Here is a 144,179-nt window from a genome sequence, read left to right as displayed (position 1 = left end):
TAGAGAAGGGAGTTGGAAAAATAAAAAAATTAATGAGGAAAAAATAAAATAAAAACGAAAAATGAGGACATTAGATTACATAGGCTACTTTATAAATCACTTGAGAAATATAAAAAGAGTATAGGCTACGCTCGAGAAAGATTAGAAAATTATTTTGAGCATAGTTAGCTTATTTATATTCGGTCAAAACTTCTAAAGAGACATGCAAACAATACTGCAAATTTATCATTTTAATGAACAGATCTTAAAATTTATCTAGAATTACTGTTGCTAATGTGATAACAATAGCGAAGCAATCCATAACACTCATTCTACCTCATGCCATTTTCACCATGATTCTCTTCCCTTTTAACCACTAGGTGTCACACAACGACATTTAACGCAGACTAGGGAAACGCTGGGAGCGCGCTGCGCGCTGCCGGGTGAAGAGTTCAAAGCGCGCCTCCGAGTGTGATGATGCGCGACCTCATATCAAACTATAATTCAAGTTGCCACGAGGTAGTAAATGCATCGCTCTCGACATGTAGTATTGCAGTCGTGTAAATAACGTCTCTAAACTGAGACATGCCAATAAACAAATGCCCCGGACTATTACGAACACTTAACCTTATGGACGGAATATGTCTGCCCCCATTAATTTCAGCGTTCACAGCGCGCCCAGACATTACAGCCACGAAATGTACAACAAGAATGGGCCGTTTATATCTATTGAGTATTATCATTATAAGATGATGCCATGACTGAATAAAAATCGGACAGTTTATGTTCCACTAACTCTATTGCCATGGAGAATGTAATAACTCTCACATGGAGTGTGAAAACATGATGTTTGATGTTTGCACATTTTTAGATATGATTTTGAATACACTCTTTACCAGAAGATCTATAAAATGTTACTTTATACATTTATACACAGCCCATGTTTTAGACTTTGAATTAAATCAGTTACATGCATTATTCCATAAAAACATCCCATAGTTTATATTTTGTAGGTGTTTTTTATGGCTAATTACACAAAATCCCTGAAAATGATTAAACTCATTTTCTTTAATGTGCTAATTTAGATATCAAAGAAAGTGTCTTTTTTTATTAGCCAGAAAGCTTTAGCTTAACTTGTGAGGAGAGCAACTGTCATTCTTGAGAGCATTTTATTGGACCAAAATCTGCACAGTGCTGAAGGAAGCACACATTTCAGCTCATTTTCCCAGAACAGAAAGAATATACATTTTAAATTAATATATCTGCTAAAGCATTATTTCATTCAGTTTTGAGAATGCTTCAGTGCTAAAATATCTAAACCAAAAAGTCTTGACCTGAATTTTTTATTTTATTAAATCTTTAATACAATCTCAAAGTTCAATCCAGAAGTAACCATGTGGGATAGCAAAGGGTGTGATCTTTTTCATTTTCAGAAATTCCTTTTCTTATGCACACCACATTAAACAAACACATCTGTGTTTTATGTATTTGGAATTGCCAATCTACACATTGTTTGATACTCAAACCGTATGAAAACAGACCTACAAGTACTCATAAGTCCTGTTAATTGCCATAATTATGAAGTGACGACATTGTGATTAAATTACGGCAGCACCAGCTGCTCTGAACCAGTCACGTGAGACATTCTGGGCATGTGTGTGTGTGCAATGCAATGACTGTAACCTTGACCTGTTATCATGAAGTTCATGCTGTCTTTTCCCCAAGACATAATTTATGTGTACACAGAAAACCAACAAGAAAATAGGATGCACACAGGCACATGCACATCAACAAATATGGCGGACTCTTCCTCTCATACAGATTACAGAAGTTGACTGAAAATAATGCACACATGACTTTCTTCAGACTGACAGAAAGGGTCAAACACCTTTGCCCTGCATGCATTACAAAGACGAATAGTTTATCAACCACCTTTGTAAAAAATACACAGACAAACATGCACTGGCAAAGACAATGGTTTGAGGACTGATAAAAGTAATGCAGTGGTCAGCATGCAGATGGCTTCTCCCATTGAACGCACAGGCTTCCTGTTGTAGTTCCACAAATTCTCCCCTTTCACACTCTAAATTAACATATGGAGAGCACTAATCAGGAGAATAAACCGTGTTAGCTTGAGCCAACTTGTGGTTGAAATACAGTCTGTCCCAATCAGAACGTCTCCATTAGTTTCTGACCATCTGGTCATTAATGTTTACACATGGAAATGGATCAATTAATCAGATTCATTTTCTTTTCCATGTTTAAAAGGAATAGTTCACCCCAAAATGAAAATTTGCTGAAAATCTACTCGCCCTTAGGCCATCCTAGATGTAGATGAGTATGTTTCAGATTTGGCGAAATAGCATTACATTACTTGCTCACCAGCAGATCCTCTGCAGTGAATGGGTGCCGTCAGAATGAGAGTCCAAACACCTGATGAAACATCACGGTAATCCACATGACTTCAGCCCTTTAATTAACATCTTGTAAAGTGAAAAGCTGTATGTTTGTAAGAACCAAATCATCAAGACGTTTTAACTTTAAACCATCTCATCTGCCAAAATTAAATCCATAATAATGCTTCCTCCAGTAAAATAAATCGTTCCTCTCTTGTCCTCTCACTTTCAAATACACCAACATATATATTTTTAGAGCTGTTCTGCACTGTTTTCACGTGCTTGATCTGTGCATAATTCTCTCTTGATTCAGACAAGTTGACAATTTCAATTGATCATTTAAAGTACATGGGGATTATTGTGATGTTTTTTTATCAGCTGTTTGGACTCTCATTCTGACGGCACCCATTCACTGCAGAGGATCTGCTGTTGAGCAAGTGATGTTACGCTACATTTCTCCAAATAGGTTATGATGTAAAAAAAAAACCTCATCTACATCTTGGATGAGCTGAGAGTAAGTAAATTGTCAGCAAATTTTAAATCGCAAGTGAACTGTACCTTTAATTCTTCTTTCTCCACTCCTTTTTTTCACGTTCTTTGTCGTATTCATAAAGTACACTTCATATTGTACAGCGTGACTCTGAATTTGACTCGCTTCTTAATGACATGCACCGTGAAGATATTTGAGCTGGGCCAACATTTGTGCTGTGTATCTAAGGATCGATGAGTGGTCTTAAGTTTATCTGATTTTCCACTGGCCGGACCGGGGACAGGTCGATGGGACTCTGCCGGTGTCAAGTTGACCTTTTCAGGGCATCGGCGACTGGCTGTCCCCTGGGCACCCCCACCGTTCCTGTGTCACACTCTGAGTGACACCAGTCCATTCGGCTCAAACGCAAAGTCCGGCCGGACGTCTATATTGCACAGTCGTGGCAGTGACAGAGATTGGCTGCAGTATTTGTGAGCTGTCCTTTGCTACTGACACATTGCCGATGAATGCAGGCTAATTTATGCAGCCAAATCTCCTCTGTGCAAAAATGAAAGCTAATTGAGTCATTACCTGCTAATTCAAGGCAGGACTGCTTGTGTAAATTGGCTTACTTTGTAAAGCCATGTCCAATAATCTCTCTATTTAGTCTCTATCTCTTTTTACCTAAAAGTAAATGTTTTTAGACTCACTTGTATACAACGTTTTTTGTTTTCAACATTTTGTTTTAATGTTTTTAATGACATTTTCTTACTGCATATCATGATTGTAACTCATCAGGGCATTGCATTTTTAGTGATGTCAATGTTTTTCAAAATGCGTGCATCTTTTTAAAAAGTAAAAGTCCTTTTCATTGTGTTTTCTACATTATATGTGACTGAATTATTGCGTCAGTTGCAATTATGATGTTAAATGTTCATTTTAGTCATATTGCTGGAGGCTTTTCCTATCCGTACGGAACAGAACTGATGTCTTATCATACTGATAAATCAGTATGCCCCGATACAGAAAGAGCAACAGTGATCAAAAAATTAAGATGAAACTCGCATCTAAAGTGAGATCTAAGAAAAGTAACTTTTATCAAACAAGTTCACACTCTTAGGACATAATCTCAGAAAATAGTTATTTAATTATTCACAAGCTAATGTCTGCAGCACTGCATCATTCATTATGAATCTCAGTGGTTTGTTTATGAATCAATGTGGACTTTTCCGGAAGGACAGTCACACTGTCATCATCAAGATTAATTAAGATGTTTCCTGCATAGCTAATGGATCCAAAAACATCACCATGACAACTGTTGAGCACCTCAAACTCGATGTGTGTGTGTGTGTGGACAGAGTTGTAGCAATAAACAACTCTAACTGCATTTTTTAGACTGTTGTGGTTTCCAGTGGAATTGAATGTAATGATCTTTCCTCCTCTGTGAGTCTGGTTCAAATAAAACCGTCCATTTCTCTTCCTCCGTGGTTTCTTATGGGAATAAACAGAGTAATTTGTCTTTCTTTTGTGGTTTTAGTGGGGTAAATGTGAGACTAAAATCTGACACTCACCCTGACCCTACTGTCGCAATAAGCACTGAAAGGCCCCTACACTAAAACACTTTCATTTGCTATTAACCAGTGATTGGATTTCACAGCTCTCGAAAGACAAATGTTTCTGCTTTCATACAATGTCCAAATATTTTTATAATATAGTGTACATACAAATATAGTGTATATTTGAATGTAGTGTGTGAGTAATGTGAGTACCCCTAAAAAGAAAAATGCTTAGGTTTGGTGTCTGGTGCATCTCTTTAATATTTCAAAATAAAATGTACTTTAATTTCAACAAATTATATGCATTTAGCAGACACTTTTATCCAAAGAGACTTACAGTGCATTCAGGCTGTAGTGTTATTTTCTTCAAATTAAAAGACCTGGGTTCCAGTGTTGAATTAAATGACATAAATTATTAAATATATCATGAAACATTATATGAATCCAAAATGATTAATCATAAGTATTAGACTAGGAATAACAAAAGAACATTTATAAAGACATTTATAACAAAATACATTAATAATGTTAAAAAAGATTCTTTTAAACTTTCTATTCACTAAGGAATCCTGAAAAAAATATTACTTTTTCCATCATTAAAATATTAAGCATCACAATTGTTTTCATCATCGATAATAATAAACTTGTTTTTGAGCACCAAATTTAAGAGCAGAAAGACTTCTGAAGACTTGTGACACTGAAGACTGGAATAATGACTTCTGAAAATTTCAGTTTTGGCATTACAAGAATAAAAAACATATACACACACACACACACACACACACACACACACATATATATATATATATATATATATATATATGAATCATTTTTCAGATATTTAATTATAATAATAATTTATAATTCTATTACATTTTAATTACAATAATCATTTAATTATACTATATATTTATTATTTATTATTATTTTAAAGTGTAATGATATTCCACAATATTACACTTTTACTGTATTTTTGATTAAATAAGTTAAGCATAAGACATTAACTTAATTTTTTTTTTTTGAAATCTCAACAAAAAAATCTTTTGAACAATATAGGTATTTGTATCTGCATTTTAACATTTACCTATATAAACCATGGAAAAACATTGTTTTAAAGAAAAAGGCTTTTTTTTAGCACTGTCATCTTAAATCACATTGTTACCTGAAAGCCCCTTCTCCTGCTGGTGATAAATGGGGACGGAAGTCCCCTGGTTTACCTGGTTGTCTCATAATGACTTATTTTAAGCCATGCTTAAAAATGGCACTGAGACATTGCTATGTTTTTAGATGGCTCCATAGGGACAAAAGGAGAAAGTTGAGAAAAAAATAAAAAAGGAATTCTCATCTGGCCTTGCCCGGCTAAATATATATGGTTTAATGTATAGTGATAATTTTTCAAACAGATCTAAAAAAGTTTTTTTTCAGCTTATAAGTATACATTTCAAGTCTCTGCTATTAAAGTACTGAGCTAGTAACTTACGATATAGTCGGTTGCATTTAATTTGCAGCTAGCCTCATAAGTTCTCCTTCCACTCTAGTGTAATGTTACATTAGTAAAGTACTTTCAAATCTGAAGCTTAGTATGATGTAATTATATCATATTATGTTGAAGAATTTAACATTCACAGTGATGGATTAATAAAATCTTTCAATCACTGTACGGCTAGCACGACTATTTTGACATGTGGGATATGATGATTGTAATTTGAGATGCCCTTTTGGCCTTGGTACCATCTAATGTCAAATAAATCCCTGGTTAAGTAGTTGGACTGTCCTTTTTCTGAGATTAATGGGCTTATTGCACTTACATTGTATGAAATATAAGAGACCAAATTTGAAGGGAGAGGAAGACAGTGGTGGACTGATAGTGATCAATATAATAGACCATTGAAGGTGGCAAAAGAGCGTTGATCTGCACCACGATCACACTATTATAAATTGACAGCATTTTTCTCTGTTTTAATTTTTTAGACAAAAATGATGAGGAAAATAATTTTAAATCACATTGAATCATAGCGGCCATGCAGGAAAACTTTCTGTTTTGAGTGTCAAGCTGTGAAACTGTCAGATTACCTTAGTGTGTGATTTCATCTCTGCTGCTGACAAGTCTGCCACAGAAGGGGTTTTAATCTCTTAATAACCCTACTAATGTTTTTCTTCAACACATCTGTTCATACTCACCAGTAAAACACTCTTTGGAAAGAGAGAGAGAGGAGAGATACCAAGTACCAAGAAAAGAGACTGATAAATAAGCAGAAATGATATAAAGCAGCATTTGATTTATATAAAATGGTCTATGCAAACAATCACAAAATACCTGATTATTGTCAGATCTTTGATTTGTTGTTCACAAAGACATGCTTGTGTCTTGAGTCATGATGAAGTCTTAGGGTTCACAAGCTCCAGCCTTTGATATGTTTAGTCACGACAACCAAAAGACATTTTGTGTGTGTTTTTTTCTGCATAATATTTCCTGTTGAACAAGATGGCTATTAGCTAATCAGCTAATTAGAACCCCTGGGTTTAATTAGGGCAATAGAACATATATACAAACACATTTAGACCATCTACATCTCGGTGCTCTGTCAGAGCGCTTGTTAATTACTTCAGTGTTCATTAGTGACAGAGCCCCAGGCCTTAATTAGAGAACTGGATAAAAGAGGCATAAACAAGAAGTATGGTCTTGATTACGCACGCACACACACACACACACACACACACACTTTTACTCCCTCTATCCATGACGTGTATGTATTAACCATGTGGAATCTCTGAACTTCCTCCATCGTGCCGGTTGAATTTCTTCTGTGCTTTGGTTCCACTCAGCTTCTTTAGTGTATTGAAAAACAGATCAGGTGAATGACTGACCAGATGACCAATTGATCCATTGATTTGCTTTAGACCGTTGTCCTTGAAAAAAAAAATGCATTTCCAGGTTTTTGGGGATAGAAGGTATACTTTTGTTAAATATAATAATAAATATAATAATAATATTATTAATAAAATGTGCATTTTCAATAACATTTTAAATGATGCCCTGCTTCAGCATAAATTTACATTTACATTTTGCAGATGCAAATCCAAGGCATAATATTTTGTGTTATTAGTAGCATTGAGATATTATTATAGTTTTTATTAATATTTTGAATATCAGTTTTAAGTTGTATAATCTCCATTTTCATATTAACTTCAAAGTGTTAGTAAATTTGTTGTGTGGTATTGTAATTTTTTGTATTTTATAATGTCTTATTATTTATTGTTACTTTCAGTTTTAGTTTCAACATTACATTACATTGCAATAAAAGTGTATATGTTAGCATTATATATTGTGTATTTTGCATTGCCTGCATTGGATCCATGAAATTGGTTTTGCTATTGTCATGCTCTATAATGTTTGACCTGTAAATTCTATAAATTAGGAACAAACACAATTCAGGTGATCATAAAAGACAGATGTGTTACATTTTAATGAGTACATTAAATATAGAAAGCTGTTTATGAGTAAATGGGTATGTGTGCATGCGTCTGTGCTCATATGCGATGAGGCCTTTATATGAAAGATGGTCCACAGAGAAGCTGGACAGGTGTGTTCTGTATGTGGGAGGTTGGCTGAGTTAGAATTTGGAGTTCTGGTCCATGTGCGAGTGTGTGTGTCTGGAGCGTAAAGAATTCAAAGCCCAGCGATAAATCATTTGGAACCTCCCTCTGTAATCACACACACTCAGAGTTGTGATGTATGAGCCATGTCAGAATCAGAGGCCCCATGACACACAGACTTCACAAAGGAACGCAGGCAAACACACACGCACACACATGGTGTAAGAACAGGCAAGAAGTAAGTAAGAATTTGCAGTGGTGTTTGGGTCTCCATAGGCTTCATGCTCATCCTCTGTCTCTCTCTCATCTGTCCCATTTTACTGTCTGCGTCTCTCATTCTTTCTCTCCTCCATAACTTTTCTCTCCAGGTTACTCTCAAACAAACATAAGAAACATCAAAACCCCTATATTTTGTGTATCTAAGACTGTTGCAAACCTGAGAAACTTCTTGAAGAATAACGGCCGATAAAATAATTTCAGTTACATTTGCAAGTTAAGCAAGTTTTGTCCCAGAAAGTTCCCTCTGAGGCTTAGTTTGCTTCCCCGAAACACACCTTTTTAAAATGGGTATGGTAAAGGTTGCTGAAAATAATCCTAAACCATCCTTAGCTGGTTTGCTCATTTTATCTAGTCTCTTGGCTGGTTTAAGAGGGGATTTGTACACTTTTACATGCTCAGACTAGGAATCAGGGTGGCCATCTAGCTAAACCAGCTGAACTTGACTATGCTGGGATACCAGTTTAGGACCAACAAACCAGTTTAGGCTGATTTATTCATTGTACTGTGCTAAAAAATAATTTATCTGATTTGGTGTTGCTGGTCAAAATCATCAATTGCTTGTGAATCTCTCATTATATTATCTATATTTATTTATTCTTGGAACTGATTTAATCATAGGTCTCATTGATCTGAGCTTAAACAGTTTTTAGTTTCTTTAAAGGGAAAATCATTATTTGTAAATAATTTTGACAATGTCCACTCAAAAATTTAGATTCAAACGCACAGATTAATTAGGCCTATGATCAATCAGTTCCAAAAAGAAATATAGAAGATTGAACCCAATATTTGTTAATAATATAGTATAACTATAAAATTCTAAACAGATTGTTGGCCAGTCATTTTTGACCAGGAACACCTGAGTGTAACAATGTGGAGAAAAAGTATTTTGGTTAAGCTGTTTTTTTTTCCAATGTTGTTTTAATGTTGAAAGGCATAAGGTTAGTGTGTCATAAGGAGCATAAGGCAGACATGTTGACTCATCAGATGAAGAGAGAGGGTATCCATGGGGAGAGGTGAAAGCTCTTGTTCAGCAGTTTTCATCCTGATGCCGGGGAGAGGAGAGTCTGACATGATGAATAGTTCAAGATTCATGCTGAACATTGGACATTGACACACACACACACACACACACACACACACACACACACACAAACATTTAAAGACAGGAGAGTATACTTGCTGACAACCAGAAGAACTATGAGTACACTGGGAATCTTTCACACTGTCTGCCTCCTGTTCACTGGCATTCCATGTGACTTATATCCTTTGAAATTGTTTTAATATAAGACTACCGAGGGACTACGAGAGAGTCTGAAACATAAAAATGCTGCTCCTATCAGAGCAAGCCTAAATCAAATCTTGACATAAAATCCTGTCTACTGAGACATCATCTGGTCGAGTTTTTTGTAAGTAGCATAGATGTGTCCTTGGCTATATATACTTACAATCTAGTGCTTTTGAATAAAAGACAAAAGATGCAATGTGGCAAAATAGTTAATTTATTATTATTATTATTATAAGCATCATTTCTTAATAAGTCATAACATAATTTAAAGCATTGTAATCATTAACTATTGCTTAATGTATTTTTTGAACAACCCGTATATAAAAGATAAAGCCAATTATTGTCAATACAAACAAAATATTTTGTGTTTCACAAACTGGGCAATAGTGCAGAAAAGAAATTGTCTTTTAGTACATTCTTTTCTATTTCATTTAATTTCATTCATGTAATTACAACAAATGTCTATATGTGTCAGCACTAACAGCACCTGCGTTAACGTCATATTGGTGGGATTATAACCATTCATTCTCTTCAACTCAGTTGAGTTGTGAAAATGCCAGTTTGCTTAAGTGTGAAGTCCTCCTCCTTGCTTTGGGCGAGCATTTTTTACATCTAGGCAATCTGTAGAGCTGTATCAGAAAGGTGAAACGGTTCAAATTTAAGCACCATCTGTTCTAATTCCACCACAAATAGAAAAATAGACCAAATTGGTTGTCAAGGTAACATGCCATCTGCTGGGACAGGTGTAATGGGGCATTTTGACAGAGTGTTTTGGGTTTGTGTGAGGGAGGCAGGTTGTTTTGTATCAACCATTGTAAGTTGCTTTGAAAGAATAGGCTATGCATTTACCGAAATATAGTGATTTGTTTGTTGTTTTGAGAAATGATCAATGTTTTTACAAGGCAGCTGTGAAACACTACTGCGTTCCATTTCTTTTGTCCATGCGTTCTTATGTCTTATGTTTGTCTATATGCGCAGAAGTGGCAGGTTGCCATAGCAATGCCCTGGCACCGTTCTATCACAGCTGGGATGAGAGCGAGAACTGGGGCCTGACCCCTGTTTGAACCTAGTGGGGTGCGATGCCTTCAAAACACAAGCTGGTCACTTCACAGTATGAGCCAACATATGCATTCCACAGACAAACCATTATAGACTACATGACTACCATTAGAGACTTTTTACAAGCTCTGTTTGTCTTTGGACTTAAGTCATAGTTTTGGTTTTGAGTGTTAGAAAAGGAAGAAAAAAAATAATGAATTGGTGTACATTTAAATGTATGCATTTAGCAGACGCTTTTATCCAAAGTGACTTACAGTGAATTCAGGCTATAAATTTTTTACCTATCATATATTAATTGTGTTCTTGATTGCTGTTTATTGTGCAGCTTTTTGACTTCAGTCTGAAGTGTTATACCTAAATATATGTGTCACATTCTTGTTGGATTATTATTAGTATTATTATTTTTTTCAATTTATTTATTGTTCTGTTTTTATAGATGACATGATCTTTTATCATATATTTCACAGTATCATCTCTTGCATTTTCTTATGCTTTTGTTCTCTCTTACACACACATACCCACCTTGAACTTACCAGTAGCACTTTATTTTACAGTCCTGTTCCCCATGTACATACTATGTACTTATTATAGTAATTACAATAACTATGTAATAACTAGGTACTAACCCTGAACTTACCCCTAAACCTAACCCTACCCCATGTAGTTACCTTGTATTACCAGAACTTTCTTACACTGTAAGTAAACTATAACTACATCTAAGTACACGTACTGTAGAATAAAGTGCAACCAACTTACCTCTATTTCCTTCTGTTCACATGCAAACACTCACACACATATACAAGACAACATCCCCTTGAGTAAGATCAAGGTGTCTACCTCTATGGAGCCAATATCAATAATGCTTTCAGAAACAACAGATAATATTATGGGTGAGAGGATGTGTTTGTTGATGAGACTGAATATGTCGACACATCCGACTTACATGTCTGTTACCACAAGCAGCACTTGGCCTGTTTATATGGAGCATAAAATACAGAGTCTTCATTTACAAAGCCCGATGAGCTTGAGTTCATCAAGCACAACATGGTCCTGGAGGTTTACCATCGGGATTAGGTGCTTCTACACCCTTGTTAATCAGCTAACATTTCACACTGATTTTAGGAATAAATTATGGGTAGGGTTTGGTTTTGGAGTAGGGATTGGGTCAAGTCTATATTTTTGGACAGCAATGTTGATCCAGGAACACTTCTTACTTGGCAAAATCACGGTGACCTACAAAGCACACATGCAAGCATTCAAAGGATCTTTGTTGCTATGATGTATTGTCAACAGAAGGGGCAGTAGTGCTCTCTACTGTGCGCTTCTCCAGTCTGTGGTGAGTCAGACAGAATATGTGAGAAAATATTAACGTTTTAACAAATGTCTGTTGTTCTGGTAGTGGTTCCATGGTATCATAAACATAACGTTTTAAATTCATAATCAGATTTTGTAACTTAAAGCATACAGTTTCCTGTTATTGTTAGTTATATCATATTGTATACAGCCAGTAAACTACACCCACTGAAAACATATTTTGTAAAGGTTTTTTTTTTTTTTTTTGTAGCAACTTGTTGGCATATCTGTTTCAGACTGGAATAAGACAGTATATTGAATAATATTTCTTTGTATAACAAACATGCGATTTAGCATTGTGTTATCTTATCAACTGGTATGGTTAGAGGAAAGAAAATACAGAAAAGAAAAAGATTTGTTCAGGTCACAACCCACTGGTCTAATGACCTCTTGTGGTCCGCTGGGCACGCTGGATATCATCCTTACAAAACAGTACCCACATGGACACATGCACACAAACAAAACATCCAAAAACTGGCAAAGCACAACAAAACATTTACATGTACTTTGAACAAAAAAGGAAGTGTAAGGGCAACTGTAGCTCCGGGCTGGTTGGCAATCTTCGACATGCAGTCTCTGCATTCCAGTTCATGAATAACAGTAGTCAAGAGCTGTGATATGTTGTGCGTGCCTGTTGAACAAGAGAAAGAGAGTAAGAGAGACAGAGAAAGATGATAGAATTCATTACTGTCACATTGTCTTAGTCTTAGCACTGAATACTGATATTACTAAATTAAAATTAGTAGTAACTGAAAAAACTACAAAATACTGGACAATCCAGCATATTCATGTCTTTCCATTTTTATAATTGTCCACACTCCTTAAAACCCAGTCAAGTGCTTTATATTAGCTGAAACAAGGGTCTCCAAAGTAAAATACGGGAAAGAGATATTTCCTGTGTGCTTGAAAACCACATCAACGAATAATCATTCAAAAGACAGTGAGGGGTTGAAATGAGACATGCCCTTAAGGCATCAGACACCACAGCTGCAAACTTGTGGGTCACCAAAATGTATGCAACATATTACCTCCATCTCTGCATTATATTTGGCTGGAGGGCTGCAGGGAAAAATTCTCATTTGAAACTCTTTCAGAGGTGTGGTGTTGGTTGTACAGTTCATAGTTTAGGAGCTTTCAATCATTAAGATGGTTCCTGGGAGAAAAACATGTAATTTAACTCTGTCTCGTGTTGGCCTGTCACACAATATCAGTTTTGAGAACATGAGCTATTTTGGCTTCCTCTAGTGCTATATTAACAATGAAAACTGTGGACCCAGCAGGGAAAACACCCACAGCTAATTAAAGCTAATTTAAACAGATACTTTGCTCCTTTTCTCTTTATAATCACCTGGGGAGCTCTTTTCCCGGCATACCTTCAGCCTCATCTAAGGTGGGAAATTTTCTGTTTACTATGTAAAGGAAGTAGAATATTTACTAAATATAAATGTTTGAATGTTTTTTGTATATTAATGTAGCGATATTTCTGAGCTAAGTAGCCTATGCACTTATTATTGGTAAGATGTTGTAACTGGGATGTGAACGAAGGGGAACATTTCTGCTTAAACCTCCTTGTTTTAAATTCAAATTTCCCAAATAGGCTCTTTCAATATGCCCTCTCAAACGTGATGTGAACCAGTGACCTAAGGATGATTAAAAATATCCTAACCTAATGGGATCTCGGTCATCTTGGTCAGCCCCCTGAGAGATTGGGAATAGATTAAACCGCTGTTTACGTCGCTAAGCTAACAGGCTAACACCATGCTAATCCCACTAAGCGGCTGTTTATGTAAACGCTCGAGCTGAGGAATCCCTGATGAGGGATTTATTGACCTAAGGCTCAGACATGTGCGTGCACACCTCCACGCATTTAGATCACTTCACAGTTCCATGGACGTGTCAATGGAGGGATGGGCAGATGGTCCCAAAAGCACTGAAATGGACACACACACCCTGTCCGTTTCTCCAACACTTATCCACATACAAAAACATAGAGAAAGAGTTAAAGAGTTAAGCTAAGTTGACCAGATTTCTGACATGAAAATGAAGGACATTTGTAATTTATGGGTCAAATTATTACTAAAACTTCCAATGTCATTGTATATGTATTTAGGAAAGGGAGACAGTTCTAGTTTTGTGATACAATACTCAAATATACAATCAGTCATTAACATACACTTACAAACATGTCAAGACTATTTAGAGTGATTAAAAAAACACTCTCATTCACCAGCTAATCATTTTATTTGATTTATTTATTTTGTTTTGTTTGTTTAGTTAACAAGGACATTGCACATTAATAAAACATTTGAGGAAAGTCTATTTTTCATCCGTAGTCCCTGCACGGAGGTCACCCTGAAAAGAAATATGATTAAAATACATGGAAAAAACACATAACACAATCCATAAAGAAATCTATTTATAAAACCAGAAAAAAACATACAATTCAAAACAATCTATCATAAAATCAATCAAAAGCAATAGAAAATAATACAAATAATAGTAAGACAGCCAGCAGATAGAATTATAATATTGACAAAGTTAAATACTGAAACTGAACTCTAAATAATTAATATATATCTAGATCTTTTGTAGTTGCTGGACTTGTTTGTTCCTAGAACATTTCAAGAATGTTAGGTTATGGTTATGATCAATTAGTGTCGCACACCTGTAGGTCATAGATAGGTGAGTAGGAAAAAAGACTGATATAGTCAAAATATGAGAAAACAAGAAAATCCCGCACACTATCAACTTGCAAAACAATAAAAAATCCTTTAATAGCATGATGCCTGATGAAGGTTATATGATCTAAACATTGCTATTAAAGGATTTTTTATTGTTTTGCAAGTTGATAGTGTGCAGGATTTTCTTGTTTGCTTATATTTTGACTATATCAGTCTTTTTCTCTTGTTTTCTCAGGATGTGGTTATGAAAAATATAACCTACAAATTGCAGAGAAAATGATAAAAACCTAAAGGATTTGTAAACAGTCCTTACAATGTTCGGGAAGTTATTCATGTTTTCCCTTTTTATAATAATTTATTATGTGCATATATTATTTTGTTGTTCAGATTTATTTATTAAAAATTCTAGCATAAAAGGATTTTTCATTAGGAACGTTAGGAATTAGCTGAATGTTTGGAATTAGTAGCCAGAGGTTAAATACTAAACTGTACACTGAACCTAAACTGTTCTGTTTGCTGGGTAACGATGACATCAGCGCAAAATTCAAAACAATTTGTGCATTCACAGTTTGCTATTTAATCCAATTGATATAAAATTGTGTATCCTCTAAATCATTATTGTATTTATATAATGCAGTAGAAGTAAAGGGAAAACAAATCATATTTTATTGTAACTGTGCGGCTATGTGAGTTGCAGACTGATTGACAGACAGCCATCATCCTCAAAGAACTTCTGACACAACACAATGTTCACTGATGTTCAGTTTTTTTTTTCCCATTTAATGAGATAATGTAAAGTGTGCGATGGTTAGATGTTTTTTTCAATAGCTGTAGGTTAATATATATTCAACATATACTGTATATACTTCACTTTGAATGCTGTTTTAAATGCATGTCAAAACAAAGGGACATTTCAGAAGACAACTTGCTCTTGCTTTACTACACTTAAAGCACACAATAAAAACAAATGATTACTGGGAGAAATGATTTAAAAACTCAAACATGTAGATCTGCACAAAAGTTTATTTTCAGTTCAAGACACAATTTTGAGTCGATCTTGATTGCATTCCCTCTGTGTTCTTCCACATGGAATTCTTGTTTTGTATTTAAGCAGAAATATAATAGACTGTATAATCTCCACTGATTCATATACTTATCAAACAAATTATCTGTTATGATAAATACATTCGTATGTGTAATATGGTTTTAACTGACTTACGAAGTTTAAGTTTTTGTTTTGACCTCGTACAAAGAATTTGACTCTGTGCAGCCAGCTGCCATTTGGCTATTGGCGCTTGTGTCTTCAGCCTCTCCCTGTCCTGTCTCAGTATTGCCGTGACTGCGTTAAGTTCCTGTCAGGATATTGGCTGACAGAGTGTTTAGCATGCACGCTGGGGACCTGGTGTCTGAGCGACCAAAATGCCAGTCTATAGATCATGAGGGGACTAAAGATCACATCAGCGGCCACACAGACACATGGGTGACACGGCACGCTCCGGTGGAATGATCCCTGCCAGCGTCCGGCGGTGATGGTCAGGGTAAAGACAGCTCTGTCATTAAATGCTGGCTTGTACTGGGAATCACTTAGCCTCTGCTGCACAAATTATAATGCAGGGAGATAATAGTGCACAGGTGTGAGCCTAAAAGCCCAAAGAGGTCAGGATCTATAACTAGGCTGCCTATGCAAATTATCTAAAAACAAGACGCCTACTGAGGTTTTCTGGTCCAGTACTAAACAAAATAGTAGAAATGCATTTCTGGTCTACTCATCCTCATGATTTATATGTCTGTAGGATTAAATGGCACAACACTATAGTTTAGCCTGTAACTAAATGGCAAGATGAATGAAGTGCCAGAAGGTTTCTGTTAATCTCAGTCTTTTCAGCAGTTGATAACTTCATATGGATCCTTTTGACAGACTATGATGATGGGTTTTCAAAGTTATAAACATCGTAAATCTTGAAAACACTATACTTTGTGGTTTCTTGCCTTGGAATTCAATAAAAGAAAACTAGTTAATAGTGCTGTGGGTGTTTTTGATACAAAAGCTGAGGCAGTGACTGCAAAAATGACTTCCATCTCTCTTTTGACCAACATAATTAATCTCTCAAAATGTTATCCTCTTTTGAAAATCCATAGACCGCTATTGTGCAGTCCCTTTTCTTTTGGCTGTTGGGGCAAATTAGAATGCAAGAACTCAACACTATAGAACAACTGTGATGACTTTCGCTTATGAATGCTGGAAAAGTTACTTTTTTAGTAGACATATTTTGAGGATCATGACATGACATTGGAATGACATAAGGGTGAATGAACTATAAGAAAATTTGCATTTTGGGGGGGTGAACTTTTCCTTTAAGGATACCTATCCTTATCCTATTTATCCTATCTACTTGTCTATAGCTAAACTGGCAAGACTTCACTAGTTTAATTTCTCTCGCATCCTGTCCTCAAGTCTACATCAGCACCTGGTGATGATTCAGCTCAGTAAAATGTCTACCAGATCCAGGCAATCTGGTCGACCATGAACACCTATTGCCTTGTGGGAGATGTAGTTTGCATTGTAGCCCATTCTTATGCAGGTGTGTGTCAGGTGTGACTTGCCTTTGCCTAGAGGGGACAGACAATAATTACTCTTGCAAAGCTTCACTGTAAGTGTCTGACAGCTTGTCTATCTTCGCCGTTCTCTTTTTTTTATTTTTATAAATGACATTTAGTGTGAGAGTGAGTAGGTGTGTGAAAAGACATGATGTTTCAGTTCATAAACATAGTTGAGTGTCATACCCACCCCAGGCTGCATTTCCAGTCTTTTGAGAACAAGAATATCATTATTATTCAGAGACTGACAGTGTGACTATTGTAGGGATTAACGGGAAGTGAAGAAGCAGTTTTTGAAAACCAAGGTGTACAAATGATAACACACTTATGCTTCTTGCCCTACGGTCATCTTTGACATTGAAGATTGTACCTTAATGTGTGCATATATATATATATATAAAACAGTGGTAAGAATATTGTCAAATCTCTTGAAAAAGTCTCTTAAATTGACTGATTACAATAACTCTTGTGATATGTCCTTTCTTACATATCCGACAACTCAAAAAAAAAAAAAAAAAAACACACATTAATTTGTCAGACAGGTGACAAATTGGACCAAATCCACATAGACAATGTTTAAATGGTAGGCCTGTCAAAGGGCATCTGAGCAACATTTTTCATTTCGATCTTGTGTATGTGTGCTTTGTGTATGTGCTTGAATGCTTAGCAAGGGAGGAAGACTATTTCCTCAGGGCTAACTGGTGCAGGTGAGCTGAACTTGAAACAGAATCGGTTTTATCTGATGAACCATGGTTTTGCTTGTAGGGAAAAACTGACTGTGGAAATATTCCCCACCAGGCACGTGCACACATAGAGATTTTTCTGGGCAGATTTTTTATAAAATGAATATATATGTATTATGTGTGTGTATGTGTGTGTGTTTCTGTTTGCGCACAGCTTTCCCTGCAAAACAAATAAAAAAGGAAAATATAATGTCAGGTTGGGAAATGTTGATACTCGATTGTTGAGACTGTCGAGTTCTGATGCCTTTCTCCACTCCACGAAGCAGCATGGCAGTGTAGCACACATTGAGAGGCAGAGAGCCGCAGAAGTGAAGCCCTCGCTCCCTCCTTTTCAGTTGTGTTTGTCTTGGTGTGAAGGTGAGTGGTGATGAAAAAAGACTAAGCTACCTGGGCCTCAAAATTTACAGCTAATTATCCAAAAGGCAAATATAATTAATTTGTCTTGCTAACATCCATGACTCATGAGCTACCATGTAATAAGTTAGCAAAAACCATGTAATAAGTTAGCTAAAGTTTAGCTAAGGCAATATATCATGTGCATACAGGCTACCTTACTGGAGAAACAACCGCTGAATACAGTAAAAATAATAATGTCATCAGAATCGCAACATGAATATGCAAATCAGGCATTAAATAATTAAAATGCGTACATTTGCATTCATAAGGCATTAGAGATGAATAGGATAAATAAATTAACTAAAGCATATCACCACAGAACTTCCCCGGTTCTAAGTTAATGACTTACATCAAGAGTTTTTTCTCTTGAAATTTTGTGTAAATATACAGAGAGCTTGTTTTGGTTAATGTAGAAGACATTTACAGACATTTACAAACAGACGAGGGTAGCAGGCTTAAAACAAACACCTTAATGTGAATTTTGGAAATTTCCTTTCCATTAGAGCAAAGGAAGACATGGAAGCAAAATAGACCAAAATCTCAAAAATGAACAGTACATGCCCTGCCTTAAAACATAACTTCATAATTTTGATCCCATGCTCCTCATCTACTAACTATCCAGTAGTATGTTGTATTCTGATAGATCTTAACAGCCATCCCTCAAATGTAAAACAAAGTTCTTGTCACCATCAGTTTGTGTATTTGTGTGCGTGGTACAGTGAGTGTAATTATAGTAACAGTGTGAACTGATTCTTTTGTAGACATCTGTTGAAAAATGAAACAACATGAAACAATTGGGTGAGTGTGAGGGAATTAAAATAAACAAGTAAGTCAAGAGTTGTGTTACTATATTTTACGTTTCGTTTCATTTTTTTTTTTTTATAAGAGAAGTGGCCTTTTTTCCACTTGTGCCCCTGCCCCTCAAAATGCCTGTGAACATCCCTGTTCCCCACTTCTCATAACCTATATTCACTCTCTACTTCTGTTTTTGCACTCAAGGGCATTTCACATTACCAGTTTTTGCACACTGTAAAAATACAATTAGATATAGAAAATTAAAAGGACATAAGCACACACAAATAAACAAGAACCTAAACCATTTTTGAATAGGAATAATAGTTAAAAATGTTGTTATATTATATTATATTATAAAAATGTATTAAAATGTTATAAAAGAAACTGCTTATGCAGGTGGTCTGACTAGAAAAATCCCATGATATTATGTAGATTTAGCACTATAATTTGCAGAAAGTTGTACATATGTATATATTATTAACAGTTATAAAGCACATAATTTGCATGATCATATTCTGAAATCCTACCCAATACCTAAACTTAACAACTACCTTATTAACTATTAATATGCAGCTAAGCAGCTAGGCAAAAGTCTTATAAATAGCAAGAACTGGACGTTAAAATAAAGATTATTTCAAAATTTTTATTTTTATTTTTTTCTGTATAATTCAAATTAGCCTTTCAGTTCACTACTACTCTCAGTAAAAGGTGAAGGCATACAGACTTTCCATATACAGCCGTTATGCCATGCATCTATATGGAGCATCAGAACAGTTTATTATTACATGTATGGTTAGATTGACCTTCAGATGAAAAATATTCTATGATTAATTTATATTAGTTTGTGTGTGGGTGTGTGTGTGTGTGTGTGTGTGTGCGTGCACATTTTTTTCCCCTCGTATGAAGGGTTGTGTTCTTATATTTATATAATCTGAGGTGCTTGGTTTATTTAAGTTATTGTGGATCCAGTCATTTCAATCAAGTAGTGGCATTCACATCAGTTAAGCTGTAGTGAGACGTTCTGGGAGGTGTTGACAGACCGCACAAAAAGAGCATGCTAAAACATTCAGTCCATCTCCACGGTTACCCGATCTCCTGCACAGACGGGAGGTGCCTCATTGGCTGCCAGGCTGGGGTCACTGTGAGGTTAAGACAGTGTGATGGATGGACCTCTCTCTTTCTGTCCTTTTTACTCTATCTGCCTCTCTCTACCCCCCATTTCTTCCTTTTTTTCTAACTGATGCTCCCTTGAACACCCCTCTGTAATGTTCTTCTTATATCAGCTTTGCTTTTATAAATTGAAAATAAAAATACAGGCTTTATGTATGACAATGAGAGTAAAATTCTGTGTATATTGTGTTTGTGTTATTACAGTACCATTCCTTTTACTGAAAGGACGGTTTACTACATAATCACAAGAACAGAAAAGCTGTGTCGAAGCTTCACACTAAAGTGAAAGTCCTTTTATAACATGAGACAACATGTCTCATCTTAAAAGTATAATTGCAGCTAATATGTAAAACATTCCTTTTCAGCTTTCTGCATGTATGGTCCAGTTCCATCTTTAGCTGTTTTAGGATGGACATTTGGAGATGTTTTCTTATGCTAGTGTTTTTGTCATCATTCAATCATGTAATAATAATAAATAAGAGAAGTTTTATATTTTAATTTAATTCATCCCTATCGTGCTTGGAAAATATTTTCATGAATTGCAGTCCAGAGCATTTTTAGTTACCTGTTAGATGAAGAAAAAAAATATATATATATATATATATATATATATTCTGTTGGAAAGAGTTTGATCTTTGAAGAAAGTATGTTTTTTGCTGTATGTGTGTTGCCAAGTTTGTATCCGAGTGTATAATCTGTTATGCTTAATTATTATTTCCAATTAAAGCATTAGGTTTTTTTGCTGACCTGTTTTTTTCTGAGGCTTTGTGTTAAGTTATTACGGTTACTCAAAGCAAGGCCACAAGAAAATGAAATTGTTTTGTGTTGATTCTTAATTCTTGCCTTCTTTAGTTACCAGTCAGACTGTGTTCTTCCATATTGTTTTGCAGAGTTGGTAAGGTTTTTAATTTATACTTTTCATTAAAACAGTACAGCATACCTGAGTAAATCTAACAACTAAATTATAAAAGATTAATTATAGACACAAAAATAAATAAATAAATAAAATAGGTTTAGAACAATATTTAAAAAAATAATGAACATTCATGTTAATATTCATATAGTAAATCATTTATAATTGTAGACAAAGATGGATAAAGTTGTTGCCAAATTTCAGATTCACGTTAAAATGACTACATGACTAAACACCTGATCATATGACATGAAAATTACTGATATACCAATCATGTCTGTCAAAATAAATAAATAAATGCATACACACACATTTACACATTAAAATAAAATTATGTATTTTTCTACCTTTTCGTAATGGCCTTTAGACATCATTTGTGTTGAAGCCTGCGTACCTGTATAGGTATGTTCAATTAAGCCATTGTACACCTAGGGATTTGCGTTTCTTATATATAAACCTGTAAATTAAATTATTTTTTGTTTTAAATTTTTAAAACTTAGCATTCAGTGTGAAAGTCTTATGCACAATATCTCAGGGCTCAGTGGCCATTCAGTGACCTCGGGGTTTTCTTTCTAGGGTCAGGTCAATGCAAAGTCGCATCTTTCCTCGATTTCGAAAACAATTAGCCTATAAATGAATATTTGCTTGAAAAAAAAAATACATTTTTACAACAATAATATAATTTGAAGCATCTTTATTATTGTTGTTGTTATGGAATAATCAAAAGAGGTAAGTTCTGCATTTGTAGTTCGTAGATTCTATTTTCACGAACGCTCTTTCCGTTAATTTTCTCTTTTAATGTCTTGCTTAAGACCTGAATGTTTAATTTAGTTTGGTTTTCAGGAGCTTTAATATTTCTTTAAATCCCGGGTCATTCTTTCAGTGATTAACTCAATGAATAAACAAATGTCTCATTTAAGTAATTATAATAATACTAGATCCTGTCTCCCTTTTATAGAAATGTAAGTAACATTTCAGTTTGTAATACTTAACAGTCTCTTTAAAAACACGGTCAAATTGGCGATTACATTTCGCAAAATATAAACATACTCAATGTATAAAGTATATGTAATTACATAACATTTATTTAACGTTTCTTACTTTATTGTTAGCCTATACCATTTTTTTGTTTGTTTTTGGCGCACCTACACTGCAAAGAATATAATCGCATTCATGTTTTCACAGTCACGAGTCCTCCTCTTTAAATCTGGTCATTAGAGACTGAACAGCCTGACATTCAAATCTCAGAATTGAAATTTTTGATTTTTTTTTGCGTTTATCTCTTCTAATTCTTTCTTCAGTCTATTTAAAGTTGAATTAATTAGATACATTTTTGTCTAATGCTTTTTTATTTTGTTACTCTTTTTTGTATTTTGATCAAAATGTACATAATTTTATTGAGTTATGAACTTTTTTGCAATGGAAACTCATTCTCACTAAATTCATACAAATGGCATAGAGGCATTTTCGTCACTTCAGCATGAGGACAAATCGATAGTGCACAAAATTTTCAGTGCGTTCACAGGTGTGCCCATACCCTAAAAATGTAGAGAAATATCTTTCCTTTTATATTATTAATCTGAATATCTAAACTGACATTTTGCATTGTTTTAGAATTGACATTAGCACGATTATCGTTTTGAACATCAACAAACAAACACACGTCGCGCCTTAGGAAGAAGAACATACGCACCCAGGAGACCAGGAGATATTTAGGCTCCATGCAGACTCACACGCAACCCTCATGTTCAGGTGGATTTAAGGTAAAGGTGAAGCTCAAACAAGACCAATGTGAGGGTAGAGAAAATGGCGCGCTCTCTGTACTCAAGGAAGTGTTTTTTATTAACCAAAATAAAAATACGTTTTTTTAAAGACAGCATGCCAGTGTGTCTTAGAAAATATTTTCTGTGCTATATGGGCAACAGTTTGGTCGTGCCTTTATAGCTGTATTTGAGAGCGTGTGAATGAGAGAGAGAGAGAGAGAGAGGGAGAGAGAGAGGGAGGGTGGGAGGAGGAATTGACAAGCTATCTTACTTGAATGTGATGTTTGGAAGCCTTTTGGAAGTTTGGAAGATCTGTTTTTAGACTTTCTGCTCTTTATTTTGCTCTGTTATCCGACTCACTCAACACTCTGTACGCACAACTGATATGATTGTGATATGAGGAATCAGACATGTCATCAACCCAATGGGGTCAGGCCGACTCATCCTTGTCGATAGTTGAGATGATTTAATCAATGTTCTCTCTCTTTTTTTTCTTCTTGTCCTCCGTTTTCCTTCGATAAACTAACAGGTCAATAGGGTTGTCATAACGAATGACGGTGACAGCATTGCGCATCCTCTTTCGTGAATAAACATGCTTGCCATGTGCCAATATAGCTTCCTCCCTGAGGAAGAAACAACGAGCGGATGCATATATCAGTTAAAGAGCCAGAGAGCAAGTTATCTGTGGAATGAGACTATGCAAATAACCAAATCGATAAATCAAGCATAAAAGTTCAGGCAAAAAATAAAAAAATAAATAAAAATAACAAAAACTTTGTAAAAACGTACCTAAACGTTATAGAAATTACTTGTAGATTATTTAAAGTTACCAGAAATATTTCGTCAGGCTTATACCAGGCATTTGGCACTATCACAAGTAAAACACCAGTGTTCAAATAAATTATATTTACATTTTGATTCACACATTTAATTCACCCGTATCTTGATAGTTTTCTAAAGCCTGTTTCTGAAGGAGACTTGAGTCTTTATCTTTGACTGATAAAACTCAGTATGACCGGATGACAACTTTGAAGAGTTGCGCATCATGTTGCAGAAATCACAACACACACACAGCATCAGAGTTAACACTATACACGGTCCAGAAAAGTTGTCAGTGTGTTGAAACAAGCCTTTGGCGAAACGTACAATTGATTTGTCTCTCTTAATAATACATCTCTTAAATATATTGCACTACTTCCTTTGGTTCTTGAGGTAGGTATTTTGACAAGTGGTGCAAGTCCGACCAAACACGTGTAATAGTGCAGCATTTGTTATTACTGTGCATTTCTAGGTGCATGACAAGGTGCCCTACGACAATTAACAGTCATTTCACAAAAACACAAAGTAGCACAGATAAATACTGAGTGTTCAAAGTCTGTAAATTGTGCACTGGTCTCTGTGTGTCACTGTCACATGATGATTTTGACAATAACCTTGACACGAGAGTCACTAACAGTAGCATACTGCAGTATCATTAACAGGTTGGCAGAACAAAAGTGAGAGTCTTTTAATTCGAGGTGTAGGCATCAACAGTCGGGGAAGAGGGAGAGGGGGTGGGTGGTGCGGAGAGCGACTTTTCAGATGCATCCTCCTGTTTTTCGTGCCCATCCTTCGTCTCGGACTGAGATTTGGGCAAAAGACCTTCCTTTTCTCGCTTCTTTTGCTTCATACGACGATTCTGGAACCAAATCTTCACCTGAGTCTCGTTTAATTGGAGCGCAGCCGCAATCTCCACCCGCCTTGCACGAGTCAAGTACTTATTAAAATGAAACTCCTTTTCAAGCTCTGTCAACTGTTTTGTAGTGAAATTGGTGCGTACAGTGTTTGGCTGCCCACCAAATCCATACTCTCCAGCCTTCCCTGAAGAGAGACGATGAATAGATGAATAAATGAGAGTGTGCATGCATAATCATGTCTTAATTACTATATCACACCAGTTTTCCAGAATTTTACACAACCAGGGTGCTCGCAAAGCAATATTTAATCAGTTCTTGTTTTCTTTTTTCATTCTTAACATGAATAGCCGACTTTATCTGGAAAAGAAAATCATCTGAAAGATCTCTAGCCACTCACCTGTTTTCGGCGGGTTCCGTTTAACCTTCATCCAGTCAAATGTCTGCCCTGTTGACACATCTGACAGAGGTGAACAGCATGCGTCGTGATGAGCCACATGTAGAGGGGATAGCGGATTTGAGCAGCCCGCCACAAACGTTAGGTTTGCCTGATCCGAACTACTACCATATGTGGCTGGCGCGTACTGGAACTGGCCATGGAGGTGAACGTTTCCACTACTGTAACCATGGCGATGGTGACGGTGCTGCACAACCGTGGAGGAAATATTTCCAGAGTAAACTAGCGGGCCGCACTGGGGAAAGCTCACAGACGAGTCCACATCCTGATTTAGGGCATAGTGACTGTATCCGGCGCAAAAACTTTGAGTCCCGTAACTTGGATGTGCACTGTAGGTAATTGACAGAGTCCCGGGGGACTGGTACGAGCCGGCTTGGTTTGGCTGAGGGTTAATTGCGTCTTGTGATGATCTACTGGACATGTACCTCTCGTCTCCACCGCAGCTATTTACCCTGACAGCACACGATGACTGAAATGTTGAAAGTCCGTGGTCGCCATGAAACGCTCTGACTGAGCACGAGCCCCCGCCACCTGCATCTCCACCACCACTTATGGCCGAGAAGTCTAGGAATGTGCTCATCGTGGCATCTTCTTGGGCGTCTTTGCGCGTGGCTGCCACTAACAGATCTTTTTGGGCCTGGGGACTGATTAACGTCGCACGACTCGCACCATTCACCCGGGGTTGAGCCGAGCCACCCTTCTGCCTCCTTCAATCAGTCGTGGATTGGGGGGTGTCCGCGCTAGTGATATGAATGACCAGTGACAGTCACGTGGGCTGGGTCAGCCAGTGATCAGTTGTTCTGTCTCATCTTGATCTTAAGTGGCCTTGCACTGACAGGTTGTCGTTAAAGACGCGGCTTATGTAAATGCCGACCTCTTGTCGATCAACGTGACGTCGGCCCACCTTATCCCCCATTGCAAGGATGGATTCGCTGGCAGAGGAGCAAGGAGGGGATGTAGTTTCACAGACAGCGTCCAGGCAGCAACATATCGGTGTAAGGAATTATGTTGGAGCAATGCGGCAGGTAAGATGAGCTCCAAACCACAGGCAAATAATGTGAAGTGAATGTCTTCTTTTTTTTATCTCTTTCTGGTGTGTTGTATATTTTAGTCAGTTGTGCTCCTATGTGAGGTTGCAGTCATCAGATTTAGTCAACTTGGCCTTGTGTATAAAAATGATAAACTAGTAATAAAACTGACTGTATTTTTTTCCATTATAGCTTATCTTTACATATATATATATATAAATAACCTGCAATCTTTTGTAAATATCCTGAAAAAAATGAACTTTGTCACATATTCTTTAATAAAAAATTGCTTGTTCTTCTGAATTTTGTTTTGTGATCAGTGGTCACAAAGGGATCAGTTATCACATGAAAGTGTACTCCTATCCTCTAGCGCAGGGGTTCTTAAACCTTTCCATTAAGGACCCTGCAATGCACATTCTGTATGTCTCCCTATATCTGACACACTTCTGGTCTTGCAGTATCCACTTATGAGCTGATGAGTTGAATCAGGTGTGATAACTGAGGGATTCAAAACTTGCAGTGCTGGGGGTACTTCAAAGTCTGATATCCCCTGCTCTAGCCCAGTGGTTCCCAACCCTGGTCCTGGTGGCACCCCAACACACATTTTGCATGTCTTCTTTCTCTGAAACACCAATTTTAAGTCTTGGAGTTTCTACTGATGAGCAGACGACCTGAATCATGGTGTTTGATTAAGGAGACATGCAAAACGTGCAGTGTTGGGGTGCCTCCAGCACAAGGGTTGGGAACCACTGCTCCAGCCTATTGTGAAGGGGGTACGTGCGCCCCCTCTGGACGAAAAGGAGATTTTTGAGAGATGTCCAGTGTTATTTTTTTTTTGTCCTCAAAATGGCGCTTTCCACAAGCTTCTGACGGCCTAGTATTTCTCATCCTCTCTTCTTAACACGTCGTTTTTAAACATGGTCCCTGACAAACAAGGCAAGAAAAATAACAGCTTCTAATGCACTTACAGGTTTTTTATTGCGACTGTTCTTCATCTTGTTTCGAGCCAAAGTGTTAACATAGTACAAATTAGAACATTAAAACAATGTATTTAAGCAAAATGCACTACGAATCCGTCATTTGAGGTTTAAAAAGTAGAACAAACTAAATATTGCAAAGCTTTTCAGTCACATTCACAGACAATATTCGGAGAAGATTTATAGGAAGTGAGAAATATATGAACAAAAATATGTTTGTCATTACAATTATACTATTTTGTTAATATTGGAAACATTTGAAAAAAGTTTTTAATGTTTATAAACAATTTCTATCACATTATTTCAGTTAGGCTAAAAGGACACACACACACAGAAAATACTTAAAAGAGACAAAGACAAATATGCCACGCGCAATGAAATATGTAGTTTATGAGTGTTTTGTGTAATCCTAATGCCGGGTGTTAAAACGCCAATAAAAATGAATTATTATCCGTCCACGTGGGTTGTGCTTCGGGATCCAAAATCTTCTTAATGATAAACAGTGAGTGAAAACACTTATTTGGGCAGACTGTTCGCAGGCAGTGATTGTCTTGGTGCTGTCAACTTGCCTGAAAGTCTTTGATTTATGAGTTCGTTATGGAAAGAAACATCCTCGGCATTTCCCCACGCAGAGCGGAGAAAAGAATCCGACACAACGAGCCTAGCTCTGGCCAAGAAGCCATATTTGAACACGGTTTGTCATTTAAATCGTGACTTTAAAGATTTAAAAAGTTTACGCATTAATATGTGAGTCTATCAAATGTAGTATAGGAGTAATTATACAGTTTGTTAATTTGCATCGTGCAAAATGGGCAACAACATAATATTTCATAAGTAACGATTTCTTAGTGCATATTTATAAGTTTAATTAAATATTTAAAATGTTTTAACTAGTACTGATTTTTCCATGACATCTAATAATATTTCAGCATGAAAATCACACATGCAAAGAGCATGTGAAATTATCAAATCAATGTCCATTTCACACACATTTGTGACTTCTACAAAGAACACTGTATTAGACGTGAGTCTAGTACATTTAATTTGGTTAATATTTAGTTTATTTATTTTGTGTTAGGACTGGTATGATGGATTTATATTTAGCAAATAGTAATTGCTGTTGATCTGAGAACAGAATATTGTCTTGACATTTGTATTTACAAAGTATGTTTATTTTTTTACAAAAATAAGCAGCGATCGATACAGAAATACAGAAAGTATTCTAAAATAGCTAATACTTCTGTTACGAATGCAGTAGGCCTTACTAAATACAGGGCACAGGGCTTATATAGCTTACCTTCGATATGTTATCATAATCGCGTCAGTTATATTGCAAAAAAATAAATAAAATCCTTTCATTTCCACCTCGATAATCAGTAGATTGCATTTTGTTAATCAGAGAATCCGTTAAGAAATTAAAGTCTGTTGAAACATAATCTGTGCTTTCCAGAGAATTGTACAGCAGTGACGAAGCTGCATCAGACAGAGAGGAGGCAGTCGAAAAAAAGTCCTGCACAAACATGTCCTTAAAACCCGGGGAATCGCAATTTTTCGGACTGGCACATAGGTTGCGTATTATTGTCCCCTTGCCCAGAGCAGTGGGTGACTGACTAGAGACATCTTTTAGATTTCCTTCCATAATCTGTTAGACTTTTTTTTTTTTTTTTTTTTTTTTACAAAGTTTGCATGTCGTTATCATTACAGGACTGTCCAGAGACGTTTGACAGGTCGTTTTGAAAAGAGTTCGACTCTCCGTCTTTAACGCACAATCTTCGATGACTGAGGCCACAAATGGAAGCGTCCTCGTCGCTTAACTCCCCGTGCATGTCTTTAGTCTGGGTCTGGCGTTTGTGTTTCATCCTTCGGTTCTGAAACCTGACGTTCCATAAGGTCGAGCAGCACGGCTATTTCCACGCGGCGTGGTCGACAAAGGTATTTGTTGTGGTGGAATATTTTCTCCAGCTCCAAAAGCTCGGTGTTTGTTGTTCTCAGGCAGCGCGAACCTCCTTCTCTTCTAGACAAACCGCCTTCGAGAAGCTCGGGTGAACCTGAAAAAAATCACTCCACAAAGTAACACAAGAACACATGACAACATGTAATCTTAACTGTAAACTGCCATAACTAAAACTGATGAACTAAAAAAGTAGTTAGAAAAAAGAAACTGTAGACTGCAAACAGGATCATCGTGTGCGCGAGGTACGGAGGTACTGACTAGCCTACCATCTTCTAATTAATGCACTCTCCACCACAACAGTAATCTATCATTCTCCCTTACACGTCAGACACCAGAAAGATCTTATTGATTTGAATTAAGCTACAGAGTCAAAAAATAAAATGAAATACAGAGGTGGTAAATGAGATTAATATTAAGTAAATACTGTGGAGAGGATTGTGCAGATGTATGGCGATGCTCATATTTCCTTCGGACCTTTAATGACCTTAATTCTTCCCATCTCTCTTCGCTTAGGTTTTCCTAAAACTCACCTTTTGGAGAGCAAATGACTCCTGCTGCAGGAATCAAGAAGCCGGTCGCTGTGAGAGGACGTGGAGAGGACAGTTTCTAATGTTAGGCTTACTTTCGCGCATCCACGGGTAGCCTATTCCTGGGTCAGAGATTTGGCGTGTAGTGGGCTTCCCCCATCTACGCTGTGCCGGGGCCCTGCATGGCGTGGCTGAGTCCCGAGACTCAAGCTTGGGATGGTCAAAAGGAGGTAGGATAAGAGTTCGTGAGCGCTGAGCTTTTGATTGATGACTTCTGAAATGAGTCGTCAACAGGGGGGTAAAGAAGTAAGGCTCTCCGCGAGCGAGGGCCGACTATTGATGAAACCCGCCTCACGCTCAAACTCTCTGTCTTACACTCCAGGAGCTCATAGGGAAAGTTTGGCTCCGTTGAAGTTTACGAATTTTCGCTCTCAATTAAAATAAGTAGGCTATATGGAGAAAAAAGTCATTCAAATTATTTTGTAGCTAATATGCCCGTGAGGACCGCTTACGATTGACTATATTCATTCAAAAGTAGACTTGTACATGATTACCTTTACCCAGTGGCAATATGGGGTTTATCCAATATCCAGCTTTTGAAAGATCGATCCGTAGAACTTCTAAGAGCAACTCCTTTCTTAACAGGGAGGTCACTGCTGTTATGTGCATCGGTGTTATTGTGTTCGCTAAAGGCAATGGCCCTAGAGCTTCATTGTCAATCTCAAACCCGACGGCTGCATGGTGCATATAAGAACTAGAACCTCCCTTTAGCCCCTGCTGCACAAGCACGTGCATTCTCTCTGTGTAATGGTTATACAAATAATGTGAGGGAATCAGTCTTACTCCAATACATTTGCCAAATAAGTTAGCCTGCTACTGACAAATAAGTTTTTTGATAATATACTTAATTTTACCTTGGAAAGATAGCTTTTTCAGCCTATATCCCCTCGTATATCGCATATCTCCTCCCCCACAAGCAAATCAGTTGACGTGGGCTAACTTTTCGCCTATCGATTCTTAAGATACCAGTTAGAAAAAAAATTAACTTACAGCTTCATAAAACAAATCCCCTTACATAACATTTTGTAAGGTCATCAACGATGGTAGATATTAGCACTGAAAGATATAATAAAATAAATTATTATTATATCAAGCTCTAGTATTATTATTATTCATTAGCCTAACCTATGTATATATTTATTTATTTTAAAAAAATAGCGCGCAAGATAAAATGCAAATTCGAAGTCGGTATATTTAACTATGAAGGATACACTCTCGCCCTCTCTCTCTCTTTGATAGGGATCTACGTCGTTCTCAGTAAATATTTGAAGTAAAAGGCTCCCTGATACCAGATGTTTTCAACTGGAAGCTTTGTTTCCGAGCATAATGTTTGAACAGTGAGAATTATAGTAATTACTAACAACCTTAATATCACATAAAACTACACCTCTGCTCATATCTTGTTAATATGACACAACACTTTACCTCTAGTTTAGCTTGTTTCATAATTTAACTTCTAAACCTGGCATTGTGAAGTCTACCATGAATGTTTTTGGCTCTGTGACAAATTGCTTTATGACGTTTCAGTTGGTAATTCGCTTTGGTTAAATCAATGAATGGAACATGTAAACATATGTTGTTATTTTATAAACGAAACAAATGACGTTCAATATGGATCTTTTGGATTACGATTAAATAAAGTAATTTTGTTACATTTTGATTTCATTCTACACAGGGAGGGGATTTTTTTTTTTTTACTTTGGTCGTTTGTAGCTTCAGTGCTTAGCCTATATACTAAACAAAGAGTTCTAGAAGCATGCACGGCGATCAATCTTACTTGCCAAAAGGTCTGACAGCCTCATGCCCCCACAACACATTTAAACCTTCTAACTCTACGAGAAACAAACCCTAGAACGAGAGGAGAGGCTGGAAAAAGCTCCTCTCGCTCATAAACACAGACTAAAAGTGACCTGGCATTTTCAGTTTTACATAAGGAGATCAGTAATTTGCTTTCGAAGAATAAGTTTATTTCATATTCCATAGCCAGCCTAATTTGATAAATGAAAGGAAGCGTTCATTTCATTGCGGCGTAGTGTTATACTGGTTATACAGCACGGGGAGATGACACTCATTCCAAGTTGGTGAAAACATGGCCTTGTTTTTTTCCCATGAAACCCATAACCACATCTTGGGTTAACATGTCCTAAATTGATTTGCCTCACGCAAGCTTCTGCTAACATTATGCTATATTAGGGCATTTTACAGAAAACTACAAAATCCAAGTTTTGCATTTATTTATAACATTAAGACGGCAGTAATTTAATTTTATGGGCTAAATAGACTAAAAAGACTTATAGTGATTTTTGTTTTTATTATATTTGCTTTTTTTTTTTTTTTTACTAGCAATTATCTTTTTAACCAGTGTACTACACAACAAGGTTGTTAGTAATTTAGTTTAGCGTAATTTCATGTAAAGTGAAATTATGGAACAACAATTTGAATTGATGTGTTTTCTTTTTTTTTTTTTTTTTTTTGTGTAATGTGTGTTTTCTTTCTCCCTATTGCTTAATGTTTCATCTGTCTTTTATACATTGCACTGTTGTTGGTCTAAAGGAGGACTGGGCTTGAGCATTTCAGAGTTTTAAAGCAAGTTTTAAAGACTTTTTTTTCTGCCACAGGCACTGGTGGAGGACTTTAGGAGACAGTCACGACAATGGATGGGATTTCTTGCACTTTTCACAAGCTGCAAGACTGCAGGAAATGACGGTGTACCACTCTTACTCAGTACATCCATGTCTTTCCTTAGTTTTAATAATATGCAAGTTTCTTTTCATTTTGCTTAATTTGAACCAAAGAGCTGAGCAAATGATCCACTTTTCATTATATTGATAATTCTCTGATGTTTTTTTTTTTTTTGTTGTGTAACACCTATACTATGAAGGCAAACACTTAAGTCAATTAGTGTCTTTTATTTCTTCAGAAATGGAGCAGCATTAATTGTTTGACGTGGGATTTCAAACTAATAAAAAGCTTTTGATCGTTGTCTCTTTCGAATGTTTAAGCAACATATGACTAACATTTGCACACATCGATTAATATTTGAACACATTGACCTTTGATGAACAATCTTGCTGTTAGCACTTGTTTCAGCACTGACATAACTGGAGGAATCTGCATGATGTGGGCTGAATAACAAAATCTACTGTCCATGGAAACAAATAAATACATTTGAAAGACCTAAAAGACACGAGCCCACACTGTATAAGACTGTTGAATAAAAAAAATCGTGTTCATATGCATCCTTCCTCAAGTGCAAAATGCAAAAAAGAAAATAAATCGTGAACCGAGGAGAATTTTGAAGACTTAAAATACAAATAAAAACTTTTTCTAATATGTGTTCTGATACCCTGTTTCCTATTTCATCAAAACAATACAGGCCTAGATATTCCCATGATGTCAAGACATTTGAGCTTTGAGGAACTTTGATTTCCTTTTCTATGTATTAAGCATAACCAACAACAAGGTCTTTTCACCTGAGGCTATGTCGGGAAACCAATATGAACCAAATATACGCAGCTATGGTTGAGAACGGGAGAACGCAGTTAGAGACGGAGAGCAAATGTGTCACGTGGACTGGGACAGACATACATTGTGTCGGCACTATAGATGCGTCAGTTTGGGCGCTTCCTGAATTCTTCCCTGAGAATAGTGCGGTGTAATGTCTGTGAATGTGCATGGGTTTGGTTCGCAAGTCCCTTGCTGATGGCTATTTCCCATGGTGATAGCGCCGTTGTAGTCTATATTGCCTTGAGGTGGATGCGGTAGATGTGTCAGGCCAAATACCGAGGCCCCCATCCCCACCAAAGAATCCGAGTAGCCTCCACCACCACTTAAATAAACCGGACTACCCTGCACTTGCGTCCCGTAATTGTTGTTGCCTTGAAGATGATGCGTGTCGTATTCCGGTGTGGCTGTGCCGGTCCCCGGATACCGCTTCTGAGGAGGCGGGCAGTTATTCAGAGGAGGTGGATATGACGTAGGAAGGCTGTATGCATTAGGCTGGGGTTTGTTGTACGATGCTGGAGAGGGTGAATCGTAGGGCACGCTATTAACCAGAGAATGCATTGAATTTAAATATGCACTCCCACCCCCTCCTCCGCCACCAGATGATAAGGCAACGGGACTGTGAGGAGACTGTGCTCCAGGAGAGGGCATCATTCCTAGCCCCTTCTGGTCCTTTTTGTACTTCATCCTGCGATTCTGAAACCATATCTTAATCTGTCTTTCCGTCAAATTGAGCAGATTTGCCATTTCCACTCGTCGGGGGCGGCAGAGGTAACGGTTGAAGTGGAATTCTTTCTCCAGCTCCACGAGTTGAGCAGACGTGTATGCAGTACGAGCGCGCTTGGAGGCGGCCGATCCGGGGGGACTCTTGTCTCCAGCGCAGCTCTCTACTGTATGAGGACAAAAAAAGAAAACGAAAAGCGTTATTGCGCATGTCCCAGTATGAACCTTACTGTTCAATAGCTATTAATCGTGCATTACTTTTACTGTTATTTAAAAGAATGAATCACTCAAAAAACACTGTGAGAAAAGATAGTTCTACATGCTACATGCTAGCTAAAAATATCATGATATCCCCGTTAAAGCAAGCATTATAACTATCAAAAACGTAATAGCTTACTTCTCATTAGGTTATACAAAAATGGGGATTGGCATGGTCTATTCCGGAAGTGGGTCAGAGGATGCAATCAGAAGCCAACTGTAGCCTACTGTTTTTCCACAACAGTTTCATAGTAGTCACCAAATAAAATAATGAAACTATGTAACTGTGAAGCAGATAGACAGCGGTATTTGTTGGAGGCTTCATCGGTGCACAGCCTTTGGTAAACTCGGAATTAAAAAATCAAACCTGTCCGATTACTTCCAAAAGCACTATCCTAGAAGTGTGGTTTACATGTAGTCCAATGTATCATAAATAAACAGTAAATAGCAATGGAAAGGCGATACATGCTAAATTACAAATTCCATACAGCATAGATGCCGGTTTATATATTTCATGACATTTAAGGTGGTTTTATTTTTTTTTGCCAACAACACACTTCTCAAATCATGTTATTTAATAAATAAATAAAAATAATTCCATGTGAATACTTACGTATTAATTCATATTTTATTTTATAAACGTGTATTTATGCTTTTTAATTTAAGGTGTTACTATGTGGTTGATGTAATCACCTGAAATGGTGCTACAGGATTTCTGCTTTGTGTTCTGACGGGATTCCTTCATCCACGGAAAAATGTGTTTTCTTGTGCCTGGCGGTGGAGATGCGTGCCCTGGGTTCTTGGCGGTGGTATCACTGCTAGGTATTTGGTTCAGGGAACTGGGGGAAGATGGTCCAGAAGGGGCAGTAGGAGGCTGGTTGTTGTCGGGAACGTCTGGTACTGGAGCTTGTGACCCGTTACTTCGTTGGCACCCCTCGGAGATTTCACTGGGTTTATGCAGAGCTGCAGAGCCACCTGGGGACTGCAGGGAGCAGGCCTGTTGATGGTACTCACTTTCCACATGAAGGGCCTGGAGATATTGCTGCTGATTGGCATCATAAACTAAACCGTTTGCGCTTTGATAGGGAAAGCCACTGTAAATTGCTGAGCCGTCGCAATAGGTCGCTTTTTGCATCTCGCCGTTTCCCAATGTTTATTTCACTTTCTGACAAGGTCCTGACACCTTCGTAGAAGAACATTGGCTCGGCGTAGTCACGTGACACCTCTTCGCCAATGGGCTTTACGGATGAACCTATGGTGAGAGAAGATACGGTGAGCGGGTGAAATAAGGCCTATCCATCTTACTTTTCAAAGCTCAGTTGACACTGTGGCGAGACTGGGAGAGCCGGTCACCACTTACCTTATGGTCACTTGCAACAATAGACAACATAACTGAGAACATGGTGGCCGCTTAAAGTATTTAACTTAAACACACAATCAAAATAAGCTACAACTATGCTAAATAAGCATTTTAAATAATAATTAATTATAAAATAATTAACAAAAAAAAAACAATTGACAAATAAGCACAATAGGCAGTGTTTACTGAATTTAAGCATTAGGACTATAAACAAGCAACAAACATTGTCGTGAATTGATGCGACTTTCATTTTCATTGTCAGAACATAACAACTTCTAATGTCGTCTTTTAATTTCAATGTTAAACATAGGCTACATTGTTTTCTATTCTGAACAAAGGTCATGATTCGCGTCTGATTTTAGTTCTTAAGGTGACAAGGTGTTCATGACATTTTCGTCTACCTACAAGCCCCTGCCTGTATTGTTTGGGTTCGAAAGTGGTAGTAGCAGGAAACCTGAAAAACCGGGCAGACGCGCGTCTCCAAACCACGCCATGATTTCTTCTTCTCCAACCCAAAATAATGGATAATGGTAACTGGCACCTGGGGATGCATGAGGGATCACCAAGCTACAAAAGGGATATTGCCACGGCCCAGGACTGTTGCAGAGCGCGGAAATAACAACTTAAACGTAGCCTATTACATTTACCTGGAACAATATTTTATATTTTTGATATAGCAACAATAAAAACCCTGTTAAATATATCCCACCAGTGAACATTATTTTTATATGCTTAAAAACAAAACGAAGATCTCAAAAAATAAAATCAAAAGAATAATGCTTTACTTGGAGCGCACAATAAGGAATTCAAGAATTCACAATTCGGGAATAACAGCGATAACAATAACAATAATAATAATAGGCCTAACAAACCAATTAAGTAATAATCTGCTCAATAATAAAAACAATTATTTAACAATTATTTATAACATATACAGATATAACTATGCTAAATACAGGCAAAAATAACATACTGAGACCACAAAATTACATAAAACTAAACCAAGAGGCCTCTTCAGTTTCTAGACGACCCATACATGCTTGACTTCCACTAACTCACTTTCTGGCACTATCATACACATGGAAAGCTAAAAGAAAAGACACTGAAGCCACAAAGCAGGAGACCCCAGCTGCTGCACGGGAGGAATCTGGCTTGACTGTGAGTGAGTGTGTGTATGTGCGAGTATGAACTCTCCCTGAACCGAGATTTCAGTCGCGCGGTCATAAATCAAAAACTCGCCATTTAACAGCCATGCAAGAACTCTGCCTCTGTCCCGCTTACCTTCCTCTCTGACGAGCAGCGCGCAGCACGGCGCGAGCTTCTCTCATTCAGCGGCAGAAATCGATCAAACAGCGGTCCAGGGTAAAGCTAAATCGGGAAGACAACAAAGCCAGAGCTGCACTTGCAGGAGTCATGGGACGTATCTGCAGTAAAGCTGCGACTCGGTCGCGCTCGTGGACTTAAATTCCTTCCCTCTGTCTTTTTGTTTTTTGACGTAGATCAGTAACAAATTGTCTTCTGTGCCTTGGTTGTAGAGATTAAACACCTTCACACATAGCCACATATTACATACTACAAATGAATGGCAGTGTTCTCGGACCTATACTAAATGCCACTATGGGCTGCGCTCTACTGAGTCTTTCGTGTAACACTAACGTGCACAAACTAGTACGTTAACACATACTTATGCACACCCCAGTGAACTCCCTCGAAACAGAGCGTCACCGTAGACAAGAAAAATTATGCAAATAAAGCGCCTTCTCAAGCACAGAAAGCAGTTCCACTCCCCTGTGAACACAGTCAGGACGATAGCCTACATACAACTTTATAAAATCTATAACTAGAAAATTACAATAAGAACTAGACTAGGCTATATATTATAAGTTTTGTGTTAAACAAACACAACCTAAGCTTGATTGTTACTAAACAGCCCAAATCTGAAATAAGAATATTATTGGCCTGAAATGACTGAATTACTTAGGCCTAGATTAATTACAGATCGTTTTAGGAGATTATTAATCGAAGCAGCAGCAATAAAAAAACACAACAAAACAGCAGGTCCATTCTAATAATAATAATAATAATAATAATAATAATATAGTGCAACATTTTAATAAACTCAATCCATTAAATAAATAATTGGCCATAAAGTCATAAAGTAGGTTAAAGGATGTTTTTTCGCTACACAGAAAAAGGTTATAAAAGTCCAGGACCTCCAGAGCAGCAGGAAGAAATAAGGGAGCCGCAAGCTGAGGACAGGAAGTTATGGATCAAACTCTTCTGCATACGAATGAATTACCAGCATCAGCTTGTGTATTTTCTCGGTCAAACTAAAGATTTATGTCCTTACGCAGCACGGCCGTAAACAGGGGCAGATTCCTGTTCTCGCGCTGCCCACTGGATTACAGATTACTAAAGCCAAAGAGAAAAGAGCGGGCGGCGTGGGTTGGTGAGTGGGATTTAAAAAATCCTTGCCTATGCGATTTTTTGACTATTTCAGCATTTTGGAAATTTGGAAGCAATTGTTTCCTTTTTTTCTTTCATTAAAAACGATGACTAAGAGAATTCATTGATTGCGGAGAAACTGCTAGATGAAAAGTAGGCTACTAGATGAAATGTTTGGAATTTTTTTCTAAAACATTCTAAATAGCATACATAGAACTGATGTTCTTATATTAGATGTGACTTGCGGTACAGTATGCATTAATTAATCTGCATTAAACCGCCTAAAACCGTTACAAGACATTTCTCACGTTAGCTCCTGAGCGTTGATCCAACAGACTCCTTCATAATGATAAATTGCACCCCAGAAACGTGGAAAGGAAGAAATTAAAGGTCTTCAGTTTTCATATAGCCTAAGTGTGTGTATGAGTGCATGTAGCATGTGTAAGCCTTTGCATAAATGAAATGATAGTAAATAATATATAGGCTATAGCAAGACATGACAGTTGTGCAATGTAATAGAAGGCTCACCTTAAGCAAAACACAGTCTCTCGTAGGCTTAGTGATGGAGCACATTCATTTATTTGGAGATCTACGGCAAGAAATACAAGTATTATCACTTTTTGTTTCAACAGCCAGGAGAAATTTAGACAGTATACAGTAACTAATGTCAATGTCTTTTAACTGAACATTTCACTCTAAACTCTAAATAAAAATAAATAAACACACTTCGGTATGTTTGTCACTCATTTATGTCCTTTTTATTTTAAATGTGCATTAAATGCTTTGTTACAATTTTAAATACTTTGAATTTTCATTTTTGTTTTTATTACAAATGGGTTACACTGTTTTCATTGTACATCTATTGCACTTATTACAAACGGTTTGAACTCTAACTTGTATCTAACACCAGCACAGTGATGAACTGACATCAATAAACAAATAAAAAAATTAAAAAAGATGATGAAAACGACCTTGAAATATTGTATCCTTAACCATTGCTCAAATGAACAGTAACATAAACAACAGACAAAAGCTCGACATCTTTAATTCTCAACCCAGCCTTTAGAGAAATATCAGTATTTAAATCCTTTACTTACGACTCTCTGCTTCGCTAATGCAATTTATTAAACTACTAATAGATCTAAATGCATATTATAATAAATAGGTGGTGGAACCCTAACAATAACAGCACAGATAAATCAAATTAATAGATTTATTTTTACAGTTAAAGTTACAAAATATTGGCGCATGTGTGAAAATAAGAATGTATCATCAGGAATGTTATAAGGAATAAAACACTCTGGCAAATGTATCGAGTTCTCCTCCATTTTGTTTCCTTTCTAGAGAATTTAGATCGAATAGTCATTAGCTCACAGGCAGCGGCTGCCCTAAGTCCCCCAGCCCATAAATCACGACTGGAGCGTCGTGACCTCGTGCGGCAGCGTGCTTCTGGATGATACTCCTTATATTATATCCTCGTTTCCCATGCGAGCCTCCGCAACAAACGGGCCGCCACTGCTCTGTTGAGCTTTATTCGCTGTCTTGTGATTTATTCTTTCTGGGAAAACCCAGTTTACACACCGTCTACAAGCTAGAGGGTTTACAGCCAGACACAAGTGTTACCGATTTGAGACTACGTGCAATACAAACACTTTATCATTAATCATTCACACAGTTCCAAAAATGAAAATGTTTGGATATACATAAATAGTTTGATTCTGCTCCGACAAAAAAATAAAATAAAATAATAATAATAATAAAAAAATAAATAAAAGATCTGAGTCATATTTTCCTGAGAGAAAATGTTTTTGGGCAATAGACAAATTTTGAAAATGTTAAAATGTTTTTAGAAAGCAGATTAAATTTACTGCATGAAGTGCATACATGTATCTTTATTATCCTGTAAAATTACTTTGTTTAAAGACATTTTCTTAATTTTATCTACAATTAGTTTATATTAAATGTTATTTAATACAAACTTTAAAAATACAGCATTAGTTCCTCGGGTTTTGCAGATCTATTCTAATTTATGACTTCTTATCACAGAAAACACCTATATAAAAATTCAGTCTAAATTTATGTAATTTTGTAAAACAATATTAGAAAAGTAAAGTGTAAAGTGTTGTTTAAAGCAATGCAGCATTTATGTAAATGTATTTACGTGTTTAGTGGTTGTTTCAGTGTTGTTAAGTGAAGAATAAAAGTTGATAGACGAATATGCTCCAAGTTAAGTTTATTTTAATGATCTTAAGTTCGACTCTCCCGTGTGTTCATCCGCCGTTCTACGGTAACTGACCTTCTCTTTGAGCCGAAAAACTCACTATAGAAGTGAACAATCAGCGGAAATACCTCAAAATAAAATCCATCCTCATGGTGTGCAGGGCTTTCTGTCTTTTTCTGTGTAGAAAACATATCCGTTCATGACAGCTGTATAACATCATCCGCAAAACGTACCATGGTCTTTCGTTCCTTTTAATTTTTTCCAATCCCTATCTCTCCGGCTTTTCAGCAAGTCTACAATGACCCAACCCCACTTTAGTGAAGTAGACTAGCGCTATCAGCACAGCAGCAGACCGGGGTTCCAAGCCATCCACCCCCTTCATCATAATATCGCAACCATATTATGCGCCCCACTCACGTGACCAAGTGTCTATTAAAAAGGAAACCTTTTTTGAACTGTAAATCATTAATAGAGACTACTGTTAGTCCCCTTTGAGGAGGATCACAAAGATGGAAGTAGTGTGTTCGAAATACTTCCTCGCAATTTATAATTTCTGTCTTACTTTTTAGCCTTTTTAACCAGAAAAAAAGGACATCACAGATTAGCATATGGGAAAATATTGTTTTGGGAGTAGGCTTAATGGGCTGTGCCACACATATACAAAAGCGTGCCACAAGTATTTGGACCTCTTAACACTAATAGTCTTCTTGAGTGCCAGTGTTACAGGAAACAAATGCATTTGCAATAGAACTATACCTGACGTTCTGATGATATTAATAAAAAAAAATAATGAGTTTCCTTGATTTATCTCCCATCTGGCATTATCTTTTAGAAATATACCATCAAACTGCTAGCTACCAACTCTCTCTATATAAAAAAATATTACTGTTACTGAATACCTTTAAAGAACTCGTGTGTGCAAGGTGGCCCTCTCTCGGTGATCACAGTGTATCAGTCAAACAAGACTCAATGGAAGTTCTTGTTATCTGCGGACCTACTACCAAGCATATGATCTTTTTGACCTTAGAATTTGCTCGTGTCAACACTGAAACACTGAAAATGATGAATGTGCATATGTAACAGTGTCTGTGCAGAAGGTACTATTTTAGACATCATAACCTTTAGTTACAAGTGTCACAGGAGCCGAAGCTACAGTTCTGACATCTTTATAGAGCAGTGATCTATCAAGTCTACCTCAACAAACAAAAGAAAGAAGACCCGTCCCGAAAGGGGCCTTCTCTTTACCACCATTTGGTGCTTGTTTTCCGGCAGCAGAGTGTTTAGGCTGAAAGCTCATCCAACAGACGTGGTGAAGCCCTGTAGATAATTAATCACCCCAGCCAGGGACCGCTTCTCCCCCTTACACCAATGCTTTGTTCTCTCCAAAACCACAAATTGAAGGAGCACACACATTTTTTTCCGACTTTAACATGAGCCGAACTGTGTTATTATTTTGTTTCCATACTCGTGGAAAGAGATCTTGGACAGAGGCCAACGTTGCCCGCTTTTTGAGTGAACAGTGCCAAGGCGACGCATTATACATCTTCATTCTGACGTGCAGTTGCTGTGATGTGTAATGTGCTTTATCAAGTGTGACTTATGAAAGTCAAATATTTAAAAGGGTAAACGTGTTTCAAGAACAGCTTTAGTCAGACTTGTGTTGTTTAGACCTTTTTGTTAGAGTATTCACCTGCCTGCTATAACTAGAAACAGCCCTGGGGTGTTGCGAGACGCAACGCGAATCTGCCTAGGGTCCCTAGGGTCTGTCTGTTCGCTTCTCATACATTTCAACATGCCTCCTAAACTTCCCACTGACCCGAGCACAAAGTTCATCAAGAACGCTTTTGCACATTATTCGGAACCAGGACAGAGCATAAACGGTGCAAATAATTCCTGTCTTTTTATGTTATTTTGATAACATCACTTGTTTTTATTTAAATCATTGTCATTACTTTAGTGACTGCAGACCAGCATAAACGTATTTCAAACATTTAGTTTTTATTTCTTAACAAAGTAGTCTGCTTCTTTCCAAGAAGCACAGACAGGGCTGTATTTTCACTCTAAATGGTTCGTGGAGTTTCGTCAGGGGACAGAACAAATCTGTACTCCATTCTGACATTTGGAGCACCTGAAGCAAGCTAAGATTACTACAAAACGAAGACGAAGATCATTATTTTCCTTAGAAATACCGTGATCATCGTCAAAGCTAATGATGTAGGCCTACAGCTCAGCTAAGTTAGACGATAATGCCAGTTGAACGGCAATGATTTTTGACTGTTTAACAGTTCTGCTCATGAGATCGGACAACGTTTGATGAATGTGAATGAAATAAAAATAAAAGTTACAAATCTTATCTTTTCTGTAGCCTGTGTTTTGATTATGATAGAAACAGGTGACTGACTGTCCTGCATATGAGATTTAGTAGCTTATGAACATCTAGAATATATTATTGTTATTATTATTATTGTTGTTTTTGTTTTTATCATTACTACTAGGCTACTACTTGTTGTTTACAATTGCCTTATAATAGATATTTTTTTAAGAATCGAAAAGTAGCCTACATAACCACATTACATCAATCTAAAAGTAGGCTACAGTAATTCACTTTATTTAAAGTCTGTATATAAACTGACATTTACTTAAAAAAAAGTACATAAATCTGAATTATTGAGAGAAAATTCCCTACTATTAAATTGTTTAATAACATAATGATAACGTAATGAGAAAACGGGTGGGTTAAAATCAATACAAACAACATCTGTATATAGCTAACTTGTACTTTGAACATGTGCTATATAGTTTTCTATATCTAACATACAAATTTTAGATTTTAAAAAGCTTAGATTACTTACTCCAAACCCTCTTTTTGAAGACCGACCGCAGCAGCTGGTCGGTTCCGAGTAGTCTCGCTAGGTCGACGGTCAACTGCAAAATGAAAAATCCGACCGATCCTCCTATTTCTAACCAAGAGGTATCTATTATTTAATATGGTCATGTGAGCCAGTCAATTAAAATTTAAGCATGGTAGATTGAGAGGTGAGGTGCTGGTGTCATGATGGAAGTTTAAATTTCCCGTCTGTCAAGATCTGAATCGATGACGACTGAGACTATCTCAGTGGCTGCAGTTTATGTTTTTTTTTCTCTCGAAATCTGAATATTTAAAAAACGGTGATTTCAAATTCCACAAAGTAGTAAACAGACCACATACTCTTTAAGATCCAATACTATTGTTCTCTCTGAACAATAACTGCTATTATTGGTGAAAAGCAAGCAAACAAAAATATTAATGCACTTTAGATTACTAAATTGGCATCCTATACATTATTATAGACCACTGATTTCTTATACCTGTTTAAATAGTTTCAATTTCAGCTAATAAATAATTTCGATGTGTCTTGAAGAGTCGTTGAAGTGTAAATAAATTAGCCGATTTGAACATTTAATTTATATTTTATGTCCTATTAGTCGTGTAAATGAAGTTATGCATAAACAGAGTACGGTTTTGGTCTCCCTCTAAATTTAAAAATACAGGCCTTATTCAAGTTCCACTACTGCCCCATGCGTTCGAGGAACAAATAGACCATGGTCTGGAGGGTGCTGATTATGGCGAGGTCAGAGGTTAAGGGGTCGTACACAGTGCTTCAGTTTGATGATTGGACAGCTCGTTTGTGTCCTCTGCTTGACCCCAACAGGAGTTTACACTACTAAGTAGCCTACTGTCCGTCTCTAATTTATTTCAGTAGACTTGTATTGGGGAGAGAGTTAATGGTTTTTGTTATTTAAATGGCCTATATTTAGAGTTTGGAAAGGTAGCCTACTGCACAAAAGAAATAGCTACAGTTTAGAGTACATTTACAATGGACATAAATTCAACTAAGTATTGATTATCCTGAGAAAACAAACAAAGAGACTGGTTGGCGCAAACGTTTTACTGAAATGATTATAATTTCAGGAATGGCTCAGAGTGTTTAATATCAATGTATGTGATTTTGTCTCAATAGCCTACAACAGTTTGGATATTTAAAAATTAATAATACTGTATTTAAGGTAAACATGCACTCAGCTCATCTCAGCGAACTATCAGGTATTTTGTAACGCTGTATTGTATTAAAGATCAGCTTAAAGAAAGACTAATACATAACCGCAACGTTTTAATTATTTTACCAAAAGGATAACCAAATAGAATAAATAAAAACTAAACGTCACTAGAATTAGGGCAATATAACTTGGTTTGTGAAGTTGACCGTTTTTTTAGGCTATGTTATAATACCTTGATAAACTAAATAAGCTAATATAAACCATTGGCCTACATAACAATGGCAACATATAGGCTAACACAAAATTCGGAGTCAAGCTTTTAGTCTAATAATGAATAGGCTATTTGTAGTTTTTGTTATTATTTATCAATATAGCCTACGTTGGAATAAAACAGTAACACGATTCAGTAAACAGCTAAATTACACAGCCTACATAAGTCCTGTGGATTAAACTAAATAGATAATACACAATATTTTATTATTTTCACGGGAAGCCTACAATTACTTGCATACAGGCTTACTAAAACAACCTGACATCATTCACCAATATACAAATAACCAAATACACGAATATTCACAGCTTTGATGACGTAAATACACTTAACAATACTCTAAAATATGAGACTAAGACAAATAAGATAACTACTCCAGGAAGATTGTTCCTATACTTGTGCCTTCAAGTTAAAATGTCAATTTTGTACACGCGTAACTAGCGCAGATCTTCACAAACAAGACTCGGTAATGTCTCGGTTAAAGACAGAAAACGTAACGATCCACTGTCCAAGTTAAAGTACATTCTACTATTGTTCCTTTAAGAGAGAGAGAAACTATTTTTACAGGAAGGATGTGTTTTCCAGCTCAAATTAGAGGGGAGGAAGAGGTTGGGAAAGCGAGGTTAAGTTGCCTCATCGGACACTGAATAAAAAGTAACCCTGTGAAGTTCCGATCCTAATACTGCTATATGTTCTTCTTTCTTGTTCAGTTCCGTTTGTGCCGATTTGCTTCTAGCACTATAGGTTCGAGGAACAAGGCGTAGGAAGCAGCGTTTGCTGCTGCTGAGTGGCGTCCGTTTTCACGTGAAGGTTGGAGGGCGCAGAGCTCGAGGAGCGGATCTTTGTATTTGGCAGCTTGTGGTCTTTCTTCCATTTCATGCGGCGGTTCTGAAACCAGATTTTCACCTGACGCTCAGAAAGACACATAGTGTGCGCTATCTCCACTCGTCGACGTCGAGTAAGATATCGGTTAAAGTGGAACTCTTTCTCAAGCTCAAGAGCCTGCTGGCGCGTGTAGGCGGTGCGAGACCTCTTGGGCACTCCTCCAGAGTAGCTGGCGGTCACTAAACACACAAACACATAACCAAGCAGGTGTTATTGACATTCTAAGGTATTGGTGAGATGTCCGATAATTAGTACACTTACTAAACATTTTGAAGAGAACTAAATGACTAGAGTATGGAACAATGGATATGCGTCGTTCTAAGACGACAGCATTCCATTCACACGCAGTATAGCCTATTGAGGTAAACAGTTTGATAGCACTGCAAAATGGAAAATAACTAAATTTTAAAGGCCTGTGTTGTGCTAACTTGGTAAACGATGAACTTTCCTTTGAGTCATAAGAAACAAATGCAAATGGGCAGGGTGGAACATGGAGCGAAATAAAATTTGCGAATCCTGTAATCACCGGGACTTCATCTCGATGGCAGTAAATCCTTTAAATGAGCAATTACAACAGGGTATGTTCCCCACATGCCTTACGACGAACGCCCTCCACAGGACTCCTAGAGCTTTTATTGCCCGTGCACATTACTTACCAGTATTCATATGGACTTTTTTCATCCAGGGATACACCACCGGCTCTTTACCCTTCTGTACGTCTGGGAGAGCCTCTGACACGAGGCTACAATCCTTGTTCGCGGTTGAGCCAGCACAGCTCTCTGTGGTGAGGCGGGGTCCATGATTCTGCGGAACGGATTGAGGTTGCGCGTGATGACGGTCGGTGAAATCGTTGAGGCCGTTGGTTGACACATTACCGTAATCATAGCTCGGCTCTTGGTAGTTTGATCGCGGGTATGATGCCTCCTCGTGATGGGGGAAGCCCGCGTCTTTCGGCCGCTCATAATAATCAGAGGACACGGGCATGTATCCATTCTGCTGATATTCCTCGCATGGTGGGAAAGAAGGTTCGATGTAATTTGAATTGATCAAGTAGGAACTCATGATCATTAATTTGGAAAGTGCAACAATTCTAATTTTTATCGTGCTGTCGTTTTTCTGATCTCTCCAAAACCCACCTACTCCTCTGTCAAATGTACAAAGTTGGTCGGTCACGTGAGAAATGCAACCAATCAGCGCCTCCTGTGGGCATCGTGTAAACAAGCACCAATAGCAAGCCAGGCATCAGCACAGCAAAATGTGTTCGAGCGGTGAATGCGTCTGTTTTTGTTATCGAATCAAAATATATTAGAAATTAATTCGATATACTTACCATATGCATTGCATAGAAAACGAAACAGCTGACTGAATGTACAAGATGTATGTTAAAATGTATGATATACTGTGAAAAAAAATGAGTGCAATACGTAATTTATCAAGAAAGCATCCCCTTCTAATGTTAATGCCCTTTTCCATGATAAATGTACAAAATATATCGTTTGTTTGAGTACCACGACCTGCAGTTTTGTACTGTTCAGGGACTTTAAAGTTTCTATAGGTTCCTCAAAAGAACATTCAAGAAGGCCCACTACCACTTTAACAAAAGCAACTATATCAGTAGACTCAGTGACTAAGAATGCACCTGTTAATGAATAGCACAAAGACTACTTTCAAGCCTGCGAACGCATTAACCAATAATTTCACACGTCTTTTGTAAAAAATGTAACAAACACAATGAACAGACTTGGTTTTGGGGGTTCCACCACTGGCATAGTCTAAAGGAAAATTACGAAAGACAATCAGTTAGACGATTTGACGAAGAGTGTGTGGTCAAGAACAACGAGAGGATGCTCCAATCCCGGGATGCTACATGAGCCTTTTAGTCGCACCCATTTGCATCTTTCGATTTTTATCTTTTGAATTATTATTATGAATGAATTAGTAATTAAAAATCTCACATATTACTTCCGCAGAGCTAAAATACATACATTGTAATGTCTAAGTGTCTACATAAACAGACGTGGCTTTCTTATTGTCTCATAAGCTCCATAATGAAATATGTTGGCTTTTACCACACACACACACACACACACATATATGTATGAATGTATGTATGTATATATATATATATATATATATATATATATATATATATATATATATATATATATTTTTTTTTTTTTTTTTTTACTGAACTGGACATCTTGTCATCTTTCATGTATTGCACAGTTGCTTAGATCTATTGTATTTTTTATCTTCTACTCTTACAAGTGAAAACCAAAACTAACTCAGAATTTGTATTAAGAAGGCACTGAACTATCATATGTAGTCTGCAGGCAACCACTAATTGTTTATTGCAGTTGGCTTTTTTTATAGTTCACTGCAATGGGTAGCACTGTTTATTCAATTATATCCATACTGATATTGCTTAAATTGTAATGAAAATTATCTAGATCCATTATAATAAAGACTGCAATGTCATGTTTATGTTCTTGAAATATCTCTGAAACATCCATCTAAAAAAAAAAAAAAAAAAAAAAAAAAAAAAAAAACACTGACAGACTCGATTCCATAACGTTACCATAGTCCTTTTAGACTGGTTAAATAGCAGTGTTTATATAAACACTAAAATATAAAAATATAAATCAGAAGGCCTACCTTGTGTACGTTTATGAGCAAAATATTATCCCTGTCCCTGATGCTTATATGCCAGGCCCAGATAAACCAAAATAATGACACATCCTTTGCGCGACAGGTAGTTCCCATGTAATGTTTCTTTATCCTTAACATTTCCATGTAGTGAATCAACAGCCACCCTGAACTGAAAACTCTTGTATCCACGCGATCTTCAAGTTAGAATTAAACTATCTGAGCCTCTTGCGGTTCCACAGCTTCAGAACCGCTCTGGCTACCTTTCTTTAATAGCTAGCTACACGGAGATAACTTCGGTTTGACCTCTCAGTGACTCAATGTCCATTTCGCCTATTATTAATCTTGTTCATTGACAGTCTTTGTTAAACAACAAGGCGTGCCCTCTGAAAAGGTGACATTTTCATATTTGTTAGACGCAGTGACCTTGCGTTTACCCCGGCCTTGGACTTCATTTATCCCATCAGGGAACAGGATCCTTCTGGAGGTCGGAACTCAGCATAGGCTATATATATATATATACACACACACATATATATATATATATATATATATATATATATATATATATATATATATATATATATATATATATATATATATATATAGGTATGACAAATTCATTATTTTATTTTCTACTTTATTATAACAACATATTTATTACTATACTACTAGTGCAACCACCACTACTACTACTAATAATAATAACTCTTATTAGAATGTTGTTTAATTACTGGATTTGACTTATCGATAAATTAAAATTGCTAACGAAAATTTTAACTGTCCTGGTTTCAAAAAAAGCCAAGGCTTTAGTTTATTGAGGCCCATTAAAAATATATAGGCTATACCATTTCGTCAGTTGTTCATTATCTCCTTTGTGTACAAAACTGGAGGGCTAAAATTAAACACGCTGCAATATTTACATATTTAAAACAAGTAAAACTAACAATTATTCATATAATCAGATGAAAGAAAACTCTGATTATATATATATATTTAAAACTATCATCTAAAAGTCTTCTTCATCTATATTACATTGATGCTAGCTGTCACATTCTTAATCCACGTATATTACTCAGGATATTTAAAGTCATTTGAATGAGAGAAAATGAGTATGAGACACTGACAATTAATTGGCTATAAAAAAAAAATCCTTAAAGATTAAACCAACTGTTATATGCAACACGAAAAAATGTAAAAGGTAGCCTAACATAGGCAGATGGTGTAAAACCAATCTGATAACACAACTTAAAACATACGGGGCAACCTGCACCACCGACCTGTTTTTGTATTTTTTTAATACCCTTGTTATGAAAACCTGCTTTTACTCCATAACTGGCTTAAGGTTAATTTAAGCTAATGTAGCCTTAGTGTTAAATTGACCCAACTGCTTTAACAAAATACAATGATATTTCACTCTAATTTGAGAATGCAATTTTAAGATAAATATTCCAGTTTAATTTGAACTGCTTTTGGCTGAAACCAACATATAAAATCAAAAACATTTCAAACCGCAAGCATTTCTGTAATTGGACTTTTGACTCAAAATCTTATAATTCCAGAGGGAGCCTACAGTTGTTGTGTTTCCCAGTGTAACATGTCTAGTCTCTTATGAAAAGCAATATCCATAAGTCATCGCGTTTTCTGTAAACCCGCGAATTAAACGAATATACAACAATGGACAAAATTTTTCGAAATGAGTAACATTGAACAAATTTTGTCGACACAAATGTGTCATATTCAGATCTATGTATAATGGCATTTGTGGTTTAATATTCTGTATTGGAAAATTATGTATTTTATTTGATTTTTTTCTCGGAAAAGGTCAGATAGCTTATTTTCACAAAGTGTAGGCCAATACATTCTTTAAAAATGTATTATTATATTTAATAATAATAATAATAATTATGATTAATACTTTAAAAATAAAATTAATATTAAACATAAATAAACAGTTAGGATATCCAACAAAAAGATGTCAATTTGAATATTTATTATTTAAACAATTTGAGGCCTGTATTCGCAAAAAAACAACAACAAATAAATACAATGGAGAGAATTTAATAATATATTAATATTACATATTCGATGATTCTTCGCTTGTCTAAAACGATATTTGTCCAAAAGTGACGAGTAGGCTATTAGATAAACTTATTTGTAGGATAATTTCAAATAATTTTCCTACAAACCGTCTCAATAACGTTTCGGACTCCTTTAGTCCTGATTTACCAGTAAATAATGCTAACAGCATATTTTCCTTTTATTGTTGTTTTCTTTTTTGTTGTCTTTTATTTTCTTTTGTTAAATTAACGAATGTTTAGTTTTCAAGATGCTACAACATGAAAAAACTGCTCTTCAGAACTATGCAAACAAAGGAAAGTTAATTGCGGAAATATTATCAATCCTAAATGCAAATGTCCTGTCGAACTTATGGTCATCAAATAGGATTTATTCAAAGGAAATTCACCAATCAAACTCCTTAATACAACCTGAATGCTCCATCTCTGGCACAGGAGGAGGAGGTAGTCTCTTGGGGATGCTAACCCAGGGTCACCCAGCTTGCAGAGTTCATCGCGAGGTTAGACCAGAACTCACGGGATTCACAGCTATTCCATCTTTTGTGCCATTATAAAAGTGGCACTGCGCTCTACAAGAACAGATGACAGCTACTTGTTCTGCTGTAAACTTTTGACCCCGGCCCTCCCCCTACCTTTACAATCTCACTCTCTCTCAGACAAACAAGCACAAACAAACAGATGGACACAAACAAGCCTTGGAGCTCATCAACTTTCTTTCTCCCTTTTCTCTCTCTCTCTCTCTCTCTCTTTCATTCTTTTCTTAGCTATTGTTTTTTTCCCATACATCTTTTATAACTGCCATTTTTCATGACAACTAATATTAGGCCAAAACTATTAATATGTTATCAGACAACCTTTATACCTCCAGACAGCTTGGCCTGCTGTAGCCATCAATTTCATTCTGCTGATATCCATGCTGCACCCAGATTTGCGCCCACATTTCTATTCTACCGAGAGACCATGCAATTAAAGGTGTATGCGGGAGTTATTACTCTTTTTCTTTGTCTTTTCTATCCTTTTAGGGAGAAGGGGCGCCAATGCGGGTGACACTGAACTTGGCCAAAAGCGAGCTCTGCTGGTGGTTTACGGCGTGTGCACATTCATCTTCCTGCCGACGCTGACCTCACGGTGAACCAGGAGCGAAGACATTTTTCTTCAGTCCCTCTCCCTCCTTCATTGTCTATCGAATTCTGTCTATCTCCCACTCGCTCTCACACATCACTTTAAGTATGCGGATGTTATATGCGCAGTTCCTCAAATAAGGCAAGCAAAAACATATAAAAAACAATATTTTACGTTTTGTGTGCCTCAAAGATAAAATAAAACAGCGTTGTTGGTAATGATAACTACAGTGCTGCTGAGCAGTGGTGATGCTTGAAAATGATCATGATTAATAATTACTCAGTTTTATAAGATTTCCAGTCACAAAATAGCCAGTTGGTCAAAATGTACAGAAATATGAACAAATTATCTATATTGAGCGTATAAAATAATATTTTTACAGAGGGAAGACAGACAGACAGATAGATAGATGTCAAACTTTTAAGTAATTCTGGCTTGGGGTCGGATTTGTGCATCAACGTCTACCAAAAAGTTCTGTGAATTGCGTAGTTGATACTAGAAAAACTGACAAAAATCAAAAATCAAAAACATCTTTAAAATCATTATTCAATGCATAAATACAAAGGGCAGAGAACGTTACAGTATAGGAAGTAAGCAATTAACAGTCAGAGAGCAATGCCCCCTATACCACCCATCTGCCGGACAAGCAGGTCTTCACAGTACAAGCCCCAATTAACGCAGTTGGAACTTGAATGTGTTTATGTTCTGCTTATTGTTTCACTGAGGGCCTAAAGAAAAATGTGTCTCTAAACAGCACATAAACTCGAAACAAACAAACTCAAACTTACCAAGAGCTGACCATCGTCCACCCGAGTGAATCCGGTCGACGTGTTTCCACTCCATAGTAATCTGGTTTGTTAGAAGCAGTAGTGGATGCAGTCAATGAACACCTCCACGGTCTGCGGAGAAAGAGACCGAAGCTCCACGTCAGTGCGATTAAACTTTATATGCGATATTGTGTCGACTCCCCAAAACCATAAAACTGACTTTAATTGCCACCACGTGACTGTTTTATGGCCAGTGAGCCTATCTGCCGTCTCACTCCGGGTGAATTTTACGATCTAACTCGTGGACCAAACCTCATTATTTATCTCACGCCAATGTCACAGATCCAGAGTGGTAAATGGTCTAGTAAAGTTTGCCGCTAAAAACCCTGTCCAGATTCCTAAAGAAGAGAAGAGTGCGAGACACTGGGCGTGGACGCATACTCATAGTTGAAAAGTTGGCAAGGGGGACCATAAGTGCCCTTTCCACATCGGTGGAGTAAAGTGGTGATTATAGTGCGTCTCATACCTGTTGAACTACTCAAACAAACTTTTACAGAAATGGAGGACGTTATTCTAAACTATCCAGATTCTTAATGCCTTGGATAACATTGTATACAAGTTTCCCAAAGTGGAATATCCTAAGGTATTTAGAAGTTTTATGTATATACTCAACCTCACAAAAATAATCAAATTACATTTGACTTCTACGTCTGTTACTTGCACACAAAAAAAAACACCTGACAAATCACCGAGATCTAATTTTTAAAGTAAAAACTTTATTCCAGTTGGCATTCAAATTTCACGAGAAGGAAAATAAAGAATTAGCTTTTACCCTAACATTTCAAAACGTACAACACTCAAACATACTCAAGTAGAAAAAATGACGACATGACAAATATGCGGACAAGTCTGAACGGAACGATTTTATCAATACACGAAGATGACAGTACAACACGAACAAAACAGGTCTTCTACTTCAGCTTCACAACAAATAAAATACAATCGATATTTGATATCGAATCGAAATAAATACAACAGTTCATATTTACAAAACAAAAGACAAAAACTAACAACAAAAACATTAAGTTATGCTTCATTTAGTAACAGTCCAATACTTATACAGGTTGGCTTATCTAATATACACCTTTCAGAAACTTAAAAAAAAAAACATTTTTCGTCATTACGTGTTATATTAATTTACACCTTCATGTAGCTTTTCTAAGACAATGCATAGATCTTTCCACATACGCAACATTACATGAAAACACAGAGAGGAAGTGTTTGTTTCATTTTTTTTCTGACCAAGGACGCAACGCAGGGCGTTCACTCTCTCAAGACCAGTGGAAAGTTCTTTTGTAAAATGGGTAAAGTCTTCATCCCCTTGTCGAACACACACTTACAATAAGGAATCAGACGCGCACACACACCTATTCAAATACTAACAGATTTGATTTATATATGCACATATACAATACACATTTTTACGGCCGGTATCCGCTTCCTGCAGCCGCCATATTCATACTCTTCAACTTGTTGTCCTTTTTCCATTTCATTCTCCGGTTTTGAAACCATATTTTGATTTGTCTCTCTGAGAGACAGAGCGTGTGTGCAATCTCAATTCGTCGGCGACGTGTCAGGTACCGGTTGAAGTGGAACTCCTTCTCAAGCTCAAGTGTCTGGTAGCGTGTGTAGGCTGTCCTGGGCCTTTTCCCCTCTGGTCCGGCCAAACTGTCTGTTATACACAAAAGTGTGACATTGACATTTTTAGAAATTTTAATGCACAATAATACATAATGCATGACACAAAACATGGCTGAAAGGATAAGCATCAACCTCAATGCATGCGTGACATTCTCAGGGACAGAAAGCATGAAATTAAATTCAGGTAATTTCCTTAAATTATCTCAAATTAAGTCAGTTTTATTACGTTAATTTAATAGCACGGACAATTCATTACTGGGTAATCGACAAGTCAATTAATATTATAATTCAATCATTTCATATTTATAAAAGAAAATTCATTTAATTTTTACTAGACATGGTGTCTATAAAACAGCATGCTGGCTGAGACATATTTCTATGTAACAGTCTAAAACCACAGTAAACTAACTGTATTTGCATTAAACGTTCCCAGCTGACTTTGAGTAACATTTGACGGGCCATTCAAACCCAAACCACAACACTCAGAACACAAACAGAAAACTCAATGTTTGAAGTTTACCATGACTTATATGAAGTTTTCGCATCCATGGATAAATCTGCGGTGCCTCGGATGTATTCTGTGAAGCTGTCTGCGAACTTCCCGGTGGTTTTTCTTCCTCCATATTGCCGGACGCTTTAGAGGCGTCCTCGCGACTGAGAACCGTACCTACGCTGTTGGTCGTAGAACCAGCGGTGCTCGGTAGTGAGGTTTTCAGAGCGCGGTGTGACTGCTCGCTGACAGGAGATTTGGCTAAGGATGAGCACGGGAGAGGGTCAGAGGACGGCTCAGCGCTGCTCGCGGTAACCGGTTGATTGTACCGGACAGGCGTCGCAGTTGGACTGTCTGTGTAGCTTTGAGTTCGCTCACCGGATGAGAGAAAGTGTCCGGTGGTAGAGCGCCCGGTGCTGAGATCCATTCCATTGTAGCCAAAAGCATACCTGCCCGAATGCATGCCGGTAGAATCTCGGCATTGGTCGCTAGAGCTGTGATCTCCATAGTTATGCAAGGGATAGTCCGCGCCATTTGGATAGCGACCGCAAAATGAGTTCACAAAATAAGAGCTCATTTGTTGACAATTACCTTATAATAATTTTTAGTTACTACAGGTACCTTTATGGAAATAACAATTCTGCCGTGTGTTTTTGATTTGTGTCTCTTGATGGTTTTGAGCTTCTATTGCACCCTTGCACAATTTATGATGAAATATGGAAATGAGTGAGACACAGACTTAATGCTCCCTTACGTAGACTCCCAAATATGGGGTACGGCTTAGAGTCACGTGTTTTTGTTGACCAGTCGTAAATCCTATTCTATGACCTCCAGCGGTAAACTCACGCGTAAGCAGGAAATCAGGGTGGAATTGTTTGGACACGGGAGCGCGCAACAAAAGTTTCACCGAACTAGCTGTTGTGTGCCATGCAAGATTGTAGTGGCGCGCCACCCTCTGGTTAGAGGCGTGACTGCCTAAACCATCAGACTTGAAGCGAGCACGCGATGGGGTCATTCAGAGGGTAACGACTCCACGGTAGAAAAATTGTATCTGCTGAAACAATGCGCCGTGACCTGCACACAAAACAAGCCCACTAGAATGTATAATGGATTTACTAGATTCACAAACACGCAAGGTTTGTGAGGTTTGAAATAATCGTCAACATGAACACGACAAAAAAATAAATAAAAAGGTCTGAGTATTGGATGTCTAATACGCCTCATAATTCCTCAATTTCAAAATCCATATTTGGTATAAAAACAGGACATTTGTTGTAGTTAATTATGATTTAGTTCGACCAATTCTAAATATTTATGTATTTAAAAAGAAACAATTCAGGAGACGATGTAGACAACATAAAAGACTTGGCCTATTTCGAACAAACTGGACTAGATCGTTTAGTTGTTAATTAGGCCACTGTTTTTAAGAGCAGTTTTTTTTAAGTAAAAAATGTCTCTGAATACTAATATATATATATATATATATTTTAAGTGTATATATTTCACACAGTTCACTGTGTTTTGCCCGTTTCCTTGACGAACTGACGAGCAGGAAAAAAACATCAAGCATCTTATGATTTTGAAAAGAGCTACGTGGTGAAAAAAAGTAGCTGGTCCTTAGTCAAACACATTTCAATGGAGACGCTTTTTATAACATTGTAACCTATACTATATGTAGAGACGTTCATTCATTAACGATTTAAATTAAGGAGTACACTGTATAAAGTGTACTGGTAAAAAATCAGCTTTACAACAATTAGTTTTTTCCGCATACTAAATTTAGGTCTACTTTGATAAACTAACAAACAGCTAATTGAAGTTGAAGTAGGCTAGATATTGATAAAATAGCCTACCAATATAACAATATTGCAAACAGGCTACATTAATGAACATATAGTATGAATAAAACAAATTGTACTAAAATTGAATTCACTGAGTCCAGGAGATAGGAGCTATTTTCGGCCTCAGTTCAGCACCTTAAGACAACAGCTCCGATGTCGAACAGTCTACTTGACTGACCGCGCTCATCGTAAAATGCACAAACGCACAAAGATAGTCGAGGAGCGTGACAGCGTGAAAGAAAAGCCAATTCATTACCTAAAAACCAGAAATTGTTGTTTTTAACTGAACTGCGGATTTAAGATACAGAGATCGTCCCATTTTGCTTTCTGCCTCTCTAGAGTTCCAGCTAGGCTTAGTGAAATATGGTGCAAAAACGTTAAATCAATATTATATATATATAAATTTACACACACACACGTTTTGTTTGTAAAAAAAAATCCCATGGGTTCATCCCATAGGCGTAATGGTTTTAATTATGCACAAACTGTATATTCTATGGCCCTACACCAACCCTACACCTAACCCTAACCCTAACAATAGGCTATATATATATATATATATATATATATATATATATATATATATATATATATATATATATATATATATATATAGAGTGAAATAATCTACACAAACAATGCATTCCATTAGATTAAACACAAATGATAATGGAAAATTAACCTTCACATTTTCAGAAATTCAGCATGCAATGACTGTTGCAAAAGCAAGAGCTCTCTCTACACTTTCTGGTATGCAGATGTTTCAAACAACCAAGTCCATTTTCTGTATAATGTCATTGTTATGAAAAGTAAAAAAGGACCTGGAATCTATAGGATCTGGAACGATTCCTTTCCATTTCACTTCACATTCCAGCATCTGTTACATTGATAGGATAGCTTGCCTTGAACAAACGAACATAAACCTGCTTTTGCAGTCAGCAAAGTGGTAGGTCACCACCTAGTGGTGGTTTTGATGTACCGCCATTTACCTCGTAGTTCACAGAAGATACAAAATTATGCCAAGCTGTTATATTGACCTCTTTTGTATTTTTAGATTTTATTTAGGCTATAAATTAAACTTCCTATAGGACTTCTTTCCCTGATAACGATAGACGTTAGATCTGAAGAGCGTTCCAGAAGAATTCTACACTTTGTTTGCTGAAACCAGAAGTAAAATTACATTCCATTTTCAAAACTTTGAATATAATAAATTTAAACTCACATTGTAAAAACTACCTCATGTTGTACATATATGGCCTATATAGGCTAGTTTTTAATACGTTTAGGTGTAATTTTGCAGTTGCCCTGCAGGTGACTGCATGTCTGTCTCTTTGTGCACTCGTAGGATTAGCTATTTTCAAGATCTAATATATGAAGCTTTAAGGAAAAATAATATTTGAAGCAGCGTTTCAATTAAGCTATCTACATAACCATATATACATATTATTATTAGGCAATAGACCTATTATTATTAGGCAATAGACCTATTATTATTAGGCAATAGACCTATTATTATTGCTCGAATCATCAAACTTTTGTGAACCACCACAGCTCTTGCCTTAACGCAAGTGTGATGCACTGAATACTTAGTATAATATCAAATTCAACAAACTGTTAGGATATATAGACATACTCAATTGAACAACCTTCTCACAGAGGTAGCCTACTTCTTCAAATACAAATAGCCTACTGTTTTGCTAATGCAAAAAAAAAAAAAACACAGTTTATAAGGGCACAATAGTAGACTTGGACAATAAAAAAGACAGCAGCAACAACAAACACGACGACGACCTCTCCATCCAGTACGACAAACAAACAAACCTCTTTTTAATTGAAAAAATGTCTGCAGTATTACATGACATCAAAGATGTTCGACAGTAGCCCATTCCAAACAAACAGATTGCTTACCATTCAGTGTGTCTGTCGGTCGACGAAAGCAAGAAACAGAGAGCAAAAAATACTTCACAGCTCTTCGGAAAGCTTCTTTATCATCTCATAGTGTGCCAAACAAGATGAGCAGTTCTCTCTTTACTGTCAGCCAATGCAATGCTAAATTTAATGGTAGCGAATGTAGAATATTACCTTTAAATTAAAAGACAATTAATGACCGAAATTTTGGAAAGGCGGAGGTAAAAGAAGCCTAGACAAAGCAAGGTCAGGAGAAGAATGCAGCTCTATTTTGGGTAGGGATGCATACAAAAAAGTAAACGTTCATGTGGCCTTAAAACACGTGACCAACTGGTAGCCAATAGGAGCGAGCGGCAGCTCATAAAGTTGTACGGCAAAGTAGTAAATTTTCATAAACAACAACAGATTTATAGCTTCTCTAGGGAAGAGGACAGAGGTGGGGGCTGGTAAAGCAATGTTTGCAGCCAGGCGCCATTTTACAAAGGAGGAGCTCATTGAAAAAGTAACTATAGATTTGTCCGAATTACATTTAAACAGGCCCAACTAAACATTATTAACATCAGTTGTTGAATTGTTATTATACTGCTAATAATGTAACCCCATAAACACCGACTTAAATAAATATAGTATTGCTTAAATATAGTTAATTATAATAGGTTAATAATAAAAGTCTCCATATATATATATATATATATATATATATACATTATTTTTAGTATATATATATATATATATATATATATATATATATATATATATATATATATATATATATATATATATATATATATATATATATCTATCTATCTATCTATCTATCTATATATATATATATATATATATATATATATATATATATATATATATACTAAAAATAATTAAACATTTTTATCAGAGAAACGGACCACAATATTGACAAACGGTTTTACTTTAAAACGTAGGCCTATGTTTAACACTTACAATCTAAGTCAACTAAAGATAAAATATTTTATATTATTTAGTTGTAAAGCTGTCATTATACGACCAATGTTCTTTGTGCCCACATTACCACTGTGGGTGTTTTTATATGTTCCCAGAATTTTGTGACTTCATACTAATTCTAATGAAGCAATAAATATAGGCTAATATTGCCATTTGAATTATGCTACATGTTCACATTATAACATCTAAATAGTGTAAATATACATAGCCTACTAGTTTTCACATTAGTTTGACATTAGTTTTCACATCCATGGCTTTGTGACAAATAATCTACAGGAAGTCAGCCCCATATGCAAAAAAAAAAAAAAAAAAACTTAGGCCCTATCGTTTTTTTTTTTTTTTAAGTAAATAAATGTTACGTGAATCGCGACTATTTACAAGCTGTTTTACTTGGAATAGGCTAATGCTTGGAAATGTTTAAAGTATTCAAGGGAATTTATTATATGTAGCACACAAGCCACCCAATAATATCAGTTTTGTGCTTTGTTACTACAAAGTCTCAGCCTTAATGTTATGATAAAATCAAATGTCTTTTACGCTCTTTAATTTGTAGTGAGATCATTCGCCTCAGTTCAAACTGCATATGAATCAATGATATTTTCCTCTTTAGGCTAATATTTGCAGCGCGATTATAGGTGGAACTTTCACATTAACTTCACCCAATAAAACATTATTTCATTATCGTACTTTTGATTTCATTCTTGAAATGTCATGACGGAAATCTTATTTATTTAATTATTTTTAAATGTGGCACAAAAATGCTGCTGCATTTTTTTGTCACAGCGCCTGAATAAATAAATGAATAACTAACTATAAATAAATAAATAAATAAATGGGAGGGGATATTTTTTTTATTTGTTAATAAACTAAAGTTCAATGTTGCAAAAATTAAATTGACAAACCTGACTCCAATCTCCTCATTGGAAGTGCCTTAGAAAGGCATCTTTACAGATTACATAATGAAAGAGTTTTTGTTTTCGATTTAAATATTTCGTTTTAAAATCGTAATTTAAAGCATTTTATAGATACATTTATCATGTCTGTGAAGCGCTTTTGCTCAAGACCAAGACAAAAGAAAGCACAACCGGTTTCTTTTCCTTATTTTACAAAAGCACAAGGTGTTGATAGTGCACACAAATAGAAGTGGACCCTTTCAGTTCCGTATGATGTTATACTCTTACCTTTATGGGAAAGAAAACATTTTTAAGTTTCCTGTTATTAAATTTTTTTTTAAAAAAAGCTCTCGTTCCCAGAACTTTTATTTTTATTTTTTTATGGTTTGTTTTTAGTTAGCCAGGAAGGTTTAACGGAAATAGAACAGTAGCTTTTGGTTTTTAGAACATTATTCTAACCTTTCCCTAACATTATTATAACATTTCTCTAACCTCTTTAGTATTATCACCCTGCCTGTATGTCAGTAATCATCCAGCACACCGACCTAGTAGGCTATAGTATAGTTTTTGGTTCCTGTTTGGTTACTAACAATAGGGAAAAGTTCTTTTTAGGTTTTTTTGCAACCATAAAATAACGTTCCCAGAACGTTGCCAGAGTTGTTATTTTTAAAACAACCTAAAAATAACTTCGTTACGTTCCCTAATGGTTAGTTTTAGGTTAGTTTTTGAAAAACTATATTTCCAGCGAAAACGTTGCAGATGTTTTTGTGTAACGATATACATAGCCCTGAAATAAAAATTGTTAATTTATAATTTGAAAGCAGGATTAAGCATAGAGTGAAAACAGAAATCATTAGGCCTACTTCATGGGTTTGTTTCATCTTCATTTAAGCTACTGCGCGCCTCTGATTTGCAGGCGCTGCTCCAGCTGTAGAAACTGTAGCTACACTTCGGTGGTAAGAAATGAATGTACTGATATCCTACTTTAAGACTTTTATTCTATTTTAATATTTGCAAAAAACCTAATATTTTATAAACCATAGCCTACATTGTGTGAAGTCATTTTTATTTGGTGATGACGAAAAAATCTGGCTATTGGCCTACCCCCTAATGGACGGATCTTATTTAATTTTATATGTGATAGTTGATGTGCTCTGATTATTTTTATTAATTAAATAATTTATTAAAAACAAGATGTTTTGTACAAATAAGGCGTTCATACGGATAATTCCATAACATTAGGTTAAGGTTGTGTGTTTGCTGGGAATGATGAAGGTGCCGTCAGCACCAAAACAAGCTTCAGAAACGCCCTCCATCACGCGCCGACACCGACGCCCCGTGTGAATGTACCGTAATGAACGTATCCTAAGTCTCAAGGTATTTATGCATTTCTTCATAAACTATACGATTGCTTCTAGAAGAGACGTGCTGTGACGTTTTATTAATTAGGGCGACGTCACTGCTCATATAGTTAAAATCAATCTTAGATTTGTATTAATTAATTTATTAAATTATGAAAGCTTATATGACTTTGAGCTCGTAGACCTTGTTCAGCAGTTACAAGAATACAATATACACCGAGTAATTAATTTATTACTATAGAGCCGAGACATTAAAACGTTTACGACTTCACACATGCATGAAGAGCTGCATCAGTAGTTTAAAAGGATGTAGGCCTAGTTGCAGGACACGTCTCTGTAGCCTCTGACACTAGATACACAACAAGCTGTTTCAAATAAACGTGAAAGTCATACCTTAATTCCCATTTGAAGATTCAAAGTCGGGAGGTTTTGTCCGTTCATGCTTGCTATATGAATTTGGGGCGGGAGATGTCCAAGTCCTTTCTAAAGCCCCGATGATCCGCATCTTGACCGCGTCACGTGTAAGCAATATTTTAGAAACAGTCATTTCCTCCTGTAGTATCCTACACACATTGTACGCAAAGCCACAATTTTTGGCCAGTGCTGAAGATCAGTGAGTGAGTGCTCGCTGCATATGACCAAGACATTCCAGTTTAATTCTATTTCATATTCTTTGTCATCCTGCTGAGTTGTCGTGCAGGAATCCTCGGTGTCGTTTTTACGAGCCAGGGTGATATACAATCCCATTATAGCCGGAGTTCATATTAAATCCCACTTCTCTGGCATTGGGCCCATGAAGTCACATGGTCACTCCGCAAGCACTAGACGTTACTATTGCTTTAGCTTTTTCATCAGCTTTTAAGAACAATAATTCTTTTTTTGTTAAAGAATAGAGGCTACTGGACGTTAAACAAAATCTTATGTAAGGAACATTATCAGACTAACTCTGTCACATCCAGTTTCCGAATAAAACACAGGGTAGTCCTAATTATTGAAAGTAGGCCTACATTTAGGCCATTTTAAATTAAGAGATTTAAAAAAATCAGCTATAGCCTATATATATATATATATATATATATATATATATATATATATATATATATATATATATATATAGGCTATATATATATATATATACTCAAAAATACATTTTTAGCTTAAAGATGTTTACATTGATAAATCAGATTTAGATATAGGCTACTCTAAAAGCGCTGGGTCGAGTCGGTTATTTCCACAGGACAGCACTGAAGGTAAGGCTTTATATTTTTTTCGACGTCACTTTACCAACATGAATATAAACATGGGTTTCCATATAGGCATATTAGCCTATTTTTTTTCCCCAGTCCGCCCAACTGATACCAGTAGTATTTTCACAGATGCCAGTGCATTTTTTTTTTTTTTAATTTCATTAAATGTTATTATTATTTTATGGACTTTAAATAAATGTGTCTGTCTTGTTACTAAGTTAAGATTTCCATTACCAGTTGGTAGCTAAGTGTAATTTTGGGTAGGCATAATTAAACCCACTATTAATTAATTTGCACATTTTGTATAATTCATTGCTGGGTTAGTATTGATCCAACACGTGTTCTTTATAGAATTTCCCCAGTTGCGGAATTAGAATTACAAATTTTTTTGCGGGTCAGTTTTTAAAACAGCGATTTACATCATAAAACGTCATAAGAATACATCGACTTCACTCACTCTACACACACACACACACACACACACACACACATATAGCTATATGTATTATGCATTTAGCAGACGCTTTTATCCAAAGCGACTTACATAGCATTCAGGCTAACAATTTTTCCTAACGTGTTCCCTGGGATACGAACCCCCCAACCTTGGCTTGCTAAACCAATGCTCTACCACTTGAGCTTAATGCTACTTTAATGCATACAACTAATTTAACTTAACTAATTTAAATTCGAGACCGTTAGCTATAAACCAGACATGACTTAAATTATTTTGCTTCAGGGTTAAAACGTACATTGTAGCTAATTATTGCTTTACATCTAACAATGGTTTGATAATGAAAGAAAAAGAAGGAACAGGAGGCATAAAGATTATTAATTATTTAATTATTATTATTATTTGTCATTTCAGACAAAAATTTAACTATTGAAGACTTAGAAAGCGGGAACAAATTAGCTATTGGAAATACGTGCAGAGACATTCAAACAGAGTCGCGATTTTTAGGTTTTACTGACATCAAGTGGTCAGACTGTATAACAACGCAGAGAACTACTTTTCCGACAGTGTGGTTTAGACGTCCACGATAAAACAATGTGTTATGGGCATTTGTGCAAATGAAACCAAGAATATGAATGATTTTTATTAATTTAATCGATATTGCTTTAAAGCTTCTGTAAATTTTGCACCGACGCCTTCATTTCGTCGTGTAAGTCAAATTGCAATCAGAAGCCAATAAAAATAGATTATTTCCGCTGTCTTTTTGTGCACGTAATCGAGTCTCTCTGAAAGCGAAGGGTGAGTGAAGAAGAAAAAAACACCTCTCCAAATGGGTGTCGAGCCTCTGAAAACGGTCTAATTGTGTCTGGACGGTCATAAAGCCATTGAAACAGGAATGCCAGTGTCTGTTGCCGTGTCTGCTATTCATTGCCTTGTCTCCGTGGTGAGGACTTTCAAGTCAAAGTCCCCCGCAATACCTGTGCCACTTATGCAAGTAGGTTATATACAATAATATAGCCGTATATAATATAAAACAATCATATTTACATTTCAATGTTTGTATGTTTTAACAGACATCACGTTGAGCAAAAGCATCTCATCATGGATGTAAATACTATATCTGCTTTTTTTATTTCCACAGATTCGCATGCATGCGTTGCTCATTGGCCCCAGCTGTCGAGTCCTATAATATCTCTGTTGTGTTGCTTTCTCTCGCCTCGCAGCGCTTTGCACACCATAAACGGTTATAGCAGTAATTGTCTTTTATGACAGCATGCAGCCAACAACCTCATCTGCCAGACGGTCTACGGGCCAGAGTACAAACTCGCCCAGCGTAACCTGGCCTCAGAACACATTCCTCAGGTCTGCCATCTCCTGGTATGGGTAAAATAAATTATTGTTTTTATAAGAGTGAAACAATTTTTTTTTATTTACATCTAAAGATGTTTTACGCTCTTTTTGTAAAATAGCGACTGCAATTCGATATGTTTATAGCCTTAAATTAAACCAATGTAGAAAAAATATATATAAAATAACAAAAACAACAATTTTACAGAAATGTAAATTAAATATTTATTTTTCCATGATGAAAATACAACTCTATGAAAAGCATGGAAATTACAAGATATTCACACACTCACAGAATTAGGCTAAATGTTTACATACACGTAATTTAATACATCGTTCTCAACTTAATTGTTATTTAAAAGGTCACGAGGACTAGGGAATCTAAGGGAGACTTGTTTGAAGACATTAAATACTTTTATTATTCAATAAATAAAATCACAAATTACATCTGAGAAATGTAAGCAAACAAAACAAAAACTAAGTAAACTAACAATATGAGATGGCCAACAGACCATGAGGTATTTGAAAAGTTGCCTACAGTGTTTACTACTTTTTTTTTTACTTGGCCTATTCCCTGAAGTTCACGTACTTCACCCAATATCACATCGGCTGATAATGGCGTGAACATTTTGGTCGATTCAAAACAAAAAGGTAGGCTAAAGTGACTAGGTGTTGTAGTCACAATTTTCAATACAAAACAATTTCTAAGGACAAATACAAAAACGAAATAATTTCTAAGAGTACATGATATCATATCTCCTCAAGTATATTAACTGAAACCTGGAAACACAGAACCGAACATAGAAAACTCTAAATGTGCGGCCCGAAACACACACTGATAATGCTGACAACTGAAGAGGAACAGTAAATATTTCAGACATGTTCATTATTTACTAATAAATTTGGTCCAAGTGAAATACATAATTTTAAATACTGCGTCAGCGAGTATTTAAACATAGGCGACGTCTGAAAAATAGAGTTGTGTCGTATTTATAAAAATCGGAACCACTTATGACAAACAAATAGCCTAATCCATTTTATCGAAGTACTGGATCCCAAAGTAGGCTACTGTTCCTTTAAGAAATGCTTGAATAACACAATACATTTTTTATTTCAGGGATGGATCTTCACACATCCTCACCTACACGACTTGCATCTTAGTCGTCCTCCTTATATCTTGGTTTAATTTTTTCATCTTCATCCTGCGGTTTTGGAACCAAATTTTGACCTGCCTCTCCGTGAGGTTCAGAACACGGGCGACCTCGTACCGCCGGTCGCGCGTGAGGTAACTGTTAAATAAAAACTCTTTTTCCAGCTCAAGGATCTGGTGCTTAGTATAAGGGCATCGTTTTTTACGCGTCGAGCTCGCGTGTAGCCAGTTGGACACAGGATTGTCTGGGGAAAGGTAGAGGGAAGGGATTAAGGGAATGAGGGTTTCGAAATCAAAAGCGAGTAGAGAATGATTTAACACAATATCCTATATATATAAAATCCAGACCATGGTATAAATTAAATTATTTAAGCATTTAACTAGAATGAGAATGATGTTAAAACGCAGGAATTTATCAATAGTGCTTAATATACATTTTATATAATTGTACTCCTAATTCCCACCATTTGGCCAGCCTTACCTGGATCAGCGCCCGGTTTCTCCACTACATCGCCTCCCTTGTCAGCAGTCCGGCCTGATACGGTCTCAGTCTCGGTAGAACATCCTCCGTTAGTGAAGACTCCAGAAGGGAGTACGGAATGTGAACTGGCCTCTGTGTCTTTATCATTCGTTTTATTTGTATCAGGTTTGGCATGACAGTGCTGATGGATCGTCGGTACCTCAGTTAGTGGCAGCCCACATGCAGAGTCCAAAAGCCAAGACTGCACGTAATCCCCAGCTACTGGTGGTTGCGTATGCGGCTGATACACTGACGGTACACCTCTGGAGTAATGCGTTGGGATGTGGCCCCAACCCGAGCCACCATAAACGGGTTGCTTTGCCGGGAATATGCAGGGACCGAGCTCTGCACGGTCTGTCGGTAGAACGGAGGGCCTGTGCTGACTGGGTCCTGAACCTGAGAAGAAACTATTCTCCTCGTTGTCCGGCATAACAAGAGAGTCAACATAATATCCTGTCAGAGCTCCGGATGTCGACATGGCCGGGACGCACTCTCGTAAATACACACACATAAAAACACTAACACACACACACACACACACACATACAGTAACACGCTCTCAAAATAACAATCTGTGAAAATGAGGAGGCAACTTTCCCCTCACAAAACACCATTCAGCTAATAAGTTGAGAGCAACTGCCATTTGATTGGTTAAAGTGCACACGTGACCATTGGAACAAAAAAAGAAAAAGAAATGTAAGGAATTTCTGTAGGCTTAAAAAAGTGTTTTGCTTTTAATCCTCTCCTGTAAATACAAACATCGAGCTACATTAAGAAATAAATATGGGCATGTTTACAAATTGTAACAAAACACACACACACACATACATATACATATACATATATATATATATATATATATACTCTGAATTTGTTTAGTTTCAAGATTTAAAGCACAATACCAAGGTTTGTTATTTACAAAATGTCATGCATTCAATCCTTTCTGCAGATAAACATCATGGACAGGAGTCAGAAATGCATGTATTCAAACTGTATCTATACGACAAATCGAGAAGAATTTGATATGGAACGGCTTGTTTCATATAGTGCACATAATATGTGTTCTACTTGTTAGCGGTGCGGTTTTGGTTTTGATATTCTAACCATTAAGATAAAATAGCAGTACAGTGTACATGACGACTTGGAATCACATGGGAAGCTATACCGTGGTCAGCTACATTTTCACTTCATGGTTAGCAGCAAGCGGCTACTGCTTGTATATTACCAATATCAGTAGCATCCCAGTAGAAAAGCATGTTCTTTAGGATATAAAGACTAGTTTATTTTCCAGAATATACTGTATTTTCGCATTTATTGCAGAAGGTCCAAAATATAGGTCCAAAATATATATAGCTACGTCGCAGCAAAACAGAAGATTCAAATGTCTCAAAGTATTAATTCCACAAAAAAATATATGATTTGTAATTTGTACAATTTGTAAATTGTATATTAATCTGCTCAGTCGAAAAGACTACATCAAAATAGCTATGACATTCAAAGTGACTTGGTACAGAATAAAAAGCGCCAATTAAATAGGCTATTGAAGTCGCCGTAACACGAATACTATTAGAAATAACAGAATATAGCAAATTAGCCTACTAATTTACCTAATTATTATTATTGATAATTATTATTATTATTATAAATGTTATGTTGTATGCTTTATTCGGCAATCATTGGCCATAAATGGATTCCATTTATGTATCGTTTTGATATAAATTATTTTTGCAAAAAAAGACTTTTCCTATAATATATGTAGCCTAGACTAACGGAAATGAAAGTCAAAATAAAATGAATTAAAATTAATCTCAAGTAAAAACAAGTAAATAGCATTAACAATTTTAGTCAGGTTTATTTTCATCTGACATTTACAGACAAGAAGATATAAAGCACAACGGCTCAGTAGTCTCGTTCAACAACGAAAAATGTGTTTTTAAATAATTAAATAATTGTTCACTCTGTTTAATAATCATCATTGTCATTATCAGAAGGATTTTACTATTTTACAGCAGGAACAGCTTAAAAAAAAAAAAAAAAAAAAAGAAGAGAGAGACGGAAACAGTATGGCCCTTTTGAGGCCGTAAACTGCACCAGGGTGTTTGTTAACACAACCAAGTTTTACTGTAGGCGTTATTCATGCTTTTTAGGCACAAACAAATTCGCTTTAGCTGTACTGGAGAGCCACCATAAAGCCAATCTTTTCTTTTGTGTTCAGCCACTTCTTACGGCGCCAGGCGGAAGCTGGGAACGCAATTTCTCGAGCTCAGTGGCACGCCACCGAGGTTGTTGTTGCTTGCAGCAGACAAGACTCGATTGCCGTGTATTGGACGTAACCGAGGCCTTGTCTGTCTACACGGAGTTTAACAAATCAGTGTCTACATTCAGTCCGAGAAATGAAAACATCAAACAACTTACGGCGATTGTGTTAAAAATACAATTTCTGAAATAGGCTAATAATGAATACTTTTTTAATATAGCTATATATGAGAACAAAACATATTTGGGATTGCTTCGATGTCCACTAGGTGAAAAATAAGTAGATCTTGGATTACGGACGAGTGGAACTGGGGCAATTAAGACAGTTTCATGTTGCAGAGTTTAAATATACAATCCCAACAACATGAAACTACCTAAACCACTCAGCAGTCTGCTTTCGACTCTTCAGACAAAACAACTGCTATCAAAACAAATCGTCCGTATTACCTTTCATCTAATCTTTAATATGCATTTTCTATCAAACAACATGCATTTTTGTAACAGCCAAGCCTTTCGGAAGTCATATCACTATCATTCATATCAGAATAGAATGTTACCTGTGTTAAGTTGATTTAAATGAAACTCGTTTCCATCGCCTGAAATCCGGACGTCTTCTTTCTTGCCTCCTTCCAGTCTGTACTGATGGTAGTCACTGAGAAAAGTGAACCTCATAAAGTAGCCAGCAATAAAATGCCACAAAAGCAGACAAAACTCGTCATAATACCACAGTGTCTGTACATGTTGTTGCCCCTTCGCTGAAGTATGCTTAGTGTATATTTCTGTACTGAAATTTCATTGCAAAACGAAGTTTGAATTAAAAAAAAATCTAGAACGTAATAGGCTACATATTTACAACAATACCTTTTCACAGCATAACTCAACAAAGGTCATGTAAGCACAAATGCAAAATATACACACTGGAAACCAACATTATGGGTTTAAGTTTGGACACATACACAAGCACATTCTTTATCCGGTGCTAGAACACTAAATCATTACTTTTTCTGTTTCGTCGCACAGAGGTTTCATACTTCGTAGTTCAAGGTAGTTTTAATTTAAAGATTAGATAGATAGATAGATAGATAGATAGATAGATAGATAGATAGATAGATAGATAGATAGATAGATAGATAGATAGATAGATAGATAGATCTACACGCATCGCCTTTGCAAGTAGCTTATGCTGTAGGGCTACATAGTCAGGAGATCTTTATAAAAAATACATTGTATGTGCGAGCACACAATTTTCATAATTCTTGAATATTGCGTATTAGGGTTAAAATAATAAAGAAAAATCAACAGCCTGCATACAATTGTTATTTAAAAAAAAGTTATAAATGGCAACATAATCAAGGTGGTCAACTGTTTCTATTGCACAATGTTAACATAATAAACACAGCCTACCAGACATGGAATGACAAAAATAAAGCGAAATCATTCTGAACGAAAATTAGGAAACAATGTGTATAAAATTATACTGTATATATAAACATATGGCATAGAATAAAGCCATCATTAAAAAATAAAAATAAAAATCCTAATCGTGACAGACTTCGAGGATTATTTCTGATTATTTTTGACTTGCCTGTCAGATGCACACTGTGGCTGATTTCTAGGCGGCGCTGCTGAGTCATGTACATCTTGTAGAATGTAAAGGTTATACTTCTGCAGCTCTAAGGCTTGTTGTTTGGTGTAAGGACAGCGCTTCTTCCGGAAAGTCTTCCGTTTGCCAGTTTGCTTAACAGTCTCAGGATAGCACATGTAGGCTATGAGTAAAGCGAGTGACAGCAAAATTGGGCTGCATAATAAAATAGTTTTATGGTCCATAATTAAAAGCGGTGTTGTTTCAGACATTTGGTTTCAAAAAACACAAAGTAACAATATTTAAGATCACTGTCTGAAAAAAAAGAAGAATATCGAAATCTTGCCGTATAGGCCCCTCCCTCCCTCCCTCTCTCTCTCTCTCTCTCTCTCTCTCTCTCTCTCTCTCTCTCTCTCTCTCTCTCTCTATATATATATATATATATATGTATATTGATAGCCTTTCGTTTTTTGTTTTTTTTTACTGAGCCATGCATATTTTATTATATGGTATTTTATGTTTATGTTGCCAAAGAGTACTTTTCTGTCACTAAATGTCTGAATATATAGGCCTAGTACTTACATTTAATTTCAAATTAAAATCTAACATGCTATTTAGCTATATTGTATATTCTCTACATCAGATGAATACATAAATTGCTTTAAATATGTAAGTAATAAATTAATAGTATTAAATATACATTAAAGACCAGACCTAAAACAGACCTTACCTTTGCCTCATTACACCAAGCAAGTAGGCCTATGACATATATCCCGAATGTGCTACCTGTCCTGTTTTTTTGTTTTTTTTTTAAGTCGTTGTCATCCGGCGTACAGACAACACTAATATCACCTCTACCTTTTCTGCTTGATAATAGAGATGTTAAAGTCTAAATAGGCAGCCTCGACGTCAGATGGCCTGTATCCCTGCAAGTTACTATCGGAGCCTAGCACAAGCCCGAGTGGCTAGATGCTACTTTAGTGCATATCCGCTGCTCGATCTTCTTTGATGTCTTGAGGACAGAGGCAAAATATATTAACACGAGCTGCTCCAAACCACATCGCCACGCTGATCACAGTTAAGGTTTGAGCAGCCACATTTGTCTGAAGTTTTGCTGGGTTGTGAGTAATGTCGCTTTTCAAAGTAAGATGCCAAACTCCATTAACTGATGCTTATCTAGCTGCCAGGTTTAGTCCGCTTATTATTTAGGCAATCCAAAAGGCACTCACTCCATTTTGCGCTAACACTTCCCACGCCTTTACCGGGAAGTGTTTTGAGGATAGTGTATGAAAAAGCTCATTGGTGGTGGTCATTTACTTCGTTTGACAAGCTGGGTGTACTGAGGTGTCCTCGTTCAATTCAGAGCACGTTTCAAACAGTTAGAACATGGCAACACAAAGAGCCACACCCCTCCAGGACTGCGTCACCTGTCTGTAGGCTATAGCAGCAACATTTGCTGTTTCATAAAAGACGCTAAGAAAAGATGGGATTAAAGTACAAAACCTGACTTGAGATAACCTAACAAACCAATCGGGACTAAAGCGGTTTCATAAAGGACAATTTAATTTCAAGCAATCTCATTAATTCGATTCAGGTTTAATTAGACAGGATAATTTGATGTGCACCCTTATTCTTAAACTGCCCTTATTGTCAAATGGATCCACTATGGCAAAAAGCGAATATTTGGTTTAATGCATTTGAGACATTGTGTTTTCCTCAGTGCAGAACTGACACATCACAGGTATATTTTTCATCTGTGAATGTGAGAAACTCCTGCAAATAGGCCTATATTCATTTTGCTGTCAGGAGTGGGCGATGCTTAAATGAATGAACGAGCGCTGCTGCGCACATGCGCGATAAACAAGGAATAGAATAATAGCGCAATAATTCTGAATAAAATATGAATTCAGCAAAAATATTTGTTGTTGGACATTAAATATGATACATGTAGAATTTTAATACTGCATATAAGTGTATTTTCATGATAGCAGTAATTGTAGCTACATTTTCTGTACTTTTATTTTTTTACTGATAACAAGAGTCAGCAGCGCCATATCAATGCGTTTCGATTGGTCAGTGTTAGAGGAATTCAGCTAAGCCTGACAGTTAGCCTGCCCTGGACCAGGGGTGCATTTCCCAAAAGCATCGTTAGCTAACTATGGTAGTTAGTTCCACTGAAATATATTGGTAATGGAACTTGCAACAATTAAGTTGCTTTTGGGAAACGCACCCCAGGTTAGTTTCCCAGCATAAGTTGCCAGAGTGACTGATGGGGGCTGTTTCATAAAACAAGTTTACCAAATAAGCCAGGCTTATTTCAGTTAGTCTGACTTATTTTCACCTGATTTGGTTTCTTAAAGCAAAATTAGCATACCTCAAGCTCAGTTACTGTGGCAACTTATACTGAGAAACTAATGGATGCGTTTCCCCTATGACTAACTAGTCAGTTACGACTGTGTCCCGAGTTCAACAATTTAGGGCCTTTGAAGTCACATGCATGTGGTGGAGTAAGTTCTGCTTATTTATTGATTGGAGATCTCTGAGATATAGCTGTATTGAGCATGGCACCTGATGACTAATTTACTATTTTTTGTTTCCTGTAATTTTGCTTTATTTTATGTTTGATTAATCGCAAGTTACTTCTTACTTCATACTCCGGGGCTATCTTCTATGCACATGCGCACTTAAAAAACGGCGCTTGATGTATCGACTTTGTATTGTATTGAGGACGCGCTAAAATGTATCGATTTAAAAATTATATATATATATATATATATATGTATATATATATATATATATATATATATATATATATATATATATATATATATATATATATATATATATATATAAAGATCTATTTTAGATTGACATGTTAAAAAAAAAAAAAAAAAAATATATATATATATATATGTATATATATATATATATATATATATATATATATATATATATATATATGTATATATATATATATATGTATATGTATATATATATATATATATATATATATATATATATATATATGTATATATATATATATGTATGTGTCAATCTAAATCTATTCTATTAAAACATGTCAATCTAAAATAGATCTTTAAAAGCTCTATTCTAAAAGCTCTCTCTCTCTCTCTCTCTCTCTCTCTCTCTCTCTCTCTCTCTCTCTCTCTCTCTATATATATATATATATATATATATATATTAAAACATGTCCATCTAAAATAGATCTTTAAAAGCATTAAAAACACTAAATTAAAAGTTAAAATCACTTAATCAAATTAAAATAAATAATATAAAACACACATTTAACTCATTCGAGGGCTGTATTATCAAGCTTACATTTGATTTACAGTAACTGCTATCATAAAAATACACTTATATGCAGTATTCAAATTCTACTTGTGTCACATTTAATGTCCAACAACAAATATTTTAGCAGAATGCATATTTTATTCAAAATTATTGCACTAATGTTCTATTTCGTTCCATCGGTTTAGCGCGCATGCGCGCAGCAGCACTCGTTCGCCTGTGCAAGCCTCATCCACTCCTGACAGCGCAATGGATATATTTGCATGACTTTCCAACTTTTACAAATGAAAAATATACCTGTGACGTGTCACTTATGTACTGAGAAAAAACACAATGAAAAAAACAAAATGACTCAAATTAAACAGCACAAATATGCGATGTTTGCCATGGTGGATCGATTTGATCCATGATAGAAAATAAGGGCTGCATAAGAATAAGCCTGCGCTTGAAATTATCCTGACTCACTGAACCTTGATCGAATTAGTGAGATAATTGGATGAACTTAAATCATCTTTTATGAAACAGCTTTACTTCCAATTGATTTTTAAGGTTTTTAAGTCAGGTTTTGGACTTTAATCCCCGCTTTTCTTAGCTTCTTTTATGAAACAGCCTCTGATGTGGAACCATGTCCGTATAGCCACCTATGAGATCACCAGATCCAGATCTAGGTAAATTTTTCATTGTCAAAAATATGTGTTCTCTAAATGACTGATCTGTTGTTTAAAGCTCCTCTGTGTCTGTAAGTATTATTATGTTTAGACAGTTTGCAAGAAGAATGTTTAGCGCCGGTTTAAAAATGATTGCTTTGAGATGCTGGTGGAGTGAATGATGCTCCAGAAAGCCAGTGAGGGCGCGGGCGCAGCAGTCTCATCCTCAGAAGTCACGCCCACGGACCGTTGTCTGGTGCATATGGGACACAAAAGTGGAAACTCTTCAGGAGTGTCTAAGTCGTCATCGGATTGGTTGAATTCTACAGGATTTCCTGGAGACGTGTGTGTTGCATTTTTTAGTTCTGTCCAGAAACAAAGATGCATATGTTTGTGATGACAAACCCCTTCACAAAAGAATAAAGCCATGGTGTTTACAACTGTGACCATGAGCGCTCATCAGGTTTAACTACTGGAGTTTCAAAAGTATGTGAAATATTTAAAGTTCTTGTCACAGAATCTTTAAAATACTCACAGATTTTTACACACTGGTCTGTAATTATTATTTTTCACACCTAGAAACATGACGATGAACAAAAAGAAAAGTGATTGGTTGTTAGACATGTCTGTCAAACAGGCAGGCCTTAGCATGAATTCTTAGCATGGAAACTAGCATCCGCCCGTTGCCAGATCCAAATATTGTATGCTGTTTTGAATTGTCTTTTTTACTTAATTTGACACTTTACAAAGTTAATAGAGCGTGAGGTTAGCGAAATTGTTAGCTTACCTTATTTACCAAAGATTTGAACTAATCTCGGTTTATTCATTTATTTTTCTGGTTTTATTTGTTGTCATAGGGACATCTGGCAACACTGCAATGATCGTCAGAACTGAAACTGACAATAGTCAAAAAAGCCAACATGTTTTTGCTGACAGGATATTATCTGTCAGAAACGTTATCTACGATGTACCATATAACAATAGTGCAGAGATCTGTAGAAGGTTACAGAATAAAAATAATAATTAAATAAAAAAAAATGCAAACGCCATGAAGATGCTATTTCATTGGTTATTGTAGTTAAATTTTAACAAAGTCATGCTAACAACATTCATAAGAGCATTAGTGAAGGTTATCGTCTAGCAATGGTTATTGATGAAAACTATAACAGTAATCGGCGTATGTATTGATGAATGAATAATGAATAAAAAGTGTAGGCAACCTGTAATGGTGCAATATGACATAATTTAACAATGCTCATTCCTCCAAAACAGAAAAAAAAAACATATTTCACAAGCATCTACATGTCTGTCTTTTTTTTTTAAGTGTTTAATGAGTATGGGGGTCTATTATTAGCACAATTCTTAACCCCACCCCCTCACTAATTTTCAAACCAAGGCTAAGGCCACGTGTGGAATGACTTGCGCTATGCGCCATTCTGCCGCAACCATGTGCATGTATGACATTGCGGGTTGCCACAATGGTTTTTTACCCTCAATGTTTGTAAAATACACAACGTTTTAAAAAATGCATTAAAATTCGAATAAACAAGGCCTATATTAACAAGCAAATACACTTTCGAATTTAAAACATACAGATCAATATTTAGTCAGTTTATCAGCAGCCTACGCGTTAACGTCAAAACATGTTAATTCTTGACTTAATTTTAAGTATTTGTAGAATTATGTCTGAAACAAACTAACACTACTGCCATTTCCCATATAGGCTACCCTTTATCTCTCTCGATATTTTAAGTTGTGTTTTTTAACAGCCTAATATAAATAAGATCGATCTAACCCATATTTACATTTTATGAAGTTAATGTAACAATTTAAGTGATTTAAGGAACTGTGGGCATTAAAATAAATACAGCTGGCTGGTTATATTTCATATGCAATTTAGTTATTATGTCTATACTTGCCAAAGGTGAAATGCTAAGCTAAATAAACTCAACCCTTTTATTTCCACGTTTCTTTGTTCCCAAGTTTGAGTTCGATGTAAGAGAAACTCAAGAACAGAAATCTCACATTTTATTATTATCAGCGGAAGCATTTATTTTGCACTAGAGACAAATAGTCCACACACACTGTAACACTACCCGTCCGTCTGCTCTCACCTCTTCTGGCTGTAAGTCCTAATGCGGAAAGGCACAATTATATATCACAATTACAAACATCATTTTAAATTATATAATTAAATTTTTCAGCGGGAGAGAAAAAAGAGCTGTTCAGACAGTATAGTCATGTTCTCCAGTTAATGTTAATCATCGCTGACAGCTCGAATGAACGATGTGCGTCATTATTAGACCAATTAATCCTTGATTACAGCTGGCTATACATTTTTGCAAAGAAAAATATATTATATATTTTATATATTATATATTTGCTCAAAGATATAAGCGAAAACGTCTTTGGTAAAGCCTTAATGGATTTCTTAGTCGACAGAGCATAGTTCGTTTGCCATAAACTTTAATTCAGTGGTAAACGTGAATTTTTAATACCCTCATATTTTACAATATAATTTTCAATATAATAAGAACAGTGGACATTTAATGCGTGTTCTGTTCCAGACGGTTTAAGCTGTGGAATGTTTTAGTGACTGTCTGAATTGAAGGCAGTACGGTTGGAACACCTGTAGGGAATTTGGTATGTTTCAACCTAAAATAGTTCCCAATAATAGACTCTTTATTGACCATATTATATATATATATATATATATGATCAAACATCAATATATATATATATATATATATATATATATATATATATATATATATATATATATATATATATATATATGTATAGCTTTTGATGTTTGATGTTGCCTCAAAACATCAAACAACAATATGACATTCAAACATTTGTGTCTGCAAATATCTCCTGTTCAATCAATGATCCACGGCCATGACATTGATCTCACGAGTGCCTCCCAATGGAGGCCATTTGAACCTATTCGTGGGACAGTTCTGGTTTTAGTCAATATGTAAATAGAGAAAGAATTAAATAAAATAAAAAATCAATAAGTAATAAACAAAACATAAAACTGAGAAAACAGCACTACGCACGGCAGAAAACCTTTAGTGTGAAATTAATCCAAGAGGCAGAAAGTACAGGAGCATTTCTGAAAGCAGCCCGTCAAAATCTCTTTGCCTCTGTCCCCTTGGAACTGTGTCTAATAACCTTGGTTCTCAGACGGTTTATGACACCACACTGCAATTGCCCAAATGCTCCAGACACAGACAGCTTTTATGGTCGTGTTGCTGAAGCAACAAGGAGGATGTCCCCGTAATTAGGCGGATATTCCTCACCGCCTCAAAGGATGCGCCAGCCAGGCCATGTCGCTCTGCAGCAAGCAACCATAAAGCTCAGTCTTTCTTTCCCCCTCTCTCCTACTTTCTTTCTCTCTGCCACTGTCTTAGTTTATTGCTCTTACGCTGTCATATATGAACAATACGAGTACAGCCATAAACATTCAGATGATAACTGCAAATAGTAGCCTACTGTAACCACTGTGACGGTAACACTGTAAGGTAACAATTGTTTCTTATTATGGTCCAAGGGAGATCTTAAGAAAAAGAAGAAAAATAAAACATTGCTTTTTTATATATATATAAATGCACATAATGTGCAAGTGTATAGCCTACTCATGCATAAAACATATGTACACAATTATATATTTGAAAAGAAAACGGTGCAGGCTACTACAAATATTGTGCCCCTTTAATTATTTAATTTACTACATGTAAAAGTAAATGTCATAAAGATGATTTTCTGGATTACAATCAGCCAAACCAGCGGTGCAGAATAGAACATGGGCGAATAAGGTTATTGTTAAAACGTTATTTCTTAAGCCTGAAAGAGTCCACTTCATAAAGATGACCAATTTCGAGTCCGAAAATGTTTATGAGATTCACCTAGATTGCATGTTCTCCTTTGGTTCAACCTCACTGTCCGTTTTATTTCTGTTGTTCACAGAGTTTGCAGCAAGTGAAAACTTTGGATGATCAAATTTTAGTCCGTACACAATTTGTGTGTAATGAGTCGTTTACATTCCCGAGAGACGGCCGTAGAAGAACTTATTATTGCTTAAAGACGTTCACTAACAACGACGGATGACAATTATATTTGGTGGCAAATCGTATAAATAATTTGGAAACTGGGATCAGTCACGCTAACATTATAGCAGTTTTTTTATATATATATATTTGGTCACACCAAAGTCATTAGGCCAACCTGTAGACTACAACATTCCTCCACAAAAATGAACATGCCATACGAATGGCTTGTCAAAAGCATTTTCTTGTTTAGACCCAAATATTTCATCCTCGCATATAGTCCATAACATCTGCAAGCGGAATAGTCCACATTCAGTGTGTATCACGAGCTCTTAATTAAATAATTTCTGTTCGACAAAAATTGTGTACATTAATCTATTACGAGCACAAACAACCCTTATTTAAAATGTGAATTTCAATGTCCTATATGCTCTCAATAAATGTATACACGTGAATGGTGCCTTGTCACGAACTTGAAGTTAACCGCTGAGAGTCTGTTTAAGCTCTCCTATGTGATCTCATTACTGCTGCTGTAGCATTGTATCTGTTGTTATTTCCTTGCCCTAAAGCAGTGGGTTGGTACTGTAGTACTGTAACCGGTCCCGATTTAGTTTCTTTTCCTTCATCCTCCGGTTCTGGAACCAAATTTTCACTTGGCGATCGGTGAGGTTAAGCATCCTTGAGAGCTGAAGTCGTTTCTCTTTGTTGATGTACACGCTGAAGAAAAATTCCCTCTCGAGCTCGCGGATTTGAAATTTTGTATAGGGACATCTCTTCTTGCGAACCCTGGGTCCACCTTACAGAAAATGACCAATAAACAAATGATCATCATTACTCCAAAGGGTTAGATGATTTAAAATAGGATTATTAGGCTATATAGCCTATATGAAAATAAGTTGAATAAGTTAGTAGCCTACAGTATACGCAATACTATCTATCTATACATCCATCTATCTATACATCTATATATGCAGCTGTCTAATTATCTATAGATTGCCATTGTTAAGGTCAATAAATACAAAGACAAATCTAAATCTAAAGTTTATTTAGGCTAGAAACAACATATCTTCTATCTAAAGGGTTGCAAAATTTAAAATATATGTTTTTATAGACTACCAGCATATGACAACGTATTTGTACTTAAAAAAATAACATGCATTAATTACCTTAGAATAACTAAGTCGCTTGTGACTTTGACTGTTGTAAACAATCCTGTGAAATCTCCGCGTCCACTTAAATAGATTTTAAAGTTCAAGTTAAAAATGCGCAAGCTTTGAGTCTTTTCATGGCCAATTTCAATTCCAAGCACGTGATTCTCACAGTTTACATGTAGCCTAGGTTTTGTTGGGGAAATCTCAGGCCCTCCATAAAGCTTATACGCTTATAAAACAGCATATAAAATTTTTAACAGGAGAACGCAAGATTGCAAACTTTCTCGCATGACAGTCTCGCTGAGCTCATACTTACTGCTTGCACCACTAGTCTTTTCCTCGTTGTTTCCGGAAGAAGACTCGGGGCTACTGGTCTCCTGTCGCTCCTTTCTTTCGGATTCGGAATCCGGAGCGGGCGCTGGCGCTGGCAGTTTGCTGGAGTGCATTTTATCCCTCGCTGCATAGTCGCTGTTCGCTACACTATCCGAACCTCCGTAGGCGGTGTCAAAAAACTGGTCAAATGCTTGAGGAAGCACCCCGTTTCTTCCAACATTGCCGTAGAAATTGGACGCGGAGGTCGAGTTCGATGCGTGAAAATACGCAGATGCATTATTCTTGGGGAACATTTCACCGACTGTCGTTGTTGCTGGTAAACACTCCCTGTGTACTATGTCCTCCGACGGATAACACTGAGCCAGAGGACCCCTGTGAGGCCATTTACTGGACGCGTCAATAGCATAGTCTCGGAATGTAACCTCCCTGACGTGCTGTACCTGAGGCAGGTTAGAGGAGTAAGAGTAGGTAACTGGACGAGAAGACGGACTTTGGGAAAGGAAAGAGGGCAACGTGGAGAAATCAGCCCCCGGAACGTAATACGTGCAGCTGGGCAGATACATGTTGGACCCAACGGAAACCCTCTCGTCAAAATCCATCATTGTACCCGCGCAGCTTCTAGCTTGGGCTAGCGAGACCTATACGCAACGCCCACAACATAGCTCTCATGTGCGCGTGCCTTTTACCCGAGTTGTAGGGGTATCCGCGAGGCAGAAATTTTGAGACGTAAGATGACGTGGAAATCCATCTCTATCCAGTCTAACCGAGGCCAGGATCACGTGGTCTAGAAAAGAAATGGAAAGATCCTCGCTCACTTGTTTTGTTATATTGACAGTGAAAGATAATTAATGGCATATCCAAACTGTTTAACGAAGTTCAGACTGAATTACGAATTAATTTCTAATTGGTTTGCGAATAGGCCTAGTTTGTGAAAATTAAAACAATTTTCTGCTGCTGAACATAAATAATTTGTAGCCTACTTTTTTCGACTATTATTTTTAAATGTCGTTTTAAATTTACAAATATATGTTATGAAACTAAATTCTAAATACAAAGTCTTGACAAATTAGGCTACTCTAGTCTATTCTTAGAAGTTTGTAAGTCAAAAACACAAGTGTTAGCGACTTAGGCTAAGGTAGCTACTGTCTATCATAACATCATCTGCATTAAAAAAAGAAAATGACTGTGGCTTTTACATGTAACCCAGTCTTCTTATAAAACACTACCGTACATTTAAAATATTTGCTGTAGGCCTATACCTTTCAGTCTTTCAGTCTTACACCTTACATTTTTATTGTCATTATTATGTTATTTCACACAAAATGCATATGATGATTAATCATTATGCTTTGATGATCAGAATACATGATGAACTCATTATAATAATTAGGTTATTGCTTCTTCGGTAAAATTTTGCAATACAAAATCATCCTAAATTGAATTCACACGACGAACGAGCTACATTCAAAAAAAGTAAGTATTTTTTTTTATTTATTTATTTTTTTTAACTTTCACTGGAATTAAGTAGCCTACTATAGAAAACAGTTTGGGTTTTGAACATCCTGAGAATACATGAGTTTGGTTTTTAAACCTGGATTAATAGGCCTCACTTTTCCACAATACATAACCCTTAAACCCCTTGCACCCTTAGTGCCTCCGAGGAACGCACAGGGAGGTCTAAGATATTGTGATGATATTATTCTTTTATGCTAATAAGTTCTCCGAGATAATTGGCACAATGATAAGGTGCAATACAAAATCGGTGGCCCCAAGACTAGACGCTCCGCCTCTTTGTCAACTCAAGACAAATTCTGCGCCATGTGCTGCAAAGCTTTCAGCAGTAATTTGGGGACACAACGGAAACATGTGATGGGTCACTGGAAAGCAGAGATTTTAATGCAATTTGTAACTTCCAAATCACAAAATTTACACAAAATTATAGTTAAAAATAAAGAGGAACATATAATATAATGTCGTATTAATATATACAACCATTTTTAAAAATTGGCCTTTGTTATGCAAAGTAAGAGATTGAATCATATAACCTGCTTTTATATAACGTTATATAATCTCATTCGGTTTCTTTCTTCTCTTTTTTTCGTTCCACAGTGTATCCATGTCTAGTCTGGCGTTGCGGCCCAGACCCAGGGAGCTCAGGTTTACCACAGACTTGGCTGTGCGGTCGACTTCAAGTTCGGGGAGGGGGGCGGGCTACCGCCCACCGAGCAAGTCTGAAAAAGAGAATGAACAACAAACGCCACGCAAGCCACTCCATGCCCCGGACGGAGTTTCACAAACTTCGCTTTCACATTAGGGAACTTTACAAAAGAAAGACAAAACGCAATATAATGTGACAAGTAGGAAAAACAGGCACTTGGAGAAAAAAAGAAAAAACCGAACGAAACCTCCACATCCACATAATGCCTGCATAGCCTCTCTCACACACGCCTGAGTAAATATATCACAAACAGCAACATGCAGTTTTTAAACAATTATAACAGTAAAAAAATTAGAAGAATATCTAGTATGAAGCTAAATTGGATGCAATATATATATATTGCATCCAATCTGTTTGTATGTGGAATGTCCGTTCACCAGCTACAGTGTGAATATAACTTTAGGTACGACTAAGCTGACTGTTGTATTCATACAACGCACAACAGGAGCTATTTGTTTGGAACCATGTGCTTTATAAAACATGTTCGAGCTCGTTTGGGAATTAATGGACTGCTAGTAGTCACAAATTAGATTACAAATGATACGAATGCGTGCAGCTATAACGATAAATTATATTACAATTACACTGCAATTTTTTAAAACCGATAATTAAATACAACATTGTAATGTACTAGCTACACAGTAAATAACAATAGTGATAAACAAAATAAATAATGTTAGTTGGCTGCATAAGCCTAATGTCATTTAGACTTTGTTAAGTCCAATGAGGATAAAACGAAAAAATAAATACATTTTAAAAAATTAGCAAGATGGAAAAAATACCAAACGTTTTTGACCAAATTCTTAATTAAATTATAAAAACCTCTCAAACTGGTATGAGAACGTGTGCTGTCAACCAAAAAACACCTAGGCCTACAAGGGACTTTATTTCACGTAGGCCTGTTAGTAACTTTCTTTGATGGACTGGTGTTAGTTTGAAGTTGAGGCGTAATTCAAAGTCTTACTGGAAGTTAAGTGATCGGGGAAAAAAACTGTATTTTGAGTCACTTATTGAAACACATTTTTGAAACACATTTTTGAGTTTATTGTCTAACATTTTTTTTATAGTACACGACGATTCAAGGATTGACTGAGAATGCAATAAAATCATGCCTTAAATAGTAGCCTATTTACATGCACGATTAACTATTTGTTTACAAATGTAAAAGCAAAAACAACTATTAGACTAACTCCGAGATTTCAAGAGTAGCACGCATTGTTGACTGGTGTTTTGCAAGTTTAAGACAACATCAACTAAATGAGCTATAACCATAAACAAATGTATGTAGGTTATTTAGCAATGTTATTTTTGATTTGAACAAAATCAGTTAGCCTAAATAACCTGCTATCACATCAATCACATTTAAGTAATTTTTCTGTTTGAATTTCACATTTAGACTGATCAAACATAAGACTTTGCATTTATCTCTATAGAGATACATCCTTCACCGTTAGAAGTGTGTTGGTGACTTAAAAGTATCGGACCAAGTCGTGCTTTCACAAATAGCGCGATTAATGAGATCACAAATGAGGCTATTTCTGTATCTGACAAAGACATTGCGTCATTGATTTTTCTTGAGGTTATTTTAACTTCATAAAACCAACAAGAGAAAAAAAAGCAAATATGCTAATTAAACAAAACCAGCAAAACTTGTCGAATACAGAAATTAAGGAATAAAAATTGAATTAAAAAAGTCATTTATTGTATTAACGATGCATAATCAAACGCATTATTAGAAAATGGCAAGAAACGGTTATCACATTTATTTATTTTTCCTAAAAAAATAATAATAATTAAAAAAACAGGCTAAAACAGATATACACTTGAGATATTGTCTGTGGCCTTGGCTTTCGTTGTCTAGAGGACCACCCCGAGGTTTAACCCCTTTTAACGGCGCACAGAATGAAACCTGAGAGAAAAGCTGCGCCATTTTACTAGTCATTCACAAAACCCCAAATCACATTCCGACATTCTCTCAAGAAACATTCAGTTGTTTGAGCCAAACTGAGTATCGCCCAAGTGTAAATAAGATTTTTTTTATATACAAACGGTTTTTGTCAATTGTCTATTTATATGATCTCCAAATGTTTACATTTGTGTATTATTTAGAATTAGCCTATTGAATAATTGTTATTTTGGTGTGTTTTAGATTTATTTTTAATGGCAGTTTTCTGTTGTCTATCAATTCAGACCATATGCCAAATCGTAAAACTGTGGTTTTCTATGGGCTAGAACAATTCGCATTAAAATGAACAAATCAGTGTTTCTAGTTATTAGAGTTCCTAATTAATATATAACCTGCAATACTTGAATTTGGAAAGGTTGTTAGCTAACCGACAACAACGAAATATAAAGAAAAGAAAAATGAAATAGCCTACAAAGAAAAAAATGATTTCCCCCCAGGAAAGAATGGCATATGCGATTCTATTTTCGTTCTTTAGATGGCGCCAGAAACCAGATTTACTAATGAGCACAGGATTCGTGAATGGTCCAAATGCGTTCACTCTCTCTAGACTACGTGCGCGCACTGGAGACATTACGTCAACACAACAGATCTCCCTCACACACACAACCACAAAAGACGGCGCAGAAAACTGAAACGTGTGTTTGGAATGCCTAAGCACAAAACCATTGTCAGTTCTTTGGCTTATTGTGATTTGAATATTGTGACTCTCTAATAGTCGGAGAAGTTATGATCTAATATGAATGTGGATGTGTATGGAGATACAAAAAAAAAAAAAAAAAAAAAAAAAAAACTGAAAGCCTTTTACATAATAAAAATAATAAAATTAATAAATAATTGTAATGGAAATACAAAGTAGACAGTCGTTACAAGGAATTATATTAACAGACCATGGAACTTGTAAGATAGGCTAAATATAGGCAAAAATATGGTTTCCTTGACACCAGGTTGGTATAATTTCCCCTAAAACTTTTAAATTTACTTTCATAACCAACAAAGAGCTAAACAAATTAAGGTTTAAATATTTTTTATAATTAGTCTATATGTTTTGCCTAAACAGACTAGCCGATTTTGTCTGCGATACTAATGCGTATCAGTTTGAGCAGTCAGCAGAATTTAAATTTTACCGTTGTATTCCTATCTTGATAAAAATTAAAAAAATAAATAGGTGATCATTAGATTTATATGTAGCAAATCAAAGCTTCTTACTGAGTAAAGCTCAAATAAAGAAATAAAAAAGCTTTTCACATGCTTGTCTGATCGTGAGCGCGTGGCTTCTACAAATATTGTAACCCCCCATCAAACCTGACGTGAAATTACTCATGACATGACTAAAAACAAAGTACTACTCCAAAAGCTATAGGCCGGCTTAACCCCCAACATAAAATGAAAGATCAGATTTGAACACCAAAATTCGAGAACATTCAACAGCAGCAGTAGAAAGCCGTAAAAAGTTATCAAAGATTAGTGCAAACTCTATGTTTTCTCAAAGAACTCTATACATTTTTTTTTTAAATCTTTAAAAATGTATATATATATATATATATATATATATATATATATATATATATACAAAAATACAAAAAATACAATACAAAACATGGCACATTTTTTTAAAGATTAATATTGAGCTAAGTCAGTTTAAACGACAGAGGCTTGATAAACACGCGATGTTCTTCAAGGACTCTTACTTGTAGACGTTTCGTCATGTGTAATTTGAATAAATTAACATTTATCTATAAGACTTAATTTTATTTTATTTTTATTTCTCAATCAATCCATTAGCTACTTGGCAATTTACATTTTAATGTGTAAAATATCTATGTAATCGTACATGAACTTTGCAATCATAATCGTAGGCTACATTGCTTATTGATAATTGTCATTGCCTAATCAACAAGCAATGTAAACATATCCAGTCTATCTCAACAACAAAACAGGCAACAAAACTGTATTGTTAATAATACAGTGGAAAAAAATGTTAAAAATGTTTCTGTTTGTGTGTGTGTGTGTGTGTGTGTATGCTTTCTTATTCTTATTTTATATTATTTACCTGCATATGCCTAAGTAGAAAATAATTTCTAAAACAAGGCAAACGTAAATGAATTATTATACATTGATACATAACAGATTATTGTGTGTGATTGAATTTGTAAAATTATTTATTTTTAGGTTTTATTACATTTAATAATTAACATGCCCAAGACCAGCCGCTTCACTTACAAATGGACATCAGAAGATGGCGCAATTGCTCTATCACACGGCTGCAGTCCCCTAGTTTTCGCAGGCACTCGAGAACAAATCCAAAATGCATCATTTTTTGTTCAAGTCTATGGACAAGAACAAAAAGTGTATATTCACGAAGACACATATTTTACTGTCCATAAAGTTTTGGACACCATCCAACAGGTTAATTACTAGCTAGCTAGCCTACTACATTTACAAAGAGCTACTCATGTTAAATTCTATTCAGTGTTCTAGTTTAGTATTATTGCCATGTTAATGGATAATATTATCGTGTGGTTTGATGTTGCAATACTGAAGTGTAAATTATTTCGTCGCATACATATTTTTCTTATGAATGGTTTATTAGGAGGGGTTTGCGCAACACTATACAACGACAAAACACACTTACGGTACTCTTTAAAACACAAGTCTAAAGTGAAGGGTATATTATTTTGGCACAAATATAACCACAGATTGTACATGGCTTGGACAGGCTCCATACCTCATATTCTCCAGCATGAAACGAAATTTCATGAGATTTCAAGCAAAGTATAATTTCAGTTATAATCGACACTGGAGGTGGTGAAAGAAAAGTCGTACCACACTGTAAAGAGTTACAGTATCACAATTTCAATATCCAATGTATTTCTCTCCACAAGATATTTTGGTGAGCAGAAAATAATCTCAACAAACAAACTTATCTTTTGGCTCTCTTTGTCCTGAGTTGGTAATATGGCCATACACCGTTTGCAGACAATAAATGACGCACCGCATCACCAACAACCCTCTCCGGTCCAAAGTGATCACTTCAAAGCGGTAGTCCAAGGGGGAAAAAAATCGTTAAATTCGTTAAAACGTCAATAATTTCATCGCTTTGAGTGTGTGTGGACCATCGCTGTTCAAAATTGTTCACTTGCATTTACACAGAGCAAAGCTAACTGTTGGTTTTTAATTTGTTGACGACTTTTTTCTCCTTTACCCGTCGGTTCTGGAACCAGATAGTAACCTGTCGTTCAGACAGGTTGGTCTGAGCGGATATCCGCCTGCGTTTGTCCTTGGTGATAAACTTGTTTGCGGCATACTCCCTTTCGAGCTCCTTCAGCTGCACCTTGGTGTATGGAACACGTTTCTTCCTCCCGCGGCGAAAAGAACTACCGTCTGCCCCTCCGTGAGACACTACCTCTGAAGACACAAATGACAATAAAAGTATTCAAATACGTTTAAGGATAATAGTTTAAGGGTGTTTTGTCATACGCAACATGAACATAGTGCCCTGGCAGCTTTTAGAAATGTGTTAATTATGTGGAATGTTATTCTGGCATTAGCCTCACCTGGTATAGGCGACTTCCAGACGTTTCCCGTCTGTGGCTGCTCTTTGGTGCAGTAGACCTGCCCGTTCCAGCCACTAGCTGTGATAGCCCACGGTTGGTAACTCTCCATTGGTAATAAGGACTCATGCCGGGTCTCTGCAGGCCCGCTCATTGCCTGGACTACGGGAACATCCAGATAGCTGGGAACTGGCTGATACGGGCTCGAGGCGTAGCTCGAGTAGAAGGCAAACTCTTTGGCGCGTGAGGTGGTGTAATCGTCGCCTGTAGAAGCGGACGTGTCCATGTATTTTTCCCCGTAAGGTGAGGCAGAGGAGGGGGACTGGGTGCATGTCTTCACACCTCCACCGGCCCCGTGGTGGTGGGACATTCGGCAAGGATAGTATCCACCGCCACCGAAATATCCGTAGGAAATTGAAGCGCTGGCTGAACCCTGGACGGCTGCGCAGGGGCTGCATTGCTTCCCAGGCTCACCCGCTCCAGCGGCAGCCACTTCGCTTGACGGATAAGCAGCGCTGGGAGCAAGAGAGGCAGGGTGAGCCATCAAATTCCTGCACGGGCTCGGCGAGAAGTTACCTCCCGTGAACCCTTCCATATTCTTGCCGGTATCGTCCAAGCCGCCACCGTTATCATATAGAAACATGACCGGGTCAATCCAGCGCGGGCGGAGAAGCAGTGACGTTGTCATAGCCCGTCGGACATAGAGACGTATGGCTCTTTTTTGAGAAGCCCCGAGACTGAAAAAGAGGAGACAGGCGATTCCGCGAGAGTCAAGCGACTCTGACGCACCCTGCGCAGAACCAGATTCACGACTGGATTGGCTCAAAACTGGTCATGTGATATGTAAACGAGGACGATAATCAGCTCAAGTGCTAACAATTAAACCGAGAACAAATCCAGTGATGTGAGATGACAACCTGTCAAATGATTCCATCCATTTCGAGATGCTCTAAAAGGTAAAGGGGATGCGTAAGTAAATAAACGAAAGAATAAAAAAATGCTGTGGTCCTTCATGAGTTTTCATGTATCCACTTTACTAAAAGCCTAAAAAAAATGCTGCATTAGTGTTTTGTTATTTAAAAATAGCTCTTGGCGTTGGATTACGAATAGTTGTAAGCGAATAAGATTCCAGTTAATTTTTGCAAACATCCAAGTAGGTTTGAGAGCGATTGTGAGTTGCTGACATTGTGCATTCCTTGGTGGCCCTTTTAATCAACTTAAAGATTAAGGTTTCAGTAGAAAATTTTTTATTTATTTAACATTATTATGATTATTGTGCCTCTGTTAACTGCTTAAAAAGGGGTTAGCAGTTACGTTGTCAAAATTAAAATTAAAACAAAAAGTTACTTAAATGTTTTACCAATTTCTATACATCCTCAAACATTAGGCTTGCGTTCACTCACCAAATTGAAAGCGTTGTATGTCTTATGATGCCATACAAGTGCTCTTAAGCAAGCCAGGTGTGCCCTTTAACGGTTAACAACGAAATCTACAGGCTATTTTCACGATACTTAGAAAATTGGTTGCAAGTAATGGCAGTTAAAGAAAAAGGTCCAATTTTGAACGTGGCATGAAGTCCTGCTGCGGCGGCTTCCGTTTTGTTTACAAGATGCGGAGACAAAGAACACCCCCTGTATTCGTCTGTGCCATTTACGCGCGGGGCTGACGCGTCTGCAGGCCAAGGTCAAGTTGAAAGTTGCCGTCTGGCCGCCACACTATGCCTGTTGGCCTATTCAGGCTTTGATGGCCAGCCTAAAAGCTTACAAAAGAGAAGAGTCAAATGGTGAGAAATCTTTGGTGGATGAGATACGTCACAGAAGCCTTTTAGTTTTACTGGCCAGCCACATTGTATGAAAACTGTTAGCGAATCTGTGAATAATATTATACAATTTAACACCCTTTACATTCAATTTTGTATTTTAACCAGTTAGATGTGGGTTAGAATGCAGCTAACTGATTTTGGGACGGAAACCATGTATTTAGGTAATGTTGAAGTGTCTAAACAGTAACTAAACAGTATTGTATTGTATGGGCGCCGTGTTTTCTGACTGCTCCATGCGGGAACAAAAATCAGCACCCTCTCTATTTGGTTCTGATGTTGTAGGAAAATTTAGATTTTTAGATTTCCTGCAGAAATTTCGAACAATTTCAAGCTGCAGTACAAACCGCTTATGTTAAATTTAATTATACATTTTAAATAATGCTGATTCATAAAACAACACACTGAATTCGAAGAACACTTAGCTACATGAGTAGTTTTGTTTAAAAATCAAGCAAGAAGTCTCATTTCTTCCTGATTTGTAAACTAAGATACCTTTTCTTGTCTGGGTAGCTGGGACATTGGCTGTTTGCTGGTAGAATACTACACAATTGCGTGCATGTGAAACATTTCGCGCGGTTTCGAAGACGATGCACAACAAGAAATATAGGCCGACACAAGAGAGGTGGGCAATCAAATTATTTATTATAGCAAATCATATTATTTAAATAAATAAATTTGTATTTATGATTATTCCACACATCTAAATTACTAAAAGTAGGTAATGAATAGCATTAATAAATGTTATGACAATGCAATGCACACAATTAAAAGTGAACGCATCTACTGTCTTTATCGGACGATGTTTGAACCACAACAATACCACAAGAGCCTGCAGAATACACATTCACTTTATGCATTAGAAAATAAATTTGCAAATTAAAAATAAGCATTTTGACCTATAGAAAAACACACAGCACGGGTTACATTATTATAATATAAAAAAATAATAATACCGTACTATTTCACGCTGTATAGTGAACTGTAATTAAGGTTTAACAACAATTAGCTTAATATTGTGGGGTGAGCATAGCGTAATGGTGTGATCTATGAATAACAAGGCTGTGTATTTTGGATAACAATAAAATGGGATACATGTGTGATTCTATAAGAAGAGTAGGAGTAACACATCTCTTATCACACCATGGTACCTACTCCCGTGTTTTGTGATATTTCTTGTTTAGCCAACAACATAACCGAACAGGTAATTTGCATTGCAAAACTAAAAAATTTTTAATATACTATTTTTTAACATGAATTTCCAAAATAGTATTTTTAAAAAAAATACTAATAAGAAAATAATACATATAACCGCAAACAACATTTGTATTTTAGCGATGGTGAAGAATAATAATAAGGCCGCATGCGGGCATTATCAACTGTACTGGGAAAAATATTATAGAAAATTTGACAATAAATATTAATAAATTAATAAAAAATATATTAATATATAAAAGAGCCTAAATTAATTTTAATAGCCTATTTGGCTGTAGATGAACGAAGCACTGAATCAAATAAGTTGGAAAGTAAAGTGCATTTCATAAGGAGACTTGGGCACCAAACATCGGTAGTTTAACATTTATTTTTCAATATATTAATTAATAAGTGTTTAGTTAAAACAACAAAAAACAATGTTAAATAATGGTTCATGACATGAGATTAAAATATTTCCTCGATTAGAATATACTACAACAATGCTGCCTTTTGATTTGTAGGCCTATCTAGGTTGCTTTGTTGCCCATGTACAAATAATGGTGTTTAACGAATGCCAAAAACGAATCAACAGCAATGATGCAAAAAAACAAAATAAAATAAAAATAAAATATTCAAAGCAAATGCTATATTTTATCTTATTTATGAGTAAAGAATATATAGAGTATATATAGAGAGAGTATATATTATATATATATATATATATATATATATATATATATATATATATATATATATATATATATATATATATATATATATATATATTATATATATATATATATAGCCTATTATTTACACTGTGTAATTTAAATAGCCGCAGAAAATCATGGCGATGTTTAAAGATGAAGCCTTAATGACTAATCCTAGTCAATTTTTATGAAAAAAAGTCTGTAAAGAAGCCAACAATTCAAAGAAGGCAGTGATCAGCATTTAAAACAGACACTTCTTAGCTAGTGCATGAGTTAAGGACGAATAAAAAAAGCATTTATTAAATACAAAGTTAATAACAATTGGCGCTACTAAATATAATAAGACTGGATATTTGTATAAATGGAACCAAAGTGCACGTTTTGACATTTGATTCTACTAGCTAAGTAAGATAAGCGTCCTTTAGTTGGCCACTGGATCACTGCAGACGTGTAGTAGAAGTTGTTCTTTACACAGTATACCTTTTGTGCAATAGTTCTGTTTGAATTGTAGGCAAAGCTATTAAATAAATACACATTTCTGCTAACAGTGGTCAAAGAAAAATCGCCCTCTGAAATATTTAAAATGGGGAGGTGGCTACGACATTCTGTGCTCGCCATGGTCAAGTTCAAGTTGGGCTCAGCTGTTAAACATCTAGCGGAAGTTTGGTAAGCACTATGGGCGGATCTGGTACAGTCGGCGCATGATAGGTCTAAAATTACCCTATGATCTGTCCTCACACCCGAATTACGGAAACCTCAACATCTTATGAGTCTATTATGTTATTTAAGCCCACTAGACCTGACAAGGAAAAAGATTTGTCAGTAAGAAACCACAATAAACTAGAGCTCAAGTTTAGTTGGTGATCCTATTTTACAAAGAAAAGATCACCTAAATCAACCCTGTTAACCAAAGAGGAAGCACTTGACACTTGAAGTGAAATAATTTGTCGGTATTCAACAAAAAACTTTGATTTTTTTTTCAGTAGTCCAAATATGATGCTTGTCTGCACCACTAAATGAATTACTGGTTAATAGGCCTACAGGTGATAGTACACCTGTTTCACACTGAAAGCGAATGCAAATGACAAAATGGATATCGCTAAGTAATCTTCGTGAGTGAAAAATAATTGGGAATATACTAAATAAAATGGTAAACGTATATCAACTTGCTAAGATGCTGTTTATCATAGAGGAAACTTTGTGTTGAAATTTCTTAAGTTCTAGAAAAAACTTTCAGACAAGAAAGCCAGTCGTAATTACAGAACCAGAGTATCATTATTAATAGATAACTGAGGAGAATAACCCTTGTAAAATGCAAGAATATTATCAGGTGTTTGTGGAAGGAGCGGCATACAGTTTGGGAGTAATATATGAAATGAATATATTCAAGGGGTCTAGCCCACAAAATCATCGATATAGCGAATTTGTCAGTTTAATTTAAAGACTTGACTGTACAAAATGTACAGGATGCAGTAAATGTGCCTGCGCTTTCCCGGAGAGAATTACAAATGAATGTTTAAAGTTCAAGGACGCCTGAAAGGACCGCCCACAAAAAGGTTTATTGGCGCTGTAGGAATGTACACAAAATAAGACGCAAGGAATGTGAATGAGGGTCCACATTTGTGAGCCCAAACATAGTGATTTAGTCAAATAAAATAAAATAGCTTTATTAACAATTTTACTCAATTAGGTTTGTTTATACCTTTTATTCCTCATTGTATTAGCTTAAAGATTGGACGGCACCTCTTTATTGAAATTCAAAGTAAGTATTAGCGCAGTTTTATATAGAAAAAATGGATGCATTAATACATAATGATCTTTTTGCATGTTAAAGGGGTCCACGAAAGACCAAGAAACATGACAAAACCACAGCTAAGCAAAAATCTAGTTAATAAGGAATTAATAACATTCTGAAAACATTTAAAACACATCATAAGTCCTGATGTTTCATTAACATCTAACCCCATCACACTGACTAAACAACTGAGAATAAACAAATTAAAACAATTAAAACAAAAAACTAGAGAAGGACATGAAAACATGGCTGCCACAAGCGGAAAAGTTGTCCCCACATTGTGATCAATACAGAAGTCATAACTTCATTTTCTGACAAAATCTACAAAACACAGGGACAGGACATCCTGAGAATGTTTTAAAAGATACACTGCACATCTGACAACCTTTAAACAAGCACTGCTGTGCAATATTGTACTATGTCTTCCTGTCATAATAAGACTCAGTCTCAGTCTCCTTTATTACACGTTATGCTCATCACAATGAAATTATTCATTTTAAGTTTCCCCTTCTATGAATAATTAATTAGAATTACATGCACACACTTCATATTCCTTAAATGAATTGTTCGTTCTAGCTTCCTATTTAGTTTAGATTTAGGCATTTTTGTAACTAGTACGCGGGTTGCTAGTGCTGTAACTAACTTGCGCTACAGGGAAGCTACTCTGCACTCATTTTATTTTACATTTTGTGCCCTACTCATATTTTATTTGTTATAACATTAATTTTTAGTTGCATCATCAGTTTACTCCAAATAGTATATTATTTTATGATATCTCACAGGTTCTCGTTATTGGTAGCTATGACTCAAATGTTTTTGGAAGACTAATGTACGGTTTTTCCTTGTCAACAAGGAACACCAGAGAGAGAGAGAGAGAGAGAGAGAGAGAGAGAGAGAGAGAGCTCTTATTTCTTCCAACAGACGAGGGCGCACGAGGACAGCTTTGATGATGGTGTCACAACGGCCACACAAATAGAGCGTCTGACGTCACTCTCCAACATGCGTGTCCCATCCACTCAAGGCGGTTGTGTTTAGAAGCGCTTGAAAAACGTCCCCGGATTTCCCATACGCTAAACGAGAGAGGGAGAACATGGACGAAGACTGATCAGAAATGAGAAGATGGTAGTGATGTAGGGCATAGGTCTTTAAGATAAAACCGTTTTCAGCAAAACACACACACACACACACACACACATACAAAATATATAATAATAATAATTAAAATCACAACTTAAAACAAATACTCTACTAATTAACTCTTAACCTGACTGCTTTCTCTCTGACCACTTGCTTTCTGTACAAAAAAATAGGCTACATTAGCATTTTAATGAGCCTCTCTTAATGATCGTAGCCGAATTAAAACTATTGAATTTTAATGAAAACATTTGGCCTTATTTTCGGCAAACGTCTCTTGTTTTTCAGAGGGAGCGTGGTTAGCTTGCAATTAAGATAAAGAAGTCGAACTAATTACATCTCAGTAGGTTATGATCCTATTGCTGCCTCTGTGGTGCATCATCGGTGTTGTTAAGTGCGGTTATAAGGAAAAGCCACGCAGCTGTAGCGGGCTATATTACGCCACCAAAAACGATGAAAGCTATTTGGGTTGAAAAGTAATATTAAGTTAAAACCTCCCGAGGCTATATTCTTTAAAGCTTTTGAACTTCATCACAGCTTGTTGTGAATTTTTACTGCCTGAACTCCGACATCAAAGCGGAGGAGGGAGCGGCCTCCTCCCTGAAAGCAAGCAATGCGCTAGGTTATCTTTGCATATGTTATGATATACCCAATAGACCCGTCTCCTGGAGCCCGAAACTCATAAGCCTTACCATCATTAAAGTGTTGGTTTTGTCAATGACCAAGACACTGAACCGGATTTTGAACTTTGTCCATTTCAGTCTGCTACCATGCATTCAACTAGCATGTAAGACATGAACATTAAACTAAATGTAGGCCTAAACATGTCTTAGATAAAAAAAAGGACAATTAGATATAATACATAAAGTCAAATATAAATGTTATTAAGAAAACAATGAAAACACGTATTTATGAAGAATATCACGAAGCTAAAAGCAACGTAAAATTGGATTCGAGACAAAAACAATAATGATGGGCCGACTTGAAGATCAATATTTTATCTGTTCCATCATTATTTTATTACTTTAATTGTGGTTCATTTGATATCGGTATGAATTAAGTAAATATATGCTAGTATTGTGAAATTAAAGTGCTCTAATAATTGTGACTAGTCTAATCATTTGAATCCTGGAAAGTTCTAATTGAAACATTTTCCAGCAAATGAAACTGGACAGCTGCCTCCCGCCAGCAGGCGGTGAATATAGCCTATGTGCATTGTTGGCGCGGCTCAAACAAATCTAATTAAATGTCAAATAGCCTGTTATTCTTACTCTTGGTCACGGGCACCTGACCTTTTTGCACTTTACTTGACACCACTTTGGAAGATCGAGTTAAAGCGGAAGAAAGAGCGAAGGGAAGAGAGCGTGACAGAGACGCTGCGCTGAAAGAAGAAAGGATTTGGAACTTGTACACTTCAAATTACGTATGCTGGCGGAGAGACAGCCCTCATCATCTTTGGAATATTCCCATTCAGTCTGACGTCTTCCAACGCGCGCTGACTGTGTTGATCGGCGAAGAACATGTGCTAATATATTCCGAAAGGCTGCCATTATGACTCCCTTTTATCCAAGTGGGCTCAAGACAGGGAGATAATAGATAGGGTTTGACCATATCTGCGTTCTATCACATTATTCAAACCTTGACTGTCCTGGTTAATGGACATTAGATTTTTTTTTCAACCATCAAAAAAGCCCTCAAACATTTTTTCTTCTCTTTTGTGAGAATATTATTTAACCAAATCATCTGTTCAGTGAAGCAAAAATAATACTGACATTCTGGTTATTATTGGCTCTGCTGTGAGTCTCAAGATCAGTTAAAATAAGTAAACAAGCAGTGAAAAAAAATACATGAATAGTCAAACACTTTCTATGACTCAACCAAAAAGTGTTGAATTATCTTTGTAACTTAAATGTGTAAATCGTTAAAGTTGGTGCATCTTACATGCTTGCAGTATTTAGCTGGTGATGTTTTGTGTTATAGCCTTGAATGCACCTCTAGTCTCTGCTAGACTATAATCTCCCGCTGTTTATTCACTCTAAATCGACGTGTGGCGTCACTGAGCCTTCTATTATGACGACTGCCCTATTAAGAATGACAGCGCGTGAGGAGAGAGAGGGCAATGGTTAGCCCTCCCAGAGTTTGTGCAGCACTCTCGAGCGCTTACATCGCACAGCTTCTCGTCTGCGTTTGCTGCTCCAAACTGTCTTACCAAGCTCCAGGAGATCTGTCACTCTGCTCTCGTCTAACGGTTATGGACAGCGCTAAGGACATGCTGATGCGCTCCGAGGGTGGTCAGTTCGGCACACTGTCTGCCAAAACTGGCTCTAATTCGACAGAGGCTACTGGAGACCCCATGCGCAAGCTACCGAACAAACCGATTAACCAGAACAGCCCCGTGCCTTATTCGCAAAACCTAGTGGATGACACGACAATGGGACAACGTAGCGGAAAGTACGGAGATGTGTCACTTGCTAGCAAGCCTTCCGCGCCGGATAGAGACCTGTCAGACATCCCTAACAAAGATGCCAGCAGCTCAGATGCGGAATCAGACCTCTATGAGGAAATAGATGTCAGCTGTACACCAGAAAGCATGGATTACCCGAGTGGACAAGGTAAAAACTGCGGCTCATGGTATTATATTTTATTTGTATTTATGTAATCGTATTTTCTTCTCCTGTTTCTAAATTGAGTTTATTATTGAGAAAAAAAACGACCAAATTACCACGTTTAATCGATCTGCCGTGTATCCTACTATTTGTGAGAGCGTTCGATTGTCAGCTCCTGTTACGTTATTGCAAGCTTTTTGAATTAACGAGTCAATTACAAGGCCACCATGGATCTGGGGTGTTGTCCCGGCTTTAACAAGTTGTCAAGTCATCTTACACCAATATCCAACATCTCAATAACCTTTTTTTTTTTTTTTTTTTTTTGTTTTGTGTGAAATTGCTGGCTTATTAAAACAATGTTTAAGAATGTCCATTGTGAATAAGTTTGAATTTAACGTTAACATAAAACTGAACCTGTTCTTAACAACTTTTTGTTTTCTTATTTAGAATTATACGTATTATTTAAATGAAAATAAATGAATTATTCTGCTATTCTTAATACATAAATAAACAAAGGAATGATTCAAATAATTTTCACCAGACGCAAATTAGTTCAGTTAAATGTTTTACCAAATTACCAAGTTATTTGGTTTGGAAATTATAATAATATTATCAGAGACTGAGGCAGCATGTTTTATTAGCTTTTCTCCAATGGACCCTGATGCTGTCTCTATCTCTGAGCTTGTTCTTTTTTTGCGCCAGATATTTTGGCTATTTGTTCGAAATCTAAGTAATATTAAAACCATATATCGAATTAAAATTGCAAGCAATAGGCTACAGTATGAACGCTATAATAATACATCGGTAACCAGTGACCTTGCAATGTATGCCCTAAAATGTTATGTCACTAATCATGTTTTTTTGTTGTTGTTGTTGTTGTTCTGTAAGGACTGGCAATGGGCTCGCCAAACCACGGTAAAGATGTCGGTGTGGACAATAAGATGGGCTCAGGCCCTTGTGCTCTCAACTATGGTTCTGACCAGATGCGAAGGTATCGAACCGCATTCACGAGGGAGCAGATAGCACGACTGGAGAAAGAGTTTTACCGGGAAAATTACGTCTCAAGGCCACGTAGGTGCGAGTTGGCAGCTGCCTTAAATTTACCGGAAACAACAATAAAGGTAATGGACTATACCTCAGATTCTATTTTACATTCATTTTTAGATATTTATTTTTATAAAGGTGGCCTGACAGATTACCATCGAGCTACTATGGGTATAAAAATAATCCCGCCAAGATTGCTCCATCAATCAATACCAGCAGGCTCATCAATGGATGAGAATTTTAAGAAGTTACAATAAAACACAATTCTATCAAATATTTCTGACCTGTTTTGGTTTAATTATGGAACCATTTCTCTTGGTTTATTGCTTATCGAAATTGGCTAGAGCCTACATGCACTAGGCCTCATCCATTACAATTACCTTATGTCTACTTTGCTACTTTTGGTTACAGGTTTGGTTTCAGAACCGTCGCATGAAGGACAAGAGACAGAGGCTGGCTATGACTTGGCCGCATCCTGCCGACCCCGCCTTTTACACCTATATGATGAGCCATGCTGCAGCTACCGGCAGCCTGCCCTATCCGTTTCAATCTCACCTTCCTCTACCATATTATTCTCCACTTAGCAGTGTGTCTGCAGGTTCAGCCTCTGCCACCGGGGGTCCATTCTCCAATCCTCTGCGCTCACTGGACAGTTTTCGGGTGCTATCACATCCATACCCGCGTCCTGAGCTGCTGTGCGCCTTCAGACACCCATCACTGTACCCCAGCCCGGGTCATGGGCTTGGTCCCGGGGGAAGCCCATGCTCTTGCCTCGCCTGTCACGCTGCCAGTCAGTCAAACGGGCTGCCACATAGGTCCAACAACCCAGACTTCTCGTGTTCGCCCACTACCAGGACTGAGGCCTTCCTCACGTTCTCGCCAGCAGTCATCAGCAAATCATCTGCAGTGTCTTTGGACCAGAGGGAGGAAGTGCCACTAACCAGATAAGAAGACAGCAGGAGGCTACAGTTTCTTTGGGTACTATCCGGATCAGCTTTGGACACTGTGGCAGTATTTATATGTCATCGCATGAACTACTCAAAGCAGCTCGCAATCTGCTTTAGTTAAGTTTCGAAACTGGGGATGTTTTCCAAATAAGAAGCTATATGTTTTGCAGACGGAGTCTACTTATACACTGTCAGGCCACGGACTTTTAAATAATCTTTGGAGAAATTAAATATTGATAACAGAGATATAATATTAACTCAAACACATTTTAAGTACCACACCCTATAAACAAAAATGTGACAGGAGGACAGGAGACAAGCACATTTATTTGTAAAAAATGACTGGAGGATGGAGGATAGCGCAAAAAATCTATCATAATTTACACTCTTTCATACCCATACAAATTGACCCACATGCAGTTTATTTCACATTAAAACGATGTTTTTCATCTAGCCTTTTAACAAGGGGATTTGTTAACCGAGCACGGTTGGCTCATTATTCCTCCTCCGCGAACACCCGGTCCCGGTAGCACACCGAAATGTGCAGATGCGAGGGAAATTAAGGAGTGATGTATTCGGAAGGGAGAAATTTTGAATGTTGAATTAATGATAATGCTGCACGATCAGAGACTTGTCTGCCAAACCGGTAACAAGGCGCCAGGGGAGCGGATTAAGAAGCTCCATGCGAGGCTTGCTGGCTTGACGGGAGAACATGCGCTAGAGATCCATTGGACAATCACATGCGGCAAATTGGGGCAAGCCAGAGATGCCTGTCTTACCCGCACACCGTCAGCTGAATACCCCCATCCCGGAGCGTCTCTTCCCGGCCTTGCTGTTGGCTTCACCTTCACACGGAGACACAAAATACAAATAAACACACAAGTTAAATGATATCTCAAGCTTAAATGACGCTATTTATGGACATCATCAGACGTGGCATTATTTATTGATTTATTGACCACAATGTTTTAACATTTATGTATTTTGAGTTCAACTGCTGCATCAAGTTTTTTTATTATTATTGTACAGTTTACGTAGGCTAATTCCTACTCTGCTCAGTTATATAGGTTGATTTCAGGTTTTGGAAAATGTGCGAAAATGGGTCAGCAGTGTTCTGATTGAATTCAATTTAATAATAAACTATTTCAAAAGAAAAGTGTACTACCGTTTATTCTTCCAACAAACTGAAACGATTTTACGCTTATTAGTGATGAAACACTGTAGCCTAAACTATTTTCTCGACAATGTGTAGATTAATTTAATCTGTTCACTATCTATTCTATACATCCATCTTTCTTTGATTTCTGGAAGACAAACAAGCAACAAATCAGTCTGATGTGAAGAATCTTAGAACGAAAATGAATAAAAGTATGACAGCAGCAATCTTCAACATGACACCATGTATTGCTTTAAATTTACAGTGCGTTGTCACTTTTATCTCTTATAGAGCCTCTATTATTTTCTTCTGAAACACTGAAATGATCTTATAACTTGGACATAACTGGACCTCTTGGTCGGAACGAGCTGTTAAGTAGTCCCTGGGCACCCAGCAGACGCCATATTCCCGCGCTGTTAATAGAAAGATTGGAATGAAATGTCTTTTGGAGATATTGGAATGGAAAAAAGATCGATGATGCCTCCACATAACCAATCAGCTAATTAGCTGGGTTGTCCGCGTAATTGTGGCACCTGGAGCGGCAAATTGAAGCTTTCTGGACATAGTAGAGAAGGCAGGATAGGCTATTACGTCTAACCATCACATGTGGAACCACCGAAGCACAAACTAGAATATTAAAATTAGATCAAGTTAACATAAGATATTGCAATTAAAGCTAGCTACTTGCTGGGAAAAAATAACAGAAAATAATAATCTCACTGTTTGTTTCTCCCATTAACCGTGCACGTGCTATATCATGTTCAGTCGGTTTTAACTAGGCTTATATTTACTAAGATATTTTTGATTAATTGAAACTAGGTGTTTTGATTTTTAATTGCTCTTTTCATCTTCTATTTTACAAACAAAATGTCAACAATTGCTAGTGATCGCTGCCCAAATAATTCACCTCCTCCCACACACACGAGCCCAAGCCAGAAGGTCCTGGTTGCGTGAGATTGATGGCCTTATTAGAAGCTGTTCTTGTAAGTGTGACCAAGTTGATTAAAATGCATATGTTTGGAATAATATGCCATTTAAACCGGAGCAGTTAACTCAAAGGCGGATTTATGTCTGGTTGTTACATTAAATTACCTACGGCCAAAGTAGCCTATAAGAAATGGCCAACGACAAAATTGACAATTAAAAATAAAAAGAAGAAAAATCTAAAAACCATATGGGGCTGATAGTTCACCACCGTCTAAGAAATGTAAACTTGTTTGATACCGGAGTACCCAAAGCCAGCTTACCTGTACCAATAAGCACGTGTGTTAAAAAGAAATCCATGTCAGTTAATTTAGTTTATTTTCAGTGCCTAGTAGCAGAATCATATTACAGCCATCTGATTAATCTGTTCTTTGATTTTAGGTTGTATGTCCATCACTTAGAGATCCAAAAAGATGTTTGTAACCGTGACCACATTACAAAGTAACAGTGAAAAAAACAATGTGAGAATGAGATTTGACATTTTGGGGCGGCACCGCGCATCTGTCAGTTAGTGCACATGCATCTCAAGGCGGCGACTGTTTAAAATCCTGTTTACGTTCTAATTTACAGCAGGCAGAGCGAAGCGTGAATGGACCGCTCACTGCCTAATGATGATGAATGGGGAATTAATACGCAAGTGTACGGGACAATCGGAGCCTTCATCTGGTTAAATAGGCATTCAACAGCATTAAAAAAGTAGAGGTCACATTAAATCAATCGGGTGTGTGAAAGTCATTCTTCTGGCGCATATCAGCGTTATCACGACGCACTGGAGTCGGTGAGTCCAAGTTGAAAAAACAGTATCGTCAGACAAGCCAACAAAAAATGCCCTTTGTAATTTATCCAAGAGAGAACAACGCATGGTGTGTGCCGTTTTATTTGATATAGAACTGATCAGCTGTCTTAGTTATTAGCATATGTTATTTTAGAGCATGTCTTCATTTATAGCATTTCTTTCAGCACAGTTTATTCTCTGTTACATTGTTTGCCAAAGCAGTCAACTTGGGCCTGTGGACAGGCTTCTAGTTTAGGCTTATAGCATTGCTTAGCAAATTAAGGTTCCTCCTCCGATGTATTACAGGTGAAGGTGGAAGTTTCTGTCTCCAAAGCAGTCTTGATTGGGGTAATAAACTTATATTTTAAATTATATTTAGATTCTATCTCTCTTTCTGATATTTTAAGTCACATTAAGTCAAATTCTCATCTTCTTATATAGCTGAGAATACCCTCAAACATGAAACAATTTTTTTTTTCAAAATAATATCATTTAAAATGTTTCTTCAAGAATATTAAACAAATCTGCACCACACTGTAAGAGATGGGTTGACAGTTTTCCAAACCTTCTGCTTTACTATAGTCTTGAAATCTAAATATATGCAACGTCCAAATATAGCTTATTTTAGAAATATCACAGAATTTAAGCTTTCAGTACACTGCTGTCTATTCAGTCCTCCAAAGAACCTATTGTCTTTATATTTGAATCTGTTCTATTGGTACGAAAGCAATCAATTACCTACATAAGGTCGCATCATTAATCATTTCAGAGAACTCAAGCAAAACACTGGTATAGAAACACAAGAGGCAGTAGAAGTTACAAATTAACATCTGAATATTAATCTAAATAAGATTTCAAACAATAGTGTCATGGTATGTTCATGATTAGAAACATAATAAAATATGTTTTTATTATATGGATAGAAACATGTAAAATTGGACTTGTTTATCATTAATATCCTAAGCCTTTCCTCAGCAAGCCTTAATAAAACCGGAGGTACATATCATATTCCAAAATCAATCATTCTGTTGTACATCAAAATAAATGAATGAAAAATATTTCACTTTGCGCGACAAGGCAATGTAATTGGATTTTCTCTAAAGCATACATTGATCTACTGAGAAAACCATGCTGCTGAGGTGGGCTTTTAAACCACATGAATTAACATAATTATAAAAACACATGCTTAATCCTGCTCTGGAGATCAACCTTTCTGCAGAATGCAGACCCAATTCCTACTGAGTACCAAAATAATAATTTAAAACAGTGGCTTTATATATTAGTAGAGGCTCCAAGACCAAATTTATATGTGCAAAACAGGCATAGATCTCAAAATTGTGCATTGCCTGGGCACTACAGAATCAGACTTAAAAAACTTTTATCTTACAGCATCCTTAAATGAAAACTAGAATCATGCAGGTATACAAACATTTTGTTGTAGATTCTCAATGAAAGAGAACCGAAGGAGAAAAGACACTAGATACTGTACAACATAACATCCATCAAAATCTGTCATGACTTTCAGCATAAATTTCAACAGTGAGCAATGTTTTTAAGGCTGAACACTAAATGGAAATTTTTATTTATTTGCAGAAGGATACTATACATCCGAATGACTTACTATAAATCTGAATGACAACATACTGTTACGCTGTTGTATGTGTTTTGGGAATCTTTAGAGTTTAGAATAAAGTCATATTGGTGTCATGTACGCAGTAAAATTCTATATTCAGAGCTGTATTGGAACACTATTGTTCAGTGTTTTGTTCACGGCCATCAATGTACACTTAAGGATGTATGGTCAATTACACCACAGAGAGCCATAAATAATTTCTAGCTATAAACCTCTGGTAGAATTATTCTCCCCTCTCTCTCTCTCTCTCTCTCTCTCTCTCTCTCTCTCTAATTCTATCTCTCTTTCTGTCTTGTTCTATATAGATCTACTGTGGCCCTCTTCAGCAGCTGCAGCAGTAATAGTAGCTCTATGTAGCTCTTCATCGGCTATACTGATGGATTCACATATCAGAAGAGTGGCCGGTCGATGCCCCCACATTCTTCATTTACCAGTGAGAGAGAGAGAGAGAGACAGAGGCCAAGCAATGTGTTTAACCTGGTCAATGCTCGGAGCTGAGATGCAGCCAGACTCTACTGGTTAGGGTGCAACATGGACCATAGGATCATTGCTAAGGAGGTTGCTATTAAAATCCACAAAAACAAATTATGAGCATACCTTAAAAATGTTGTCTCAGGAAGGAGAAGATACAACTTTTGTGCTTCCTCTGTTCATTTCATATTCCAACATGCTTTTCTGAATGTACTTCTGAATCCAGAGGTATACCTGAGTGATCAGAGAAAACATTTTATGGTTATCAAATGCCAAAACAAACTCTTTAGATAATGGAGGGAATCCAAATTAAAATACTTTTGCAAATATTTTACATTCATGCATTATATATAGACTCTATTACGAAAGATGCTTTACATTGCATTTAAGGTATACATTTATTATTTCTTGCATTCCCAGAGAATCATTACACATTGCTTCAGCACTATACTCTGCTGTTTAAACTACAGAAGCTTATAATGCCTCTGTGCTTAATAATACAGGTTAGCCTCTAAATCTCACACTGTATATTAACTTATGATGAGCCTTGGATTTTTTCACATTTTCCACTCACTTAAGTAAGAAGGGATAACCTTTATGTGTTGACTATTAGTTTATCATTTGGCTCTACACCCTGTTACAAGTAAAAGACTGAAACAAATTGCTATTTGTGTAAAATGGCTACATAAGCAATAACAATATTTCAACCTTGATTTTTATAAGAAAATACATACACATGAACAGTACAACCTTGGTGACTACTGTGTCGAGGAAGTCTAAATACACTTCACACGGGGAATATGATTAAGATGCTTTAAAACTGTTATTTGGATAAATTGGACTCGTAAGAGCACACTGGTTAAGTCATTAATAATTATGAAGAGAGAAATAGTCAAATATTTCCATTAAAATAAACCCATTTTATTTGAGGACATATTTAAAACAACCACGGAAATCATTTGGTGCCATCAACAATATAAAATCAATAGTCAAGGTCATGGTTGTCTGTTTTTTCAGATAGTAAATCCCCCCCTTTATTATGTCTCTCCACTAGTCTGCGAACGCAAATAAATTACATTGTGTGACCATGAATGTCTATTACAGCAATAGTACAGCTCCAATATCCATCTGACTTGAGACAAACCGATCTTGTGCTCTCTTTTCAATATGTAATTTACCAAATGTATAAATTATAATCAGATTTGTATTTGGTATTGTTTCTAAACTATCCATTTTTGTATTGCAAATTTGACAATTCAGTTTATTATATTATATTTTATTCATAAAATTACTTCTATCTGTTAAATTTTCCATTACGGGTTTGGAAAGATTGTACCTACAACAACTGTATTGTAATCACAAAATATGTATATCTTAATTTAATGTGTTTACATTACTATACAATGGTAAGTGACAATAAATCTATTTATTTTCTATCTTCTCATGCAGCTATAAGAGCTCAGCTCAGTGGGCCCAAATCATGCAATATTTTTTAAAATAATTTAATAAGCACTTTGTTTTATGGGAAATAGTTATTGTTTTATGGTGACTCAGGGAGCCAATGGCTCTGCAGTGCTCTCCAGCTCTCTCCACACCTCGTTTTATTTTACAGTCCTACACTTTATTACTCGGCAACCACGCCGTCGAGCTGCATGGCAACCATGCCAAATCCTGAGTTTTCCCATCTTTTTCTCAGTCCTTTATCAGAGAAGAAATCTATAAAATTGTCAAATATCAAAACAACGTAGGCATATCGACATATACGCTACAGAAATGTACAGTTCAAGAATGTTCTCAAACACAAATACTCTGAACAGCATTTAAACTCGATCGACATTTGCTAATAAAGAGAAATATTCCACCTAAGTTTTCAGAACGGATGATGAGAGGTGAATGTTGCTGGTGAATGTAATACAAGTAGAAGTGTGCATGCAAGAACTGTATGCGTGTGATAGTGTAGCCCTGGGAACAAGTGATGTGTTTTCATTACAGCTCTCTGGCCTTTTTACTTGTGTCCGATATGCTCCAACCCCCAACCCCCAGAAGACAACAGGACAAGGCGCACACTGACAGGAGAATCATTGGCGCATGACAGGGGTGTCCTGGTTTTCCCCCTCTACACGCTAGCTGCTGTTAAAGATTCAAGACATGAGCTATGTTCAGTGGCTAAGCTGCTTGCTAAAGCTTTTATTAGACTGTATTTAAGGAATAGTTCACCCCAATTTTGTCATGATTTACTCACCCTCATGTCATTCCAAACATATATAATTTTCCTTCTTATGCTGAACCAAAAGTAAGATGTTTATTTGTATCTGGAGTCTTTAATCCTTTGGTTATGATGAACATATATCGAAAGAATACTGATGATGGTCTCCACTGACTTCCATAGCATTACTTTCCCTACTACGGGACCAACAACTGTTTGGTTCTTCAAAACATCTTCTTGTTCAATCTATGCTTTCCTATTTAAAAATGATGTCATTTTGTTCAGGTTGAATTTATTTTAATTCTACATATTAAACTGGAATTCTGTTTGCGAAATTCAAGAAAATACAGGAATTAAGCAGCATTCATTCAATAGCAGCATGATGATAACGTTTATTTCTGTGACAATGACAAGACTCACATGTCATACATGCATGTTATTTCAGTGACACTTTGGAAGAATATTAACTGTAAATGATCTTCCGTTACTGATTGAAAGAGTTAAACACAAAAAATAACTTGTATAAAACACCAAAAAAAGGCCTCTGTACATGTACATGTTACGCAACTTTGGCTCCAATGGAATAAGTATAGATTTTTTTGAAAAGGGGAAGAACAGGATTGAAGGGATGAAAGAACAAGGGATGGAAGTGAAGGGGTGGATCTGATATTTCCATCTTTAATGGAGAACTTTAAAGATAACTCACTGTTTGTGTTTGAGCCACTCACTTTGAGTGTGGGAGTCAAGCACATTAAATCATGCACACACACACACACACACACACTGGCGTCTCTGTGTTGTGACTCATTCAAAGGAAATGCACAGCTTTAAGCTCAGCCAGATAAAGTATGTTAAGGATAGAAGGGTTCTGAGTATAACCTGTATGTGTGTTTGGTTTTTATGGTGATGTTCTGTTTGTGCTAGTTGTCTGTAGCTAAGCTGAACAAGCTCTTAACTCTGAACAGGTTAATGGAACTTTTATGGGTCTCTCTTACAATCAGTTGACCTCTTGAGTTTCTCTCTGTTTTACTCTCTCTCTCTCTCTCTCTCTCTCTCTCTCTCTCTCTCTCTCTCCTGTGTATCTTTCGCCTACTGGAAAATGTTGTTTCACAAACTGCAAGATCATCCCCTTTTCAAATAATACATCCAGGGTCAGTTTTACAGACAAGTACTCAAACCGCATACCGCAAGATGATTTACAGTTCCCTTACATGCACAAAATTCATAAATGGCAGCAAGAAATACTTTAACCAATAAGATATATGGGCATTAATGGCTAACTTCTACTTTGACGGATTTTGCGGATTTTGAAAGTGTCAACTGCACCAGATTTATCAGCGACAGTTGAAAAAAAAAGTACTGAATATGAGCTCCCATCTCTCTTTCTTTTACCAGTTTACTTTATTCTCATTCCCTGTTCTAAGAATGCCCTGTCCAAAACTCACACACATACACAGTCTGGGTGATAAAGGTGGGTGAGAGATAGCCCTGTAAAAGTCTTATCTCATCACAGTCACTTTTATTCATGTCCATCATCAGAGTGTCAATAGTAATCATGGACCAATCAGAAACAGTGTGATGGAGCACCGACCATGAAAGGACACACACACACACACACACACACCCTAAAGTTAAAACAAATTCAAAGAGCGCATTCTCTGGGCAACATTAATATGTACTACAATTCTGGTCAAGCATTTGAAAATGAGATTTAAATGCAATAAGCCTAAAATGAAAACTTAACATATAAAGTTGCTCTGTAATTTGAACACATACACACTTCTCCTCTTCTCACTTCATAAAAGCAATCAATATGGGCTGTCCTTGTGTGTGTGTGTGTGTGTGTGTGTGTGTCTTCTTCTCTTCCTCCTTCTCATTTCCCTCGCATCCTTCTTTTCTTCTCTCCTCTTGCAATTTATGCTCACTGATAAGTAGTAACTCCTACACAGTAGAAATGATGATGATGATGATGTGAAATAAAATACAGCTATGCTGCCTCCCTTCTCTCTGTGCTGCAGACTAGACATGACTCTTAAAAGATAATAATCAATATTGATTTTAAGTGAGTGAGAGGGAGTGAAAAGGGGAATAATAGAGGAGAGAGATGGAGAAGGAATGGATGCATGGGGATGTAGAGGGGAAAAGTGCATGTTGGGGAGGTAAAAGCAGGAGGGGGAAGAAAAAGAGAGAGATGGGTGAATGGACTCCTCTCCATCTGAAGCTTGACAGAATCAATGAGCTTTAGAGGATAGACAGAGCCTCAAGGTGCTCCTCCATTAAACTGGAAACTGTGTGTGTGTATCAGTGTTGCCATGTCTGCTTAGAATATGCAACACTGGACTTATAATAATAAATACTATAACATGTGGAACCAATGATTTATATCAAAGCAGAAAAAACCTTAAACCACGTTGCGTAAGTTTATGTATGTTTTTGTATGTGTGTGTGTGTGTGTGTGTGTGTGTGTGTGTAATCAGGAAATTAAGTTTAAAAAGCTTATTTTAACTAACAAAAAGTTGCTTTCTTTTATTTCATATATATAGTTAAACAACACTGGAGTATAACATGCTACTCAGCTTTTACAGTAACAGACATTTGGAACTATGTCAGGGATCACAGAAAAGATTTTTGTACTTTATATAATTGAGATAAAATTGGATAAAATGGTGGAGTGCAACCGCCTTAAAACTGTCTGAATTTGAAATGTTGGGATGTAGGAATTTAAGATTTCTGTCTTTTTTAACTGTCATAACTCATATTTTCCCACTTACAGTGTTAGATGTTTGTCTCTTTTTTTGCACACAACATGCTTTTTTGTTTTTATGCTGCTGTGTATTTAAAACCTCTATGTTAACAAGCTTTTTTCATGTAAAATGAGTAACAGCATAAGCTACACACAGAATGTGGGTTTACTGACAAGTTCAATAAACTGGCTTTACCCCAGTACTTCCATTACAACCTTTTTGCAAAGCCTTTCTCAGTCCACCTTGAAAGAAGCTGCTCAAACTGGTATGATCAAGGAGCGTTTAAAAAATAAAACGTAAGGCACTCTTTGCTAACCTTATGAAGAAGAGCTGCATGCTTTAGTACTCAAAAACAGTACGGCCCTTGGCAGCTTGTAACGTAACTTTCTCAGAGTTCTTTGTCAGAGTAACTCATCGGTACTTAAACTCCAACAGGACGATATCATGTTACTTTCTTCTGTAGAAAAGAGAATCAATCAGCTCTATTACCTTACCGCGACAGGACGGGGCAGGTTTGTGAACACCAAAAAGAAAAAATGGCTTGAGATGATAAGGGTTTTTAGGCCACGAGAAAAATACTATCAGTCAAGTGTGTCCAAGTGTTTTACTGACATAGTATTTACACTTCATGTGTCATAATTTGCAGATATAGAACTTTTGCACCAGATTAAAAAAAAAGTATAGATGCACAATAATTTTCTGTTGTGTGTTAATGTGAACAGTTTGTTCAGGATGATAATGAGCTAATAATAACAAGAGATCAGATTTTCGGATTAAAATGTTTATGTGCCAACAAAATTTGGGGAATATTTGTGTATGCTGTGTGTGTGTGTGTGTGTGTTTAGAAAAGGCACTGAGAGTGCACCCCCATGTCCATCTATTCTCTTTACCCTCTGACAGCCACACAGGAACTCACTGGCCTTTTCTATTCCAATCAAACCAATTCTATCTATATTTACTCCATCTGCCCAGCCCAATGCTCCACTGAGCTGTATGTGTGTATGTGTAAGTGTGTGCAGCAGCTTTAATGGCACAGGGTCTCGCTGATAGATGAAGATTTAGCTCTGTGGATGAGAGCGTCGGATTAGGGATGACATGGCGACTATGCTATCCCATCATTCCCTGTCCAGCATCGCATCCCAGAAGCCCCCGGCCAGTTCCACCCCATCGAGAGGGCATGATGGGGTGATGAATGATTGGAACTGTGGGAAAAGGTAGAGAGAACAGGGGAAAGAATACACTGTGGCCATCTTTATCCCCTGTATATTTTCTCGCTGTTATTCGAAACACGCAAACTTGCTACTGCTTTTGTACAGAGGCAAACATGCAACGCGCATATATATAGTTACCAGCTTTTCATTGGTTATCTATGCTAAAGAACAGTGGCTAATCCCCAGGTCCATTATCCACAGGCTCCTCCCATCTCTAAATGAGCCAATTAAGGGTGTTTATGTGTTTGTGTTGCTGTGATGAGGCCGAGTTGGCCGAGAACCACTGCAAAGCTGAACAGCTAATCAATGGTGCTTTAGTGCTAAATCGCTTTCTCTCTCTTGCACATATTTTTCTACACCAACTCCCTTTCTCAGTCTCTCTAACTCTCGCCTTCGTTCAATTAACAGAGGCATGGATGAACGGCCAAGTCAATTGACCATGAAGCAAACATCAAGTGCAGCAGCAGAGGTATTGGAAACAGTTGTTCTTTCATTACGGCATGATGGCTTTAAGAGCTTTATCTCCAAAATGTGAACTCCGCTGTTAAAGTGGCATGCTTCGGTGTATTGATTACGTTGTTATATTGCCTAATTTATACAACTTGATTGCCCTGGTTCATCCAACCCAATTAGCGTTGCCAAACAAACCCTGAAGCTGAGTTTAGTGGCTGTCAAATAAAATTTTGAAACATAAAGAGGAAAATAAAAAATGAAGTAAATGTTATCAGAAAGAAAAATAGAGGCCACTAGGGTACTACAACTGAAACAACAATGTAAAATATGACCTGAAAAATGCAATATCAACAAATGAGAGCATTTTAGCATCAGATGTTTGCCTCTGAAGGTCCAAGTAGGTACACAGCTGCACAAAACCCCCCAAAAAAATTGATACTTCGACACAAAAGCACTGGGAAATTTTTTATTAACCTGTGCTAAGATGAGTTGGACTTGAATTTGGCCGAGGTCTACTGGTGAGCAGCACACTGCTGTTAGCCTAGCCTGTGCTAACATAAATAAATGTACAAGAAACGCCCCGTGGGGTACAGTGTGCCATCAGCTGTACACTACTGTCATCATTTACCAGGCCAATCATCTTGGGATCCGGCTGGCGATGGATTCTGATCACCCCGGGAACCAGCACGTGATGGATTCTGATTGGGTCGATGATCACTCTTCCAATAAGAGTAATTAATATAACGAAGACCCTCCGAGCATGTGCAGGAGCGGGTGATGAATATCGCTGCCCGTCGCTCATTACTCATACATGACATCATACAGAGAGGAAGCAACACAGAGAGAGGGGAAAACATTCACATAATGCACAAAACAAGCACAGGCACAGAACAAAAAATGCTCAGGAAAGGCACAACACATTTATAATACAGCAAATTAAAAGAAAAGAAAAACATCTTCCTATTGATTTGAGCACTAGTGTATGAAAGAGCATGAAAAAATTAGCAATGCCAGACTGTCGAAGATCTGTTTTGGCTATTTGTAGATTGCTGTAGCTGCAGCCTTTAGCTTGCAGCACTAGCTTGAATTATACTATATTGTATTATTATTTCATTTTTTATTATACTATATCATATTGCATGTACATGTCTTTAGAGATACCACCGCTGTGTTTCCAAACACAAGACGCACCGGGTAGCACCAAGTGATGCAGTGTCTGAAATTACAGATTGCCCTTTCAAGACACTGGAAATGAATCAAGGGCCCTTGATTCACTAGCTTGAACATCCCTCCCCACCTCCTACCCCTAGGGCACTTAGGCATGCATCTCTCTCTCTGTAAAAGCCGCAGTTCTAGTTATTAGAGTATGATAATGAACACAGTGGAATGAACTGAGGGCTCACCACAGAGGAATCTAAATGAGTCTACATACATATACACTCACTGGGGAAAGGGCAATTAGTGTAGGCCTTTCTACCTGACCCCATAACACACACACATATACAAGAAGACAGAGAGGGACCTCCCACTGCACAACATGAGTACATATGCAGATATGTCGTGGGATGTGACTAATTGGCTAATCTAGTGCCTCTCACACACTTAATCATCTTAAGCACTTTTAAAGGGCTGAGCAACAGGAACGTAATGAGATAAAACCGCAGACTCCCAGTGGTGCACAGTGTCTCATACTCTTTCGTTCTGCTTTCTCTCTATTTTTCATCTGCTTTTTTTTAACCATTAATCAGCGATTCCTAAATGCAATGGTTAATCTGCAATTGTTTCCCATCTATACATTACTGACAGGCTTGCTGTGGGATACTGTTTAAGTATACTCTCTTTGTACATTCTTTAAATGCTAACCAAGCTCTCTTGTTGTTGTTTTTTAAAAAGGAGACTCTATTAGTTCTAAACTGATCAGGTGAGATACAAGTATACACTTTCTACAATCAGATATTATAATAAAATAAATACAGTTTTAATAGTCTGTATAGTCTGTAATTTAAATGCACAGACTCCCAAAAACGTGGGGAGGGCGTTATTCTGAAATGTGTGAGTGCTCATTGAAAAAGTCCATTACATCAGAACACAAAACATCCATCTGGCACCAGTTTTTATTTATTTTTTATATATATATATATATTTAAAAAACGACTAATTGTTGTAAATGAATTAGAAATAAATCTTAGTTATAAATTAAAAATGATATATAAATTATTTTACCACAATGTACACATTGAGCAAACATAAAACATTACATCAAAATATTAGTGATTGTTTATCATTTTAAACCAATGATGCATCAACGACTAATACAAGTAATTCCTGCAATTTATGTTTGCTAGCTAGATAATGTTACATATTTAGCCTAATTTGCAACAACAAATGTTCAATGAGTGCATCACAGAAAACTACACTGCATAGTGTGCAAGCTGAAAGATAGTAACATTTAATGACTATTGCAATAGCACAAAAGCACAAGTGACAAGTTTCTCACAGCTAGCCTGAAACTTACTCTTTACAATACTTGCAACTGTGAAATACATGTATGAACAGTTCAGAAGTTTGGGTTGGCAAGTTTTTTTTCTTATGGTTTAAAAAAAAAGAGTATCTTACAAATCTATATTTATTTACATTTATTTTAATTTACAGTAAAATAACTTAAATTTAGCTACATTAATAGATTTTATATTTATATTATATATATTTTTTTATTTATATTTTATATAAATTTGTGTTACATCAAAGCTTTCTTCAGTGTCAAATGATCTTTCAGAAATCATTCTCAGATGCACAAGAAACCTTAAATATTATCACTGCTGAGGAAAAAAAAAAGCGAGGTGCTTATTTTTTGTTGAACTGATTTCCATTCAGGATTCTTGCATTGATTCTAAATAAAAATCTTTTGAAGAATTGCAGATGCTTTACTGTCATATTTAATGCATCCTGTCAGCAGATATACAAAGGGACACAGTGGTAATCGCAAACAAAAGCAGGTTTATTTTATTTGAACACAGGCAGATAGGAGAAAAAGACAAAGAGTCCAGATGAGAGTTCGGGAAGAAACAAGAGTAAGCAGGGCTTTTTCTGAGTAAAACAGTCCTATTTCCTTTCCAGGGTATACCAGGGGAACGGTGGAGGGTGGAGATGATGGAGCTGAGAAGAAAGGGGAGCAGAACACTGGCAGAGAAGAGAAAAGGAGAAGAGGAAGGAAGGGAGGGAGGAAGGGAGGAAGGGAAAACAAATTCCCAGGTAAGGCTAGCTTAGCCAACTGTATGACCAGACAATGTGACATTGAGAAGAATGCTAGGATAGGGAGCTTGATTAGCGGTGACAGGTGCAGGGAATTAAGACTCCAGGTGATGGTGATCATGTACTGAGAGCAGGTGAGAGACTAATGAGGATAATAAAGGAACACAGGTGAAAGGAATGACAATAAAAATAGAGGAAGAAACTGGGTCAGGGGAGCACATGGGGAGAAAACACAACAAAACAGGAACACAGAGGTCCAGGGGCATGACACATCCTTGTTGAAAAAAACAAACAAAATTCTTTAAAAAAAAAAAAAAAAGAAATTCTACTGACCCCAAACAGTAGTTTATATCAGTAGATATTTTATGTTTGCATGTCTAAAATGAGTGGATGACATCTTGGGTGGGTTGAGATGCTTAAGATAGTTATGACCTCTGCAGTGGATGTGAGACCAGGCCCGTCTAAAGAGTCTGTTTGTCCATGTGTGTGAACGCACAGACGTCAGTGTGGGCCAGTTTCACCACTGCTCTCTTTACAGCTCCTTTCATGTCCTGTTAATGAGAAAACCGCAGCACCCAGCGTTCCCCTTTTAAAGGAGGACAAATTAAAACCCAAATATGAATCACACTCAACATGGCTGCCGCTCAAAAGTTGTAGACTTTCACCGAGGTCAGACTGGACAGCACATCGTCTGGGCGGCTAATGACATCCATTCATGGCACGTCCGTACGACTGCTGCTGCTTCCCAGAGGTCTCATTCCCAGTTTGGTTTATATAAATAAAACATCAAGTGATAAATGCAAGATAGATGGTTCTGTCTGAAACGATCAGAGGATTCCTGATGAGTGTAGTTAATGTTTTTATGACTAAATAAAACCAACTACCTTTTGAAAGTTTGGGGTCAACAATTTGTGTCTGAAAGAAAGTTCTTATTTAAGAATCCTGAGGAAAAATGTATCAGTTTTACTTTAACATTTAAAATAATAAGAAATGTTTCTTGGGCAGCAAATCGGCGTATAAGTATGATTTCTGAAGGATCACGTGACACTGAAGACTGGAGTAATAACTGCTGAGAATTCAGCTTAAGGCAATCACCGGAATAAATTCCATTTAAAAATATACTAAAATAAGAAAAAAAAGTTATTTTAAATTGTAATAATATTTCACAATATTACAGGTTTTATTGTATCATTGGTGGGTGAGACTTACCAACCCCAAACTTTGAATTGGTAGTTAAATTACATATTAATTTGTACAGAACGTCTCAACAGCATGGACTAGATGTTTGCACATTACTGATAAGTTCAAAGAAATATGGTGTGGAGGACTATGATCTCTGTGATCTATAAGATCATGCAAACCAGACATCTATTGCCCCTTATAACTCTATGTAAACTAAATCAATAAATCATCTTTTTAAAACATATATTAGAGCATTAATATTCACTAAAACTCACCATCTATATTAGCTCTAACGCCTGTATTTTCAGTTTAAAACGTGCTACAGTCTTTAAGCTCCCAGTTAACAACCGGCAGTCCCAGTTAAACAATTAGTGCACTTATAGTGTGTAGGACTGTCTGAGGCTACAGCCACATAACTGCACATCACGAGCATTGGTCATAAAATTAAGTCCTACAATTAAAAGTTGAGGATAAGAGCGGTTTTAACGACCTCTGCGCTAGTTCAGACTGGGTTGGCCTGTCTGAGGCTGTCTACAGACACAAACAGCACCGCCGGAATAATAAAAACACACGAACGAAAGACCGAAAACACCATTAAAGAAAAGAGCCCACGGGTGATGCCTTGTTTAGTTGGCTTTCTGATTGTGATGATGGAAATAAGGGCATCATTTGTAGGGCATGAGTGCGTGTGAGCATGTGGACAGAACAATGGAAAAAGTCAGGCAGACCGCAGACACCGGAGGACCGACATCAGGACAGGAAGTGAGAGGGACTAATTCACTTCAGCATTAAAACATCACTACAACCCTACTTCTCCTTTAGCAAACATCATGTATGTAGTTGTGTTTCTTACATGTACGCCTGTAAATGTGATTTTCTTGTTATAGCTAATGTATGCTAACCCTTGCTGAAGGTGTTGTTATCAAGTCCCTTGTCCTGACCTAACCCAGCCCAAACACACCAGCCCTTCAGTTAAACAGACATCAAACGCAAACGCCGCTTTATTAAACGTTCATACGAATTGAAAAAAAGTTATATATAGCATTACATCAAGTACCAAATATAAAAAAGCCATTTATAGGCCGATTTCCCTGAAAGACAACCTATAAATACTGCAGCTATCAAAACTTTGATCTTTCTGTTTGAGCATCCCGACCAATCCTACGAATGGGCGGGACTATCTTTTTCAGACCAAAAAGAGATGTTTCAAATTTGATTGGCGATGCATATATTATATACTTTCCCTTTAAAAAGATGACAGTTTATAACTCAATTAACTTTTTTTATTGAGGACATAATATAAACAAGAACATTTTTGTATAGAAGACACACCATGATTCTTGAGCCATGGGCGAGTGTGTGTGTCTAGCACACAGATGGCGTCAGTCTCGTCTTAGTGTGAGTCTCAACAGGACCTCTATAAAGTAGAGACAAGTAACACTGCTCATTCTCAATACAGCACCATTACAAATATACGTTATGTACATACACACCAGGACGACTTTTGTTTAGTGGAAAAGAAAAGGATAATCAGAAAAATTGTGGTCATAATAAAAAAAAAAAAAACACTTAAAAAGACTGAGATGTCAGTGTATAAACTATTTGGTGTAAAACAGAGGTCAGTTTTAATGGAATAGTTCACCCAAAAATAAAATTTGCTGGAAATTTACACTAAGGCTATCCAAGATGGAGATTAGTTTTTTTTTTTTTTTTTTTTTTTTTATTGCAACAGATTTGGAAAAATGTAGCATTACATCACTTGCTCAGAGTCCAAACAGCTTCTAAAAACACCGCAATAAACCACAAATAATCCACACGACTCCAGCCGATCAGTTATTAAATTGTGAAGCGAAAAGCTGTGTATACATTGTTTAAATAAATCCATCGAGTTTTTAAACTGTTGCTCCAAACCAAAATACAAGTCCATAATCCATAATAATGCTTCCTTCAGTGGAAAAGTCAATCCTGTGTTGTCCTTTTGCATCAAAATCCATCAATATACTCGTTTAGAACTGTCTTTGTAAACCGTGTTTGATCTGGGCATATTTCTCTAGAGTCAGTATTTGTTTCTTAATGGATTTGTTTGAAACACAGCTTTTCACTTCACGTGATATTAATTGATGGACTGTTATGGAAGTTGTGTGGATTACTTTGATGTTTTTAATCAAGTGTTTGGACTCTCATTCTGACGGCACCCATTCACTGCAGAATATCCACTGGTGAGCAAGTTATGTAAAGCTAAATTTCTCCAAATCTGTTCCTATGAAAAAACAAACTCATCTGCATCTTGGATGGCCTGAGGAATAGTACATTTTCAGCATTTTTTTTTTCTAGGTGAACTATTCTTTTAATGTAACTATTCCACAAAAACAAGGGACCTACTACTTCTTTGTAAAATGTTCACAGTTTCGATTCAGTTTAAGCACAACTGAAACAGATGAGGTATGTCATATGGATCCATAAACATTTCTAACAGTGTCTAATCAGGACATAAAATCAATATTGGCTCAGAACTGGCTCAAAGTGGAAAAGAATGACTGTAAACATTTGCAGGCACATGTGTGAAGTAAGAATGCTTGAGTAACAGTTTGATCCGGTCATAATTATAAACGGCTAAACCTGGCAACAACCTAAGAGAGGCATCGGACTCTCAATGTTACACTTGTTAGCTTCAACATACCTGTAACATCCCTCTGAAAATATACACTCATGCATATCAATAATAAACCAGCAAGTCACTTCCATTGGACCTACTGCACCCCCTCCTCTCGTAAAAACTGGAAGACGGAGGAAAAGTCTTTGTTAGAGTAGCCATGAGCACACATCGCACGGTAGATCTGGTGTGCCAAAGAACCAAGAGGAATTGGGGTCTGGGCACTGGTCGCCGTATCCTGAGCAAAACCAAGATCCTGAGAACATAACATGTTTTATTTTATTTTTTACAGTTTTTTACAGTTAAAATCATTTAGTCTGTCAATTAATAAATAAATGTGATCAAAAGAAAAAAGAAGAATGCTTCGACTTGCTTTAGCCATTAGCTTTGTGCCAAAGCCTCCCTGGTAGTTATTAGCTGAGGGCACTCCTTCCATGACACCTGGGACGGGGTTATACTTGTCACTGGACCAACATCGTCCTGAACTCGTGTTCAGAATCTTCGCCAGCAGCTTTGGATCTAAACCCAGTCTGATCAAGAGAGAGAGAGAGACAGGTCAAAGGACAGAGGTCAGACAGAGCGCTGACCTTTAGGCTCATGACCAGATCATCCCTAAGTGGAAAGCAGGCCTGGATAATACAGTATTGATATTTAACAGGAGCTGCAGTTCATCATTTTCCACTCTCCCGCTTGTTGTCCCCCACACAAATGCAGGGGTAATAAAACTCTGACACAAGCAGCTGTCTTATTAACTCGCCCCCACCAATCTGTCCCCCATAAGAGAAACCAGGGTGATTTCAGTCCTGCATTTAAAGTAGATCTGAGTGAAATGGGCCTTGCTGCTTTACAGATGAATGTGCACCCAAATAACACAGTATAAAAGGAACAAAATTGACAAGACAGCAAACACGACAGAAAGATTGTGACATTTTCTGAAGAAAGCAGCTGCCACGGTGTATGGTTGCTGGAGCCTAGTTAGCTGCTTGTTTAGTTTTTAGTTAAAAGAGCTCACCTTAAACTATGATATTTGTTGCCTCTAAAAGCCATTAATAAAATTGTGAAAAAAATAGTATGAATTTCATATTGTAGGAAAAAAACTATTCATGTAATTTTCATATGCTTTTTAAAAACTTATAATATATGATATAATAAAAAAAAAGGTTTAATCTAATCACTACAACTATCACTACACATGTAATATTGTAAAGCCATCATGTAAAAGATAACAGCATACTTTCCTTACACTTTGGAAAAAAAAGTAATATATTAAATATAAGTGATCATTTTTGAATACATTATAAAACACTTTTGGGTCCCACTTTATATTGAATATATGAATTTTACTTAATTAGTAATATTTATTATATTATATAATTAGATTAAATATATGGGGGGTCACTACACATGGCATTTTTGAATCTGAACTAGATTTGGCTTATGACAAAAAAAGGTCTATCTGAAAACACAAGACCTTTTCAAATAATAATAGTTTTGTTCAGTTTTTTCTACTAAATAATCAGAAATGTGGTCAAACTATTTTAATCAGGAGAGTATAAATGTAAAAAAAGGTTAGAAACTAAACTGACACTTAAAATTACACTTTTTCTTGTTTATTAGAATAAATCAATAGGTAGAACAAAATAGAGTCACATTATTGACACAAACACCACTAATAATAAAAAAAAAACGTTAAATAGCACTATTTGCTGAGACAAAAGAAAATTAGGTGGTAGTGGACAAAAAGCCATTTTGAAACAAAAAGAAGATGAAGAGAAGAGGGGGAAAGAGGGAAATCTGAGGATGATGTGTAACTGGGCTAAGAGCTGCAGTCTCTTGCTTTAACAAGAACATAAATATGACCACATCAAGAGCGCCTCGACACACGCGTGTGCGTGCGCACTCACGCCGGAGCGGCAGCGGTGGTGAGACAGTAAAGTGCACTTTTTAGCTTTCTTATGTCTATTAAACTATGATGAGTGTTTAAGAGCAGTTATACAGTAACTCCACCTGTCTCTCATTCAGGGGGCCGCGCCTTCATATACACTCACACGCACAAACACTTTTATAAGTCTATGCAATAATTAGGAGACAAGGACACACAGATGTGCATAAAAAGTCTATTTCTTTCCCCTTTCTATTATTCCATCCGTCCATCCCACAGTGTCTGTTTCTACAGACTGTTTTGGAAAATGTAATCTCAATAATGTGTGTGTGTGTGTGTGTTTGTGAGCGGCGCTGTCATTTGACAGTTGTTTCTGGAGGGTTTAATGTCTGTAAACAGCCCACTGACTGACCCCATATCAATCTCCCGTTCTCTCTCGCTCCCTCACTTTCCCCCTTTATGTCTGTGTCTCTTGGTCTCTTGGGGACAACCGGTGACATATGTTCAACATCGTCCCCTCCTTCCCCCAGCTCACACTCACACACTCACGTTCTGGGTCAGTGACTGAAAAGGTTACTGCCTCAACTGCAACCTGGCTTCTCTGCTACAACACAAATCACTCTCTCGGCACAAGAAACGAGTGTGTGTGCGTGTAGGGGAGGCTAAACCTTATTTTGTATAGCCCTCATTCTACTCCTATGGATATTATCCAAACCATTTACACATCCAATTTACATGAAAGAGACCCTTTCAAAGGACACTTGTGAAGATTTGGCTGATGAAATCGAGTGTGAAGTGTGTGCAGGTTAATACCACAGCAGCGAGGGCAAGGAAAACAGATGTGAGAGTCTAGTTAAACAGGATGAGTGAATTATAGTAAAAGAAAAAGGAAAGGAGGAAATAAACTTGAGGCGTCTGATGTTTGATCACTGAATTTAGAACGGGGGCCCATTTTGTTAAAGACTTATGTTTAAACACTATGCTTCTTGCTCTCATTTCATCTTCATCAAACCCTGGTGCTCTCAAGATTATAAACACATAGTCTTATAAGCAAACACACACAGGCCACAATTTTATTAATGTCTTTAAGAGGCAACAAACGAGTTTATTACCAAATCTCAATTATCTTTTTAAACATCTGTACACAGGCTGTGTGTGTGAGGGTGCTTGTGTGATAAATGAAGTTTCAAAGCTTCTCAATCGTGTGTATGTTGCAACAATATATATACATTTAAAAAACAGGCTCAACCTCGGTTGTACCTGCTGGTGTAAAAGAGAAGACAGCAGCATATGCATGCATAAGTCAAGATAGATGGAGAGAGGAAGAGAGAAAGAGAGAGAGAGAGAAAGTGTGAGAGGGGAGATAACTGTCTATTGGGGACACTTTTTCTCCAAGTGAAATATCATGCATGACCAGAGATACCCAGCACTCGTTGTGAGAAAATAATAAAAGGGCCTTTTTCTAAAAGGAGAGTACAACTTGGTGTCCCATTACTCTTATAAAACAGATTTCTTAATTTCTCCACATAATCGCAACTCAGTATTGAATTTATTGCCGTAAACCTTATTCAGTTATTAACTAATTATATCTACTTGGGAGGAAAAGTAAATAATCTAATTATATATATATAAAAAAAAAATACACTATATAGATATATATATATATATATATATATATATATATATATATATATATATATATATATATATATATATATATATATAGAGAGAGAGAGAGAGAGAGAGAGAGAGAGAGAGAGAGAGAGAGAGAGAGAGAGAGAGAGAGAGAGAGAGAGAGAGAGAGAGAGAGAGAGAGAGAGATAATCGCATCCAAAATAAAGATTTTTGTTTACATAAAATGTGTACTGTGTATATATACATATAAAATACACACTCAAACAACATATATTTTTTAAATATTTACATGTATCTATATGTATATATTTAAATTCATAAAATTTTAATTATATATAAATATATTTAATATATAAATGTAACATTTTTCTCAAATATATACATAAGTGTGTGTATATTTATATATACTTAATAAATATACACGGTACAATACACATATACTATGTAACCAAAAACATTTATTTTGGATGCGATTAATCTTTTGACAGCACTAATAAATAAATGAATGAATGAATGAATATACACACATGTGGTCAGAATTGTTGGTACCCATGGTAAATATGATCAAAGTAGGCTGTGAAAATAAACCTGCATTATTAATCCTTTTGGTCTTTTATTATTATTTTATTTAATTCACTAAAATCTAAGCTTTCATTTGACACAATTATTGGTACCCCTAGAAATTCTTATGAGTAAAATATTTGTGAAGTAAGTTCCCATTCATATTTACAATTTTGAGCACACCGAAGTGATTATGAATATGAAATTATCCAGCCATGGCTTCGGGTTTCACAGGAATATAAATAGGGGGGAAAACAAAGACCAAATTCCCTTAATCATCTATCATAATGAGAAAAAAACAAAGAATATATTTCTGATGTGCAGCAAAAGATAAAAAAATAGAAAATGACTTTATGAAAAGAGCTAGAGCAGTGAAAATCCCTATTTCCACCATCAGGGCAATCATTAAGAATTTGTAGTGTTAATGGCAAACAAGCTTGTCAGAGTTATTGCAAAATTATTGAGTTACTGCTAAATAAATGATCAAACTATGACTATTTTAGATGTTTGTGAAATTGATTTCAATAGAATATGTTCAGAATGTAGATGTTCTCAATTTTGGCAACAGGACAGGAAAACTTGTAAGATCCATGAGCTTAATTAATGAAGAATAAAAGTACACACACATCTATGTATATCCTTATAAATACATGTCATATATACATAGATTTTTGCTTTACATTTTAGGGCCAATTCTGTACCAAATTCAAAGAAAGTTGTAAAAATTAAAGTGAGAACTGAAAGAACAAAAGATACTTGAGAAAAGGTGGAAAACCTGCTGATAATTCTCCATCGTGAGAGATCAATTATTTCTCCCTAGCACCAATTTGCTTTCCAGTTGAAAGAGAAAATCATAATATCTTCAAATAAGTCAAACACTCATCCTCTTAACATTTTCTATGTGCAGTTTGCTGCATGAGAGGACAGGCTGCAGTGCAGCATGGGAGATTTATGACAGCCAGGAACCCAAGGCATCTAAATGAGTCTGTATAAGTGCATATGAGTGTGCAGATGCCTACACGCTCCTTATATCCCAGAGAAGAGGGATGCCATCGCTTCATGCGCACTAGATTTTGAGACTGCATTCAAGCAAATATTAATGCATATCTCAAAGAATATGTTGATCTGTTGAATCCAACCTATTAAGATGTATTTGCAAGCAACACTGACAAGCAATATACTCTAATATAATTTTCCCTATTCTCTCTTTAAAAAAAATATCTAAAATAAGTAATAAGAAGAAGAGAGAAGATATTGCCTACACATTTTTAAACACAATGAAATATGAACTCCTTTTATCTTAAAAAAACCCCAATGATGATCAGTTACAACACACACAATAGTGTATCATCACTTTTGTCAAATGTTGCACAGTTAATGAGCTGAAAAAATGAAATGAGATTTGAAAGCCATAGCAGAAAGCAGTTAAAGCCTAAACAAAGCTTTTCAGAAAGAAGGTCAAAATAAAACTAAAATTATTTTTCTGAATATATGTCCTAATGTAAGTGGAGTGAACCTTATTTGACTTTTTTTCCTATTTAAATAATAAACAAGTCATGGCATGACCCCTTTACATTTCAGTCTTTCTTATACAAAGCAATCATGTGGCAGTTTAAAAGTAGAGCAGGCTACATATGAACTACTTTTTAATGCCTTTTTTTTTTCAAATTTTTGGGGCTAGAGAACAGCCTCATTCACACACACACACACACACACACACACACACACACATACACACACACACACACACACACATACATATCTTCACCTAATTCCAAGGTTCATGGTCTCTGCTGTGCCAATCATGCCAATTGCTAACAGCATGTTGTTGCAGATTTTCGCTGCCTGAAAGAGAAAATTACAAAACATTAGTTCAGCCACAGAAGTAAGATTTTGTAGTAACCTTTTATCGACAGTACATAAGGAATTTGTTACGCACCACATAGTGTTTAGTGTATTACTTAAATAGGTCATATAATGAATAACATACATAAAAATGAGAATTTATGGTAACGAAGCTACAGATACTTGGACATAACAGATGATCACATCAACACATTACATTTACACGTCAAAGACACTTGCTGTCACTTACTCGTGTCAAAAGCACTTCAGACACTTGACTCCAGATAGAGTACAATAATGCAAATCCAGTAACTATTGTTGCTCAGCGTGTCAAAAATTACGCAGTACTGATGTGCGCATACCCAATAAGCTGTGGTAGCCTTAGCTGTCTCTCTTCTAGCCCTAACCAATCTTTATTGGATGAGTATGAAAACACAAACAGATTACAGAAAATCACTGTCAGTGTGAATAAACCAATCTCAAATGATCCTGGGACAAATTATGATTTCTTTTTAGGGAAGTCGTGGCCTAATGGTTAGAGGGTTGGACTCCCAATCGAAGGGTTGTGGGTTCTAGTCTCGGGCCGGACGGAATTGTGGGTGGGGGGAGTGCATGTACAGTTCTCTCTCCACCTTCAATACCACGACTTAGGTGCCCTTGAGCAAGGCATCGAACCCCCAACTGCTCCCCGGGCGCCGCAGCATAAATGGCTGCCCACTGCTCCGGGTGTGTGCTCACAGTGTGTGTGTGTGTGTTCACTGCTCTGTGTGTGTGCATTTCGGATGGGTTAAATGCAGAGCACAAATTCTGAGTGTGGGTCACCATACTTGGCTGAATGTCACTTCACTTTCACTTTCACTTTCTTCTTTCACTTTTTCTAGAATCTCTGTGTGAAAGGGGACTTAATGGCACCAATAATGGCACCATCTCTTTACTACAGTTTTTGATTGATTACAGGCTAAAGGACATTCATGTGTGTGTGTATTTACCTGTCCACTTCCCACTTGGCCGCAGTACACTACATTTGCTCCCATAGAGGTGAATAGCTCCTGGGCAGCATTAAATTCCTCCTCGACTCCACCCACCATGAAGGTGAGTTTAGCCAGACTGGCTGCACCAACACCTGAAAAGAACGCAGTCATGACTTTAAAATCATTGCAAATGTACTCAAAATCACTAATGTCAGTTTTCAGTCTGTATATTTGTAAGTGCTGCGGAGGTACCATTATAATGATGGCATGTGACTCCAAGTGTCAATTTTTCGAAATTAAGATTTATACATCACCTGAAAGCTGAATAACTAAGCTTTGCATTGATGTATGGTTTAATAGGATCGGACAATATTTGGTCGAGATACAAACATGAAATTCTGGAATATGAGGGTGCAAAAAAAAAACTGAATACTGAGAAAATCTCCTTTGAAATTGTCCAAATGAATTCTTAGCAATGCATATTACGAAACAAAAAATAGATCATTTTGACCCATACAATGTTTTTTTGGCTATAAAATATACCACAGTGACCTAAGACTGGTTTTATGGTCCAGGGTCACATAATACTAGCATATTACGTGTTCAAAGATCCAAATAAGATCCAAAAAACATTCCTTTATTATTCAGCTGAAGAGCATTATAAAAAAATAAATAAAGTAACCTTCTAATTTACCTTAAGCATGCCAGGATTTAGTCAACAATGTGTGTGTGTTTTGGAGCAGAGGAGGGTATTAATAAGCTGTCTGGCACCAGCGGGACAACATTTGAGTGTTTGCCTTTAAAAGCCGATTGCCCAAATCATCCTTCACAACTCTCTGAGGACAAGGACCCATTGTCCTCCTCCTCACAAACACATAGACTTGCGTACGACAGCTGTGACTAAAGCAACACTCCTCCCCCTAAGTGAACACTCCCCCTGGGGTATGAGTGACAGCTCTAAGGGGTAATTAACTTTACACTTTATCATGTTCAATTAAGCGCCACGCCTTAAGAGGACCGAGCGTGGCCAATCACGTTAAAGCGTGCCATGTTCTACATGGGAGGGGTGCTTTTAATGCTGCTGACATAGATATGTGTGTCCGGGGATTTGCCAGATTAGAATGCAATTAAAGTAATAAAATTGGCCAGATTTTTTTTTTTAGGACTAAAACCTCATCTGCCGCAAATGAAATCCCTAATATGCATATAAATAAACACACAAATACGATCCAATTTATCCAAATTTATATTACACACTGGATACAATATGAGCTAGAGAAAAGGCATGTGCTTTGAGGTGAGTGGTCTGTTTGTGTGCGTGTCAACACTAATGAATAGGCTGTTTATACTGAGAAGCTAATAATGCTGAAGTTAATTATTAAAGACTAAGAGAAAAGAGCTGATGCAAGACAGATCGAGTGAAACGGAGATAAAGAAAGAGAGTGAGGGAGAAAGGAAAAAAGACTTTATGACTTCCCCTGTATTGATTTTAGCTGTACTTCTCCGTCATCAATAATTATCTCATTAGCTCAGCGCGTCTGTCATTTACCTTCCGCTACATAGCATCTCGAAGAATAAACGTGTATTTGCTTGTGTGTTTTGTTCATCTATAAACAAGCATTAATTTACAGTTAATTTTTTTTTTTTTGCACACTTTTTAAATTTAACTGGTTTATCACATTTAATGAAGACATCACATTAACACATTTACAATGCTAATAGTAATGCATGAAAGGTTAATGCAAAAGCAATATGAAAATGCAGATGGGGCCAAAGCAAATCTAACGTTGATTCTAACTGGTCAACAGCAGAATTCTGCAACCAATTATTTGTGTCCTCTGAGCTATGAAAATTAAACTATGTATTTGTCTCAGGCAATGTTAGTTTTAATATTGAGAAAAAAATTTAATAATGTCAACTGAAATATATATTTTGGTTACATTTGGATGTATTTGTGTATTTATAAAATAATTTAATAAGAGATAAAAAAAAAAACTGATGATCTCACACTTATTATTAGGCCTAATCCTATCTAACCTAATCTAGATCTACTCCAAAAATTTAAAAGGTCAAAATTGTTAAGCATGTTAAGCTGTAGCTCTTATTGGTAGTTGAAAACCCAAATCAGGATGGCTAAACTACTCAATAAACAAGTACAAAATCAAATCTACATTAGATTAAAAGTCTAAATCTATAAAAGCAAATATATAAGGAAGAAACCCACATGGACGTGAACTCTGACGGAGATGTACTCAGTTGTTTGTGGTGTCAGGTACCACAAACTCTCTTTCCAGCATCTTAAACACTCAGAAAAAGCCACTTAAGGCTGTACACGCTTTTTAAAACGCCGAAACGTTTCATTAGTGGCAAAGTTACATTAAACTACATTTGTGGATATGAGCCTCTTTTCCCAGGCAAAGCGAGACGGTGGAGCTTAAACCAACTCATTGAGCGTAGATCTCAAAGCCTTTACTGTGTGTAAACAAAACCCCATGCAAACCTCTTGTCGTCTTTCTACAAGCCTCTAGAACTGCTGACAGTAATAAAGACTCCAAATGACGAAATCAGTTCTTTTTTCAGCCCTCCCCACCAGACGCACACACAAACTCACGTGTCCTTTTTTGCGATCTGTCAGCTATCCTCCTGAGCTGATCAATAACATTCTTTTTGACTGTAAAAAGACCAACATTGATCGCAAACAGACAATAGGGATTTGAAAGTGATTGTCTCTCTAAACGACTGCGCTGGCAGGGCCTTAAAGAGATCTTAAAAGAACATTCTAGGAAGCGTCGTTATTGTGTTTCCAATACCAGAAACACTGCTGTAAAGACATTAGGTAAACCTCGATAAAATAGGCACTATATCAGAGGATGTCAATGATTCATTTAGTTTACGATCAAAGCTATATTTGTCCGTATTGGATAATCAGGCCAGTAAATGCATAGTCTTCATGCCACCTAAACTCCTTAAACTTTTGTTTTGACCGTATGACTTACTTTCTTCTGTGAAACATAAAAGAAGATATTTTAAAGATGTTTTAGACCAATAAAAGTCACTGTTGGTCAAAAACAACACTCTACAGACAAAAACTCATCTGTTGAAATCATATTAAGTCTTAAATTTCTACATAATAAAGGGCGTGGTAATTTGATTGACAGGGTGATTGACGTTGTTGTCACGGGCGTCAAGCTATGTGGGCGTGGTTTCAACAACCAGCTCCTGCCTTTTTGCCCATTTTCGATTATCTGGGAGTGAAGCTTGGTGATGTGCTGCCAAGATGGCGACGGCTGGCTCTGCCCACTTTTGGCTTCAAAAACAGTCTTTGGAAACCTATGGGTGATGTCACGCACACGACATCCATGTTTTTATACAGTCTATGGTGTAAACTAACACAGCGCCACGCTTCACGTGTCACAATTTTGGTTATATTTCAATTAATTCATACAGCCCTACTGACAAATTTTTCACATTTATCTTCTGTGTTTCACAGAAGAAAAATAAGCAACACACACTATGAGTGAGAAAATGATGGCAGAGATTTCATTTCTGGATGAACTGTGCCTTTAAGAAACTTTTTTTTTTGGCTTTTGATGCAGTGGGAACATTCTTACTAGTGTAACAGGAACAAACATATTTACAAGCTTCATGTGGCTAAACCTATAATTACGACCAAAAGGAGATATTTTCTCAGACAAATTAAAACACCAAGCAAACTTAATACACTTCTTTCTGCATGTATAAAAACACATACACATGAGAACTTCTCACAGATTAACAGTTTTTACGCCAGCAGTCCTAATACTGACAGGTTCACAGAGGCAAAAGAGTTTACGAGCCACCACACACACACACAATCAAAAGCAAACCCTTCACAAGGTCACAAGAGAGTCATGCACATATTATCTTCATTATTCAGAGAAGTACGATTTTTAATAACTGCCATTATCACCCCCCCCCCCCCCCCCGATCTGGAATCAATGATCCTCCAGGCCAGGAGTCATCAGTATATTGGCTCCTAAGGATGCTGATTAGCGGCTCTTCAACACATGCACACATTCCTTAAATAGCACCATCATCATCATTTTAAAATTATCCATAATTGCGGACTTAAAAGCTGCTTAACAACACTCATCTTATGGATGACGGGTACACACATTTACACACAAACACTTTTGGGAGCCACAGTGACTGTTTAAAGTGGGAGAGGGGGGTTTTGAATGACAGTTCCTCGACAGGGGGCATAAGTGCATACCAGATGCCACCGGAAAATGATAGACAGGTTTTCATTCACTTCTTAGTGCAGCTATCATGTACACTTCAGACTTTATATACATTTAATACAATACAAGTCTTTAAATCTCTTTATATCATAATATCTGATCATTCTTTCCTGGTCAGACTCAACATCATAAACACACACGCACACACACAGTGCTATAAAAGTCCGGGCTAGACAGCTGCTATGGGTCTGTTTCCATCTGGAGTTCAGGACAGACATCGTCCACCCCCTTCACACATGTCTCCCAGTCCCTGGCCTTCCCAGCGAGGATCTTGTTATGCTAATTCCTCTGTCACTCACCTATCTATCAGGCAGTCTCTTCCTCCCCCTCCTGCTCCGGCCGACAGAGGGCAGAGATATTAATGAGCGTGCTAGCAGAGTCCAAAAACAGCACAGGGGAAGCTGATCTACATTAGGACATATCTGGGGTCCCACTTCTCCATGAGTGATCTTGTTTCGGGTCAATCTAAAACCCAGATTTTCTATTGTGAAGGGGCATCTGCTGTCCCATCAGGATAGCCAAGCTACAGTTATGAGTGAGAAATGTTAATGCTATCAACTAACAACGTGACTGATTTCATTAAAACTCTTATCAGATTCACACATTTAAAAATAAAAGATGGGAAAGGGTGTGCTGTTTATGCTGAAACTTGGTTCAAAAGGTTATTCCATTATAAACACATTTGAAAGGATTATATATATTATATTTTACCAATTCGTTATTATATATATTTTGTTTATGTGAAGTCGGCAACACCTAACCTCCAAAAGTATCAAACATTTATATATTTATATATATATATATATATATATATATATATATATATATATATATATATATATATATATATATATATATATATATATATATATATATATAAAAAAGGTTGCATAGCATATGACCAATTCATTATAAAGCAATTTATTAAGAACTAGTACATTTTGGCAGCCCCTATATTAATAATAATTATATTATATTATAAAAATAAGTTTGTTTTCTTGGTTGTATGGATTGGCAAATAATTGATGATTTATTGTGTAAAAAGATAACATTTTGTCCATTGTTGTAAATGGTTGTTATTAAAAGTAAAATAAAGGATAGATAAAAAAAAGGTTGCCCTTTGTATTATTGTAGATGCCACAATAATAATAGTTTGTAAAATGAACATAATATGTATGTTAATTTTCAGTATATTAACAAAATAATAGATATAATAGATATACCTACAATAAACTTTTAGGTTTGAGACATCATTGTGAAGTATAAAAATGTAAGAAAATGGATGAAAAAAGCCCAATAAAATTTAAGTCAAAACTGATCTAAAGCAATCATTTAATAATAAAATCAAAAAAAATTTTTAAGCCTGTTTGATCGCATGAGTGACTTGACACAGAAATATTTCACTTTAAACTTTTCATGTATTTTGAAAGGACCATCTGAAAGCCAGAGATTGTCATTTTCTTCTTTATTAGCGCAGATCTACATATGGGCCTGATGGGTGAAGGCTGTTCCACCGAGACGGCTCCTGCATGCAGGCTGTTCAGATCAGTGATAATAAATGAGAGGAAAGAAGAAAGAAGATCATTTCACACATTCAGAAATGGCCTAAAATAAAGTCAAGGAAAACAAAGGAGAGTTTAACTGTTTAAAGCAAATATGGCAAGTGACCACGTTAGAAAAATGTACATTATGAGTTACGTACATTAGAAAATACCACTCTGACTTGGGGTTAAGACACCGTGAGAGCAATGCACCAACACAGCCCAACAAAACCAGATCTAAGCCAGTCCCACCACACACAAAACTGTGACACAAACTCTCTCTCGCACAGAAAGCCGAAGTTTTCCCACCGTGAGCGGCAAAGTGAGAGTGAACGACAATGTGGCCGCAATCTCAGCAAAAGCAGAGGAATGTGGGTAATTACTGTTAACTAGCCAAGCACTTGTTAGACGTGGCAATGGCCACACACCCCACGTTTCAGAGCGTGTGACGTTAGCCGGGGGTTTGTTGTGGGTCCAATTCTGTACCAGCAGACAGTGAGGTTTGTGCCTTTGAGTTTATTACAGATCTACGCAAAAAAAAAAAAAAGAAATTAAATAAAAGACAAAGACAGCAAAAAAAGAGAGAGAAGAGACAGAGAGTTTGTTCGTCATTTTATATACGTATTATTTGAGAAACACAGTCTGATGTGCCAAACCTTAGTGACGCACAGAGAGAGAAACACAAACCCCAGAATATAAAATTATATCAAAAGAAAATCAGCTTTAAAAAAAAATACAGCATGATCTCACACACACATGCAAATTCTCTTTTTTACAACAGAGACCTTTGAGAGGACAGGAGATGGGAACAGACACAATGGCGTCATGATGGCTGCAGTGCCACCTTCTGGACACACGCTTTATTTACGTACTAGTGCTGCTGTGTTTTGTAATGTGCTCTGATAAATGCTCCTCATAGCCCTGATAAAAATGTGGAGGCTATGAAAAACTATCTGTTGCCCCGCACAACTGAGAAATATAAACCCTCTCTTAATGTAGATATCATGATGTACTGTTTTTGGACGTGTACTGTGTTTGGATTTATTCAATGTCGACTGCTTCATCCTATGTGTAGTGTTGTGTTTTTTTTCCTTTGTTGTTCTATAAATTACACCTGACTTGACTTTGGCTTTTTTCCCAAATGAATTGGTCTTGGATTCGTAACAATAACTTTTTGCAAAAATAAAATAGAAAAACATTCCTCACCGCTAAGATGTTAGAGAAGGAATAGATCAAAAGTCTATTCCAAGGGCTTGAGAACATCCACCCATTCACTTTTTTATAGCCTAGTCCACACACAGGCTCTTTAAAATCTTGTCTGCACTACAGACGCCAATCAGTAAACATACATCCAGCAAACCTTTCCCCACTCACACAAGTTGTGCATCTTAAACATGTGCTTGTCCAGGGCAGTTTCTCAGCTCTTTATGGCCTTTTATCTATATGAAAGTCCCTGGACTGGGAGAGCCAACATTACGGCTCCATCAAAGTGAAAGCTACTGACAGCGCTGTCCTCCACAACGGCTCAGGCCATTAAAGGCCCTGTCACAGAGCCTTCCCAGAGAATCTGCATAATATAACGGGAGTGTGTTTGTGTTTCTGGAAAACTGTAGGTTTCTTCGCCTCAATTAACTCTACAGGAAATTATTCTGCTATTCTGACACTAAGGTAAACAAATAAAAACTTAAATTCATTCACTAAAAGGAACTAAATTTACCAAATCATGTTAAACATATAATAAAAGAGCAGAATTTAAACTTGTCGAGTTTGTGTGGCAATATCTAACTTATCTATGAATAGAGCATTAGCCATAAGAACAAGCTTCTATAGGTACAGGAAATTAAAATGATTACAAATAAAAACTGACAATCTGAGACACGTTCAGCACATCTGTGACCTACTGAGCACAATAAAAGCCTTCGTGAAAACACAGTTCAGTTATTAAACATCACATAACACTGTAATTGCATCTCCACACTGAGCACTTTCCAAGAAATTTAAACAATAAGATCCTGTCAATCAAACTGAGCGACAATTACGTAGATGGTAATTAGAGGTTGTTTTCAGGTGGGTCATACCTCCGGACACTGGAGCATCCATGAACACTGCTCCCATCTTCTCAGCAGCAGCAGCCATCTCTCTGGACACTGCAGGGTCGATGGTGCTGGAGTCAATCAGAAGGGTGCCTTTTTTCACCTTCCTTAAAGAGGCGTGCAAAATCAAACAGAACAATGTTAAATACCATCATGACAAAAAGCCCAGGAATATTTAAATGAGCCTAACCTGTTGCGAAATTCAAATTAGAGATGTTACTATGGCCTGTGTTTTATACACATTTGCATGATCATGCTTCTTTGATGTTTGTTAATGGCAACATGCCATGCAGGTAAACAATAAAACATTTAAAATAGCTGAATAATAACCAAAATACACTGTATATTCAATAAATATTATGCAAAATTAGTTAATTTAATCTCATTTGGAAAAAAAAAACTAAGAATGCACAATGTACTACCATTCAAAAGATTGGGGTCTGTACATTTTATTAAATTTTAATTCATGTGCTGGCAAAGCTGAATTTTCAGCATTTCCATTACTCCACTCTTCAGTGTCACATGAAAATGTTTTCAGAAAACATCTGAATATGCTGATTTGGCGCTGAATAAACATTACTTCTAATTATCACTATTGCTAAACAATTTTATAGAGTCATACTTAACATACATTATTGGGAGTCTTTGATGAATAATGTCACTTTTTTTATCAATTTAATGTGTCATTGCTGAATAAAAGTATACAATCATTCAAAAATAATTTTGAATTTTAAAAATTTTACTGACCCTAAACTTTTTAACTGTAGCATATATGGCACCTCTAGGTATCTGTATCTGCATCAGTCATTAAAAAGCTAGCCTGAAATGCTGTAAACTCCAATACTATATGATGTTACTTTAGTGCTCCATTTTACATGCTTTCTACAGACCAGAATTTCTTGAAACTAAAGAGGATTTAAAAGAACAACTACATTAAGCCTAGACTTGTTCTAATCATAAAGTAATTTGAAACTCCTTAATCTTGAACTATTTTTAAAGGGGTCATATGATCCGATTTCAGTTTTTTCTTTCTCTTTGGAGTGTTACAAGCTCTTGGTGCATAAAGAAGATCTGTAACGTTGCAAAGGCTAAAGTTTCAAATCCAAAGAGATACTCTTTATAAAGAGTCAACTACACCTACCTAAAACGACTCATTCTAACACGCCCCCACATGTCTACATCACAATGTGGGAAGATTTGCATAACACCACCCAAATGTTCACGCAAAGATAGAAGGTGCAACTTTTATTCTCGCTGTTGCCACCACCACCATGTTGTGGAGACGCTGAGTGTTTGGTTCTGAGAGCAAAACTATTTTGTTTGGTCTTCCAAAAGAGGACACAAGTATAAATCAGCGGTTATAAATCAGCGGTTAAGTTGTATTTCAACACTGTTCAAGAACAGTTCAACCCAAGTATTCAGATGTGTGTAGCGCATTTTACAGAGGACGAGGACTGTTTCCTTAACCAGTAGCCTACAATGCCCGGTGTTTTTCTATAAAAGGGCAGTTACAAATTTGCAAGGACAGTCTGGCACATCTGACTCTGTAAGTACGTTTCATATTTAAAGAATTTGCCGCCGATGAAACAATTGCGAGTTTTGAGTAGTGTATAGCAGCGCAAATTTGTCCCCACCAATATTAAGCAAACTCCTTTGAACTGCTATCTGGATCTTTGCACTGCTATTTGGATCAATTCTAACGACCAGGACGATGACAGTACAAGAAACGCCGTAATTTGATTGGCGGCGGGGTATCTGACAGGCTACACGCGCGGGCCGGGACTACTTTTGTGCTTGCACTAGCAGGAGCGGGTGGTGTGTGCGCGCGCGTGCATGTTGACGACACCGACGGTAAGTTACAAGGGCTGCCACATACAAAGACCAGAGTAAAAACATTTTTATATTCCGTTTTTTTTTTTTCTTTGTATATTCCACCCAAGAAGAAGAAAGGGGACATAAGAAGCTTTTTCATAAAGCAGAGTCAGAGTGTAAGTAGGCAAAATAACTAGCTAGCCACAAAAATAAACTAGCAGTAGTGACTGACCAGGCTTTCAAATGCATATTCTGTGGAAAATAGTATTAACTGGTGATAGTATTACCCAGATAGAGTATTACCCAGATAGAATACTACGTTAGCAAGTATCTGAATGTCAATTAGCCTTTAAGTTACCTTAACTTAGAATCTTGCAGTCAAAATAAACGTGAGTGTACTGGAGGGTAAATAGTGTTTATAATAGAAAAAGGTCCCCACCAAAGCTGAGACCAAACCTACGCCCATGAGCAAAGGCCTAGTTTATAATGGCTTTTTTTTTTTTTTTTTGTCTTGTTGTGTCGGGAGATGGCATGACAGTATGGTGAGGGGCGTAACATTTCCATCACATGCTTGAGGTATTCAGCCAATCACAAAGCACTGGATAGCTGGCCAATCAGGGCACACCTCACTTTTCAGAACGACGAGCTTTGTAAAAATCGATGCATTTCTAATGATAAGATAATGCGCATCTAGTCAGTAGATCTGGTTCCGTGATAACAGCTAACTCACCATCACCTGCTTTCAAACGGAGCAGCATTTAATAGTCAGAGCTGTAGATCAATGACAAGCTACGCAATATTGCGATCATTATCGCCTTCGATGATCATATCGTTAGATATATAGCCCAGCCCTAGAAGGCTGGGATAAAGGAGCAACATTAATGTACATTATTTGGAAAATAATGTCTCTTTTGAACTTTAAACTGCATAAACACATTGCATTAGACTAAATACACAAAATAATGTTCTTTTTAGCAATGGAATTGAACACTGTTGAAAGTTTAATGTGAAACTACTTACTTAAGTATGCCATTGGGTCCTGTGTAAACCTCAATGACGTTGGGGCTGGAAGGTAGCATGGTGATGATGCGGTCAGCTTTATCAGCCACTTCAGCAGGGCAATCCAAGATCTGGGAGGACAAGCAAGGGCAATTATTTGCACAGCCTCTTTCACAAAACTGTAAAGATGTGGGAAAGACAGTGATAGATTTTGTTTTAGCGCATTGTTTGAAAAACAGATACTTATACCTGTGCTCCTGAGTCCTGAAGCTCCTTGAAAGACTCTGGGAAGACATCAGTAGCAATGACAGGATATCCATGCCTCAGTAAGTTTCTAGCCATAGGTGTCCCCATGTTACCCAGTCCAATAAAACCCACTGGGGTCTTGGAAGCCATTGATCTACAGGATACTGAAAAACCACAAACAGACAGAAATCATAAGTTACAGTAATATAAAATCCTCCCTATAGACACGGAAAGCTGATAATCAAAGAGTGTACCGAAACTTACTGGAGCAATTTTGTAAAAATCAATGTCAGTATAACTTCAAATACATGGAATAACACATTAAGCACTATTGAAAAGTCTTTGCAAGATTTCTTAACCCTCAATACCAATTGCTTATAAAGACATTAATATCCTTACAGATAGAGACGTGTAGAGGAAAACTCTGCTATTAACAAAATAAACATTTATTTTGTATAAAATTACTAAATGAGGTGACAAAAGCTGAACTTTGTGAGAAGGCTGGGATGTGAATTTAATTTGATAACACAGTTTTATTTTATTATTTAGCTTATCATTTGCATCTGATTTTTTGTTTTAACTAGTGTAACCTATGAGCTCCTGAATACAAGATGCATCGCACAACACTTCTGAAACTCAAAAAGTAAACAGTGACTTGCTTATTGGGCACAATGTACAAACATGTATATGCTTTGACATATGTCCAAGCATACTTTATACATAATCACATATTCTACAGACTGACAAACAAAACGCATGAAAAAAAAGAAAAACATTTACACACTGCTCTTTGCAATAACATTAGTGGCGCTTTAACCACCTTGGTCTGTCAATGGATAATTAATGAGGAAACAACATACCCAAAGTGAGCTCCACATGTTTACTGCTTCTTTTATAAAAATTCCGATACCCTCTAAACAATGTGGCCATGCTTTATTTCTCTTGACCTCAGCTCCACGTTGACAGACAGAGTCAGGAACTCAGGGGGCGGGTCCTATGATTGACAGCAACATTCCTCCAATCACTGATAAGGATTTGCGTACCATCAAATTAGATAGAGATCGTCATCGAGATATCATGCAGTTTCTCCCAGATTTATTTATTTATATATTTTACTCTCCCAGAGTTGCTGCTGTGATTTCTTTGAATAGAATTAAGATTGTACTTCTTACAAGATTAAGAATGGCTAGATGCTTCAAAGTGAACTTATGACTGTGTTGTCCAAATCAAAGAATGATTTGGGCTAAAATCTATTCGTTGTTCTACATAATATTACACGTAAGTTACCCGAATATTTTCAATAACAACAAATAAATAAATAGTAGAATATTTTTTCTAGTACACACTGATTGTTTCACAAATAGGACTATTCAGCGTTTCCTTTAAAAGGTAGCGTACTTAGTTAGAGTTTATAAGCATATTTCATATACATATTTGATATTTAGAGATATACTTTATATAACTAGATATATAATAATTTAATTTATACAATATAGTGTCTAGGACGTTTAAGCTATCTCTTAACATATTAAATGATCAAACGTTTCCTAAAGCTATAATATCTGCATACAATAACCATGTGCCGTCTTAAGTAACGCTTGGCATTTTTCCATAATATCCACGTATGTTTTGCAGAAACTGACTGAGTCGGACTTTAAATGATTCGTTTACAAATCGAAAGCAATCAGTAAGTTGATAGTCATAAGAGTTGAGTTGTTCTGTTCGAGAGAACCGATTCTCTGAAAAGAATCATACCTTCCATTGGCGTTATTCGCTAACCAATGATAAAACACGGATCTCAGTGACAGGAGTAAATCAACCAATCACAATGCGCAAACGACCGGAAGTAGGCTGACGTTTCTAGACTCTCAAAACATGTTGACACCCGGTTCAGCTACATGACAGAGACACTCTCCATCTGCGTTATCTAGCAATCTATACAACAAGAGTTACAGCTCTTCAAGTAAACATGGATTACAGGTATAACGACTATAAAATATATATAGTGATAATCTCGGAAATATGGATTTGCATGCGGTCCATCTCGATGAATATACTGGGCGGGATTGCAGTAGGATTAATAAAACTCATCAGCTCATCCTCTAAGGCCACCACCAGTAATTTAGGTCGTATAATAAATAACTTACATGTATTGAAAAATGCGACATCATCTAGTGTACTTGTAAATACCATTAAAATCCACAACTATTTGTTATTTAGCGACATGATGCAAGTGAAATGTATCTAGAAAGTCGCTCTCGGTTTTAAGCAAACATGCTTTAGTACGATGAGCAAGAAACGTTATGTTTTACACCATCATATAATGAGTTCAGTGCGAATCTGTTATTTGCTGTATTGACTCGAGCGGTCATTGACGGTAAAGGCCTGAGCAGGGATGACAGCAGCATCAGTGCCCCATGCACACAGGCCTACTCGGCATCGCCCCATCCGGCTGGAATAGAGCAGGTCTTCTTCATCCAGCAGCACATGGGCTTAAACCAAAATGTATGTCAGCTCAGAAATATTTAAGCATCTAAAAAACATTTTAATGCAGTAAACTGATCTATAGTTTATTGCAAATTTTGTGTTGCTGAAACACGGCATGCAATTTTCAGTGTAAACATTTTTTTCTTTTGCTGCATCACTTTCAAAGTAGCATCAATAAATAAATATAAAGAGTATACACTTTGGTGAACATCTCTGGAGCTAAAATGAATCAGGAGGGAGTTATATTGTAAGATGTTATGTAAGCATATTGAAATACTTCAATAATACTTTCCGGGAGGCATAGTGTAAAATGTACCTTTTTATTCTGTAAAACCAATGTTTTCTGCATAGCTATGATTGTTTTATGGATCGCCAAGGTTTCTAAAAGTAAGATAAAAACATTTCAAATCACTATTTCAAGTCCTTTTATTTATTTGTTAAGAAGCTACGTAATAATGCAGGGTAATAAAAAAACTAATTCAGGGTGATACAAGTCCAAGTTAGGGTTTATTTTGCAATATTATTTAGCAATATTTGACTGAACAATATCCCTTGCCTATGTTATGAAAGAGAAACTGTGTTGGTTAAACCTCATTATTTCATTGTAAAGGTTTTTTTTTTTTTCTGCATCACTTTCAAAGAAGCACCAATTAATAAACATAAAGAATTTAACTTTGGGGAACATCTCTGGAATTAAAATGAATCGAGAGAGACTTATATTGTTAGATGTTATGTAAGCGTATTGAAATACTTCAATAATACCTCCTGGGCCATATTGTAAAATTTATGAATTAAAACCAATGTTTTCTGTATAGCTACAGTATGGTTGTGTTATGGCTAAAAGTAAGATAAAAACATTAAATAAAGTCATTTTATTTATTTGTTAAGGAGCTAAGTAATAATGCAGGGTAGTAAAAAAAAACTCAGGGTTTAGGGTTTATTTTGCAATATTTGACTCTATATTATGAAAGAGAAACTGTGTCGGTTAAACCTCATTATTTCATTATTTTGTAATTTTCATTCCTTCTTCTTTCAGGTAGACCAATCACAGACTTTCCTTGAGTGCTTATGATGTTGTCAGCCTGTAATACGGGAGCATCTGCTGGTGGAGGAGGAAGTGTTGTCATGGAGACGTCTAACTTCGCCCATGTCATCTTCCAGAATGTTGGGAAAAGCTTCCTCCCGCAGGCAGCGCTTGAATGTCATTACACCCTCACCCCCTTCATCACCCCACATCCCAAAGACTGGGTTGGCATCTTTAAGGTTGGTACACATTACATATTTCTCTAACATCTGGTCAATATTCAGGTTTTCATACACAGAAAAAAAAATTGTATCCACCCAATTTAATCTCACTTTTTTTCTCTACGCTCTTCTTTCATCTCGAAATTTAATCTTGCACTTAATCAAAAGGAAATGAGCACACGGAAACTTTACGTCTTGTTAAGATACAGTGACAGTTTATGACTGGTATAAAAGGCACTTCAAATCAACCAGATCTTTCCAGACAGCATTTAGAGTGGTGGGTTGCAGGGGAAAATGTGGACTGGAAAAAAGATGGTTAATCCGCTCAATATCGCTGTTGTTTTGATGGTTAGTTTACAGGGGAATAGAGTTGCGGTGTGAGTGAGTGTGTGGTGTGTGTGTGTGCTTGGGCTGTTGTGCTGGATGCTGTGGGCTTTTGCTTTAGTATTTTTATCTGTAATAAGATGTATTATAAGAACAGATATTAGCTGCTATGTGTAATGCATAACTGGATAAGAGTAGTCTTATATGGTAGACCATTATGGTTGGATGTGTTCTGACAACATCTATGGACTCATATTTAAATTATTAATGAGGTAATATGGGAATTATTCCTCAGGCATTCACACACACTCAGTACACACACCTTAACATGTGCTTTATATTACTTAGAGAACCACAGGCTCCCTCTGGTGGTTTTGAGAAAGTACGGCTTCAATTTTTACTCTGCTATAATAGAATTGCATTACATGCAACACTTAATTTCAATTTTTATGTAAAATGTTGTTAAATTGTATTTGAATAATTGCACTCTATTATTGTTTATTTTTACTTAAAATGCAGATTTTCTGTTTTAAATTATTAATTTAATATTTCCAATAAATGTTCTTAATTATATATATAAATAACTGTATTTTATCTTTTTATTTGTACAATTCTAAAGGTAATCATCTGCAATCTAATTTGTATATGCAGTATCCCTTTGTGTAAAAAATAAAAACTTTTTTTTTTTTTTTTTGCAGGGTGAACGAATACAGTACTCTTTATGAAGGCGTATGTTGAGGCACGTTGAAAATAGGCTACCTTTAAGCAATGCAAAAAATGCTATGTAATCATGCATATACACATACACTAGGTTTGTGCAAAGACACACACACACACTCGGTATACTCAAGTACTATATAATTAAGTTGTCGCGCACATGCCGAACATGTTCTTATGCACCTGATTTATAGTTACGTCAGCCTCTTATTATTTAATTTATCACTTAACGGTCATGTGTGTACAAGCATGGCTTGTTTGAAACACACTCGGATGCATCCCCTCTTTTTCTTTCCTCTTGCTCTCCTCTTTACTTCTCTTCTCTCTAATTAATAGGTGATTTCTTTACAGATGACTGCGTTCCAGATGAAAGCAGAATAATTTCCATAAAAAAAAAAGAGATTACAGATGTGATATATTGTAATCAAAGTAAATGTCAGGTTGTGCTGTGAAAAATCACGATGACAAATTGCTGATGTTGTGAGTGTGTGTCTCGTTTCTAACTGTAAGAAGTTACCGTATGTGACATGTTTATGATGGTGGACTAGATTCTTTTCTTCATTTTCATCATATTTCATTTAAAACTTCATAAAACCATGCAATCACTCATTTGCACACACACACACAAATACGGGTGGTTATGGAGGTGAACATTTTGCACGTGCTTTAAAGGCAGAAATGATGAAATTCACATGCACACTCACACTTTTAAGAGTAACCACACTATTTTTATCCGCCTTTGAAGCATGTGTAAAATTTTCACCTTTTTCCTGGTCCTTTTTTTTCCATTACGCCTCCTTTTCCAACCCTACACACACACACATACACACTGTGCCCCCTTTTCTGGCTAAGAAGTTCAGAAAGGAGGCTAAGTGTTTCCATTCCTCCTTGAGCTTATTGTGATATTTATAACCCGTGAAATCGATATGAGACAAAATAATGAGACTTTAGATCTCCTACAGGTTTAATGTATTGTTAGTAAGTAATGCTTCTTCTTTCTCACTCTCTTCCCATCTGTTTTGACTGGATGATCCGTAAACATTTTATGTAGTCTCCGTGTTGATATAGTTTTGCTTGTATCATTTTGGTCAAAATGAACTTTGTCTTTGTTTTATATGTTTTACTTATAACTGTTTTTTAAGGCCTTCAGTGGTCTGGCCACAAAAGTTTTAGTTCTGACTCACTTCTTGTTTGCTGTTTTTATGTGTGTGTGTGTGTTTGTGTGTGTTAGGTGGGCTGGAGCAGTGCAAGAGACTACTACACGTTTCTCTGGTCTCCCATGCCTGAAAACTACACTGAGGGATCCACTGTTCACCGAACCATCATCTTTCAGGGTACACACACACACACACACACACACACTCAATGTCAACATGTGATTTTACTTCTGTGTTTTGATATAGTGAAAAAGGAGAAAAGTGAAGGGTGGAACGTATTTATTTTGTTTTATTTGTTTTGTTTTGTTTGATTGGATGATAAAAATTGTTGTTTTTTTATTGTTATTTAAGTAAAAATGAAAGAGTCATCATTCTTGATTTCAGAACTTTTGAAAGTTTATGCAGACTGTATCTTTGATGTTTTGCTTTGCTTTGTTTTTGCTTTACTTTGTTTGTAGATGACCTTTCTATTGTAAGTTATAGTATAAGATAATGCGTCTTATAAAGAGGAAACCTGTAATCAAATACTCTACGTGCTGTTTCCTAGGATATTATGTTCCCCGTAGTGATGGTGAGTTTTATCAGTTCTGCTATGTCACACACACGGGTGAAATCAGAGGTGCGAGCACACCATTCCAGTTCCGCCCGGCCACACCCACAGGGGAGGAGCTACTGACCATGGAAGATGACGGGAACTCAGACATACTGGTTGTGACGACAAAGACTGAGCTACTTGAGGTATGCAAATCACACAAACAAGAATTAAAATCCCTGCTTTGTTCCAAAACCTAAGGCAACACAGGTGCATTCTTGATACAAAACGTAGGCAACCTAACCACGCTGTCTCTTGAGCTAACTTGTTATATTCAAATTATAAAGCAAAATTTCATGTATTTTGCAATGATGCATTGTGAATAAAGGACGACAGACAGACAGACAGACAGACAAATCAGTCACTTATGAGCTTCCATTATGGTAAGATGCTGTCTTAGATAGCAGCTGTATATGTAGGAAGCAAGGCTCCTCACTAGGTTTTGGAACAAAGCTTGTGTGTCATTTTTTAGTCTTATAATCTTTATATGTGTGCATGAGCAGCAGCGTGTAGAGGAAGTTCAACAGGAGTGCAAAGAACTGCAGAAAGCACTACGCCTCCTCACACAGGAGAGAGATCAACTACAGGAGAGACAGAGACAACAGAACCAGGTACTAAATACACACTCGCGCATAAAAGTGACCAACCAACGAAGCAGCCAAGATGGCTTACACACACACACAGTGTTTAAACAGCATGTAACACACACCAGAGATCACAAGTTCAAGTTATCTGCACATCAAAGCGCTCTCCTGTGTGTGTACGTACACATTGGTGCTTTAAGACTTTCTGTCTCCAAGTGTAAAACGCTTCTCTGTTTGACTGACGGTGAACATACTCCCACAAAGCACTTTATCTTATCAGATAATGGCCGTGTGTGTGTGTGTGTCTCTGTGTGCATTACTGACCTTCCCCATAAAGTCATGTGATTTATCCATACTTAATTCTGACTGTGCTGAGGATGATTTACTTAGAGTGAAAGAATTGGGAGTTTGAGAAGCAGAGAAAGAAGAGAGAGTGAGACAGAGAAAAGTTTACTTGGGCATCTGTTATCATGGTGGTGCCATGTCGACCACAGAGGGTAGACATGACGTCAAACGTGTGCACGCAGCCAGGAGTTAATGTCCACCAAAACCACTCAACAGAAAGGAGGAGACCTGCCCAGTCACTGAGACAACAGCAGCCAGTCACGCGATTTTCTCTCTCTTGTTCGTCTGCTAATTTTGATTATATTTAAAGGTGCTGAATGTGATTTCTTTTTTGGAATACCACACATAATATGTCACTACTACCTGACACATTTAACTCAAAATGTGTCCTGCCTGTATTTGTAAAAGCCTAATGCTTTTTAAAAAGCATAAAAATAGTTTGTCTTGTCAATCATTTAATATCTAAGCAGTTTGCAAACTTTCGATTGGCTGATGTCTCATTAGTGGGTGGGGTTTAAATAAGGGTTTGTGATAGTTAAATAAATGCATTAATGTTTGTTGATAGCCCAGATTTTTTGTTTCCTATTAAAATCTCCTTTATTAAAAAAATGTAATCTGCATTTTTTGAACCTTTTGTCATTCCTGTTAATTTGACTTTACAAAATATAGTAATATGATGGTATTATCATTATTCAGGTATCAGATGGTAATATCATAGTACTCTGATATAGGCTATATGCTATATACAATATTGTCAAATATTATTAACATTTTTGGTTACACTTAATTTTGTGTCCTTGTTACAGAGTAATTATACATTAAATTACTGAGTAATATTAATTAACTGCATGCACTTACTACATGGTAAGGTTTATGATTAGGGTTTATCTTAGTGTTGCTTGCATGTATTATGCATAATTTATTATTATTACAATAGTAAGTACTTGTAACATATGTAACAAGGACACCTTAAAATAAAGTTTTACCCAATCTTGTTTTAATATATTTTAAAATGTAATTAGATTTCTTCAATTTACTTCCATACTTAGAGTCACATGATCGTTCAGAATTAATTCTAATATGCTGATTTGCTGCTTAAGAAATGTTTCTATTCTATTCTATTCTATGTTTCTATATATAACCCGATTAAACCCGATTCCAAAAACACAGATTCCAAGAGAGTTGGGACACTGTACAAATTGTGAATAAAAATAGAATGCAATGATATGGAAGTTTCAAATTTCAATATTTTATTCAGAATACAACATAGATGACATATCAAATGTTTAAACCCAGAAAATGTATCATCTTAAGGGAAAAATAAGTTGATTTTGAATTTCATGGCATCAACACATCTCAAAGTTGGGATAAGGCCATGTTTACCACTGTGTGGCATCCCCTCTTCTTTTTATAACAGTCTGCAAACGTCTGTGGACTGAGGAGACAAGTTGCTCAAGTTTAGGAATAGGAATGTTGTCCCATTCTTGTCTAAAACAGGCTTCTTGTTGCTCAACTGTCTTAGGTCTTTTTTCGTTGCATTTTCCTCTTTATGATGCGCCAAATGTTTTCTATGGGTGAAAGATCTGGACTGCGGCTAGCCATTTCAGTACCAGGATCCTTCTTCTATGCAGCCATGATGTTGTAATTGATGCAGTATGTGGTCTGGCATTGTCATGTTGGAAAATACAAGGTCTTTCCTTAAAGAGACAACATCTGGAACTTGGATATACCTTTCAGCATTGATGGTGCCTTTCCAGATGTGAAAGCTGCCCATGCCACACGCACTCATGCAACCTCATACCATCAGATATGCAGACTTCTGAACTGAGCGCTTATAACAACTTGGGTTGTCCTTGTCCTCTTAAGTTCGGATAACATGGCTTCCCAGTTTTCCAAAAATAACTTAAAATTTT

At 36.6% G+C, this 144,179-nt stretch overlaps 10 protein-coding genes and 1 pseudogene across 13 annotated transcripts in view; 2 read left to right on the top strand and 9 right to left on the bottom strand.

Moving 5' to 3' along the window:
* Positions 1 to 23,266: 23,266 nt before the first annotated feature.
* On the bottom strand, positions 23,267 to 28,168 carry hoxa1a (homeobox A1a). Its single transcript, XM_052583820.1, has 2 exons — positions 25,106 to 28,168; positions 23,267 to 24,892 (listed from the first exon to the last, which is right to left on the bottom strand). The coding sequence occupies exons 1-2, from the start codon at positions 25,740 to 25,742 to the stop codon at positions 24,540 to 24,542; spliced, it is 990 nt and encodes a 329-aa protein (XP_052439780.1). The 5' UTR covers positions 25,743 to 28,168; the 3' UTR covers positions 23,267 to 24,539.
* Positions 28,169 to 28,317: 149 nt separating this feature from the next.
* On the bottom strand, positions 28,318 to 31,510 carry LOC127979623 (homeobox protein Hox-A2a-like; annotated as a pseudogene).
* Positions 31,511 to 32,602: 1,092 nt separating this feature from the next.
* LOC127978860 (homeobox protein Hox-A3a) lies at positions 32,603 to 52,158 on the bottom strand. Its single transcript, XM_052583819.1, has 4 exons — positions 52,048 to 52,158; positions 38,527 to 38,587; positions 34,887 to 35,445; positions 32,603 to 34,102 (listed from the first exon to the last, which is right to left on the bottom strand). Exons 3-4 carry the CDS (start codon positions 35,326 to 35,328, stop codon positions 33,309 to 33,311), a joined length of 1,236 nt encoding a protein of 411 aa, XP_052439779.1. The 5' UTR covers positions 35,329 to 35,445; positions 38,527 to 38,587; positions 52,048 to 52,158; the 3' UTR covers positions 32,603 to 33,308.
* hoxa4a (homeobox A4a) lies at positions 44,714 to 46,799 on the bottom strand. The gene is made up of 2 exons (XM_052583822.1): positions 46,070 to 46,799; positions 44,714 to 45,592 (listed from the first exon to the last, which is right to left on the bottom strand). The coding sequence occupies exons 1-2, from the start codon at positions 46,479 to 46,481 to the stop codon at positions 45,267 to 45,269; spliced, it is 738 nt and encodes a 245-aa protein (XP_052439782.1). The 5' UTR covers positions 46,482 to 46,799; the 3' UTR covers positions 44,714 to 45,266.
* Positions 52,159 to 53,456: 1,298 nt separating the features above from the next.
* hoxa5a (homeobox A5a) lies at positions 53,457 to 55,089 on the bottom strand. The gene is made up of 2 exons (XM_052583821.1): positions 54,248 to 55,089; positions 53,457 to 53,758 (listed from the first exon to the last, which is right to left on the bottom strand). The coding sequence occupies exons 1-2, from the start codon at positions 54,792 to 54,794 to the stop codon at positions 53,508 to 53,510; spliced, it is 798 nt and encodes a 265-aa protein (XP_052439781.1). The 5' UTR covers positions 54,795 to 55,089; the 3' UTR covers positions 53,457 to 53,507.
* Positions 55,090 to 64,455: 9,366 nt separating this feature from the next.
* On the bottom strand, positions 64,456 to 71,152 carry LOC127978859 (homeobox protein Hox-A9a-like). Of its 3 annotated transcripts, XM_052583818.1 has the most exons (4): positions 70,485 to 71,152; positions 69,758 to 69,970; positions 68,730 to 68,824; positions 67,749 to 68,265 (listed from the first exon to the last, which is right to left on the bottom strand). In XM_052583818.1, exons 1-4 carry the CDS (start codon positions 70,493 to 70,495, stop codon positions 68,180 to 68,182), a joined length of 405 nt encoding a protein of 134 aa, XP_052439778.1. In that variant the 5' UTR covers positions 70,496 to 71,152; the 3' UTR covers positions 67,749 to 68,179. The 3 variants fall into 3 exon arrangements, with proteins under 3 accessions (XP_052439777.1, XP_052439775.1, XP_052439778.1); XM_052583817.1 differs by lacking the exons at positions 69,758 to 69,970; positions 70,485 to 71,152 and adding an exon at positions 64,456 to 65,641 and having other exon boundaries at positions 65,878 to 68,265; positions 68,730 to 68,827; XM_052583815.1 differs by lacking the exons at positions 69,758 to 69,970; positions 70,485 to 71,152 and adding an exon at positions 64,456 to 65,641 and having other exon boundaries at positions 65,878 to 68,291; positions 68,730 to 68,814.
* A 5,360-nt stretch (positions 71,153 to 76,512) lies between these two features.
* LOC127978858 (homeobox protein Hox-A11a) lies at positions 76,513 to 79,945 on the bottom strand. The gene is made up of 2 exons (XM_052583814.1): positions 79,230 to 79,945; positions 76,513 to 78,558 (listed from the first exon to the last, which is right to left on the bottom strand). The coding sequence occupies exons 1-2, from the start codon at positions 79,846 to 79,848 to the stop codon at positions 78,326 to 78,328; spliced, it is 852 nt and encodes a 283-aa protein (XP_052439774.1). The 5' UTR covers positions 79,849 to 79,945; the 3' UTR covers positions 76,513 to 78,325.
* Positions 79,946 to 85,050: 5,105 nt separating this feature from the next.
* LOC127978606 (homeobox protein Hox-A13a) lies at positions 85,051 to 87,752 on the bottom strand. The gene is made up of 2 exons (XM_052583383.1): positions 86,985 to 87,752; positions 85,051 to 86,835 (listed from the first exon to the last, which is right to left on the bottom strand). Exons 1-2 carry the CDS (start codon positions 87,667 to 87,669, stop codon positions 86,588 to 86,590), a joined length of 933 nt encoding a protein of 310 aa, XP_052439343.1. The 5' UTR covers positions 87,670 to 87,752; the 3' UTR covers positions 85,051 to 86,587.
* Positions 87,753 to 94,984: 7,232 nt separating this feature from the next.
* On the top strand, positions 94,985 to 99,398 carry LOC127979256 (homeobox protein XHOX-3-like). The gene is made up of 3 exons (XM_052584580.1): positions 94,985 to 96,245; positions 97,128 to 97,360; positions 97,695 to 99,398. The coding sequence occupies exons 1-3, from the start codon at positions 95,753 to 95,755 to the stop codon at positions 98,229 to 98,231; spliced, it is 1,263 nt and encodes a 420-aa protein (XP_052440540.1). The 5' UTR covers positions 94,985 to 95,752; the 3' UTR covers positions 98,232 to 99,398.
* A 16,160-nt stretch (positions 99,399 to 115,558) lies between these two features.
* Positions 115,559 to 135,839, bottom strand: LOC127979756 (3-hydroxyisobutyrate dehydrogenase, mitochondrial). Its single transcript, XM_052585374.1, has 8 exons — positions 135,676 to 135,839; positions 134,819 to 134,979; positions 134,591 to 134,700; positions 131,744 to 131,865; positions 123,863 to 123,996; positions 122,797 to 122,873; positions 117,324 to 117,480; positions 115,559 to 117,206 (listed from the first exon to the last, which is right to left on the bottom strand). Exons 1-8 carry the CDS (start codon positions 135,743 to 135,745, stop codon positions 117,048 to 117,050), a joined length of 990 nt encoding a protein of 329 aa, XP_052441334.1. The 5' UTR covers positions 135,746 to 135,839; the 3' UTR covers positions 115,559 to 117,047.
* Positions 135,840 to 136,666: 827 nt separating this feature from the next.
* The window catches only part of tax1bp1a (Tax1 (human T-cell leukemia virus type I) binding protein 1a), a 19,883-nt gene continuing 12,370 nt past the window's right edge, over positions 136,667 to 144,179 (top strand). The window contains exons 1-5 of one of the 2 annotated variants that reach the window (XM_052584319.1): positions 136,667 to 136,795; positions 138,339 to 138,565; positions 140,820 to 140,922; positions 141,293 to 141,483; positions 141,841 to 141,948. In XM_052584319.1, coding sequence (XP_052440279.1) covers positions 138,371 to 138,565; positions 140,820 to 140,922; positions 141,293 to 141,483; positions 141,841 to 141,948 — 597 coding nt within the window. In that variant the 5' untranslated portion in view covers positions 136,667 to 136,795; positions 138,339 to 138,370. Of the gene's footprint in view, positions 136,796 to 136,876; positions 137,321 to 138,338; positions 138,566 to 140,819; positions 140,923 to 141,292; positions 141,484 to 141,840; positions 141,949 to 144,179 lie in introns of those variants that run through there. The other variant, XM_052584318.1, reaches the window with a different exon arrangement.

Source organism: Carassius gibelio, chromosome B19 (assembly GCF_023724105.1).
Source record: "Carassius gibelio isolate Cgi1373 ecotype wild population from Czech Republic chromosome B19, carGib1.2-hapl.c, whole genome shotgun sequence".
Classification (NCBI taxonomy): domain Eukaryota; kingdom Metazoa; phylum Chordata; class Actinopteri; order Cypriniformes; family Cyprinidae; genus Carassius; species Carassius gibelio.
This window is presented reverse-complemented; position numbering and strand designations above follow the sequence as displayed.

What these genes read in the sequence shown, in the direction of transcription:
- hoxa4a (XM_052583822.1), bottom strand. Translation starts at nt 46,481, where the DNA reads ATGATCATGAGTTCCTACTTGATCAATTCAAATTACATCGAACCTTCT. An exon ending in AAAAGTCCATATGAATACTG is followed by an intron (nt 45,593 to 46,069) that starts GTAAGTAATGTG and finishes TTGTGTGTTTAG; the next exon opens with TGACCGCCAGCTACTCTGGA.
- LOC127978858 (XM_052583814.1), bottom strand. Translation starts at nt 79,848, where the DNA reads ATGATGGATTTTGACGAGAGGGTTTCCGTTGGGTCCAACATGTATCTG. An exon ending in AAAGACTAGTGGTGCAAGCA is followed by an intron (nt 78,559 to 79,229) that starts GTAAGTATGAGC and finishes ATTTTCTGTAAG; the next exon opens with GTGGACCCAGGGTTCGCAAG.
- LOC127979756 (XM_052585374.1), bottom strand. Translation starts at nt 135,745, where the DNA reads ATGGCCACATTGTTTAGAGGGTATCGGAATTTTTATAAAAGAAGCAGT. An exon ending in ACATGTGGAGCTCACTTTGG is followed by an intron (nt 134,980 to 135,675) that starts GTATGTTGTTTC and finishes GTGGTTTTTCAG; the next exon opens with TATCCTGTAGATCAATGGCT. An exon ending in GCCAAGTGGGAAGTGGACAG is followed by an intron (nt 122,874 to 123,862) that starts GTAAATACACAC and finishes TTTCTCTTTCAG; the next exon opens with GCAGCGAAAATCTGCAACAA.
- hoxa5a (XM_052583821.1), bottom strand. Translation starts at nt 54,794, where the DNA reads ATGAGCTCTTATTTTGTGAACTCATTTTGCGGTCGCTATCCAAATGGC. An exon ending in AAAACTTCATATAAGTCATG is followed by an intron (nt 53,759 to 54,247) that starts GTAAACTTCAAA and finishes TGTGTATAACAG; the next exon opens with ACAGTTTGGCCGGACCAGAG.
- LOC127978606 (XM_052583383.1), bottom strand. Translation starts at nt 87,669, where the DNA reads ATGACAACGTCACTGCTTCTCCGCCCGCGCTGGATTGACCCGGTCATG. An exon ending in CTGGAAGTCGCCTATACCAG is followed by an intron (nt 86,836 to 86,984) that starts GTGAGGCTAATG and finishes TTGTGTCTTCAG; the next exon opens with AGGTAGTGTCTCACGGAGGG.
- LOC127978859 (XM_052583817.1), bottom strand. Translation starts at nt 66,427, where the DNA reads ATGTGTGTGTATTTACGAGAGTGCGTCCCGGCCATGTCGACATCCGGA. An exon ending in GAAACCGGGCGCTGATCCAG is followed by an intron (nt 65,642 to 65,877) that starts GTAAGGCTGGCC and finishes ACCTTTCCCCAG; the next exon opens with ACAATCCTGTGTCCAACTGG.
- LOC127979256 (XM_052584580.1), top strand. Translation starts at nt 95,753, where the DNA reads ATGGTTAGCCCTCCCAGAGTTTGTGCAGCACTCTCGAGCGCTTACATC. An exon ending in GGATTACCCGAGTGGACAAG is followed by an intron (nt 96,246 to 97,127) that starts GTAAAAACTGCG and finishes TTGTTCTGTAAG; the next exon opens with GACTGGCAATGGGCTCGCCA. An exon ending in TACCGGAAACAACAATAAAG is followed by an intron (nt 97,361 to 97,694) that starts GTAATGGACTAT and finishes TTTTGGTTACAG; the next exon opens with GTTTGGTTTCAGAACCGTCG.
- LOC127978860 (XM_052583819.1), bottom strand. Translation starts at nt 35,328, where the DNA reads ATGCAAAAAGCGACCTATTGCGACGGCTCAGCAATTTACAGTGGCTTT. An exon ending in ATCCTGTAGCACCATTTCAG is followed by an intron (nt 34,103 to 34,886) that starts GTGATTACATCA and finishes GTCCTCATACAG; the next exon opens with TAGAGAGCTGCGCTGGAGAC.
- hoxa1a (XM_052583820.1), bottom strand. Translation starts at nt 25,742, where the DNA reads ATGAGCACATTCCTAGACTTCTCGGCCATAAGTGGTGGTGGAGATGCA. An exon ending in ACGGAACCCGCCGAAAACAG is followed by an intron (nt 24,893 to 25,105) that starts GTGAGTGGCTAG and finishes GTCTCTCTTCAG; the next exon opens with GGAAGGCTGGAGAGTATGGA.